Here is a 115,228-nt window from a genome sequence, read left to right as displayed (position 1 = left end):
GCTGACATGATTATGGCAGTGACAGGAGCTGCTGAGATGGCTGTCACGTGGAGGCCAGAGATGCATGTTCTGCTCTCCTCCTCCCATAGCCTGGCTCAGAGACCAGGAGATTGAGGGATTAGCAGGGGTGGGGGGTGCTGAATTTACCTTTTATCTCCTGGTCCTGTTGTGCCTGTGTGAAACTACCAGCCTTTTTTTTTCCCCCTTTTTTCTTTTCTTTTTGCTGGTGAAGCATTAACTGGGTGGGTTGCCATAGCAACCCCCGCATGATAAGTTGGGCTGCTTCTTGCAGCGCTCAAGATCTCTCTCTCAACATTCATCCCCCTTCACCACATCCCTTTAAGTGCTAAAACGGCTGAGGGCTTTGTGGCACTGAGCATCCTGCACCCTATGGGCTGTGACTCTGCTCCAGTCCGCTCCCTGTGGGCATCATAAGCAAAGGAGCAGCAGCTGTGCATCATGAGGCTGGGTGGGTTTTGATGAATATTCACTCTCCATCTCTCACACAGCAGAGAAAACTGAAGCTTTCAGTATGATGTCCTGAAGAGGTCTGGGCAGCATTTAGCATCTGTTTAAAACAGGCACGTGGAGGTGTTGGAATGGGTCCCAGCCAAGCCCAGCTCAGAGCAAGAATTAAAGGATCTCACCCTTTCATTGTAAAAAACACACAGCATAACCAAATAGTCCAGGGAACACGTTCCGGACCAAGAGTGTGCACTGCAAATCATCTTATGCTTTGTCTGTAGTGCACGTCGAAGCATGCTGTAGGTGGGGAGAGGATGTGATGTCTGTTTGCTTCTCTGCTCTGTGGTTTATTGTGTTACAATCCACCAAAACCCAAGCCCGGTTTCACCAGTGATTTTCTTCACCCTCTGGGCCACGTTTCCCATCTTTAAATAGTAATTAGAACTCCAGGCTGAGTAGCGTGCGGTGCTTCAGGTCTGCACAGAAATGATTCCGAGGGAAAACTCATTATTATTTAAGGATGTTTCTTTGTTACTGTAATTTCAATTGGTTGTCAGGTGACTTCTGGAGTGCATGGGGTTAGAAGGGAAGAGGATGCAGAAGCCCAGAGGAACCTGAGCTAGACTGTGCTGAGGGTGAAGGGTCAATTAGTGGCTGCTGAGCAAATCAAGGAGCTGCTGCATCCTCGTGATCCCATAGACTTGGACCCCCTATCCCACTCCTGGCTGTGTTCTATGGGGTGGATGTGATTAGAGCAGCACAGTACAGCTCTGCTGATCCGTGTCCTGCAGTTCCTGGCAGTGCACCTGGCTGCCTGGGAGCAGATGTGATTTCCACTGCGCTTCATGAAACAGGTGCTTGTCAGATGAGATCGCTGTGGACATTGTTCAGTGGTTCCTGTGTCTATAAAAATACCCTCCACCAGCATTCATCTGCCACACACAGGCTGGATTGTTCCGGAAGAGCTAGGAGCAAATCCTATAGCTAATCCTGCCTTTCCTTTTGTTGAGTTGTGCAAACAGTGAGGGGCAATGGGAGATGTGCATGTGACTTAATGTGTTATCATCTCTGGGTATTGCAGGGTGCTATTTTTGCTTCCTTTAGGGAAAAGTTAAATATTCTGACTCGGATATTCACGACGAATGGCTTTTAAGGGAGAAAATGGAAGGGTGTTGCTGACATCTGCTCCTGGCCCCAGCAGATACGTGGGTGTTTTCTTTGGGATGTTTGATATTAGGATGGTGGATAAAGCTGGAGAACCCCATGGGAAGAGGAGATGGAAGCTGCCATGGCTTTGGTCAGCCACTGCTGCAATACTTCAGGTCTGAAGGTTTCTGTGGTCGCAGCCCCTGATAGAAGCAATTGGGTGATGTTTAATTAGAGTATTCAGTGTCTTTGCTGTATGCCTGCTTTGCTTATGCAGCGTAGGGACCAGATTCCATGTGTGTGCCCTCAGGGCCAAGCCACAGTGATGGGCAGGTCCAGACTCAGCAGTGCTGGGCCCTGTTGGGTGTCCATGTCCAGCCAAAGGGCTGAAGCCAATGCTTTCATATGGCTGCTGTTTCTTGTTGGGTGGTTCTCATGTGTCCAACACGCACTCCTGGGTGTTGGTGTAGGAAGTTGCTTCCATGCCATTGTCTGATGGAATTGGCCGGGTTTCATTCAATAGGTTGTGCTGTGGATTGAGCTGCCATCAGCACAGATGCGTTGTGAAGAGGGAGCCCATTTAACGAGTGCTTCATTTCTCCCTTTCTGCCCGCTGTGACCTTCAGAGTTGGAGCCCTTCTGGGTGCTGTGGCTCCAGTCCAAGCCGAGAAAGCCCAGCCTGCTGCTGGCACTGAGCTCCTGGGAATCAGACTGGAACATGAGGAGAGGATTTCCCAGTATTTCCAACGGTGACCTTCAGAGCCGTACAAATGCTAGTATTAAACTCATTACAGGCAAAGCCCTCCCGCTGACCTCGCACGGATAACTCTCCCCCAGCTCTTTATCTGGCTTTATTTCCGAGACAAAGAAATGATGCTAATATCCACCCAAGAGGGAAAAAGGGGAGGGGGGGGCCGTGCTTTGACTCCAGCAGAGCCCGGTGGGGAACAGATGAACCCCGAGCTTGCCACTCCACGACCGGGAGGAGCCCCGCGCTGGGGCCGGGGCCGGCGGTGAGGGAGGGCCCGCGCATGCCTGCCGTGAGCCGGGCCCCCCGCCCGGGCGAGGCTGAGCTCGGCGCAGCCGTTGCCGGCCGAGGGAGGCTGAGCTCCGGCGGAGCGCTTCGGGGCTCTCCGGCAGCCACCTGCTGCGCCCGGAGCAGCCCGGCTCTTCCCCGGCCCCTGTCCGTGGTGCTGCCGCCGGACCGCGGCTCCGTGCCGCCTGCGGAGCATCCTGTTGCGTCGGAGCTTTTGCAGAAGGAGCCGTGCTCGGAGGATGCGCTCCTCGCTTGGAACAATGGCTGCGCTGCCACGGCTGATCTGCGCGTCTTCGGCCGCTTTGGTGGTTTGGGGTAGGTGATTCCATTGCGTGCTGCCTTCGGGAGCGTTCTTCCCAAACCCCGTGCTTGTAGGATGCTCTTTCCTCGCAGGGTTCCTTTAACGCTGTCACAAAGCCCAGCCTTCGGAGCGGCTTTTTGTTTTGCTTACAGGGAGAGAAGGGAATGACATGGATATGGAGTTAATACCAAGCTAATGGAGTTAATATGAGCAAAGAAATGTGATATTGCTAAGTGGACTTCTGGCAGAAAGCGTGTTCTTGCACACGCCTGCGAGTTCCTCGCTGTTTCCTGTTGGCTTTTGTTGTAAAATGTGCCATGTAATTTAACATGCAGTTAAATTACAGCGAACCCACATGCAGTGCACACTCAGCGTGCTGCTTTTCTGTGCAGGCTTTGTAACCTGAAGGAAACGTTTGGGTTTTAATTGCCGTTGATGTGCAGTCCAAAGATGTGCTGTTAGTGTTGCTAATACAGCTCAGTTTAATACGCATGGATACGTACAGCTCTGTTTGCATGCGTGTGTGTGCATTTAGTGTAGCTGGAGTAGAGCACGACCCAGTAGTTGTTCCTTTATTCCTCACAGAAAACTGTTGCTATCCATAGAGGTGATGTGGAAGAAAGGGGCTGTTTCCAGGATAGGTCCCAGGAAAACCACAGTGCACGAGAGTTGAGGGTTAATGGAATCTCAGAGGCTGGAGAGGAGGGAGCAGCAGCGAAGTCAGCATCTCCACTGAGCTGCACTCGAGGCTTTGGAGACAGGGTGGGACAGACGGAACCCAGCATTGTTTAGCCCAGGGGACAAATGTCAGCAGGGATTTGGTCTTGAGATGTCGCGCTGGGTTTCATATCAAGTATTTGCCTTCACAGACTGTGATTTTTTTGGTCTCGTTTGGGAGAGCTGTGCTTTATAGCTGCCCATGTTTGCACAGATCTGATTGGAAGCGTTTTAAAGCGGAGTGCACGTAAAATCAATAACTCCCCCAGCTGCCAAATGCACTCAAGTCCAAGCCCTTGATTTCCAGGACTGCTTACGAAACCTAGAAACAGGAAGCATGGAGAATCTTAACCCTTTGTTTTGAGCACTCTGCCAGATGAAAAACACCCACCTTTCAACTCACACAAAGAGGAAGCCGTTCCTCCATGCTTGAATTCTGGGCTTTCTCTCATCCTAGACTTTAATTGCTGCTGGAATGGGAGCACGCTCAGCATGTGGGAGAAAGAATGAGCCATGCCTTCAAAACAGCATCAACTACTACGGGAAGAATTAAACGTTGTAACAAAGCAGATGCTGGAGAGGTGAATCTGCATGAATTGATCACCTTCTGTTAATTATGATGCATTATTTATATCTCAGAGAAGGAAGAGAAGCAGAGGGTAACGAATCAAAGGGTTTTCCATTGGGGGACGATGTGTGTGGATAACTGCAGCCTCTGTGTTTCTCTCTCATATCCTTGCTCACTTTTCCTCCACTGCTTTTTTCCTAGCTGGCTTTTGTTCTGCAGTATGTGTTGAAGTTCCATCAGAGACAGAGGCGGTCCAGGGGACGGACATGAAGCTGCTCTGCATCTCCTGCATGAAAAGGGAAGAGGTCACAGCCAGCACAGTGGTGGAATGGTTCTACAGGCCGGAGGGTGGCAAAGATGAACCCGTATGTATGTTTGGGTAGCTGAGCCCTTGCTTTGGTAGGCCATGCAGTCCAGAGAACTCACAGGAGAAGCCAAAAGATTTAATATGAAGAGTGTGAGTTTGCTTTGCCATGGGATCCTTGATGAAGAGACCCAGACATAACGACAAGGTTTATGCCATGTTTTCATTCAAAGTCTTTAGGGATGCCCAGCAGGCTGCTTTAACATCATAGAGGAGAAATGAGCTGGTAACTAAAATCAGCTCCAAACTCCAGATCTTCAGTTTGTATGGTATTTTTACCCAAAGGTTCTATAGCTGAGCAGTAACTAAAGCATCTTTTCCTTGCTGAGCTGATTAGCTGAGCTGATTAGCGTGCAGCAGGTACCCATGGCAGGAAAAGCTAGAATCTGTTGGTGAGTTCAGACGTTTTGGGTTGTATGTACACAAATGTCAATTTCCAGTTTCTTTCCTTGAATGTGTATCATCCAATATACAAAGGGATTGAGGAGGGAAAACAGAAGCATGGAATGACATCCAGCCACGTTGATCGACTCTTATTTCTTGGGATGCTTCTGAATTCAGAAGCTGTTCTTTGGAGGTTAAATCAGGCTCTGCTAAATCTGTAGGACAGAGCTGAATTCTTTTTTGCCACAAAGAAACCAGTGGTGTGCTGACTGTGGGAGGATCTGAGCGAGTTGCTTTGGATCCCTGTCAGGAAAAGGTAAAATTAGTTTTCAGGGTGAATTAAAATGGGAACCTTACAAGAATGGTATATCTGAGAATAAGGTTTCAGTAGCTCTTTTATCCAAGCGTGAAGAATTAGATCTGTGCCTTCGTTTCATCATGATTAAGTAGGGCCAGGCAAGACAGCAAATAATCTCTTGCCCATTGTCCATATGTGTCTCTGCTGCTCTCTGCCTCTGCTTTGTTACTTCCGTGATGGAAGTAATTCTTTGGTAAAGGAGGCTGAGATTTTGAGGTAAGGAATAACAAAATAAGGACATGTGTTGATCCCAGGAAGGCCATATCCCAGAACATGCACACATGCAGCCAGTGGAGAGCGGAGTTCCTTGGGTATGCTGTGTTGTTGTCTTGAGACTGAAGTCAGCTATTAATCAGAATATCCCTTCCTGTCCCCTCGCAGATCTACGAGCACAGGAAAATGAATCATGAATTTCCAAGCCGCTTCAGTGGTCGGATACAATGGAATGGGAGTAAAGACATGCAGGATGTGTCCATCACTGTGTTAAATGTCACCTTGAATGACTCGGGTATCTACACCTGTAACATCACTCGGGAGTTTGAGTTTGAGATTCACCGGCCTCTCTTCACAAGCTCCAGATTGATCCACCTCACCGTGGTGGAAGAGGGTATGGAGGGCTGGCAGAAATCGTGTCGTGTCCTAACTGGCCACATGTGTTTTATACAGGGATGGGATTTGGGTTGCATTGCAGGAGGAGGATGACTGAGCTGTCAGACAGTCGTGTCAAGCAGAGGTTTCCACTTTCTCTTGTCAGAGCCCTCACCTCTCTCCCCTGGTGGCTCAGGGATGCTACAGCACAGATTTTGCCTGGCTACCCACAGCTGCTCCTTCCTCACTTCCACCCCCTCCCTCTCTGAACTCATTCTCCATTTTGATTTCAGTCTCTTGCATCCTCCTTCCCTTTGCGCTGCTCTTCTGTCTTACCATTGCTCTTGATTTTGCCCAGTTCTGTGCTGAGATCTTGGCCATAGGAATCCTGAGAGGGACGAGTTTTATCCCCCACCTTCTTATTTTATGCCTTCCCTTCCTTTCTTCCCTGTGAGTGTCTGTTTTGATCTCTCTCCAAATCACTGTTGGCACAGCACACTCAAGCAAACTGCAGCAAATAAGACATGGAAAGGGTATGTACATCTGAGATAGGCTCACGGTGAGCAATCTGTATGAATGTGTAGGTTGCAGAGAACACAAGACACCAACAAGCCTGTGCATCTTTGACACCAGTGGAAACATGCCCTGAAATTGCTGCTGCCCTGTTTTATTGGCAGCCTCACCTATTTGCTGTCTTTTGATCCATCACAGTGTGGTGGCAGTTGGGACTGTGTGATGAAGTGGGTTAAGAAGGAGGAGATGAGGGTGGGAAGGTCTGAATGGAGCTGCCGAGCTCCAACAGCTGCATGTAAATGATCAGAGACGGTTTCATTTTCTTAACAGCTGGAGAAGACTTCACCTCGGTCATCTCTGAAATCATGATGTACATTCTGCTGGTCTTCCTCACCTTGTGGCTACTGATAGAAATGGTCTATTGCTACAGGAAAGTCTCTAAGGCAGAGGAGGCTGCCCAGGAAAATGCGTAAGTGTGACATCTCTCCAGAGGGGTCCGTCAGGTGTCTCAATCCAGGTCAGAATGCAAGAAGGCTGAACTTTGCTATTGCACATTTCTAGCTGAGGTGTGCTGTGTCTGAACTCATTGCACCGGAAGGGAGTACCCAAAGAGTTGGTGCACTGGGAAGGGAGGAATGATGTGCACTGTAGGGAGGGTGGCCAAGGTGGGCAGGATTCCAAGGTGGCCCGATTTGAACCACGTGGAGATGCTTTCCTTTAAGGCCCACTTCTAGAGATCTGACTCACGAGTCTATAGTCTATACTGCGATAAAGCAGAAGAGGAGGGTAATTCTGGCAAGTTGACAGAGCAGAGGTGTCCCAGTTTTTATGCTGGCCTATTCCTATCTTTGTACTTTCTCAGCTTAACTAACAGTGCTCTTTGAACGTGGTAGGAAAGCTGTATGCATGGGGTATTACAGTAGGGTAAGGCTCAGCATCTGCTTCTGGTTATGCCAAGGATCTTCTGTGAGTGGTATTTGTTACCTTAGAGGTACCTCAGCGAATTCAGCATCTCTGAAGAAGTGAATGGACTTGAACTACTCACTTCAGGTTATGCTTTCATCTTTCTTTTCTGACTACAGGACAGACTACCTTGCAATTCCATCAGAAAACAAGGAAAACTGTGCCGTGCCTGTAGAGGAATAGCAGAGAGGCATCTGCAGAGTGCACAGCACTAAGGTAAGTGATGAGGGAGCAGTGAATTGCTGCTTGTGCCTGTCCACCCTTCAGCCTTACTGCTGTGGGTCAGGATTATGTGGTGCTGGGGAGATGGCAGAGCAGAGATCCCTCGAGTTTTTGTTCCTTGTCTGGAGCTTCCATAGTGACCTCAGAAGCAATTGAAGTATCACTGAACGGTAGCATTCAGGCCATGATTTAATTACTCCTCCTATACCTAATCCTCAGGGGTTGGAAATAGTGACTGTCCCCTGCAGATAGGGAGCTGTATGCAGGAGGAAGGACAGGAATCTGCAGTGGAAATATCTGCTGTGGGAGGGTTTTACGTGCAGAAAACTGGAATCTTGATCCCTGGAAGTCTTGTTGGTGTCCCTCTGGGCATTGTGTTGATGGTGGCACGACCCTTCCACGAGCACATTCCAATGACTTGCACTCCATGGGGAATTCTCTCACTTGCAGGGGCTCTGAAGACAGAAGGACCACGTCGTGCCAGCCAGGTTTGAGGGGGAGCTCTACGCCGTCAGGAGGAAATATGGGGAAGTGTAAATTCTCTTCCATTTGCCTTGGACTCTGTACAGCCTTGACTTTGGCCTCATGACTTCATTCTGAGCTGCCAGCCCATTTGTTAAAGGACTCTCCTTTTGAAGCATGCTGAGCAAAGGGCACAGGGGGTGCGGGCAGCACGGCTCCTTCCCAAGTTTCAGTTCCATCATCACGTTAATGGCTTTGTAACTGTTAATGTCATTTCTTAGCTGCTGTCACCACCGCCTTTATTTGCAAAATATGCTAGTTCTCCATTGCAGACATAAAGGGTATGTGTATTGTTACTCTGACCCACAGGACTGGGAATATCTTCATCTTAAGGTGATGATGTTCCACCACAGCCCAGGAAGTCACTGTAGGTGTTAAACAGGGAGAGTTTAATTAGTGTAGTTGTCGCTCAATAGGTTCCTTTGGCCTTTGGGCTGCCAGGGCAGATGCAGAGTAGCAGGAGATGCATTAAAACAGATAAAAACGTGTAGTAGGAGGATGAGTCCCTGTGCTATGGTCAGACCTGCTTCTGAAGGAGGGAGCTGAGAATAGAAATCCTGAAGTACTCCTAAACTGGGAGGCTGTATAACGTAAGTATAAGCATCCCCTGTCCCCTCCCTTTCACGTAGCAAGAGTTGAAATTCTTAGTTCCTTCCATTTGCCTTGTGCAGCAGGTTTACTCCTCAAGCACACAGAGTGATAGGAATAACCTGTGGAGCCGCGTTCAGCAGCCACAGGAGAGCCAGTAGGACAAGGTATGCCTTTAACCTGTTTCTGGGGGATGCTCTGATAGGAAGACAGCTGGATGCAAACAGGCAAGCAAAGTAAATAGGATGCGTAGCCCTCTGGGTGGGACACAGCTTTGTAAAATAATCCTTGCAGTTGTATTGGTTGTCTTATTCTGTATTGCAGCACCATCTAGAGGAATAGAGAGAAAATTCCTTTTTATTTTCTCCTAGTCTGTTGTAACTCTGTTTTGTGCTTAGTCACCTATTTGAATAGTCAGTATTTATTGTAAATGACACGTTTCTTCACAGGAAATACACTGTAAGTTCAATGGTACCTATGCAAATGTACCTTCTGAATCATAGTGGCTTAAACAGAGTGCAATTAGTTTTCTGGCTTCGAACGTAGATGAGTTGAGAACCAGATTGTGAGGAAAAAACAGGCAGAAACATTGGCCAGGGTAGGGTTGTACTTTAAGTTGACGTGGGGAAAGATGGAGGGGGTTTTTGTATGGGAGATGTTGTTACATCCCTGCTGCAATGGAGCCTTTATTGCTTGCAAGAGCTGACAAATTTTGCTACACCGACTGCTTCTAAATACTACAAAGTGCTTGTGAATCTCAAGGCATGCTTATGTACTGAATTTCCCCCTGCTTATGTTCTGCTGCAGTTTGTGTTGCTAAAAATCATAGGAATGTCTCCATTTTTAAGTCAGGTCCAGGCTGGATTTCTAACTGGCCTGTGTTGAAAATTCCTTTATTAAGAGCAAGTTTCAACTTTAGCCAGCTGGTACAATGCAGTCCTCACAGAGCTGAGTCTGGCAACCTGAGCACATCTTGCAGCTGAAGCACGCTTGTAGTCTGGGCACCTTAAACTCTTAATATCCCCAAATACCTCCTCCTCTCATTCTGCTGAGTGTCTTCATTTTCCCTAGGCCATCTCGCTTGGCCTCGGGGCACTTGGGGGCATAATCCTAACTCTAGATCCGCAGCAACAGAGGAGCTGTCCCTGCAGTTTCCGTCGCTGATCACGGCACTAAAACCCAGGGTGGTTTTTAGGTAAGGTCACTGAACCCCTCTCCCACTTTGGCCCTGTTCCTCCCAGCCCTTGTGAAGTGCTGATTATCTTCTGATGGTGCAACGTTGAGCCAAAAAGGGAGTAAAGAGTTCCTTGTGAGCTACCTCGGGTGGTAAAGAAGAGCTGTCCCGTAGTCCCACACCTTGTGGTGTTTTATACAACATCATCGTTAGATGCTTTTTGGACACGTCTTTCACTTTGCCAGTTGAGTTTGGTTTATTACAAGGAAAGAGTTGGTTTATTACAAGGGCAGCATTAAAGGCAGGTTATATCCTGGGAGGAGAAGGTCCTGGCTGGTACCTGAAGAGACCCTCTCTGTGTATTTGGATAGCAGGCAGGACAATAAAAAGAACAAAACACTCCCGAGTCGCACTGCTGTTGGATAGATTTCTCTTTTAATTGATACCGTACTCCCATTGTACGAGCTACTTACATGGAGTCTGTGCTGCAGAGCCTTTACAATTCCTAGGTTCTAGCAGGTAAGTTTTCATCATCGTTTTTCTCACGTTTTTTGCGCACAGCGCAAACCCGATGACAGTTTAACAACTCCTACAACAAACCCACGGGTACCTCCCCCAGCCCACCCTGAAGTTCACATCAGTGCTGCAGGCTGTGGCCAAACAGCCCTTTGCCTCCCAGGCCCCTCGGTGCTCAAATCCACAAGGGAAGCCCACACCCGTGGGGTGTCTGTATGGACCGTTCCCTCGCTTTGCTGACACGAGGAGATCCTCATTAATCTGCAATTACGGCAGCAGTTGGGGTTGCCTGGGGCTCAGGTGGGCAGAACACACCCCAGGGGTGCTTAGCAGCTTTACCCAGCCCTGGAGAGCGTGATGAGATGAACTGCTGTGAGAGTGACGACAGCCCAGAGAGGTGCCACAGCCACACAGTGCCAGTCCCGGTGGTCAGAGATGTACGGTGCGACGGTTCTGCTGCTCCTCCCTCTGCTCTGAGCTCGTCGGGCCAAGAGTCAGGTTAGTGCTGCTGTATCTGCTCTGCTAAGTGCTATTCCAAGGGAGGTGGGCTTGCAAAATGTGGCGCAGGTTCCACCTCTTTGCTGTTTTGCAACAGCCTTTCTCTTCCACCTCCTAATGCTGCTGGGGCAGTTTGGGCTGAGACTGAGACACGACCAAGCAGCTGTACAACCTGAGCTGCACGTTTGTTTTATTCCCTAACGATTCTTGCAGTTTGGGTTGGGGAAGGGTGGCCATTTAACGTTAGCAATGGAACTGGCCTACATGAGTGAGGTAACAGAAACGGCCAGAGGAGGTTCCTCCCTGAGCCATGTGCAAATATAATTCCTTCCGCAGAAGGAAGTCTTTTTTCCCTACTGAAAAAGAAAGAAATTAAGAAAACAAACAAAACACATTCACTTAAAAAGGGCGTACAGACTGCATCAAGGGAAGGCAAGCAGGGACAGCACCAGGTCAGTCCATCCATGACTAAGGGGAATGATTGTCTGGCAGCAGAGAGGGGTGTGGGGAGGGGGAAAAGCCATAGCAAGCACTGCAGAACGTGGGGGAGAGGGGAGCATGGCACAGCAGGATCCATGCAGGGGGTTGAAGCCCATGCTGTGTCTGGCTAGGTGAGGGAATAATCTCAGTTGGCAGTCAGTAAAGAAACGAGGATATTGTTTGGCCAGTGTGCACATCTCAAAAAGAAAGGTATTATGGCACAAAGAGACTCGTGCAGGGCAGGGTGCAAAGCACAGAGATCAGAGCATGCCAGGCAGAGGGAACGGGCCAAAAAGTCAGCACAGTCACACCTCAGCAATTAACACTGACACAGATGTTTTGCAAGCTACTTACCTCAGGTGCTTTGGTTTAAGAGTCTCTGTTTTGAGTATTGTTTTTAAACAAGCCCCTGCTGAGACTGTCTGCAAAGACCGAGCCAGAATCTACATGAACCCACCACAGAACTTCTCCATGGCAGCAGACCCTGCTGGAACGAACTGAGTTGAGCACATCCCTCAGAGCAGTTCTGCCAACACGGCTCTGCCAGCTGCCCTGAGAAATGGGATGGAATTGCCTCTCCTGCCCCCAGTCTGCAAGCACTGAGTGCTGCAGCTTCTGCTCTGTGCCACTGTCTGCATCCTGTGGAGCCAGAAATCCCTAGCTTCTAAATTAGAAAGTCATCAGCCTGTTATCCTGGTTGGGAAAAGGAAACTCAGATAGAGAGCTACCTGATGGTATGCTGGAAAATGGTTAGTGTGGTACATACCTCACCTGGGAGCAAGCACAGAAACGCACTTCTTATGTGCAGCCAAACTATGAGGCTTGCAGGTGTTTACACAGCCTTGGTGTATTGCAGGCCTACCTGTCACCTCTGTCTGCACAGAAATCACTGCAGAGCGTATCTAGGAGGGCTCATCTTAAGTGTTCCCAGCTGCTAATTGGAAAACGAACTCTCTACTGGCTCCTATAAAGGTGGGGAAAAGCATATATGTGTAGGCTACGTAGTTTGGTGCTGAGGGGGTGAGCAGGCTGAAGTCTGTCCCCATCTACACCCAATGAGCTTCTGAAACAAACAGGGCCTGTCTGATGGGAAAAGTGCTCAAATAATTCAACTTGAGCTCATCCCAGCTGCCATAACCCAAACATTGCCTTGTAGGTAACCAAGGACTAGTGATGTATTCTCCTACAGGAGCAGGTGCCGAACAGGCAAATCAGGGCTCTGTCATCTCCCTCCTGCTGATAGGTAGCATCTTAACTTGGCACAAATTAGGCTACTCTCTGTTGGCATGAATGGGCACGTTTGGCTGGAGCCAAGTTTCTTTGACAGTCTCTTTTGTAGCTGCCAAAATTAAGCAAAACCAAACCCAGCTCCGTTTGCCGGACTGATTATTTACATCAAATACATTAAACCCAGTTTAACGTGCAGGCAAAATGAATAGTAGTGATGAATACTATTACAGCAGCCTGTGTGTAACCTCACATTAATTTGTCTCTAAGGCCAAGCCCAAGGAAGCTGTACCAGTGGGAACATCCAGAACCCAACGTGACTGCAGTCTGCAGAGATGCTGCGGAGGGAGGAGGATGCTCACTTAAGCAAAGGGAATGTCAGATTGGTAAGCAGCCTTCTCCAGCTACTGGCATTTATTTTGAACCCTTTCAGACCCTAAATACTAAAAGAGGAGGAAAGATGGGCTGCAAAGCTTGCTCCTGCGCTTAGCAACTGTGGGAATGGCGAAGGGGCATCTCAGCCAGTGTGGCAAATCAGCAGCAGGGAACTGGGGCCCCCTGGTCCCAAGGTGAGAGCAGCAGAATGCCCTTCTCAGGCTCTAGCAGCTCAGATTCATTGTATAGCAGCCATTTGAGCAGCATCCCTGGGAGAAGTCAGGGAGCAGCACAGTAGTCAGCAGCATGAAATGAAACAGTCATAAATACAAGTTACTCCCTAGTTCCTGAGACGTTGCCAGTTGTACCTTGCTTTCACAGTCTTTTAAGTGCATTCAATAACCTGTTTGTGAGTCTTCTTTTCTGAGTCATACTGTGTTTAGCATTGGGTCATTTCATTATTAGGCAAGCTGGGTGAAATCAGCAGGTTACTTCTAACAGTGGTACCTTGCCCTGGTTGGGCTGTGAAAGCTGTGAGGGTTTTCCCCAGCTGCATGGATTAGTGTTCCTGCTATTCCAAGATGCAAAAAAAACACTCACTCACCCTTATGTTCCCTGCTCTTTCAGTGCCAGTTAGAGCTAAAGACCACTGGATACATGAGACCTGCACCATTTCTTATGGGGAGCACACAGCTGACTCCTTCCTGGAGGAGGACATGGCCTGCTTCTGAACAAAGGTTCTGGGCAAAGGTGGAGACTGAGCCTGTCACCGAACCTACCTGGCTGGGTAAGATGAGAAAGCATTTCTTAATTGCTTACTTGGGCACCCCCCGACCCACCCAGTGCACAGTTGTCCCTCTGCCCCTCATGTGGCTGCTAATGGGAATCTGGAGAAATGCCATGGAAGAAGTACAAATGCAGACTGTTTTTATAACACACGTTTGCCACCTGACTTGCTTAGGGAGCCAATGCAGTGCTGCCTAGCTTAGGAGCGATCCCAGTCACTGCTTACACTGTGGATAACACCCAGGTCCATCCCACACCCCTTGGCAACACTTTTTTCTGCCTTCTAGGAAGAAAATACGTAGCTCAGAAGTAAAGGTGAGAGCTAAGAGGTACGAGCAAAACCATCTCACAGACCAGGGATGAGAGGTAAATTCACTTGAGCAGGATGGTAAGAGCAGTTCTGCTGTTTCCTTAGCACTCCACATTGTGCTAACAGTCCCACAGGCAGCCCTTGTCAGCACCCATGTAGATCTTCAGCACAGGGATGGCTTAATGGCAGGGGCCCAAGCACACAGAAAGCAGAGAACCACAGCAAAAGTAAAGGGGACACTGTCAAAAGAAATGGAAGTGTGCTTTCTGCAGTGTGGCTCTCCTCCCTCCGAGCACCGTGTGGGCAGATACTCCTGTTCCCTTCCATCTCCTTGGCTATTAATGCACTATCAATTTACAGGAGGAGGCAAGCTAAGTGTTTAGAGGAAGCATTTCAGGCTCGTTTCCGTTCTGTGCTTTGCTCTCTGAACCAGGCTGCTCAGCATGGCAGCAAATTGCATTTCTGCTCCGAGAGACTTTGAAGATGATTGCCAGGGAGACCTGCTCTCCACAGACCTACAGCAATTCCCATGGAGGCCTTCCTCTCCAAATGGGGGGATGATCGTTTTGTAAGGGATGGATGGTGATTGCCAAAACCTCTCTGCCCTGAAGCCAGCAAGGTAAGAAAGTTGACAGTGTTCCCTTTATATGTGTAGATAACATATCATCAATCAGGGACCTTCATGCGCAGGGAGGGGAAGGGCATTCACTCTGATGCTTCCCTTTGAAACAACAGAAACAGAACAGACAGACAGACGGACAGCCAGGAATAGTACAGAACAGTGATGCAAACAGGCCCAGGGTAGCACACTTGGGTGCATCCCTAAGCGCACCTCAGTGCCAGGAGAGCACAGCCCTCCCATAGACACACACACACGCACACACACACCCCACACTACCACTGAGACACTCCATTTCAGCCAGTGTTGGAGGTCAGTCCTTCCTCTCGGTACGTAGGCTTTTTGTTTTTTGTTTTTTTTTCCCCTCTTAAAATCTGTATATAATATATATATTTATATTCTGTATATATATATATTTATATATATTTATATATATTTATATATCCTATTTACACATATTGCACACCGTCCTCTGGCCTCCTGCATTCCTGCCTGTTAGTGGAAACGTTTCCGTTTCTCCTCTGGATCTGACCCGAAGTCCCGAGACCCGATGCCATTCTGGAGATTTATTAGTGAATCCTTCATCTGCAAGACAAGAAACATCTCCAATGTGCTGCTACCCTGGGATTTCCTTCCTCATCGGTGCCTCCTCCATCCATTGTAAGTATCAGTGCCATTATAATCTGGTTTTTGGGGCTGGGTGACCAATGGGGGACTGAGAAGATGGGAGCTGGTGAGTTAACAAATAGGGGTTGAGCAGAGTGATGCACAGGGTTACAGGCCTCACCTTAGGGAACAGCAGCTTCTTTCATTAATGAATACCATTCCAAGCTGCCCCGTGTCATAGCAGCAATTGAGGGAATGGGTTCTAAAACTGCTGTATCTGTGCTGTGAAGGGCCTGTGCCTTTGTCCATGTAAGCTACAATACAACATACATGCACCTGATGGGCTGTATGGTCCAGGTAAGGTTGAGGGATTGCAGGTGATGGGCTGGGAGGACACAGTGACCGTCTCCTCACAGTGCAACCCGGATGTGTGCTCTCACCTGGTCTAGAAGCATCACAGAGGATTTGATGATCTCACGCCATTTCTGTAACTCTGAGTCATGATACTTCTGCTGAGATTCTAGTAACTGGGCCCATTCTGTCTGCGACTGGGGTAACCTGCCAAGCAGAACAGGAGCAGTGAATCTGGGGATTCCCTATCCCACTGATAGGGAACACAACATAACACTGCTGGATGGCAATCCATATCTTTGTGGGTGTTGTTTTTCTTCCCCTGCTGTGTCATTCTTTATCTTAATACCAGATTTTTCTGTATTCATTTAATTACAGTCTCCTTTCAGGCCTAATCAATCCTCCAGATGCAAGCATTCAAGCCACTGATGAGAAGATCCCCAGGACTGGCTGCTCTGAGCTGCCAATCAGGGGCTCAAGCAGGTGAAAGCAATGTGCCTGGTGAGCAGGAGGAGCTTGCTTGGGCCAAGGTGAGGATAAATCTCCACGGAGCATAAAAGATGTGAAGAGAAGCAGAGTTCAGACAGCTGCAGGAAGGCTTAAGGGCATATCAGGGTGATTTTTGCATGCTTTTCCCTGGAGAGGTAAGTTGTTTTTGTATGCTCTCATCTGACTACTGCTTTGTCTTGGGCCTTGCTGGTTTCTAAGGTAGTTAAGCTTGCAGCTAAGCTTCTGTCTTCTGCTGGGTATCTCTTCTTTACTCTCTTGGGCTTTGCTGGTCTCTAAGACAACGAAATAATTGCCTTGACTTCAACTTACCTCTTAGGCTTTGCTACTTCAGATAGCTGGATCCCTCCTCTCTCAGCTATTGCCTGTCTTAAGCTTTACAGGATGGAGTGGAGATTTTTATGTGTCCTACCCTGGAAACTGAGTGGCTATGGGCCATGACTGCTCCCAAAACTAACCTCTCAGATACACTTGCTCTTTCTCCTAGCACAGTAATTTAACAGTCTTAATTGGTTCCCCTCTTAGCAGCAGCACCCCACTGCTCATTTGCTGACTGCTGTGCTAACTGCTTTAGCTATGCTCCTTGTTTTACAGACATTTATCCTCACCTTCAGCCACTCATGCTTCACCTACTTGCCTGGTGTGCTGCAGTCTTGTGGCTGTAAGTAGCAACCTGTCCTGGTGATGTTCCCAACAGGAGCTTGAGTGCTTGCAAGTGTGTCCTGCTCAACCAGCACCAAAGGTGGATACAAAGCAATGACGTTTCAAGCACAACAACAAAAAGCTACTGCAGTTTTAAAATGGATGCAGTGTCCATCTCTAATAAATACTTCCAACAACTGTTGCTTTTTTTGTCTGAAGAAATAGGATTGATTATACTTATAGGTGGGATCCCTCAATATCCCTGCCCACTCTAAGTCTCATGGATACATAGAAATGGGCATGGGAGCCTAAAGGAGGGCATAGACCAATTCTGACCCAGCAGATGGGCTTGGTCTTGGTCAATAAATAACAATAAAGTTATTATTATAATAACTTTATTGTTATATTGTTATAACTTTATTATTATATTGTTATAACTTTATTATTATATTATTATGTGGGGGCATAGGGCTAGCTGTAATATTAAAGAACATACAGGTTAAATGCTTTACTTAAACAGGGAGGGTAAGAGGGGGAAAGGAAGATAAGGAAGATGATGGGGGGGAGGAAGACGATGGGGGGGAGGAAGATGATGAGGAAGACGATGGGGGGGAGGAAGATGATGAGGAAGACGATGGGGGGGAGGAAGATGACGAGGAAGACGATGGGGGGAGGAAGATGAGGAAGACGATGGGGGGAGGAAGATGAGGAAAAGGATGGGGGGAGGAAGATGAGGATGATGATGGGGGGAGGAAGATGAGGATGATGATGGGGGGAGGAAGATGAGGAAGAGGATGGGGGGAGGAAGATGAGGAAGAGGATGGGGGGGAGGAAGATGAGGAAGACGATGGGGGGAGGAAGATGAGGAAGACGATGGGGGGAGGAAGATGAGGAAGACGATGGGGGGAGGAAGATGAGGATGATGATGGGGGGAGGAAGATGAGGAAGATGATGGGGGGGAGGAAGATGAGGAAGAGGATGGGGGGAGGAAGATGAGGAAGAGGATGGGGGGGAGGAAGATGAGGAAGACGATGGGGGGAGGAAGATGAGGAAGACGATGGGGGGAAGATGAGGAAGACGATGGGGGGAGGAAGATGAGGATGATGATGGGGGGAGGAAGATGAGGATGATGATGGGGGGAGGAAGATGAGGAAGACGATGGGGGGAGGAAGATGAGGAAGACGATGGGGGGAGGAAGATGAGGAAGACGATGGGGGGAGGAAGATGAGGATGACGATGGGGGGAGGAAGATGAGGAAGATGATGGGGGGGAGGAAGATGAGGAAGAGGATGGGGGGGAGGAAGATGAGGATGACGATGGGGGGGAGGAAGATGAGGATGATGATGGGGGGAGGAAGATGAGGAAGACGATGGGGGGAGGAAGATGAGGAAGAGGATGGGGGGAGGAAGATGAGGAAGAGGATGGGGGGAGGAAGATGAGGATGATGATGGGGGGAGGAAGATGAGGAAGACGATGGGGGGGAGGAAGATGAGGATGACGATGGGGGGAGGAAGATGAGGAAGACGATGGGGGGAGGAAGATGAGGAAGACGATGGGGTGGAGAAAGATGATGGGGGGAGGAAGATGAGGAAGACGATGGGGGGAGGAAGATGAGGAAGAGGATGGGGGGGAGGAAGATGAGGAAGACGATGGGGGGAGGAAGATGAGGAAGACGATGGGGGGAGGAAGATGAGGAAGACGATGGGGGGAGGAAGATGAGGAAGACGATGGGGTGGAGAAAGATGATGGGGGGAGGAAGATGAGGAAGACGATGGGGGGAGGAAGATGAGGAAGAGGATGGGGGGGAGGAAGATGAGGAAGACGATGGGGGGGAGAAAGATGATGGGGGGAGGAAGATGAGGAAGACGATGGGGGGGAGGAAGACGAGGAAGACGATGGGGGGAGGAAGATGAGGAAGACAATGGGGGGGAGGAAGACGATGGGGGGGAGGAAGACGAGGAAGACGATGGGGGGGAGGAAGATGATGGGGGGAGGAAGATGAGGAAGACGATGGGGGGGAGGAAGATGATGGGGGGAGGAAGATGAGGAAGACGATGGGGGGGAGAAAGACGATGGGGGGGAGGAAGACGAGGAAGACGATGGGGGGAGGAAGATGAGGAAGACGATGGGGGGGAGGAAGACGATGGGGGGGAGGAAGACGAGGAAGACGATGGGGGGGAGGAAGATGATGGGGGGAGGAAGATGAGGAAGACGATGGGGGGGAGGAAGATGAGGAAGACGATGGGGGGGAGGAAGATGAGGAAGACGATGGGGGGGAGGAAGATGAGGATGACGATGGGGGGAGGAAGATGAGGAAGATGAGGAAGACGATGGGGGGAGGAAGATGAGGAAGACGATGGGGGGAGGAAGATGAGGAAGACGATGGGGGGAGGAAGATGAGGAAGACGATGGGGGGGAGGAAGATGAGGATGACGATGGGGGGAGGAAGATGAGGAAGACGATGGGGGGAGGAAGATGAGGAAGACGATGGGGGGGAGGAAGATGAGGATGACGATGGGGGGAGGAAGATGAGGAAGATGAGGATGACGATGGGGGAGGAAGATGAGGAAGATGATGGGGGGAGGAAGATGAGGAAGATGATGACGGGGGGGTGATGGGGGGAGAGGAGGAAGATAATGAGAGGAGGAGGAAGATGATGAGGGGAGGAGGAGGAGAAAGATGAGGGGGCAGGGAAGGAGGAGGTGCTTTTACCCAACAAACAGCTTTAGCTAATGACCTGCTTCATTTATTACATATGTTTTACCTGCTTCAGCTGTTACATATGTTTCACCTATTACATACCAAAGAGAAACAATCCACCAGGTAGCCCCTGAGCTTTGGTGTCTCTAATACCAACCGGAAACATGCAAGAAGTTATAAAAACAAAGCTTGTGTGCCAGTACCTTTCCTGTAGCCTCAAGCCCTGCCATGCTGTGAGCGTCTGGGTGGTATATTCCAACATCCAAAGTTTGTAGAACAGCATCATATTGAGAATGACCAGCAACACCAGGCTGCAAATAAAGAAAACAGGCCATTTACTGTGAGTGCTGCTGCCCCACTGCCTGCCTATCAGACCTGGGAAGACACCCAGGGCTTTCTCAAGGTTCATGGGACTCAGGTCCACACTGTGTGTCAATGAGGATTTACTCTAAGGGCCCAAGAAAGCAGAACCCAAAACTTCATCACATGAGAGAGATGTATGAGGAGGACAGACTGATAGCAAAGACTGATGCATCAGACAGGCTGAATGAGTGGATGTGCTGAATGTGGAGAAAGGGAGGGAAAAAGGAGAATAAGGAGGGTTAAAAGAAACAATAAGAGAAAGAGAGAGAGAGAGACAGTACCTGAAACAGATCCTAATGGGAGCAGGGAAGAGAAAAGACGGAGTAGCTGCAGGTTAGAAACAGACTGACACAGAACAGGAGAAACTGGGTTGAGCAGAGAAGGCTCCCAGACAGTACAGAGGATAAATGGTGGGGAGGAGGGCAGGAAGGAACAGTGGGAAGAGACTCAAGAGGGAAAGAACTAACTGTGGGCTTGCAATTAATGGCTAAATTCAACCAGGAAAAGATGAGCTGTGTGGCTCTTGTGGGCACCTATAAAGAATATTCATGCTGGGCAATGCCATGAAAGGCACACTGCAGCCAGCACTGCCTGCTCCTGCCTTGCACCGAAGTGGGAATTCCACCACTTCCAGCACTGATGGGAACAGAGAACACCAGAAACACAAGAGGAGAAAGTAAGTTGAAGGCTGACTGTGAAGGCAGGAGTTAAAATCAAATCACTTACACAAAACTGATGACGAGGAGCAGCTTGGAAACGCTCTGCAGGTGGAAGCCACTGGGGCTCTCCTCGGGGATGTGCCTCGTCTGTGTGGAACCTGAGGAGACAGGTGTGTGTCAGCTATGAAATGCTGTCCCATGGAGAGGGCAATGTTTTTCCACTACATGATCCTCTATCTCATTCAAAACACTCATCATGTGTCCATTGCTTTAAGAAGCCCAGGCCTTTCTCCCCATTAACTCTCTATAACAGACTTCCAGCTTGTCTCCAGAGACGTCCAGCTCTCCATCCCCAAGTGTGAAGGGTCTGTGGTTCCTTACCTGCCACATGCTTGATTCGGTGAGCAACCTCCTCATCCGTGGGGGTGGTGACTGGACTCAGCACCTCCTCCAAGTGCGGCACCCGCAGATGGGCATGGGCCCGTTTCCTCCTGCGGACTGTAGATTGCTTGCTCACCTTCTCTTTGGGGGATTGTCTGTGGACCTCAGCCAGGTATGTGCTCTCTGTTTTGGTCAATTCACTTTCTGCAGTGACAACGAGGGAGAGAAATCATTTAACAGAAGCGGAACTAGCATTGCAATGATGCAAACTCCAAGCTCTCTACCGGCACAGCAGCTGGATGGAGTACAGGTATTGAATGCCAGGGTATGAAATGACTGTGCCACAACACACACTAGGGATCCCCACACCTTCAGCCAAACCCTTACCCCACACAATTATGTTAGAGGGGAGCTGATGGTCAGCAAGTGCTGCCAGCTGCTGAGCAATAACTTTGGCTGACCCCATTTAAAAGCCTCTCTGAAGTCTAATCCCCAGCAGGCTGGCAGCAGCTACCACGCCATTACACCGCATGCATAAGCTACTGAGAGTGATGCTGCCATTGCAGCAGCTCTGGTCATTGCAACCCTTACCTAAATGACGGAAATAATCTTCTAGGCCACTCCAGAAATTCTTCTCGATGAAGGATTTTACCAGCCCCCAAGGCTGCTTCCTGTAACGTAACTCTGTGGAAACCCTGTAAGAAGAAGGGGAAGTCACTCTTTCCATTTTCCTTCTAGAGGTTACATCCAATCCTCTGTCAACATGTACACGAAATGAGTTAGGAATGCCTCAAGAATGCTTCCCCTGAGAGGACTCCCAACACGCCTGGCCATGTGCAGGCAGACATTTAGATTGCTTATCAGATTGAAACACAAGCCCTAGAGCTTCTCCTAATACCAAATTCCTCTGCTTGTCCTGCAAGGTGATTTGCAGAGGCACAGTCTGCAAGTACATCCTACAGCTTATTGCATTCTGTTTGCTGTGTATGGCAACTGTTCCTGCAAACAACTGCTTTAAAGAATGAAGTCTGCAGATCCCTCTGGCCCAACCATAAGTCCTCTGCAACAACTGTACTGTTTCCTCAGTGCTGCCACAAACAGGCAGCTGCTCCATGCTAATTCTGCAACAGGAGTTTACTGGCAACAAGGACACAAGACTCGGTTCTCCCCACCCCTCCTGACACACCGAAAGCAGCTCTCCCACCCAAAGGTGACTTTTGGTTGTCAGTAAAGCTGTTCATCCCACCAGGAGTGTACCTGAGTCGGCTTTTGTTTCTGGCAACACGAGTCAATGTGTAGCGGTTAATGGTGTAGAAATAATCATGGTAGGGGACGTCGTGAGTTAGCACCTCTGCATCTATGACATAGCACTCGCTTTCTTGGCTGGCTTTGTACATTGTCTGCATAAAAGACAGCATGCAAGGCAACTATTAGTCTGGTTAGAACATGGCTTTGATAGATAGGCACCTTCACTAGCACTTTACAAATATAGCTCTGTGACAGATAGTAGACCATGCCCATGCCCAAGCCCCATCCAGCATTTCACATCAGATATGCAGTTCTCTGCCACACGAGGACCCATTCTGAGGGACTTTTGCAGGTGTTACCTCTTCCCATTGAACTAATATCTGGCTTGTCCGGCAGCAACATGATCTAAAAGGAGAGCTGACCCTGCTTTGAGCAGAGGTCCTTCAAATCTATGGGGAACTGTGATAAGGATGAGCTGACAGTACGTGACTGTCCTGTGCTGGCAGCTCAAAAACCATCACAACAGGCAACAGACAAGACGTTAGAACGTGCTGCTCGGTGACCAACTGATCTGCTTTGGACGGAAATATAACAGTCCTTCCCTTGCAGAACAAACCACTGTGAGCTTAAGATCAGCTCTTCACATTCGCAGTGATACCGGGTAGCAAGTTAATACAAGAAAAACGTGTAAAAGAAAACATATAGGAAGAATGCAAAGGTGCGAAGCAACATGCCTGAGGCAAGAAAGGAAATCACAGATCTGTTTGAACAAAGCATTACACCATTGCTGCACTTTCACATACCTGTGTCTCAGTGACAGTGGCAGTTTTGGGAGCCAGAGGGTTGGTGAGGGTAATGGTATACAAGATCACTCTGGTTTGATTGCCATTTTCTTCTTTCTTCCAGGGGTGAAAGATAATATCTGAGAGGAGAAAACAATACTCAGTCAAAGTAATTGAAAGGGATGCCAAGTCAGATCCCAAGGAAAAGGCATCATCAAATAACCAAGCTCAGGAGTGTATTTCCTTCCCCCTGCAGAGCTCAGCTGCAGAAGCACTCGAGCCCAAATAAGTGTATAGGAAAGGTCTCCTGTACTAAATGTGATCACTGCAGGGACAAGGTGCATCCTCTCCCAAGATCAGATGGGAATATTTCTGCCTGGAGCTGCTTTCAAGTGGCTTTGCCCTGAGCTTGCAGAGTCCTGCAAGTCTGCCAGCCAGGGGGCTAAGCAGAGCAGCTGCAGAAAGAGCCTCACTGCAGCACAGCTTCAGATTTAGACACCCACAAGGAACCAGAAGTGTGAGGAATACTTTCCCCTCCTGCAGTGCAGGGAGAAAGGGTAGGCTGGAGTTGTCGCTCCTTTTGCAACCTGGAGTTACAGGGAAAGGAAGACTGCAGTATGCCAAGCAATGCTGCCTTTGCATCACCAACTACACAGTCTGTGCCAGTGTCTGGTGTGGAACTAGAAGAGCCTTTTTGTTGGTTATTAGACCATGAACATACGATCAGGCCTTAACTGATAGCAAAAAAAAACCCAAAAACCACAGAATGGGATTCAACCATAAGCTTATGCGTGGCTCTTAGAAAATAAACCCACAGTGCCAAACAAGGCAGGTTCTGCTTGCTTTTGATTGCCATCAATACAGATTGATACAGGGAACACAGCCCCCATCAGCAGCTTACCAGAGAACCGACGCTGTTCCATGAAGTCTCTCTGGAACTGGGAGTCCGTGAAGAGCAAGTCGTACAGTTTGTCCACACTGAAGTTGAAGACTTCATTCACATACTGACGGCCATTCAAGTCCTCATAAAATGCCTGGACTTCACCTGTGGGGAAACAGACCCACAAGCCCCACCTTGATCCTCTGTGCCAGCATCGCAGGCTGTGTTCATACAGCACCAGGAAACGAACTCAGTATTTACTCTCCTCGTCCCTCCATGGAATAGACAGAGAAAAACAAAGCACTGATGGCCTGCCCTGCATACCTTCATCGTGGGTCTCAGATGAGTCGCTGAGCTCAGTGGGAATGTCCTCGTTGTCATTGAAGTCCAGGGAAGGGGAGTTCACAGGGGCAATGATCTCTATCTTCTCTCCCATGATATTTGCAATGCCAAGGTCTTTTTCCACGGGACTCTCTGCTACCACCTCCTCCTCTTCTGGTAGCACCCCATCAAACTGCAGCGAGGACAGAGCACAATGAGGGCACGACCAGCAACTAGAAAGTGGGGATTATTTCTGACAACTCTTCACATCTGCATATTGTTCATATTCATCCATTATCACACCTTTGAATAACTGGCCTCTACACGTCTGGAATTAAATCATGGAGACCACTTACCGAGGCTGGTGCTTCACTGCTCCCTGTGGATGTCAGTGTGCTGGCAGTTACTGATTTCTTTGGCAGCTGAGGGCTAGCTTCTGGCTTGGCCTCCATGCTGCTTTTGGAGGAGCTGTCATTGACTTCATTCTCTTCCACAGGGATTTCTTCACAGTAGCTGAGACGCCACAGAGAACACAGGTTTTTATGTTTACACCTCTCAGTACAGCTACAACTGGACACACAGAGCAAGTAAGAATATTTCTGTGCAGTTTCTAGTCTGATTGGAAGCAGAAATGGCTCAGAGAAGGGGAGATCAAGCCCAAACTATTGAAGTGTTTATACACAGACTGGCAAGCATCAGCACTTTCTGACCATGCAACATGCTGACTAGCCCAGCGAATGGGGCACTCTGGCACATTTACAGGATCACTCATCTAGCTCTGCAAATAGAGACACAAACTATTGCAGCTCCCACCAGTTTCCAGGAGGAACTGGTACACTTTCAGCTTTTTAGCCATTACACACCTACAGCCACAGAAATATTTGGCCAGAACCCAAAACCTCAGGGACAAATAACAGTTTGACTTATGGAATACTGAAGGACTTCTGCTCTCCTGAAGCCATCTTTCCTTCATCACAAACAGATAACATTCTCCCTCACTCACCCCATTGTGTTGAAGTCATCATCAGGAGGCACATAATCTTCATCATCGCTGGTCAGACCCAGCTCGTTCCCATAACACTGGTGGACAAAGTGCCAGAGCTCCTTTGGACAGAGAGGCTAAAAGAGGGGACACAGATTAGGGTACGCTTCCAACCAACATGACTAAACCATAATGAATGTACTACACTTACACTAGGACTCACACTGCTAAGTGCTGATCTAGCACTGTCTGAACCACTTTCATATCTGACTCCTGTTGTAGGTAATGGAAGTGAACAGCACTGTGGACTGAGATGTCCCAAGCACGAGGCTACACCCAGAACAGCACAGGTAATGTGTTCTCCTGCAACTACAATGCTGTGTGTGTAACCACATGTATCTCAAGAACAGAAAATGAATTAACAAGAGCACTCACAAAAGCCCAACTTTTCAGGGATGCAGGTCAGCTGAGTGCCATATGACTGGAGCTCAAGAAATGGGGCAGAACTCGTGATTTAAGTATGTGGGACACGGATGAAAGGAAACAAGATTTTCACATGTGAGAAACGTCTGACCAGTGACAAAGATTTCTTGGTAATGATGGAAAATAACCCTAGGGGACTTTTTCTGAATCGCTGGCTTCAACTTCTCACAGTTACTGTACATGGTAGGGTGGGATATTTTCAAACCAGTTCCTAAAAGTGGCCAGCAAAAATAAAAGACTCAAATGAGAATGAATATCTAATTCTGTTTTGCCTTCTTTTCACATGCACTCTCTGTAATTCATGTGTCCTATCAAGCAAACCACACCTGCCTCTCACTCCCTCTCCTGCTAGGCACAGATCCTACACACAGATAAAGCACTAAGTGTTTCCTGCCTTGATCATTCCATATCTCAGTTCCCGTTTGCTATGACTTTGAAACCAAGGGCACTAAATTTTGTTATCATCTTCCAAAGGCTGATTAAATTACAGCATATGGTAGCAACACAAGCTGCCCATTGCAAAGTGATCCCTTTGCACATTAAATACTACCCCAACCTCAGGACAGGGCATTCTGGTACACGATAACTTCAGCCTTCCAGTACAGTATGAACTTAAGCCCAAACATCTCCAAATGCTGGCAACCCTGTAAGATCAGCCCTGAGTCCTGCAGCAAAGCCAGGAATACTCAATGGACATTGGAACAGATACTTAGACCAAATATAGTATATACAGTGAGTGTAGCACAGCAGGTGCATTTCCCCACTTTAAAATCCAACCTACTGAGCCTTTCCTCAATGTACACCACATCATTCTCATTCTAACCAGGGATGCCCTCTATACTTCTGAAGCACAGATATAATAAGAACGCTGTCTGTGTACTGAGCTGTCTGGGTTACAGTTTGAATTGCTTGCTTCTGGGCTTCCACACCTCATTCAGAGTCAGAGAGACACCCAGTGCATGTGCAAGATATGCCTGCTGAGGTGCTGGCCTCAATACCTTGTCAAGGAGAGCGTTCTGCCAGAGTCTGAACATCATCATGTACGTCCTGTCTCGAGCCCCAAAGGAAGTAAAAAAGTGCTGAATGGGAAGAGATGGAAAGAAAAATCATTTCAGGAAAGGCCCTCAAAGGGATGGAGAAAAACATCTCTTTGGATCACTTTGGATCAGACACAGTGCACAGAAGGACTGAGTGAGACATAAAGCACTGCCGCTCAGTTCTTGGGCACAGATAGAAGCCCACAGAGCCTGCATGGCATGGCTGAGTGCCTCTCAACCAACAGAGCTGGTCCGAGCACAGAAGGAGCTCCATCAGCTAAGGACTACTGTATAACCCAGCTCTATTTTCTCAGCACTCCACATAGGAGCTACAGACATGAATTCCAGACTCAGCTGGAGCCTGAGGTCCGCAGAAGCTCCGCACCCAGCCCTTTTCCACTCATGCTTTCTCCCATGCCCCACAAACCACCAGAAGTCCATACAGAAAACTCCCATGGAGGTGGTGCTAACTCCATTCCCCTGCCCTTGACACCCAGACCAATGTGGCCCCCAGAGGTGGAAGCTTCCAGGATGTACCTTTTCAGTGTCAGTGCAAACTTGGATGGCATTAGGAATGAGCCGTGCTGTTTTTTCCTTGGTCATCGAGCAGATATCCTTCAAGCGAACTGTCAGCTACAGTCAGAGCCATGCAGAAAGGGGAAGGCAGAAAAAGAAAGCAGGTAATGAGAGACACCGGTGAGAAGGACGATGGAAAGAGTGCTTTTAAAGTTGTCAGCAAATATACTGACGTCGAATACGTGCTCAGTGTGCCGGTCAGAGAGCCTTACCAGCGTCTCCCAGCGGAAGATGTTGCTGTAAAAGCAGATCCAGTTTTCAGAGAGGTAGAGGCGGCCCTGCAGGAGAATGTCTCTTTGTAGCGCACATGAGTAATCTGTAGGTGAACAACAGATGACAATTAAGGAGCACTGAGATGAGGAGGCGGGACAGCCTAAATGTGAGGATAAGCAGCAGCACCAAGGGAAGTTACTCAGCATAATTCTGCAGAAAGTCAATGCAAAGCCAGGAGGAACCGGGCCACAGATGCTGCTCTGTACACTGGGTTACAATTGCAGCATGCCACAATCTCTCCTAGTGACAGACTGCCCCATTCAGTAGCATTTTATGGACTATTTCTAGATTTTAACCTGGGTTTTCCTTCTCACCTTCCAGTGTCTTTGCTTGTTTCTCTCCCAATTTAAGCCCCCTAAAGAATATCCAGTCCTCTGCTAGGATGTGCCTATTTGAGCAGTATGAGACACGGTATGAGATCATCAGTTACATAAGATAAAAAGAACAGATGTGATGCAGCGGGCAGCTGCTAATCAACTGCAGGGCCAAAGCCTAAATGCATTTAGGGAAGGCAGTCGTGTGTGAGTAGGGAGCACTGGAGATGCACAAAGGAGCTCAAAAAAAGGCAAGTTCAGCAGTGTGCACATTGAGACACACAAAAAAGGCAAGTTCAGCAGTGTGCACATTGAGACACACAACCCTGATCAATGGAGGAAAGAGTACAGACTGACCCTGATGGCAGCCTCTTTGGAGAGGGAAATGCTGCGTGTACGTTTGCTGCTTCACCCCTAAAGCCACAGGCCTGCACTAAAGAAGAGAGCTGCACAAAGGGACTGTCCTTACCTACAATGAGGCGCTCCGTGTCGGGAAGATGCTTGAAGAGTTTCCTGAAATCTTCATTCCGTTGTTTGTAGGTCGGACTCAATACCTGCAAATAACAGAGGGCCTGTTAAAGAGAGGGGCAGGCATGAGCATGGGCAAATGGAGTGGGAAAAACAGGAACACCTTGAGAAGGAGAAGGGGGATCGGATGCACTTACAAAGCATGAGGCCAGGAGCTCCCATCACAGCAGACACACAGATGGGAGGATGTGGGAATCATTGCATTAAGTGAGAGGAAGAGGAGAACCTGACTTGGAAGAGTAAGTACAGCACAGAAGGCCTATAGCTTTGTCTGCAATGCAGAACTGCACGGGAGCTGTGACTTTGAGGGATATCTCCTTTCCTGCCATCATAAACCACCCAAGGTATGATACATGCTCAGTTTGCAATGCAACAACTATCTACCAACCCCAGGAACAGCAGAGCAACCCCAGACAACAGGTCATTAAGTACAGCTGCAGCCCTGATACAGGAGCTTGAGCGATCAATGTCACCAAGAGCTCCGGGGTAACACAGACATTCCCTTTCCCCTCCCCATCAAGTGCTTCACCTGGTAGTCAGCAAACCCACCGCTACCTGCTGGCAGAGGGGGAACGAGATTGCAGAAGAGGTTTGTGTGGGAACTCAACCATGTTTTCCACTTATTCTGCAGACCTCATGAAAGGCAACAGAGGAGGCTGTGCTGCTGGCTGTGGGACATCAGGAGCTGGCTTCTCTTTGGTCTTTGCTGCATTTTAATGCAACTCTGTCCCTGGGCCTACAGTTCTAACCAAAGACCACCTTGTAACGCCATGCACACGCTGACAGCAACTCAGAATAGCCAGAAGATCTTCAGCAGGCAGAGCTGACTGAAATAGAGGCAGGTGCAATTTCAGGAGGCCTGAGTATCTCATCCAGTCTCTCATGCTTTCTCCCACAAAGTCATGGACGGCAGAGCAAGGTGGGGTACCTTTCCTTTCCTCTCAACAATCCTTTCCTACCTCCTCCAGCTGCAAAACACAACTCTCCCAATGCAGAATGGTGGGCACACATCTGAGGGCTCCCCAGATCAGTCTGATTAGAGAAGATTCTGTCTGAGAAAAGGGGGGAAGGAGGCACACGTAGATTGCACAGCACTACCCACTCAAAACCAGCAAATGCTGTCAAAGCCAAAGTCAGAAGCACAGAATCCCACTCATAAACAACATTCATTCAATTCAATGAACTAGAAACAGTATTATTTAACGTTATCTTAGCACTCGAGATACATGCTCCAGCCCTGCGGGCCCGAAGGCCTTCACTTCTGAATAAAACCTACAATCCAGCAATTGACAGAAATACGATTTTCACTTACCCAACTTCTTTCTAGCCTGAATATCTAGAAAAGACCTTGGACAGAGATGGGCTCCACCAAGAGCTTAAAGCCAAGATTTCCTGGGACAGGCAGAGAGGATGTGCAAAGGAGGTGAGGATAACACTAAGATCAGCCCTGAGCTTTGGGTTCATTGCATTATAGCAACCAGGCTCAGAAGTACGGTCTCCATACGGGGGGGTGCTCCACTCCCTCTCCCACAGTCCGGGATGTTCTGACCTGTCCAAAGCCTGTAGACACTTCTGCTTAGCACTAGAACTTCTGTTACAAACACTTCAGTTTAGAGACACTCACAGCTGGAATTTCATCCGCTCCATGGTTGAGAAGCTCTTGGGTTAAGTCGGCAAGCCCCTCCAGGTCCCAATGCAGATATGGGAGTTCTTGATCCAGTATGGGATGCCAGAGAGCCCCGCACTCCAGCAAGGAATCCATGGTGCTCCCTCAGCACTTGCACAGCTCCCCGTGTTCTCAGTCAAACTCTGCTTTTCCTGTTCCTGCTGTCACCACTTCTTGTTTAGATTCAATGTCGAACGAGATTCAGCAGCTTGGCAGGACTTTACGTGCCTTCCCCTTCTTCCCTGCTCACATTCAGGTCATCTGCCCCAGCGGCCTCTGTAGATCTGAGAGAGGACTCCTCCTCCACAAGGCTTCATAAAAGAGGCTCATGAGGATAAGCGTGCTGGCAGGCAATGCTTGAGCTCCTCTCTTCCACTTGTTGCTGGGGGCATCCCCTGGAGAAGGGCTGTGAATGTGCCGACAGCCCGAGCAGCTCCGTGCAATGTCTGCAGCCTCAGAGCCAGCCCCGATGGCCAGCACTGCCAGAGCTGGTAACTAAAATAGTTCCAATTGCCAGCACCCTGCCAGCCCAGCTGTATTCACAGATCTAGCTGCAGTTCAGCTGGTTGTTTGTTTGGTTTTTTTATCCCCTTTCAAACCAGAAAAGCAGTTAATTCTTCAGTGCCCACCGCAGGCTCTCTCCTCTGCTGTCCCTCTTCTGCTCTGAAAAGCAGCTTCGGTCTCTGCTAAGGTTTCTGATGGAAGGAGAGCGTGTGGAGATACAGAAACCACTTGCACATGCTTTAAGTTACTGTGGCCGGGTAACTCTGTGGGCCAATGCCCTGCAGTAACCCAGGCTCGGCCCTGCCTCCCAGCAGATGTTTCCTGTAATGGAAAGTTGCTGGACAGAGTGTGCTGGGGGAGGCGTGGGGGGGTGAGGGGGGCCAGGGTAAGGAAAGCCCAGCCTGCAGAACATAGCCGTGATGAAATCAGCCATCTGAGATCCACACAGTTAGAACTTCAGGGCTCAGCCGCTCCTGCATGTATTTCCCAGCCCCTCCAAAAGCATTGGGCTGGTTTGGTGCCACTTCATCAGTCAGGTCATTTTGGGAAGGAAGGAAGAGCAAGAGCTCCTCCAGGCACCGGCAATAAGCTCCCTGCAGTGATTTCTGCAGCCTAAAGAGGATGAGGTATCAGCAGTGCAGACAACCACGAGCTATCTGCTTTGTTGTACTGGATGCCCCTTTTTGCTGCTAACGACTTATGGGATTACTTCCAGAAAACCCCTCTGATTACACATCCACCATCCCCGTGGCCAGATCTGAATGGCACCAGTGATCGGATGAGCTAAGCCGGAGGTGGGGACAGCAAACATTAACTCTTCTGCAAACAGATAGAGACGGGACAGGGTGGCACTATGAAGGGTGGAGAGGAAGCTCAGGGAAGGAAAGGGAAGAACTGGGCCCAGGGTCACATCTTGCTGATAATACACTGAGAAATACGTGGGAAATCTAAAGCGGCCACTGCTGGGGGATGGGACAGCACAGGGAAGTTTGACAGTGCAAGAACTGGGATAGGAATGATCTTGGTATAGCACCAGCAGCCCTGATGGACAGCACCTCACTAACTCACCATCAGGTGCTAACTCTCCTGGCACACAGCAGCCCCCAGATCTGGGAGCAGAGATGGGAACTTATGGAGAGGCAGAGATGAAACCCAACCGCTCCTCCTCCCCACAAAGCCCCAGCAAAAGAAGGACAAAGGAGATGACTTTTTGCTTTGGCAACAAAACGTTTCCAATCTGTCTTTGCTTTTAAGGACTTTTGTTGGGGGAATGATTCCTCCGAGCAACTTGTGGAGCTCCTGCATCCCACACTGTCAGCACGGCCTCCTCCTCCATGTCACCAGGGAAGAGGGATGTGAATTCCCCACGTCGGGTCTGCAGAATAAGTCACGCCTCTGTTTCAATAAACAAAATTACAGAGAAGTCTTGTTTGGGATCTCTATTCTTTCTTAAAAATAACTTTTAAAGCTCTTTGAAGAGTAAGAAACCGATGATAATTCGGCACACAGACGACTCCAACTGCGTCCTGATGGATGAGCACAGATGGGTGAGGCCTAAAGCGCTGCCAATGAGCTGCAGTCTGCACGAAAGCAGTTCCTCCAAGCCAGGGCCTCCACGTCTGATGTTCCCCACCAAAGGATAAGAAACACCTCAGGGATGTTTCCTTGCTCCTGGTGGTGAGCTCAGCCAGCCCAGAGATGTTTGCTTTTGCACCCTGAGGGCACAAACCGAAAGCAAACCCACAGAAACTGAGCGCATTCATTCTGGTGTTCCTCTTCTAAAATCTCACAGTGAACCTGACCAGCTCGTACTCATGTCTGGAGAGCAAAGAGAAAGCACCAAGAGCACAGAAGGGCAGGTCTCTTGCCACATCAACCCATGAGCTTGGTTCACTCCCTTTCTCCCACTTGTCACTCTCAGGTAGGGATGCCAATCCCAAAAAGCGCTGCTAGGATCAAGAGGAGAACACGCAAGGGCAGAAAAGTTGGTAATATATTAAGGAAAAAGTAGAAAAAAAAAGGAATCTGGGAGAGAGAGAGAAGGAAGGTTTCCAATTGGCAAACATGGTGCTACAAAAAGACCAGTTAAAAGCAGCAAAAACTGAAGCTGGCTTTCTGACCATTGATGCTCTGAGGGCTGTGTGCAATTTGAGGCAGGGACTGTGCTTTTGGTCTGGCACCCATAGCCACAAAAGCAACACGAGGAAGGTGGAGTGTTTGCTGCAAGCACAGAGAACTTCTTGTACAACAGAAGTAGGGACAAGTGAGACAAATGAACCGGTGAGGCTTCGTGATGGGGGGGTTGCCTCCACAGGTTCATTTCTGGAGCAGTGTGGAAAATAAACAAGAGGAATCAGACTGATCCAAGTGCCAGAGAAATCCTGCTGGGAAAGAGCTGGCAAAGCAAAGGAACTCTATCAAGGAGAAACATTAGCAAATTTTTAATATTAATACTGCCAATAGGATTTAATGCCTCCCTGCAGTTTGCAGCCCATCTGCGTCTCCACATTGCTGCTTTTATCTGGCCAGAACGTCTCTACTCACTAGAACATGTTTTGTTTTCTAAAGGAAAATAATTGTAGGGGAACCACAAAATATGCAGCCAGTGCTTACTCTCCGGATGTACTGTCTCTCATGCTGAAAATATATGGAGGAAAAACAAGAGAACAGAAAGATAAGATAGAGAGGACACAGAAACACGAGAGACCCACAGAAGCAGACCACAGCAAAGCATCGTGCAGCAGGGTGCGCATCTCAGCAGCTACAGCCTGACTCAGCTCTTGTGCAACAGCAGAAGTCACCTTGAGCCATGGCCACGGCCTCCACATGCCTGGGTGGGCTGCCTATGTGCCCCACCTGCCTCTGACTGCCTTTTCTCTGCCAGCCTGTGCTTACCGTCCTCTCTTCATGCCACTACCTGCTTCTGAGGTCAGCTCTTGCCTGCCCATGCTGCTAAAGAATTCCTACAGCAAACCAGATACATTTAACACCTGGAATAATCAGCAAATAGGATTTCGCCCCCAAGACATAGCAGGCTTATCGCTTAAGTTATTACTGAAGCAAAATGGATAAGGTGCGAAGAGAAAAACAAAAAAGCACCTCCTCCTTTGCTGGTAGCAAAGAGCCTGCTCCATCAGGAGCCCCCCTCTGATGTGTCTATCCAGTGACTCAAACCCATGACCCCATTTGAAGTCTGCCCCTCGTGCCTGCATCAGATCTGAGCGTGTTGTAGCAGCTAAAAGCTCTGGTTCTTCTGTCTCATGCTGCAGGAAGGTGGGGATGCTGCACAGCATGGAGCGGCTGCTGCATTTGGCTGCAAAGGCACTGCGCTGCTGGTAGCTGCTCTAAAGAGCCTGAGGGTTCAACCATGCAGAGGTGACCAACTATGGGGATGTGCAAACCAGCAGCTGTGTGCCTACAACGCTGCTACTCATGCTCGCAGAACAAAAATAAGACTGAGGCAGAAGCAACAGATAAACTATCTTAGTTTTTCTGTGAGATCCACAGGAAGTAATTCCTCTCTTGCCCCACTCCACCCTGAGATGCAAAGGGTTTGCACGGTGGCAGCTCTGTTTGTCACCATAATCAAGACAAACTCTGATAGGGAACCGGAAGGTAATAGATGTAGGGAGAGCCAAAAGAGTGAGTAGGAGGATGAAGCTTTGGCTCCTTGTTGCTGGCACCCTTTCCTTTATGATGCCAGGTGTCCTTTGCCAGCTCTGAGCCATTTCCATCTCTTCTATTCAGAAATGGTCAGTCTGCCCCACTGCCACTGCAAAGCAGCCCCTTTGCACCTTCCCCCCCCACCCAGACACCCAGCCCACTTTCACCCAGGGACAAGAGAAACGGGAGTACTTACATTATACCAACTCTGGCTTTTCTGTAAGGACAAAATAAAAGAGAAGCATTAGTTAGCACAGAGATCTTAGGATCAAAAAGAAAGACGGACAGAGAAACTGGGTCCAAACTGGTTTGCGCAATTAGCAAAAGTGAAAGTGAGATTAAACAGGAGATTTCAATGACTTTCACAGCACGGTCTAACACAGCTATTGCCAGTTACAGAAACAAAGATCAAATCCAGGAGCGAGAATCTATAATAGGAGACAGTTCAGGCTAACGTGTGCATGTCCACATGCACGCAATCCCTTTTGCAGAACAGCAGTGCCCACTAGCAACAGAGGAGCTCATCATAGCCACACGCTTCTGTTTGAGGCTTCATTTTCCAGGCCTGCAGCCCAGGTTGGGAAAATCACACTGATTTGAACAGACCTGCTGCAAACAACAACACTTGGAGAACCTTCAGAATGCAGGGAGACCCTTTTACTCACAGCAGCCATCAGCCAACACTTCCAGTAGTGTTATACATTTTAAAAGGGAGACACGTATAGGGACAAGAACGTTGCTGAAGGAAAGCAATAGAAAAGCTGAGCAGAAAAACAAAATAAAGAGACTTATTTGCAACATTTTAGCGCATAGTGTTTTGCATCATCTGCACACGTACATTTTTGTCCTTATTATGGCATTTCAGATGGTTTCAGGACAGGCCACACATCACACTGGAGCATCTGAAAAGGCTCACTTGGCTTGGAAAGATGCTCTTGGCCATTTTCAGCCAGAGGAGTCCCATTCCAGCAAGGCTGGCTTTCCAATGTCAGGACACAGAGCAGAAGCATCCCCATGGCTGGGGGGGATTTACCCCAATACAGCAACAAAGCTTGGGGCACTGCAGCCTTATGCCATGAGCAGTGCTGAGCCATGGGGCACAGCATCAGCACTGAGGGTGCCAGCAGCCCCACAGCTGCACCCGTCCCTTCCTCCAACCCACAGCCACACACCTGCATGGCACCCAGCTGAGTTCTGCTGAATGGACAAAGGCAGAAGCAATGTCTCACTGCACTTCTGTCCTTGAAGACATCTTGCAGCTGACTTTGGACTGGGAGTATTTGTCAGTTTTATACTCCATCCAGGCTAGAATACAGAGGCAAACAAACTCATCTCAGACTTTTAATGGAGTTTGGGAAAGTTTCACTCGGAGAGCTACATTCCTACTGCCAGAAACACAGAAATCAGCTGCGCTGGGATAGCCCACAACAGGAGCAATGATGTTTGGTTCATCATGTTTTACTATAAGAAAGTCTGTGCAGAGTGTTAACGAGAACAGATTGAACCAGAGATTGCTATGAAGACATGCTCTCCTCCCTGCTCACAGTTTCCTGTGCTCCCTGTACACCAATGCACCCAGATCCCACACCCAGCTGGCAGCCAACCCTTCCCAAGGGCTGGTTTTGCCACCTCAGGCACTTTGGCCAGTTGGGAAATCATTCTGTTTATCTCACTGGTCCCCAATGAAAATCCCCACTGTAACATGGAATATGTCACAAAACAAACCACAACAATTTGATACCTGAATGAGCAACACTCCTGAGGCCTTTCCCCAAACCCAGGGGAAAGGATATGAGCCAAAGAGCTGAACACACTCTAAGGCTCATTAACTAAGCAGAGGAATCTCTTCTCTTACTTGCTACACTTCTCCATGCTTGGCCATACCCTCCATTCATAAACTGTCCAGCTGAAGCTGTTCTTCTCTGCAGGGGGACAAGGAAAAGCCATCCCCAGCTGTGGCTCCTCTGCAGCATCTTCCCTCTTCCACACCTTTAGATGGATACCCAAGCCTCATCTTAGGCTTTAAGTTTACTAAACGTGAGGAGGTTCCTTCCTCCCCATCACCTACATTTTACATGTAACTACAGAGAGTCCAAAGAAGAGCAAAACGAAAGCTCTGTGATAATCTGACTTCTTAAACCCAACTTCAACTGCGTTCAACTATAAAAAGAGAGAAGGGTTTATCACCGAGTGTCAGGGCTGCAAACTGCAAAAGAGACAGCATAGCAGAGGGGGGGTGAAAAAGAAAGAGGAAAAACATATTCTTACTTTGAGCAGGTTAAGTCTGTCATACTGAAAAAAGAAACCATAAGCATTAGAACAGAAAAGGTAAAAATGAAGCAGGAAGGGAGGAAGGGAGCTGCACGCTAAAGTGGAAAAGATGTCACTGCTTTGCAGAGGTGATGCTGCGGGAGCTGACAGCAGAATGCAGTTACATGGTGGCTGTAACCGGGAAGAACGTTGGAGAAGTTGAGAAAAGGAGAAAAACGGGGGATTTATGAGCCTCTAATGACTGTAAGGCTGCCCCTGAATCTTCGTGGGTTAATAATCCTGTATTTGCTTGGAAAGTTACAGCTTTATAGTGCAGATGGGAAGCAAAGGATCACATGAATGAAGTTCAGCTTGCCAGCTTGAAGCTGACAGAAGTTTCCATCTTTCAGCACTACTGGGAGCAGGATCACAATCCCTCCTACATCCTTCTGCTTCCAGAGGAACAGAAACATTCTGCCAAGTGAATGACATGCCATGGGCTACAGATATATCACTAAGTCTATTTTATAACCAGGGAAATGGGGGCACAGAGCCAGGGTGAGGGCACAGAGCTCTGAATACATTCCAGAACCCGTCCTCCAGATCTACACTATTCACCTCTCTTCTGTATCCCTGTAACTCAAATACATTGATGCACTTTATTCACAAGACTTCTTAGCTCTGTTCATAATGAGGAGAATAACTAAAAGGGGGATTGTGCCTCCCAGCAGGAGGATCAAATGGGAAGACACAGCCAAACTCTTCTCAAAACTGACACTAAAAGGACAAGGTGCAACAGTCATATGCTGCAGTAAGGGAAATTCTACTTGGATAAAGCCTGTTCACAGCAAGAGTGGTTAAGCACTGGAGCAGGGACCCAAGAAAGGCTGTGGTATCTCCATCCAAAATGCAGAGAAGTCTCTGGGCAACTCAGTCTAACCAAATCAACCTGACTTTGAACAGGATTTTGGACCAGAGACCTTCAGAGACCCCTGCCCACCTAAATGGCTCTACAGTCTTCTGAGTCTGCGTTGCTATTAGGTACAGACAGTGGGAAGAATCTTGCAACAGAGATGAAAGCACGTTTATCTCTGTGCAAGAGCAAGAGAGTTAAAAATACGTTATCTCACTGTTGGCAGCAAGCAAAATCCCTTTGTTCCAAAGCTGTTTCAGGGGCAGCAGTGTTCATGTAAGGCTGAGACAGGCTTACAATCATCTGGTCCATGCCACGGTGGTGGATGGCAAAGGAAACCAGCTCCAAGAAAGGCCTCTTACAGATGCAATCCAGTGCTTAAAAACTCCTGGTGAAGCGCTCCCTCTGATGGCAGCACTGCAGCACGACAACCAGCGCAACAGACAAAAGAGGGCAAGGGACTTCAAGCAGAGCTGTCAGCGGTTGTATAAACACAGCATCAAACTCATGGGCTCAAGCTGTTTCATTTCATCAGCGAGACAGGTTGGGAAATCAAACCGTTCTTCTTGCAGAAGTTGGGTGGGGAAAGGAGAAGATAAAAAGGAGATTTTACCACGTCTGCCCCTCCTTTCTTTGTTCCCAGCCTTTCCCCATCTTAAACAGGTATCTTCATCATGTAGGGAGAGACAGGGAGCTCATTGCACCCGACCCTCTCATACCAAAAGGGGCTGTTTTGTGGAGCAGGGGGTGAGATTCTGGCTTTGATATGGACTGGGAGAGCCCAGGACCCCCTTCTCTGCATCTGCTTTCCATGCACCAGCACTCACCTCGGCTCCATCTTCCTTTTGTTTCTCTAGCTGTTATAAAGCACAGCAGCAATACAAACACACTGCACGCATCACTCCCTATCAAGGCTCTTCTCACCTCTCCTCTGCTTGGCTGAGCACCTCCAGCCCAGCCTGCCCACGTGCCCCTACTCACCAGCAAGCCCTGCAGGGCTCTGCCATTCCATACTTGTGTCTTCCATAGAACTGGTGTCACACCTCACCTCAGATCTTAGGCCCACAATCCTCTATAGTAGCACCCAAGCTAAAGTTACCATGCAAAAGACAACCTATCTAAAGGAAGACGTGAAGTTCCCAGCAGCCACCAGCGATCATGCAAGACATGGCTGGCTCCAAGGGGCATTCTGACCAAGGAAAAACAGTGACACAGTACTTCAAACTTCACTGCTTACTAGGAGGTTGCTTAGAACTGAATCCAAGGTATCAGCTGGGGAAAAGCCAAGACACTGATTTGGCGGATTACGAAGCCATCCAAGCCATTCTGATTTTAACTTCACTTGCATTCACGTGTAGAAATGCCGACAGGCTGACACTTTGTCCAATAAGCATCCCAACAGCCCTTCTGATTTGTACACTCTTCTGAGGGCAGCACAGAGATGTGAGGTCACGTCTCAGATGAGCTCATCTCCAATCCAAGCACCCCACAGAGGGATTTTCTACTTACTACCTTCCAGAGCGAGCCCATGAATTCTCACAATTCATTTGGGACGAGTCTGTTCTACCAGGTTTAAGCTGGGTTCATTTGAAATCACTGATCTTTAATATTTACATCACACAGAAAAAACACGCAAGGTCAATGAAATGAGATCAATGGCCTCAAATCAACTCTTCATCATAAAAAAAACAGTTAAGATAGAGAGAGATCAACTCCCGTTTCCAAAAGGCATAAAAGAAGGGAGGAAAGAGGATGGATTATGGTACAGTTCAGCCTACCAAAGACCAGAGGGTCTCTCCCTATAAAGGCAGCAACTCATTTTAAGGGAGAGGGAAAGCAAATCTTAAAGCCTAAAATTACTTGGAAATAATAGAAGGAATGTGGGGAACAGGCCAGTTTTCACACCACGTGAGCAAATATTAATGAGATCCCAGTGATATAAGTGAAACCAGCTTCTCAGCTACAGGCATCGGGGTGAGCTCTTGCTGGCATTCTCACAGCCGTGCCAGGAGAATGCCTTACTGGAGTCACTGGAGGGTTTCTGCAGGATGAGACAATTCTACAGTGGGGCACAGGAGAGAAAAAAGAAGGCTTACTTTGGAGAGGCGCTTGTGTGACTTAATCGGAGAGAAAGCATGCAGGAATGAAAAGAGAGAAATTAAGGAAAGAAGAAAAATTACCTCACGATTCAAGAGAAGGAAAACCCACAAAACCCAACAGACAGCATCAAATCCCTCCCCATTCCACTTCCTTTCCTTGTTCAAAGCACCATGAATTATTATTATTAAGCTATACTCTTAAGCTTCAGTAGTCCCTGCTGTTGTTAAGAATCACATTCCCATGGCCTTGAATCACAGCACACTGCAGCCAAGGCAACACAACTCACCTCAGGAACACCCCTTGCTGAGGATGCGACTGCCCTGACAGACTGACCCTCGGTGTGCAATGAACACAGCAAGCATCCTGCCTCCTCCCACCTGCATGGCTTCCTTCTGGGGACAGACTGCCCATACACAGGGCCTGACAGTACCATCACGCATTCCCCTCCACCCAGGGGTGGTGGCTGAAGGTTACTGGGCACACAGGAAGCAAGTCTGAAAAGTCCTCCAAAAAATCCCTTCATCTCATCTTTTTTAAACACACATCCTCCTTCCTTAGAGATGAGAGAGCAAATCAACCCAGGGAGTGTGGGCCAGTGGATCCTGTTTCTTCTGCTGATGGTGAATGCCAAGAGGAGCAGATGAGGACTTTTATGCACGTGACACAACCCAGCACTAAGCTGGGCAAAGGACCCAACAGCTCATTGCCCGCAAGGCAGCGTTTATTCCACACAGTCACCTGTGACACTGTGGAGTGGTTCGGGGTGAAATATTTCACTTTGCAAAATGAGTAAAACGCAAACGCTCCTGGCAGCTGCTACACCACTGACGTCAGCATCACTATCAAAGGTTACACTTGGTTCCCACAGCCCTCATCTGCTTCACCAAATCCCACTGATCACAGTAAATTAGGAGGCCCCACACCTGAAACCCTCATCCTTCCTGTACAGCAAAGACGAGGCTGATACTGGCTCCAATACTGTCAAAAGACAGAGCCCTTTCTGAGGAGAAGTATCATCTGTCTTAAGATTTCAGACACCTGTAATGTTGTACCATTAGGAAACACCATGCAGAGGACTAGCAAACTGATTCTGTGCAGCTTGAGCCTCATCTCAACATGGCTTGGCCAGGACTGGAGAGATGCGTGGGCTTTTTACAAGCTGTCTGCACAGAAGAATCTTTATGTGTTCCATGACCCTCCATGATCTAATTGATAAAGAGCAATTGCAACAGCTGATTTTCAAGGTCTTATTCAAAACCACAGAGCCTGCCAAGACAACAGGGCTGCAAAATGATTAGCCTACAAAAGCCAGTTCTGAGCCACAGTCCAAGCCATCAGCAATTCATGGACTGAGTTCACTGAAAGGATGACAGAGGGTAGGTCTGACCTACCCAGATGGCCTCCAGTTCTTAGAATCATAATGGGGGAAGAAGGAGGTAAATAAAAAGATGGCACTGGACAAAGCCATGTTACAGCAGCAGATGTGTGCGCATCTTGACCACAGTTATTTGCTCGCTCCTTACCTTGGAGTTCTTGGCCCCACTGCGGCCCGACTGAGAGGAACAGCTCCGCTGTACACCCTGCTCCGGCGTGGAAGGGGATTTGTCTGACGAGTGGTCTGAGCCTTTTTCCACCATGGTGTCTCCTTGGGAGTCCTGCGGTGTTGGGGACCGGGAGCGTTTGCGCAGGATGGGGGAGCAGGCAGGCGTGCTGCGGTTTGAGTTACTGGCAGTACTGCAAATAGAAAGACAGAGCGCGGATGTCAACCTTCAGCTCCAAGAGAAAGCTAATGCTGCACCGTCCCCTTGAGGTGAGGCATTACCCAGAGGTTTCTCTCCAATATCACAGCAGATAAAGGTGCCCAAAGCCACATACCCACTGCCACGCTTGGGACTGATCTCTCCCAGTGAAGTGAGGCAGCAGACAGATGTCACTCAATGAGAGTGACTGGAACTTCAGCTGCTTGTCAATGTCTTTTTCCACCCACTCTTCAACTGATCTATCCACAAAGAAGAAGGGAGAAAAATGACCTCATTCTCTCCTGTAGGCTCTGAGACTTGAAAACAGTGAACCGAGCTCAGAAAACCTCAACTTGTGCTCAAGACTAAAGGAGATGTCAGCACGCTCACCATACAGGCCCACCCTACCCCTCCTTCCCAACAACATGCACAAAAAAAGGAACCTTATCTCTTAGGAAATGCTCCATTAAAGTCTATCAAAACCCGTGGGGCACTGGGGGGGGGTGGGGGAGGGATGGGATGCCACCACTCACAGATGATGCGGTCACGACTTCCTGCATCAAACCATCCTTTTCCCACACCAGTTAAGAGACAGCACAAAACCGGTTCGCCAGAACACAAAAATGACTTTCATGACTTAAAATAAAAGGAAAAAAAATCAAAGAAGGAAAGGAAACGAGATTCACGGAAACAATGAATCGTTGAGGGGAATGGAGCTTCTCAACCCATGCCTTCCGCCAACACCTAAAGCAGAAACCCAGCTGAACACCGAGCTGAGCAGCAACCCCAGTGTAAGACAGGAAAACTCAGATCCCCCTGCCATTCCTTCCCTTTGATGCCTTTTTTCCACGTGCACAAGGTGCACTGCATCCTGCACTTCATTAGAAGTGCTTCCAGAGACGGAAATGGTTTCCAATTGCCATTCCTATGCTTACTAATAATTCTGAGGCCGCATTGCTCCTGCTCATGCTGTGTAATTGCTTATCTGGCATTACAGCAAATTTCCTCAATCTTGCCTCAGCACGCTCAACTCAACACAGTGATTCGAGAGCTCCCCTGAATTACAAGAGAGGAATCTGAATCGAGCATTCCTGAGTCACCTATCGCTGTGCTGGATTGCTGTGAATGGGCATTCTGGGTTCCTGCTGCAGCCCTACAGAACTTGAGCTCCTCACGCATCACCTCCCTTCCATTTTCAGCTTATGGGAGCTCACACGCAGGTTTCACTTTGAGTTTCAGCTTCAAGCAACTCTTAGAAAGACCAGGTCACATCCAGCCAAGGCTCTGTTCATTACAATTATAACACAGCACTGAATTCTGCCTGCTTCTAAAGCATAGGGTAACCAGTGCAAAAGCTGCGTAGAGAAGCACCGTGCGCATGTGAAACTCAGACGGAACCTGCCAAAATGCAATCAAATGATAAACGAGACAGACTTTGCCTCCTGTGGGCTGCAATAAATTAATACTCATTTCAATGTACACTCACACAGACATGAAAAACACATTCTCAGCTCTCCCTCGCGTGCTTTAAGGCTGCATGCAGCATGCCTAGCCCAGGCAGCGTGTGGCTGAGATGGCTGGCTCATACTGATGGCTCAAGGACTTGCAGAGCTCCTCCAGTGGGTTTTTTTGGCCATGCCTGACTAACCCAAGCTGCTGCAGCCCCACAGCAGCTGGCACATAGGTGCTCACTCAGCTCGGCATGCCCTGCCAGTGCCAGCTCTGCCAAAAGGAACTCCTGAGAGCAGATCGACCTCGGAATTTGCTTTCCAGTCACTGAGCATCTTCTGTGTGCCCTACAAAACTAAATCAGCTGCCTGCGCAGCCCCACAAACCTGCAGCCTTTCATCCCGAGCCCCTCAACACCCTGTCTGCTAATGCTGCAGTCCCAAGTTTGAACCTGGCCCAAGGCACAGCCATGACGAACGCTTGCTGCAGTTGCCATAGTGACCGAGGCCTGCAATTGAACCAGGAATCGGGCGCCTGAAATGCCAAAACGACTTGACCCACTTTGACAATTAAAAAAAAAAAAAAAAGAAAAAGAAAAAAGAAAGAATAATAATAGTAATAAACAATGCTTTACAGAACTAATTGAGCAGAGAGCATTCAGGGCCTCGCACACCCCTGCAGGGCAGCCTTCAGCAAATGCAACAGGCCAAGCGAGGGACGGAACACAAACAAGCCCACCTAGGAAGCAAACCCTTGTTGTTCCTGGGTGCAACCCCCAGCCAAGCACAGCCCCCCATGGGCAGCATGCACCTGCAAGCCACTGCCCCCCAGACCATGCAGCAGCGTGGCACAGCCATGCTGTGGGTACAGCGCCGGGCTCCTTGCAGGTAACGATCAGCTGGGATTAAGAGGATGCAATGCAAATCCATTTCAATCTTGCAGCTGCAGAATGTGAGCTACAACTCAGCCAGCCGTAGTCGTTGTGTTAGGAGGGTACTGAAGGATTGGTGGGAGCAAGGGGCAGCTTCACTCACGCAGAGCTCCCTGCCACCACTGGCTTCCCAGAAGGCAGACGCAGATCGGTGACACCATTTCCTGCAGCATATTTCTAACCCTCTCAGACTTCCTGAAGAAAGTCCTGATCCGGAAAGCTAATCTCAGCCTCCACCATCGCCATGGTTCCCAGAGGAACTTGCTTTGCCAGAACAGAGGTGCAAAAGCTGCACGTCCCCCCACCTGTCAGCATGCAACAGGGGCCCCAAATGGGGTGACAGGCAGCACTGCAGGCTTCATTCTGCACGGTGCTGAGTGCTACGTCTGTGAAGAAGCAAAGAACTCAAGCATGCATTTAGCTCTGTGTAGGGGTCCACTGCAATCTAGGCTGCAAACAAAGTCAGGCCTGTGCTTACACGCTTTCAAGGACGAAGGATATCCTCACACAAAACAGAAGTGTGCTGGTATAGCCTCGAAAAGAGCAGGAAATAACACGGGGTCAAGAAGGCACCTCAAGCCTGGCTGGCTGACAAAAAGAGTTAATTCTCCTCAGCAGCAGCGAGCAAGGGGGTTAATTAGACGCCCACAAAAATGCTTTTCTCTGATACAGTCTGACATCACTGGAAAAAGATGAGGTTCAGAAACTCATTAAGCAGCCCACCGAGCAGCAAACAGATGGCAACAACTTTTGGTCATCGCCAACCTACACGGATTGATCATCTGAGAACGAAACCCTCCGTGCATCCTTTGCTTTGCCCTTGTTCTAAAGGCTATAACAGAACGCTATGCTTACGCTGCATCTCCCAGCAGAAAAAGCAAGATACAAAGAAAGCATTAAAGCATTAGGAGGGCCAGCTACAGAGCTATGCAGACACTGAGCAGTGTTGCATGATAATTGCTTTAAAAACAATACTTAGGGTATTACTTTCTGCATGCTTTTGGAGCAGTTAGTTTTTAACAGAGGGGTCCGTCCACGTCAAAGCATTTCCGTGATTATTTTGAAGGTTCACACAATGGTTTCCTCCTCCTGTGAGATTCAATAGCGTGTTTACATATTTATGAGATAAAATTAATGCAATTACTGCGCTTCAAGGGGAGGAGCAAATCACTGCAAGCGTTAGGGAGGAATCTGCCATCAGCACATATAACAGCACCGCGAGGCTGGTCAAATGTATTATTAACATTGTCATTGTCTTCCTCTGAATCTGATACTGGTTACCACTGGAGACAGACAAGCAATTCCAATGGACACACGGTCTCATATCGTATGGAAGCTCCCACTGTACTGCGCTCAAAACGACCCTCGGCTTCCCTAGAAAAAGTCAGAAGGTGTTTTCTAAATAGAACAAGAGAGATCTTAACAGTAATGCCTGATATTACAACAGTAAGACTTCAATATCCCTGCGAAGCCCACTGTGGGCCTGCTTCACACCCAGCCCTGCCACAGCCCCAGGCGTACCTCCAGAAGGGATAACCAGAAGGGCTTTGTTTCCCCTCCTTCCCATCACAATGGCTCCTGTAATTAACAGCAGGAACTGCAATATCTGATACTACCTTCAATGCCTTGCACAGCTTTTCAACATAGAGTTCAAAAAGAAAAGCAATAATGCACTTGATAATGATCAATACCCAGACTGGTTTTTGGATGATTTCCTGTGTTACCTCATGGACAGCACAAACCTTCTTCCTTCCAGCCCACCTCATTCAAAGCTGACACAGGCCTTTATCCCCAGCACAGGTAGCATCCTCCTGAATGCAATCCAGTCTTGCAACAAGGGTTTTTCATAAATCACAAGTTACTCATCTAACAAAGCCTCGCATCACGCCTTGCCAGCAACAAGGTGCAGGCACACAGGGACACCGTGCATCTCGGGACTGGAAGACAAAGCTGGAGTTTTACCTCCTCCCACTCACCACCATCAGCTTTCAGGGATTAATGGAAGATGCTGTGATCTTCAACCCTGACCAAATTGGTTTATTTCCCTCGTCCCTCAACGTTCCATCATCTTACCGTTCTAAAAACAACAACGCAACGTCCTCCCACCCCCTCGCCCCAATATCCTCCATGCCACCTCTCTCCTTTGCTCTCACCATGCAGCAGCACAGCCCAGCTGAGAGTTAAAAATAGAGAGGGCCAAGGGCAGAAAACCATCACTCACTTACAGTCCTTTGTCCCCAGGACCCAATTCAGGCTTGTCCCCACGTGGCATATTCTCTTGCTTCATCCAGCTTTCTGGTTCTCAGTGGTATGAGCAGTTGGGCATCAAGAATTAATGCACTTTAGCTTAAAATTTCCTCCTATTCTACCGAGTCAAAGTCAGGAGCTCCATGGTAAATCTACCAGCTTCAAAAGGGGCTGTCCTGAAGATGCACGTGACTTACAGAGCAAAGACACAGGTATATATATACATATATATACTCTGAATCAGTAATTTCCACGATGGACAGGATGCTGCTAGTCATCAGTAATCTAAGGAAAGTAGTATTTTCAGGGAATAGGGAAGATAAATAAATAAACAGCCACCTGTATAGTGTTGGGAGGATGGAGCAGCACAAAAACCTGTCCCTTTCTCTGCAAACCCATCAATGCTGAGAGGAATGCAAAGCAGAACCCAGGCAGCAGCCTGCATGCTCTGAGAGCTTTGAGAGCAAAGGAGCACATGGGCAAACAAAAACACCATCTTCCTGCAGCTGCTGCCTCCGGTGAGCTGCTGTGGGGCCAGACAGCAGGCTCAGCCCCTCCAGCTCCCCAGTGCCCAGTGAGCAGAGCCGTCCCTTGGTGGTGGGGATGGGAGGTGGGGGTGGGAGGTGGGGGTGGGCAGCCGGCGTGACGGGAAAAGCAGGAGGGGTGAGGGGAGAGAAAGCTGCAAACAACAATCAGATTTGATCCTCGTTGTTTCAAACAATCGAAAAGGCTGCTCTGGCAATTCGGCTGCAGGAGAGGTAGGGCACACGCATAGGGGGAGGATAAAGGAGAAAGAAATGGGGCTGGGGAAGGGGAAAGAAATGAAGCATCTCTGCAAACATGATGTCACGCTGTCTGCTTTCAAGTCCCCCCGAACAGAAAGGAGCAGCAATGGCAACCAACATGGACTCCAGATTTAATCTGCCTGGAAAGCCTACGTCTCGGACGGTAGATTTGCTCAGCAAACCTGTGCTCAGCGTGGCACACGCAGCCCTCGTGCTCCGTTTTTCACACGTACATATGCACACGTACACACACACACGGGCACACGTTCGGAGCCAGCAGACGGCACACACAGGCAGAGAGAGAGAGGAAGAGAGACGTCGGCAACAGAACAGGAGAGGAACACTAACCTGGTAGCCATTAGGGACCGGAGCGCGGTGCGGAGCAGCTAGCAATTCATTCATTCATGCACTCGTGTGTGGTGGGAGCAGAGCGCTGGAGGGGAGGGGGGGCGAGGCAGCTCACCTCCAGCACCATCGCCGAGCCCGTGCAGAAGGGACGGGGGGTTGGGGCGGGGGTCCCTCACGGACACCCCCAACCCTCTCTCCCAGCCGCCCTACACGCTACCCAAGCGCTTGCCATGGTTCAGCCTCCCGCTCCCCCCCTCCTTGCTCTTTGTGCTGCTGCTGATGCCGGGTGCCGCTCCCCGCACCGCCGGCTCTTTCACACCCGCCGCTGCACGCGCATACACGCGCACACGCGTGCGCATGCACGCAGCCTGTGGGCTGCCGCTTTACATAACGCGAGCCCCTTAATGCCTGGGGATCCATCCCTGCCCACCAGGAGGGGGAGGGGGAGCTCCTGGGATTTTTCCCGATGGCCCCTGATTATAATCTTGGCATTGCTGGGTGCTGTTTGTCAAGTCTTGGCTAAGCCTAGGAGTGAAGATCCTCCGGGTTAAAAGAACAGATCCCTTCATTCTCCCTGCACACACACACACACACCCATTGCTGCGTGTAAGAGAAAGTTTCAAAACCTGCAAGCATGTCCATACAAGAACAGTCAGGAAAATTAAACCCTAATTAACAGGCAAAGTGGATTATCTAAACTGAACGAAACACCGCGAGGGCGCATTCCGAATTAAGGTGACCTCAACTCAATTTAGCTCGCTCCATCCACAAAGCGAATGAGGTTGAATTTTGTCATGCCCAGCCATGTAGAAACAGGTCTGGGGATTTTTTATGAGTCGTATCATGGGAAGTTGGTGACTCTTGTTGTAGCGTCAATGAGGTTTCTGAAGGACACACACACCGGCTCCTGGGCCAAAGATGCTGCACCAGTTTGGCCACAGTGGTTTAAAAATGCAAACCTTCTCATCACCTATCAGATATGTTTGCTCTAAGAGCTCCCTGTGGTGTCAATCGAGCCAGGAAGGCAACTCCAGAGCATGATTCAGAGTACCTAAGCCAGGCAACTGCAGCCAAATTTAGATGCTGCAAATGACCCCTTGGAGACCTACTGCTCCCATTGCACCTAAGTGATGTAAACATGCATTGCTCTGCCCTCCGCTTCCTTGTGTTGTACTTTACCCATTCCAGGCACTGAAACAGGGCTGACAATTTTCTCTTCAGAATCAGTCACCACTTTCAGTACTATCATCCCAAAAGACCTCCTCTCCAAAAGGCTCCAAATGCGCCTCAATCAAAAGCAGTGGTGCTTTCATGGAGGTGCTTTGCTCCTATGGATCAATGATTTGCACCAGCACACGTGCCCCCGTGCAATTCAAATGCCGTGCAGGATTTTAAACTGACTGACTTCTGTTAAAATCAGAGTCTCTTCTCAAATAATTACATGTTCACAAGTATCTGGGATTTACAAAGAGCACCAAAAATAACCCGTAATGCCATCACAAGAGACAACTACCACTTCACCCAGTAACGTCTGAATTCAGGCTCTAACTCTACACATCCAACACAGCTTCGGCAGAGCAAACTCTGCCAAGATGAAAGAGATGCGTCTTTAGAAGTAACAGCACTGAAAACTGCTTAATTCAAAGCAAGATAATCCACCTTTGGAAAACAACACCAAGGAAGGTTTCATGCTCTTCTAAATTCCGTTCTGTACCTCAAACAAAAATCAGTTTGGGCAAGTCTTTATACTTCAAAGGAGGCAGCTGAATGACCCCATTTTGTTTCGCAGCCTGTGAACCTATTCTGTTTGTTTCTGTATGACACACACAGTCATGCATCGAGAGCACATTGAGGCTCAAAGCAGGTCATGAATTGGCAAGATGGGTCCAGCACCTGAGGTTAAGACCATCCTTCTCTTCAGAGAGACACGAGGTAAGATGAAACCAAACAAAGTTTAGCTTCTAAAAGCACTGTAAGAGCAGCTGTAAAAATGCAAGGCTTACCTGATGAAAAGCTCCTTAGGCTTTGCTTGGTGTGGTGTGCAATAGGCAAAGTTATGGGTAATTTGAAACCTCAAGTGCTTTAAGAACTTAATTAGATCATCAAAATTCAACCAAGAATTCAACAAAGGGAGAAACATTCCGGGTATGTTTCTGGTTCTCTGCAGCACCATTCATGTCACTGTGAAGACTTTGATCCTTTGGTAACAGTGCACTGGGAAGAGGATCTTCATGACCTTTACAGAAGCTCTTGAAGTTCTCTTAAGCTCCCAGTTCCCATTCAATTCAAGAGCTGCAGAACTCATTTTACATTGACCAGTTCTGCCTGCACATCACACTCTCACCTCTTGCTGTGGTGCGAGAAAAGCAAGACAAGCACCAGCACATTATTTCCTTTGAGGTCAGCTTGGGGAGGCATTGACTGCTGAACTTCTCACACCACTGCCCCAACACTGCACTTATGAGCCCCACACTGGGTGGAAGCTCCCACAGCAGCAGCACTCCTGCAAGGAGCTCCGGTTCCAAGCACGCACACCTGCAGCAGACAGCACTGCCCAGCCGAAACTCAAGCATGTTAATGCATATTGAATCTCAGGTGAGGGGAAACGCTGCACTGGCCATGTAATTAAAGCCCAAGGCTGACAATGGATATACAGGAGACAGTCTGAACGCACAAAGCCTGCAGAGAAAGGAGTGAGTGTGTGTGTGAGCCATGGAGTGAGTTTCACCCAGCGGGTCAAACCTTCAGCTGAGTTCAGAACAGAACCAAGGACAGTTACAATCCCACACTACTTTTGATGTCAGCTTCAGCAAGGCATACCAGAAATCTCAGTACGCCTGTCCTCAGGGCATCCCCAGTGGAGCACTACAACCTCAGGATCTGCAAGTCAGATTAGCGTTAATGGGTAGCTGACTTATTTGGATGGTAATTAACGTTGTGCTCACATCCTTGGTGCAGCACAGAAGCTGTGTTTCTCCATCACAGCCTCCATTCTGTGACTGGGATGTGCAGTACTCTTCCTTCTCCCTTTGCAAAAAGAAATGGGCTCCCATATGGGGACCAGAATGAGCCAAAACCTTCTTGGAGCACTCAGAACTGACAACGGCATTTTCATGGATGCGATGGCTGCTATGAGCACATGGGCTCCTCCAGCATGGGGGAGGAAGGAGGCATTCATGTGCTCAAAGGCATAGGAAGGCCAAGGGGGGAGGAGGAGAACAAGGAGAGAGAACAAAGTGTCAACATCTTAACTGGGACACACAAAGAGCCAGTTCTTACTAAGAACTTAATCCAAGATTAACAAGAGGTCAGCTACCTCTGCAAGGAGACTGCACTAAAAGGAGCTAATTAGCTCTCCTTAATTGCACAAAAGGAAACACACAGAATTCAAGGCATTCACAGCAGCAGGTCCTACCTCACCCAGGAAACAAGAGTCCTACCTGTTGGGATTGCACCAAGCTCCAAACTGCACATGGAGAGCTCAGAGCAGGAAAGGTAACACGATGTTGTGACAGATGTCATGACAGTGAGTGGGGACTGAGGGGCAGCACCGAGGGATAAGGCATCTGAGGGAGGGCTGGAGCCTCCTTCAAACAGGACAACTGACTTTAGTGTGCCCAGGATCTTTGTAGGAGGTTTTATCATCAACCACTGCTATCACATGTGGAATTGCCCAAGATCTCTGCAGTAATGTTTTCATAAGCAACGTTACCTGTGAGAATACATAATGCACTTGTAACCCTCTTTAAATCAGTGTGGGATCTGAAACTGAGGAAGGACAGCAAAAGGGAAACCAGCCCATGGCACTCTGTAGGCCCAACACTGCTCTGTGCATTGGAAACAAAAGAATCACATCCCTCCATGGCATGGCAGCCATTTGGTAAGGACAAATAGCCAAAAGAAAGCAAATACCCAACTGACCACACAGAGGCAACAGCTCCAGCCTGGAACCCATTGGTTTGGGATGATGCAGTGGAAAAGGCTGACCTCCTTGCCAATTTCGTTTGATAGCAAGTCCATCTTCTTTTTGCCTCTGGAGCCATCACATGCTCTGCCCCAGTGCACTGATGATAAGCTGTTGCATGTTTCCCTCCAGAAGCACTCATGCCGCACTGGCAGATAACGCATACAGCAGTCGGTGTACTTGGAAATGAAGATTAACCAGAACATCAATAACACCAGCAGAAGTCTCGGAGCTCAAGCACTAAACACAACACTGGCATTTCTCTGTTTCCTAGCACTGTGATGATGGCTGGGCAGCTTGCAGACAGACAGAACCCTCCCCTTGAGAGCTGACTGCCAGCCTCCAACCCTGCAGTGAAGGGCATGGGGACAGCAGGCTGTTGCTCAGTCCAAACCCCACTGTGCTCAAGGAGATACCTTCGACTGCAAGGTCTGAGGGCATTCCAGGTGCAAGAAGCATGCCCAGTTTAAGAAAGGATGGAGGGAAAAGCAAAACAACAGGTTAACCACAGTAGTAACATCATACGCAGATCAAGCATTAATGACAGGCTCCTGCAGCGTCATTACAAAACTGCCTCTGTTATCTGTGTATTTCTTTTCTTACCCCTTCAGGACAGAGGTAAACAGCACACGTCGCTGTATTTTCAGTTCTATTTAAACCAACATCAGACAAGCAGCAGCCAAACATCACCTCAAACCCAAAGCACACCAATCCCATCCTTTGGACAGTGCTCAATGTGAGGAAGCCACATCCACTCTTGCTCCAAATAGCAAGGAAGCAACCCTTATGTACACTGCCTTAGGCAAGCCAAGCACAAAGGGAGAACTCCCTGCCATCTGGGTAGAGCTTCAATAGCTGCCATTGGAGAGAGCAGAATGCACATCAGCTGCTCAGTCCCAGCAGCCAGGCTACAGGCAGCCTCCTGGTACAGCCATGCCCCACTGCTGCAGTCCCCTGCACTCCCTGCCCCACACCACACTGCACGGGAACAGCCCAGACCCATGAGTCCATTTATTTAAAAGGAAAAGGGCACTACAAGGGTGCCACCTCTTTCTTTAGCACTGCCTGGTGCAACGCTCGCTTCCACATCGTGTCATACAGCTGCAGTTACAGCAGCTGCTCCGTTTTTTGGGGCTGCTCAAATCTCTTTATTCCAACCAAATTCAGCCTTTTAAAGCCTTCACCAATCACTGCTTTCAGACCCACCCCCCTCCACCGGAACCACTAGCAATCTTGTCTCTGGCCATCCATTCAGACACAATGGATCCATCCCCACTCTCACTAATTGACTTTCTTAACCTTGCATGACCCTTTCCTTCCAGGATGGGCTCAGATTCCTGTAATCCTGCTGGCCTCACCCAGAAACCCACTGAGCAGCTACTCAGTTCAGCCCTTACTGCGCAGCACGGATGCGCCTTGCCCAGCTTCTCCCTTACACCCCACTCCCTTCCATCACAGCTTCTACTTCCCCAGCAGCCCCCTGTACCCCATCCCAGCCCTGCACTGCATCAGGACACCATCCCATAGAGCTGACAGACCTCTGCACGCACTCAAACACACAGAAACCTGCATCCACAGGGAGAGTCCTGCTGCCTGCTGGGGAGGTGAGCAATGAAGAGCTAACTTGCTTGCATCGCCTGGTACCACGTCGCCTTTCCCGAGGCACAGCACTGTGTCTTCCCTGCTCCTCTGCTATCCGATTCTGAAAGCATTTAAACTGCAGACAGCAGCAGTTCTGCTGAGGGAGAGATGATTAAAGCACGCGAGCTTCTCCCTGCTCCGATGCATTTTGTGTTCGCAAAAGTAGTTGACACACAGATTCCCTGCTCTGATAGCAGCCTGGTATAGCTGAAACAAAGCCTTCTTTGCAACGTGCCACCAGCTCTGGCATCTGAACTGGCTACTGCCCACTGGGAAAGAAAAAACGCACCCACTGTCTCTTTAAGAATGCTCGTATCCCACATCAGCAGGGCTTCCTTAACCCTGCCTGCTCCTTGCTCCCTTTGCTGGCTGCAGATGTCACAGCTTCCTCACTCTTGTCACCTCCTGCTCCGACCCACCTGTCCTGCATCATCCCAACGCCACACGTGAGCTGTGCTTTAGCAAATATCCCAGCGCCCTGAGAAGCAGGGAGGCCTCCTGTGATGACAAAGGAGCAGTCAGCACTGCTCCTTTATTTTGTTCCTACTCCATACAGGCATTATAGAGGCAACAGCAAAGCATCAAGCCAAGGAACTGAGAAAGCAAAGGAGCAGCAGCACAGCTCCACATTCCTGTAGAGGAATAAGCTCGAAGGAAAGCAACAAAAACATCACGTTATTCATGAGGCTCGTTTACAAAAAGACACTTGAAGGTTAAACAAAGCAAAGTAGTCAACAAATATTTGAAGAATGTAAATGCCACAGAGAGAGAGAAACCGTATTAAAAGATGTTATAACAATGAGCAGTGAGATGAAACCTCATCTGCAAACCAAGGCTATCATCATTTCATTTTCTCTACCCTTTGCCTGCATGGCCTGCAGTGGCTGTAACGCCTCAGGACTTGCATTGGCTCTTGTGCATAAACTCTCCTTGCATGGCAAAGAGCCATTTGCAAAACCTTCTCACTGGAAAAAAACCAAAACAACAAAACCCAACACAATTTCAGATCCATTTCCAAAATCACTTCTGCTACGACCTGCCATCAAACAGAATCTCAACAGAGTCAAAGGGAGAAAAACCTTGGAAAACCAATATTGCATGTTTCTGAACCGATGATGCAGTTTCATTGCCTTGAACCAGCCACTGAATGCTGGCCAGTGTCCCTGAGCTGCAGCTGACACACACACAGAGCATCCTCCAAGGCCTAAAGCTAAGCAGCAGTTCACCTCCCAAACCCCATTCCTAAAACGTACGTCAGATTGAAGGCCACCACACCACTCCTTCATTACTGCATTACGGACGGCTGCAAACCCACAACCCCATTTCCTCATAAACAAAGGATGCTTCTTTCAGAACTGTGTAGCTGCTTTATTTCCATTCCTAACGGGTCAGAAAGACACCAAAATTACAGCTCTGTCTTTCCACCAGCTTTCTCAAATGCCCGTCCCCAGAGCAAACCTTTTAATTCATAGCACTTTGTGCACCACCCCTCACTTGTGTCGAGCTTCCAAACGACTCCCCTGGAATCCTTGGATTCTCTTCTTGCTGTCATTTAAACCCAGGCTTGTTTGCTTAGTATTTCATTTAAAGAACACATCTGGTTAAAGAGAGAGCTGTTCTCGACACCAAAGATAAGTTGTTTGCCCTCCTCCCCCCGCAGCTAATTTGGTGCCTTCCTTCATGTGAATATATGGATGTTTTTTTACATCACCACGTTTGCTACTCCTGACTATATGCCTACTTCTTTTGCCCTACATCATTTCATGCTCACCTCCATCTTTCTCCTTCTAGTTCCAAAATCAGATGTGGTGAAACCACATTCATCCAAAACCTGAGATTCCAAGTGGTTTAAAATTACCCCAAACACCAAATCCTTGCCATCAAATCACATCCTTCCATCTCTGCTCCTTTGCCATACGTGTAGAGTGGCTGTGACTCCACCCAATGCGAATGGCAGCACTTCACATCCCATGTCAGCAAACAAAAAGCAGAAGATCCACTGCCAGGCCCCTCAGCTAACCACAGAGAGCATTCCGTCCATGGAAAAGGGTGCAGTAAACCACTGCACAAAGTGAAATGTAACCAGCAGCACAGACCTAAAGCTGGCCAAATGGAAAGCACCAGTGCAGGAGAACCTTAAAGAAGGCATTCCACCATCTCGCATTGAGCACGTGGCTCTGAAAGAGTTGCAGAAGAAAAAGAAAAGCAATAAACTTACGCGCAGCGTTTGTTTTGGTCTGAAGTACCCTCTTTTGAACTTGCTTATTTTATGCTTGGATAGTATTACTGCTATTATATCTCAATTTATATAATTTACTTTTCCAGACTCAAAATACTGAAAATTAACGGTTACCGCTCATAGTAAGTATCAATTACAAACATAACAGCAGGCTGATATTGAGTTGCACTTTACAACCAGGACTGAAATGAACGACATGCAAAGGAACACTCAAGAACAAGCACAGAGCTGCTGAACAGGGCAAAGCAATGCCACTGGTGAGCTTGGAGTTGGGACTGAGGAGCTCTGCTCCCAAGGGAACTTTCAGTTGGTAAACGTGATCAACCAAAAGAGATCTTGAGCAGGATGCTGGCTCTGGTGTAACAAGAGCTCTGATGGCAATGGTTGGCTCTTTCAAGCCTTGACCTTGCCCACTTATCGAACAGAATAGCCCCGACTGAGCAAAAAAATGTAAAATATGTGAGTGTTTCTGTTTAGTTCAATAGAACCATTGAGACACGTGGGGTGAATCACACACAGGCTGCTGAACAGTGCTCTCCATCCCCTTCCTGCACATGCAAATACCAAACGACTTCAGCAGGAGGGAGCACAAGGGGGAAGAGCAATAGCATGCCCCGTTCTGCAGACAGAGAAAGCAGCATGGAGGCAAGATTGTGACCCATCTGGACAGACCCTGGCACTAAAGCGGCATAAATGGCCTCTTCTGATTCCCAGCTCCTCCAGCCTGGGCCTTGCTTCTCATTGGAAGGTGCTCAGTGGTTAAACAGCACACCAAGAGCCTCCACTCCACATTTATGCCTTCATAGAGACAACCAGCTCCTGACAAATCTTATCCACAACCACTTCTTTACCGTATTTACCTCTTTTCATGCTTTTTCCTACTGCATACCCAAGGAGAGGCACCTCAGGAGGAGCCACGTTGCAGCCTCACTGCTCTCAGCCCTGAGCAAGCAGTGGCTGCAGGACGGCTCCAAGCAGTTTGCCCTTCACTTGACATTTGTGAGGCTGCTGAAGGACTACACAGCCAGCAAAGCTATTTTACCATCCGATAAGCACAGAAGGCAATTTTAGAGGGACAACAAATAACTGGGATCCAATCAGTCACGATAATCTGCAGCCCAAGGAGAAATCTGGGGGATGGATGCTGGGTGCTGGCAGCACAGCTCTGCATTGCCATAGTGTATGTCATGCTGTCCTCACAGAGCTCTCCATCAGCACATGTGTATTACAGAACACAACGTTGTCAGTTCATCTCGTTTGGAGTCAAAATCCGATGCTGAAAGCAAACCCCGTTGCAAACAAAATAACACCAAAGGGGAGCTCTGCAAATCCGGCATCACGCAGAACCAGAGCAAACCAAATCTTAGACCAAGGGGCTCACAATGACTCAGTTTTAATTTGCACAGTCTACTACCACTGTAATCTGTTGGTTTGCTTGTTTGTTTTAAACTACAAAAGTCCCTTTGATTGTGCTTTATACCATGTTAGCACTGAAGGTATTAATTCAACGTGCGGCCCAGGACGAAAACTGGAAATGAGCCGATCTCGGTTCTATTTCTGGCTGGGTTACTGCAGCTGAGCACAGCCTGGCCATGCGAATCGCATGCGAGGTTTTCCCTTCCCATCAGCACACATGGCCTGGGCTCTCAGCTGTTTGCTATCGCTTCCCACTCCCTAAAAGCCCAGATAAATTAGCACAAAACCCGCCGCTAATCACTTGATCGTAGCGAGAAACCATTTGCAAAATTAATCTAGAGACACCCATTGGAAGTTCCTCGTGCCATCTGACACAGCATCGTAACGCTTGGTCCTGCTAAGAGAGGAAGCAGAGAGCCCATACCTGCCAAATACCCAGAATATTCTGGATGCAGAACAACATGCAGACTGACCTACCAATATGGTTCCCTCTTCCCACCACAGCAAACGGGAACACTCAGACTCCCCACATCCACATGCAGAGGGGAAGCATCTCGTTTCCAAATGGTAGAGCCCCATTGGGAGCTCACACTTATGTGGGTCATGTCTGAGGGCTGTGAGGGGAGGATTGTCAGCATCTGCTCCTTCTGAATAAAAAGCACAAGGGGAACAAGAAAGAAAGAAAGATGTAGAGGCAGAAAGACCCGGTTAACACAGGGCACACTGACACAAATGACAGTTTAACTCCTACCAGGAAGGTCAAACACAATATGCACAACGGTGCAATTATGTAATTTCAGCTGAACTCTTTTTCATACCCTCCTCCAACAAATCTGAGCAAGAACCACTTTTAAAACCCATCTTTCGTTTGCAGTGCAACAGAACTAAGTTCATTTCCACCGCCCAGGGCAGCTCTTTAACTCTCTGCGGTGTGGAGGTGAAGCTAAAAGCTATTTACGCCGCATCACTGTTTCACTGTGTAATTAAGGAAGCGTGAATCCTGGACACCCCACGCCCACACGTGTCACTTCACTGCATTACAGCAAGTCCAGATGCTCTGTATCACACCCCTGCTTTCCCTGTTATTTCAGGCTTCGAAGATGCTGCAAGGCTGGTCCGTAAGGACAAAAGTACACAGGAATAGAGTGATGCTGGTGGAACCCCTCACTCCTCTCCTGAATACCTGTGGCCCTAAGACCCTGTTTAGGACCCTCTGCAAGGGCTCTGGCCAGCTCTGAAAGCAAAGGAATCCTGCAGTCACTGCTGCCTAACTGAAACCACCCCACGTTAATCTTCCCTGCTCCCTGACATCAAGCAAGGGCTAATTTTAGCTCCGCTGTTCTGTAACCCTACCTAGTTCCCATCCCACCCCCACAACTATATAATAGATCCTTCCTTCAGATAAGTAGGGTGTTGGAACATTCACAGTTTTTCTCCTCACCCACAGGCACTTACAGAAAAATGAATTACGGGCTTATTTTTAGGCAGAGCCTTCGGCCTTTATTTTCTCTGTAGGTTCCATACAGCGGGTCCCGAGGCTGAGAAATATCCCAATCAACAAACAAGCCATGAAAAAGGAAGGAGAAAAGGAGGCAGAGCTTTGCTCAGCATCCTATTTATGGGACACGGAGCTCAACTACCAGCTTGCTTTGGTCCCTGCATGATTTCTTCAGTCATTTGCTTCAGCCCAGAGGAAGGGAGCACAGCAGCAGCAGTGCCCGAAACTGGAAGGGGAGAGAAAGCACAAGTTCTCTCTCATCATTAGAGCAGCACACCATGACAGGAAGATGACTTATCAAACCAGGACACCGGGCCCCAATGAGACAAATGCATGTTGTGGGGTGGTAATGAGGCGCCAGGGAACCGCATTTTGGATAGCAGGATGCTGGACTCCGTGGCCTTGCACCGTGACACCGTGCTGTCACAAAGCCATGATGGTTACACAGCAGGACTGTGCTGTGCTGCAGTGTGCTGTGACAGCCCGGTGACTCGACAGCACGCAGCACTGACACGACACCAGATGGTGATGAGATCATTTTTTTGGGGCAAAATTAAGCGGCGGGCTGCAAAAGCTGCATGACATGGTCTCAGGGCTCAGCACGTGGTCCTGTGCCAAAACAACGCTCCCCCTGCGACTCAGTAGTGGCCAAAGGCACCCTGAGAAAACACCCTGCAGCATCCTGAGCGGAGCAGGAGCACCAAACGAAGGGGTGGGCTGAAGGCAGGAGGGTGCACATCCTTGTGGTCAGAGAGGGCAGCTCCTGCTGACAGCACTCCGTCCCTGCGCTGCTGCCCTTCCTGGTACAGAAAGAAATCATGTGTCCTTTCAGAACTGTTCCATGCGGAAATCTGCATTAACCCCAGCAGTGCCACCTCAAACTGGAACCACTGCTTCTAAAGCAAAGACCAAACCACGTTTGAGGCGCTTTTTTCCACTTGAAATGAATGCTAACCCTGCAAAGCAAACTCATTACGAATATTTGAGGCCACCCAACCCACGTGGTGGTATCAGAACCAGGTCTGACAAGCAGCAGAGAACTCTGCAGTCTCTGCTTAGGTGCCACACTGATCAGCCCAGCAGAGACACACACACATCTACATGGGTGAAGCAGGACTTAAACAGCATCCTTAACACACCCTTTGGTGCCTGGATGCTGCTGAACAGCAAAGTAAATGAAACTGTGTGCAAACACAGACGTCCTTGAGGAGGAGCATAACAACTGCTGCAGGGATTCAAAACGTTGCACACGTTTATTAAACACGGGGAGCCATCAGAACAGCTCACCTGTTTCTCTTGGGATTCTGAGGAAGACGAAAGGGGTGCTGTGGTTTGGGAATCGCTCTCTAAGTGTCCCCAGGGAATAACATAGGCCATTTGCACAGCTCCCTGCTGCCCGCACAGCCCCAGGGCAGCACTGTGCACACAGCAGCTCCAGGCACACACAGCTGAGAGCAAAGAGCATCGCCTGCTAAAACACCACGACCATTTCAGTGGTGCAGGAGGGATCTCATGCCCCAATCCAGCATGCAATCCTGCTCCTGCCCAGCACCGCCTGCTCACCTCTGAAGCCTAACAAAATTAACAGATTGGTTCCCATGCTGATCGTTATAAGCGCTGTGATAGAACTGAGCGTGCAAAAGTGCTCCAGTTACACAACTAACAGGAACGGCCCGGTGCTGCTCACGGATGGGCAGAGCTGAATGCAGCAGGGTGCCATGTTATTGCAGATCCACACCATCATGGCATTTCTAACACATACTCAGCTTCACCCAGTAGTACGCTCAGCTATTATGCAACTCATCAGCCCGACTGCACACCACGTAAAGCAGCAAAGGGGACAGAAAAGCTATATGTGATTTCCAACAGCTCTGCTTTTTGCAATGCTCTGCCTTATGTATGCTGGTACACACACAGGAAAACTCTAAAGGCTCTAACTGTAATTAAATAAAAGGCAAGATTATAGAAATCAGAAGAGATGCTCTATTGAGTCATCTCTGGCTCCAGCCCGTCCCCTGGGGCCCAGCACAGGATGCTTCCTACTGCTGTGCCCTACTGCTTCTCTTCCACAGCAAAAAGAATCACAATAAAAATAGCCACGAGAAACAAAACAACAAACGAAGAAGAACTTTGCTGCTTTCTCACACTTTATGGCCAAGGATCTCAGAGTACTAAATTCAAACTGATGTGAAACTGCAGAGTTCGGCAAGAGGCCGTTATCCCTACGATTACTGCCTCTACCATTAGAGAGGAATCTTTAGGTTAAGAAACAGGCCTGGGTTGCTCTTGTCATCCCCTCAGTGATTTCAATCCAAATTACAAAGTCACATTCCATCATTCCACCACGGAACCGTTCCCATCTGATAAAGTTGTAATTAAATTGATTTCATCTTTGTGATTCAGAGGCTATTGACTGCAGCTCGCTACTTCTGACATGCTCAAGATTTCATACAGCTGATCGAGTTTTATTCGACACGCCATACGCAGAACTGCAACCGTATACATTGCCTACCCGTGTAAAACACCGACCTTAAGAAAAAGAAACGCCAGCAATAAAAATATTTACATGCAAACATTTCGGATACACACCCAGCTTCGCTGAGCAGCTTCCATCCCCACACCCATCCCTTCTGCTCTCCCCAATGCAGCCCGGGTTGCTCTCCGAACCCATCCCCCCGGAGCATCACGGCGGTTCGGAGCGCCGCGGTACCTGCAGGGCGCTGCCAACTCCCAGCCGTCCTTACGGAAAGATGTCGACAAGGTGCATAGATCCCCCGAAAGCAGCTATTTAAAAGGCAAGCCTAGCAGAAGCCATTCCACGCACGTAGGACGCAAGCCATATTCGCCACCTTTCTTCGGGGAAAAGCTCTGTTTTCCTCTATCTCTATACGTACGCTCCAAGCGCTCAGGTGCGCGGACGCGATGTGCGCGCATCCAGGGATGCAAATTCATGCACAGCCCCGAGCAGAGCGCTCAGAGCAGGAGAAGCGGCGGCGCGGAGGCATCAGATGCCCGGAGCAGAGCACAGCGCGGAGCACCGCGGCGGAGATGCCCGAGCAGGAACCGCACCGCGGATACCGGGGGATCCCCGCAGGGCTGCTGCGGCGGAGCGGCGTTCGGGAGCGCTCCCCCCCACCCCCAATCGCTTACCAGGCGAGCTTGAAGCCTTTCATCAGTACAGTCACGAGAAGCCGCTGCCCGCGTCCTTGCGTGCCCACCGCCAGCTCCGCAGCTCCCAGGACATATTGGAGCGGAGCCGGCCGCCGAACCCCATGCACCGAACCCCCCAGCGGCGCGGCCCCGCCGCCTCCCGCCCCCGGCGCCCGCCCCGAGCGCGGCCGAGAGGCGCAGGGCCGCCCGCAGCCGCACCGCCGGCGCCCGAGCCGCCCCGCCGCCTGCTGAGCATGTGCGGCACCGCACGGCCCGCCCCCGGCACCGGCCTGGGCTCCGCTCCCCTGCTCCGCTCCTGGGCTGCGGGGCGGCCGTGCTGGCCGGGGATGGGGCAGGCAGGCGCTGCAGGGCAGCGGGTGACGCAGGAGGGGGAGAAGTGGCCATTACTGAGCCAGCTCCCTTCTTTCCTTCTCCCCACGCCTTGTATGTTTGAAGGATGTATTTGGGAGATGAGTTTTTGTTGCTCTTTGAATGACGAACCTCACAGCCGTGACGCCGCTATTAATGGCTGCAGCTCGTGGGACAACACTAAACCCCCATCTGCAACAGCCTGAGCTCCGTTCAGCTCCCCGTGCAGCAGCAGCAGCAGGGGGGGCGAGTTCAGCACTTCTGGCTCAAAAAGCTTTCCGTGCAATTGGCCCTGAGTAGGCAGGAGCCACTGATGTGAACGCACATCACCTGCACAAAGCACCAAACGTTCCTCTTCACCTCCACATCATCCCGCACCCCCCCTCCCCCCCCAATGAATCACAACAAGCAGAAGCCAATTTCTAGTTCTGATTTCAGCTGGAAATGGCTTTGGGCATTCAAAACCCACAGCTGAAAGGAAACCGGCTTCTCAGCAGGGGGCAGAAGTTTCCGAAAGCACGCAAGCGATGCCGAGATGCCTTTCTCAGAAGTCCAATTGCAAAGGGGAAAAAGCAATTTGGTGTTAACCCCATCATCCACCTGGGCTTCCCCCACAATTGCACTTTCTGCTTCAGCATTTAATACTGAGCTGGCTGCAGAAGGAAGCAATGAATGGGGAACTGCATCCCACACACAGCTGCCCTCAAATCTCAGCCCTCATAAGGTCCATTCTATATGAGCTGCCTGGCCTGGGCCTCAGCTCAGCTCCAGAGCCACTTCACACCATGAAATGCTGCACATCTGTGGCCCGCAGGTTGCAAGGAGGGAAGCAAATCACAATGCTGCAAAATGGGTCAGGAGACCTGCAAGCTTGGCAAATCTGGGACAGACTAATGCTGCAGTCACATGTTTAGAAATCAAAGCTCAGGCAAGAAAGGTATTAAGAGATAAGCAGTCATGTACTTTAAAAAATATAGAGAGAGAGAAGAGTAACGTGAAGGTTAGGAAATTATCAAAGGAAATAGATCACTTAGAAGTGGGAAGTATCTGTATGAGCATCAGACTGGCAGGTGCTGCCATCTCCATCACAGCTCGGCTGGGATCTGTTCTCTGCAGTGCTCACAGCAGAGAGGACCACAGGTCAGCATCCAAAGCAAACCCCATGCAGGTCACCCTATGTCAGTGCTTGGACACTCTCAGTTCTGCCTTCCTTGAGCTGCTCCCTGTGTGGCAGTTTGCACTGCGCCGGTAAACCCTTTCCCTTCTCCTCCTTCATCTGCATGCGATGCTCAAGAGGAACGAGTAATATTAAAATTTCAATAGGGGAACAAAAGAGCACGTGTAGATATCAAAAGAGGTAGGCTACGTGCAACCACCCTGCCCACCTCCACAGTGCTAAGAATATTTACAAGTCACACGCAAGCTGAATTCCAGATAAATTATCTACCTACTCCATCCTGAGCATCCATCCCACAGAGCAGAATGGGAAAGCAGAAAAGAGATCCGGGGCCTTAAGGGATCAAAGGCAATTCTGGCCCTGCCATAAAGCTCTGAGTGGAAACTGGGCAAGCTGTGCTGATCTGAGACTGCACTGCAAGGAGATGCTCATCATGTTGTGATATAGAAGCTCCAAGGGCAGGCTGTGTGTTGCATCAACGTGAACACGGATCATCTTTGATGATCATACCCTGTGTGCAAGAGAGCCCAGCCAAACTATCCTTCCTTGGGGCAAAAAGTTTACTCTTTCCACATGAATAGCAAAAAACAGTAAGTGAAAATAAGAACGTAATGTAAATCTGAGTTCTCACTTCTGTATGTTGTGATGTTTCAGAAGAACGAGCACAGTGGTTGAAAAAAAACAGAAGGGTTTTCCTGTTATCCTGTGTTACTCCATCATCCTTCTCCCCTTACTCCCCACAGCAGCCTCAGCAAGAGCCATCTAATACAAGCCAACCAATATCCCCACACAGGAGCCCCAAGGTTCTGCTAACAGGCATCTTTTCTCACTTCACTCATTGTTTGAGTTACAGCTCAGAAGACAAACAGATTTCCTTCAAGACAGAAGACGTAAATCAGGTGCTTAATTACCTCTGCACCACACCAGCAGCACTGAGGACTTGCCGTGTGCACACTTGCAGTGCAGAAAGCAGAAACCTTCTGCTGTGATGGGAATGGAAGCCATCTCTCTGACTTATGTTCCACCTTTCCACTCGCTGATTACCTGGAAGGTGATTCATGCTTTCCTGGGAAGCATTTGAGCATCACGTTGAGCCAATTTTCTTTGTTAATGGGTTAATTGCGTCACCCTCTGGTTCTCAGCAAGGGGCAAAGAAAGAAACAAAACAGTGCTCCTACATTTATTGGGACGGTATAGGAGCCAAGTTGTGAGGTGATGTTGGAAGCCCACTGCAGCGTCCCACAGCACGCACAGGGCAGGCAGCATTTGATTGCAAGAGCAGTTCCAGAAAGCCTTACAACAAGAGTGAATGATCACCCCAAGACTAAAGCCACAAGCTACACGTTGCTCAAAGCCATGCCTTTCTTTTTGAAGCACTCGATATGGGACCCTTCTCTTGCATGGCAGGAAATGCCAGTTCCTGAGATGCCCTGGAAGGTGTCCCAGCAGCAAAGGAAGCAGCAGTGCAATACAATGGAGAGCAGCCATGGAAGTAAGCAACATCCTGTGCTACGGCCCTGGGATGCTCCCAGCACTCAGGCTGACAGAAATAAACCAGTTAAGCCTCCTTCAATTCTTTGTGGCTATACAGTGACTGGCAGCTGAAGTCAATGCAAACATAATAGTGAGAATGATTTTACCTTTATAACCTGTGTTTACCCTGAAGCATTTCATAGAATTTATTAACTAATGCTGCAAACTCAAACTCTATAACCCAGTTCTGGGGCTATGTCATGGTTTTGTGCAGCTGCTCACATGCACCATGCAGTCTTGCAGGAATTATGGCAGTGTGAACTGGAAAATACACAGTATTCAGCAGAAATAAATGGGAAGGGGGAAATAGTTACTTCACTTGGATTTTAACTAAGATATAGGACAAAGCCCTTCAACCTGGACAGCACCATGGGTTTTTGAACTGCAGACTACCTCTATGTGAAGCAGGTGCCTCCTGGAGCACAGAATAGCACACTGCCAGGCTTGAGCATCCAGCTCAGTGCAGGTGCTTTATAACCACCGATGCCATTTCCATCTCTTTCCAAGCTCTGCCTTCTCAACCCTGCTCAGTAGCACACGTTGCTAACATAACAACACGCCAAGAGATGCCCACAGACAACTCGCACATTAATCTTGCTGCGATGCCAGGTGAAGTTGCACTGGGGGTAGAAAACAACCATTTGCTAGAAAGACACCATCAACTTCCCCTGCTATGATACAGCACCATCTAATAGCGAGCCGGCTTAATGCTTCCCAGTCCTCCCTAGAGGAGCATGCAGAAGCCACGTGCAGCATCCATCTCCCTCCCCACCCCTATCTCACCCTCTCCCCCCTCCATTCCCACACATTTCCCATCTGCCAGCCCAGAGAGCGGAACCTACAGCCTGAGCAAAGCCAGCACAGAAGCCTTGCATTAAGAGGGCAGATGCATCTACAAGCTCCAATTACTGTCTCATTCAACATTCCCCTGCGGTGCTCCCCCCCCCTCCAAAAAATAATAATAATGGAAAAAAAAAGAGAAGAAAATTAAGCTGCCAAAAGGCGTTTCTGCTCCACAAGACAGACTCGGTGGGAAACCTGCCCCTTAAGCACCCTCTAGCGATCCTTTCTCACACAGCAGCAATGCAGGCTGCAGCCAGCATCCCAGCTCTCTCAGGTTTTCCTTTGGACAAAGGCAGCACTGCCGCTGGCAGCAATGCAGACCCTCGCACATCTCTCCTATCCCCACCTCAGCCTAGAGGCATCAATATTTTAGGGCAGGAAGATTCTGAAATCTTACACGTACCACGGCCCCAACACCAACTCCATCTTGGAATGCAAACCCTGCTGCCAACCCCAGCACTAAAACCACTCCCAGCTTCAGGGAAAAGGGTCTGGAGAAAGCAAAAAGGGTGAGAGAAAGTAAGAAGTTGCCAAGCGAAACCACTTACGCACAGTGAGGCCGGCAGCATTTCCATCCTACCTTTGCTGTCGCCATATCAGACGTCTCCATGTTTTCTGCTTGGCCTATCAGTAAACAAGGGCATTGAAGGAAAAGGGGGAGAGAAAAGGAGAGTCAAGAAAAGGATGGTGAAGAAAGGACAGACAGTTTGACAGGTGGATGGGAGCAACATGGAAGTCACAGAAGAGCACACCATGCTGCCCCCAAACACAAAGGAAAAGCATCTCAAGCTGACAGTCCCAATTTAGATTCCCAACTGGTGGCTGGCACAAAATCCATGTAATCTGGCAGCCCTCCCTGCTGCTGACCCCCAGATTATTGTAGGATGCTGGGGCACAGCCTGCCTCCTACCCCTGGTTTCATGTCTGAGCTCCTGCAGGGAGCAGGCAGCAACCCATGCCTGACTGGGGGTAAGAGGCCATGCTGCTCTTCCTCCTTCTTGCTCTATGGGAGGGGAGAGGGGCAACAAACCCCCTAATGTGGGTGCTTCAGAAATCAGGACAAAGGAGGGGGGCCTGGGCAGCGCAGTGGGTGAAGGAGGAAGGATGAGGTGCAAGGAGGAGGAAGGGGGGGAAGGAAGAGGAAAGGATAGCGTGAGAGAAGACAGCCAGACAGGCAGAGAAGCAATGCTGCAAGAGAAGATAAGCACAGCAGAGACCATTTAAAGAGAGAGTAACACGTGCAGAGGAAAAAAAAGAAAATGAAAGGTGGAGGTTAGTCATCTGCACCCTGCTGAGAGCACTCACCTCAGGATAACACACAGAAATGACTGGGCCTAAACTAAGAACTCTGTGGTGCACACTGTCAGCTCAGACGCTGCAAATATCAAATCATCCTCTAAAGGTGAATCTGTGCTGGCGTCAAAAGGCACCCGGAGCTGCCGAGGCAGTGATTGGTGGCATAGGGTGACTTCAGCCAGCCCCGACCATCACCCAGCCTCTCCCTCTTGCTCCTCCTGGTCTGCTCCAGACACAAAACCAGGCTGGAGCCGGTGAGCCAGCCAGGAGCCGCTGCACGCCAGTGGTCAGAGTGCTCCGGTGCTGGCAGAGCAGAGAGACGTGAGCAATCCGGGCTGGGAGGGAGGGAGAGGAAGGCTGGAAAAAAACCACCGCAGAGCTCAGTCAAATTAAGAGCCTCTAAGGGCTAGAAACATCACTGCATGAAAGTGCTTATTCATAGAGCAGTGCAGCAAGCGGTGCTCCGGCACACGGCAGGCACTGCACACTACAGTACACAAAGCCCAGGGGGCACTGGCATGGAATTTACAATGCACTCAACAGTTTACACGAATTCAAGGGCAGCTACCTATTTTCTGCCAAGCCGTGCTACTCATTTCTTGTGCACAGGCATACGTGCACACACACACACACCCCGTAAAGCAGCCTCATTGAGCTTTACTGAATCCAATGTACTGAAATGCACGCTAAAAGGGTGTATTTCTGCTGTCTTTCAGGTAGTCACCTACTCATAAAGATCAGTTCCCACTCTCATTACAGCAGCTAATTCCAGCTCAGGAGCTTAAGAGCAAAACAGGAAACATCTCCTGAGGAAGTCCACTTTTCGGAAGCGAACAACCCAGTGTGACACACTGAGCTCTGGGTGAGGATCCAAAGCACTATGAATAGATACAGCTCTAGCATTGCATTAGTTTGGGGTGTGAGCCTGCAAAGCCTCAAAGCTGCCTGTGAAACAAAGCATGAGTTGTTCAGGAACCCACATGATGGAAACAAAGGGCTCAGGCTCTGGCATGAGTTCCTTAGAGAAGATGTGACCTGCAGGCAGAGCTCAGAGCGCTGCATGTGAGGTGTGGTTTGGTTCTTCCATGTGGGAAGAAAGGAAAGCCTGCAGGAGTTGGGAGCAGCTGTCAAAAACCATGAGCTTCTATGGAATGTGCAAGCAAGACAAAATCCTGTTAGTGATGGGGCTAGTGGGAGGGAAGGGAATAGACATACAAGTGAACATTGAGGGGAAAGAAAAACTATGAAGGGCACCAGAACGTACGGAAGAGATAGTCTGACTGTTCTGCACCTCAGTGTTTAGGAAAACAAGCCAGATGGATGAATTCCCAACTCCTTCCTGAAGTCAGCAGCACTCTGCAGCCCCACAGCCTCTGCTGTCAGATGCAATCACAGCAAGCTAGGACACACCTCCATTTCCCAGGGAGAAAAAGCTCAGAAGGGACTCCCTGTTTGCTGCTGCAGCTGGGAAGTCACGTGAGCCTTCATTTCCAGAAATAAAACAGGCATTTTGCATCACGGGAGCTGTAGTCACACTCTATGCAGAACAGAAAGTGCAGCTAAGCTACTCCTTTCTATGCCAAGTGTGGTTCAGCAGGACGTGAAAATTATATCTGAGGGTCTTGGAGGAGAGAGCGAGGCTAAAGATGGCTGCAGCAGGAAAGAGAGAACTTTGGCTATGGTGGAATTAAAAACATGGAGAAGCTGCTCTCTGTCCAGAGGTAAAAAGGAAGTAATTTCATGTAAAGATTTGGGATGGGAAAAATGTTCTTCAAAAAGAAAACAATATTTATATGATGACGAATATTAGCAGAGTAAAGAAACCAAGATGATTCAGAGCAATGCTGTAATGAAAGAGGCCTGTTGCTGTCACATAAAGTTTTCCGGCTCTTCTTCCCATCACTGTCTTGGAAGGTTAAGAGTTCAAACTTGCAAAGAAAAGGGGCAGATAAAGGGGTGAGAAATACTGCAGCAGGAACATGCACACAATACATTGACTTCAAGAACAAACTGTAAAGTCTTGAAAGAAAAAGAGCCCCTCTTGTTTTTGAAACCTCAGACTAAACCAGAGAAAGCAGCAGCTCCAGAAACAGCTCTCAGACAAAAGCCTCCAACTCACAGACACAGGACACCAGCCCAAGCACATCACACACACTCCTACATGGTAGAGGGACTTTCCAATAGAAGTGGCATCAACAAGGTGGAACAAAGAGCGACTGCTTGCAACTAGGGATACAATACAAAGGATGACTTATCACACTGTGTCACAGACCACAAAGCCACCCTTCGTTCAGGAACCCGGAACGATTCTGAGTTTGAAGGCACTGATGCGTGGCAGTTACTGTGCAAAGCAACACCCTCTAAGGCTCAGGATAGGTAAGGAAGTCTGAGCACCTACATGTCTAAGCCTGAAGTGAAGCTTCTTTTCCACAACAGGGAAATCCCACCACCTAACCACACCTGAAACTGACAGACCAACATCCCTGAAGCAAGGCCCATGTTTACATGCGACCTGCTATTTAAACAAAAAGAAAAGGGTAAAGGAAAGAGCACAAAGGCATCCTACAGCCAAAGCTTTACAGTGGGGTGCTGAAGAGGGAAGGGAGAACAAGCAGCAGATAGGGCTTAAGGAAGAGTTTTTAAGTCAAACTTGCAGGAGCACAGGAGAAAAGCAGAGGTCCAGCAGAGGGGCTCAAGGACAGAGCTTGGTTAGTACCCATGATAACACCTGACCTTGTTACGATGCATGGCGCGGTGGGGAGACGCATGCTGCCATCTTATCACCGAAATGCACAACAAATACTCTGCAAAGGCCAAGAAAGAAACGGATGGGAGGATAAACAAGGGAGGAGGAGGAGGAGGAAAAGAAGAAGAAATGAGGTCACGGTGAGCACTCACACGGTTACAGTCACCAGCATGGGGGAGTCTGTCCAAGTGCCATGTGTTCCCCCAGAAACCTGAGCAAGTGTTGCTTCAGCAGCGAGGGAGCGAAACGCTGGTTAGTCAGAAGAAGATGGAATCCCAGCTGGCTTACACAAACACACAGCAGTTTTGGGGAGAAAGAGGCACAGATTGGTGAGCTCAGAGTCCACCGCAGAGAGATGTAACGTCACCATTAAGATGGCTCTGGGATGGCTTTCGTCGATGCTATCCTAGTGGTTGCCTTTTGGCCCCAAAGGGAAGGAGCAGCGACCAGGCTGGTGAGAATGCAGAGCAATGGAGAAATCTCCAAAGAGCTTGCTCTGCGCAAGAGGCACTGGTTTCCTTTCTGTGCTCTCAGATTTCTTCTATCACAGACGATTCAATTTTAAAGGCACAGCATCACTCAAACCTCTGCTGAAGATGCTCCTGCTATTATGGGGGAACACACAGATGAGCTCCTCGCTGGGTCGAGCACTTTGCTAAATGGAAGCAGAATCTCAGGGTGGAGAGAAAGCATGTGAAAAGAGGCAACTAAACCCCAAAGTTGCAAGGACAGCTCTCTATAAAGCACTTAATGCTTCACTCCCTCTTCCTGACATTATTTTTTGTGCACTGCGTTTCCAAACAGCACCTGATTCATAGAATGCATCAAGAATCAAACACCGTAGAACTCCCAGGCAGCCCCCATCTCACTTCTGCTTCTTTATTTTGTACTATATATTTTCAGTGCTTGGTGTTTCCCTGTTTAGGCAGCCAACTATGAAATGCAAAGATGCACACATTTTCCAAGGCAAACATTGCAAATACTTCCATATGCCAAAGATAAACAGCACCAAAAGCATGAAAAAGGCCATGGTAAAGTAACACGAAGAAAAACTTTAAGCAGCTTTCAGTTTCTGCCCTTTGATAAGTGCCAGTCCTGCCTGTTCATTTACTGGCTCAACAGATGGGTTTTAACCTGCTTAGCCCTGCAATGCTTCTCCCCCAGCTATTCTCATGAGTAGTTATCTTCTTTTCCATGCCCACTGCACATCCAACAGGTCACTACAAATTAGCAGATTTCACTCCATCTCCAAAGCTCTCAGGAAAAGCTCAAGAGCTCTGAGCCCTTAACAGCATCCTAAGCAGATTTCAACTGCAGCAGCTGAAGGGACTGACACCTCAAGGCACCCTTCCCACCTCACCCCTTGCAATTAATTACAAAGCACTGTATGAAGAACAGTAGAAGAGATGTTAAGCCCTTCCTTCAGACACAACAAGCAGTTCCATCTTCTTGGTCAGCTGTATGTCAGCTGTAGCACAGTTGACTAACAGTACAGTCACCTCCTTTCTTCTATACCATCCTCTCTACCAACCGCTTGTCTCAATGTACACCCAGAGCTGGAGCTCCATGCAGGTAACACCTAAACACCACATCAAGGCCCAGGCTACAACCGGGGACCTCAAGCACTACTTTTTCCCTGAGCTGCTTCTCATCACAAGGAAGAATTGCTGTGAAGAAGGGACCTGTAGAGCTATGCATCATCTCTCTGCCCCCTCCTCCTCCCCTGCTTTTTTTTTTACATAACACCTTTGTTTTACTGCACTGCATTCACCCATCAATCATTCCGCAAAATACAAAGGAAGAACGTACTTCCAGATCTTATCTCTGCAACAGGAGTGCCAGGTAAGCTCCCTACAGGACTTGCAAACGCACTGAGGTTTCTCATGAGATCTCAATTAAAACACCTCCTGCAAAGGAAGGTGGGTTTGTCTGACAGTGAGACAGAAGCAATGCCTACGCAGAGCTCTGAGGAAACCTTGTGCTTCTACCACCAGTTCATTTCTATGCACTGAAAGAGATCCCTGGTACAGCCACAACTCCTATACCCACCTTTGGGTATATGCAATATAATTGGAAGGTTACATATGAAGATGTATCCCAAGGCCACTTACCAGGTTATACAGGCATCTATACAGCAGAAGTGATGTGTTCCACAGCTTAAGAACTTCTGGCCTATAGTTGCGAAGTAAAAAGAGTCTAATTCAGGTTATACAGCATTGCTGTATATGCCTGGCCAAGCACTACCTGAATTAAGTGTTAGGCTCCCTCAGAAAGCCTCACTCCCCTCTATTCAAAAGCCTGAGTTCTGGCTGTGAGAGGCTAAAAAAATCAATCAAGTCCTCTGAAACCCTCTGACGGCTGCTTCTATAGCAGTATTGCTCTGAGGCACAGTAAGTGCTCTGCTGCAAGGTGAATCTGTGCAAGGGGCTTAGCAGATGAAAGCATGCTGCATGTAAGCCTGCTGACAGGAGGCTTACCTACTGAATTGGAGCTCTGTGAAATGGGATGGTTTACAGCAATGCATTTCAGCCTTCCCCCCCCCCACCTCTGCATCCCTCAAGCTAACAGCTGTAATAGCCTGAATATCCCAAAGCTCCCGGAGGATGCAGAGTTGATGAAGTAACCTGAAAGCCTTCAAGTGAAATACAGGTTCACAACTGAGCCCTCTGCTCCCAGGAACCAGCAGAAAAGCAGGACAAGGAGTCTGCCCTGCATCTCAGATAAGGAAGAAGAGGGACATCAGAACATCTCCTCTCCTCCTCCTCGTGTTCCTGAGCATCACGAGCCGGTGACGCAGCCACATGAGGTCTGTCAGAACTCCTCTGCATTCAGAGATATGCAAGGCACAGCAGGGTCTTACCTAATGATAAAGCACTGATCCAGCAGAGACAGAACTGATCAGGAAATTGAGAAGTGAGATCCAAATCCTGCTTTGCCCTGCTGTTACATCTGGTGTAAGATCACTCCTTGTGAAGTTCCGCTACTGATCTGCATGGATGCTCTCATGCTGAAAGCTGAGTTCTCAAAAGGACAACATGCAGATACCTTTGTGCCACAGCAGCTTGGAACAGAGGGCCAAATGTTAAGAAGAATGACTTATTTTCAGTGATGGTTGGGACTCTGAATGTAGTCTACTTGCTTTCTGTGATATCAAACTGCCTCTCACCAGAGGCCACCAGCTAACACCCAGAGGCAAGATATGTTACATTATTATAGGAAGCATAAAAATCACCCTGTTCTCAAGCTTGCCAATTGCTCTAAACTCTTCCAAGCTTCAGACTGCCATGCTGAGCAATGGCAACAACTGAGCACATGGGCACTAGAAAGCCAGTTCATCCTCTGAGGTCTCCCCCTGGTCTCTGGCCCCAGGCAAGGCAGAGGAGGTGTCTGTCCTTCCACATCCCTCTGTCCTGAAGGAGGGAAGCACAGGGTATACTCCCCTTGCTTCAAAACCACCAAGTGCTCTCAAGATCAGTCTCCTTAGGATTAAAAGAGTAAGAATGGAAAACAAAAAGAACATCCTTATCTTCACTGACAGAACACCAGGACTTCAGGGAAAAAGGATGAGAGCTCTCCTCCCAAACAGCTTTACCCCTCTACAGGGCAGAACCACTGAGCTGGCACGCCAGGTGCAAAAGCAGCTTCTCAGCTAAACGCAGAGAGAAGAAATTCATCTTATTCCAGCTGCTTGGTAGCAGCCTGCTCTTATCCACCAGAGCAGCTCCAAGCAGGCTGTAATTAACAACAGCCCATCTTCAAAGGAAGGAACAATGCTGGCGCATGAGGAACAGGGCGGCTGCTATTTCCATTCACAATAGCTCTGCCGACAGCAGCAAATCTGGCAGCCCAAGTGGAAGAGAGCTGCTCTTATGCTGCTCTTCTTGTCTTCTGCAGCTCAGAATCAGTGCTGGGCCCAGCAATCAGCAGCAATGAGGTGAGGAGGAAGGTTCAGGGAGGACGTGAGCTCTGACTAAACATTAGCCATCTTTCCTGTGTGACAAAGGAGCTTTGTGCCATTCTGGTTAAGCTCCTCCAACGTTAGTCTATTTAATGTTAAGTCCAACTGACTCAGCAGAGTTCAGGGGAAGCATGGATGTCAACTTCTCCTCACGTCAAGGGGAAAAGGGACATGGGAAAGGAAGGTGCAGTATAAGCAAGTCCTGAGTACACTACTGAAGCACTGAATTTCTCCTAGCTTCTCAAACAGATCCCGCTGAGATACAACGTTGGCACTAACCAAAGAGTGCTGCTTTTCTCCCAGTACTGTGCCCTATTGCTCTCCATCCCCATACTTTCCACTTTCATGCCTCCACCTTAGCAGTTTGTCTCCTCCCTAGATTGCATACGAGGCTGAGGACTGATTTCCCCTCCAGCCCAGTAGCCTAAACTCTGCATTGAAGCTTCCTCTGTGTTCCAAACCTGATAGGTACCTCAATGCCACAAGGCAGAACAAGTCCTTGGTTCAAGCACAAGCACGCTCGTGACCTTAGACTTCATGTAGAAACCAGAGCTCAAAGCAACTCATACATATCTTTGTCTCACGATTAGGGAACTGTATGTACGTACATCTCAAGGTCTCCAGCAGCCTCCATCCCAACCTTACCCATGCTGTGAATTACTTTAAGTCAAGTTTCTTGTGAGAACAACTATTTGGACACCAACTCAGCTCTACCACTTCTCTTCATACTCTTATGGTCATGGTGTTTCAGTACCTGAGCAACCCCACAAGCTTAATCCAGCATCTCTTATCCATTTCCTATGAGGTAAGAAAGAAAATCACTCAAATGATTCATCCAAACTCACCCATGATCAGAGGGCAGGAAGCTAAGTCTTCCTAGCCTCACTTTTCCCTTCCATGGCTCCAAAAAATACCCACACAGCACACATTTACCATGAAGACAAACCTGTACAGGCTCCCTCTCAGCATTAGCAATCAGATATGACGCACACACAACTTACATGACTTTGCAGAAGGAAAGCTTTTTCCTCAGAGAAGACACGTGCAGATGGCAGACCTGCTTCACTGCTGTGCTGCAGGACACCTTTTCAGGATGTGGGTTCTGGACCATGGCTGTGCTTCACAGTTCATCAGCTGACAACAGCTCACACCTCAAGAAACAGAGCTGCTGGCCGACACTGAGCACATCTGCCAGCAGAGCAAACATTGAATCTTCTCTGAAAGAGCCCTCGGGATGGAGCACGATCCTTGGAATCCCATCAATGAGCACTGAACTCCATGAGCAGCATTCCCTGGTACCATAACCCACAGTAAGAGCACGCAGGCTAAGATCTTGCTTATGCCTAGTCCAAATATCAGTTCTCCTCAGCTACGTATTTCTCTCCATTCTTTATTTTAAATCCCACAGTCCACATAGCGACTCAGCATCCCTTTATTTCAGCTGGGGTAGCTTCTTTCAGCCCTCCTCCAGGCACACTGATGTGGATGCTGATCTTTTCTCTCTCTCTGCTCCTTGCAGTGCACCTGCCTGCAATGCCAGAGGCAGCACGCCAAGAGAAGGTGTGCACCACATGACTTCTTGTTCTTCCTTCTCCAGCCACAAAGATGCTCTCAGCATCAGCCTAAGGGCTCTGGTTTAATCCACATATGAAACCTGGGAACGATTTGGAAGTGACTCTTCTTGCCGTGCTCAGAAAACCCCCATCTGAGTGTTAAGGAAGCCCAACTTTACTAAACCTGTGAAATCCTAGGTCAAGTAATGCAGCAACTTGCACTCTGTATACAGAAAGCCCAGGTATAATCTAAGTACCCATCTGCTTTGCTGTCAGATTCTTTATTTACCAGTTGCAAACATTGCTCCCCAATAGTCAATTATGCCAGGCTCCACAGCACCAGAGAGACTGATAATTGGAGGGAAACATATGGAGGAGAAGGTTACTGCATCTACTAAGTACTAATTCAGAGTGTCAAATTCTGCTGGGATATTAATTAGCTCTCCAGGGTTGGGATGTGCTCTCAAGTGGGAGATTCCTCAGATGCTTCTTTAGCTGTTACCCAGTTCTTACTCAATCCTTTGGTCTCTAACATCAGTGGGGGGCCCGAGTTCAGGGAGAGTTTGCCCTGCTGCAGTCAGTAAGAAAGGCCTTTGGCCTCAACGATGGCTTGGGTGGGTAACTGAGTAACAGAGCAGGAGCACAGCTCCTCTTACTGCGCTCATGGAGCACAAGCCACATTGCGAGGCTTCTCATGAAGCACTCCAACCAGCTTTGCTGTGATCCACAGTTGCAACATTAAAGGAAAACACAGCACAGTCACAGCATAAAAATAATATAATCTAAAATCTAGACCAGGGTGTTATTAGGGAGAGGAACCTGCAGGAGCCAAACCAGGACAGAAAGGCTCGAGGCACAAAAGAAATAGAAGCACTTTCAGGCTCACGAGATGAACTACAAGATAAAGCAAAACTCTCAATCATATCTCTGGGCAGAGTAACAACAATAAATCACACACAAAAACAAGCATTCATTTTTCAGCAGCTTCTGTGCCAGTGATGCATCTCACAGCAGTCATCAATCAACCCTAAGCACAAGAAACTTCACTTTTCTTCTTGAACATCACAGCTGCTACAAATGAGCTCAGATCACAGAATGGTTTGAGTTGGAAGGGACCCTCAAAGGCTGCTCGGTCCCACTCCCTGCAGTGCACAGGGACACCCACAGCTCCAGCAGTGCTCAGAGCCCCATCCAGCCCTACCTGTCGTCACGAGTGTGAGGGCTCAAGAACCGGGACGAGTCGTCATCATGGCTGCTCTGCTGGCTGCTCTGCTGGCTGCTGCAATAGAAGACAAGCAGTTAAGAGAGATTTCCACATTAGACACTTCAGTTTTAAAGCTAGACCAAGAACACAACGTTCATCCTTCATCACAACTAGGGTGCAGAGAGAAACTAAGGAAGGAAGTTCATATCTGATGTACAGCAGGCATGAGTGGTTTAAAGCTTCCCTAAGTAAGAGCTACAGAAGTATATGAACTGTTTCATCACACCACTACAGAACGGTTTCATACAGCTTAACATTCAACTGGGCAGCACCACAAGGCAGCCATTGCTCAAGCTGAAGTGGGCAGAAGTGACTGCTCATTTTAGGTGGAGAACTGCAAGCTGAGCCCACAAGATGTCACTCTTCTCCTGTAAATGGGTCGGGGGGTTCCGTAGAGTTTTGTGGATTTGCTTTTTCCCGTGTTTGGGTTTTTAGTGCTATTAGTTTCCTTTTTGTTTTTGTAACAGCCCTACATGAAGTTGGACTGATTCTCTTCTAGCAGCCTCCACCTGCTCCAAGACCTCAGAGCTGCTTCTGCTTATTTCTACAGCTTGCCTCCTTGCAAAGCTTCCCTTCCAAGCTCTGAACAGTTCTGATTCTCCCTTTAGACACCAGGCTGCAGTACACAGAGCAGCTGTCCCAGGGCTGGCTTTCCTCCACCCAGCCTGGGTACCCACCTGTGAGCCAGGGCAGCAAAGGCAGTTAAATATCATGGCATGCAGCAAGAGAGTAGAGACTGCACTTGCTGTTCCTGCACCCACATACTCCATCATTCTTCTTTTCCCAAGCATTTCATAGCAGAAAGGACAACTCAAGAACAAGAACCTTTTATTGGCTTCAAGCTATGAAACAACTTCTTACCAAAAACCATAACCGAGAACGCTCTCTAAACCAAGGGATAGTTTAGAAAGCCAGCACTGGGTTCATGGAGATCTCACCACAAAGCATGCATGGAGTTCAACGGCCCTCATTATATACATTTTACATACACATATTCATACAATTCCCACAAAGTTCCCCGTTCTGTACATATTAAGTCCAACACTGCACCCACTCAGAGGATTCTTGCAAGGATGCTGAGACACAGACAGCTCTTTGGGCCCTCTGTATCTCTGTGGTCGCTCTTAGCATCAGGCTGAGTAACAACAATATATCCTACACCAGAAAACTTCTTCCCTGTGCTTCTGAGCTTAACTACAGCTAAATGAACTGCATACATTGGAAAGAGTGCAAGTGAAGACAGAATTCCACTCTAAGCTCCAAGGAATTATCAGCACCCTTTTGAAATATAAGATCAGTGACCACGTCTGTATCTTCTCATTTATCCACAAATAAAAACCCTCTTAAAAAAAATCTTTGCCACATCCATTTTGATTAAGCAGACAGTGGAACTTACCAGGAAGAGAAGCCCAATATAACGCAGCCCAACTGCTGCTCCTGCAATGCTGGCAGTCCCAGATGAAAGTTTACTACAGTCATACAAGGTGTACCTTCAACCCTTCCATGCTCACCCACTCACCTAAGCTCAAGAAGTCCCTCAGGTTAAGGTTTAAACTTTAATGGGATACAGATATTGCAACATCTTGCCCTCTTGTCACCAGCCAATGCTCAAGACAAGAAATTCAAGAAACTAGGAGAGGGGGAAAAAACAGAACAGCACTGAGAAGTAATCCAAGGGGGAGCTTTACACACAGGCACTGCAATTTCATACTAAGAGTGGTTAAAAGCAAACAGCTCCTTATTTCATTCCAAGGCACTGCAGTGTTACAACTAGAAATTATAAGGTTGTTTCTCAAACCCCCCAGTGCCAACAATGAGGCTCTAAGCATCACCTATGACTCCTCAGCACCTTCTCAAGCAAGAAGCACAGATGAACCAATAATCCAGTTTCAAACCACTTGCAAGATTTTCTTTCTAACAGGATGACAAACAACAGAGAGGGAGCACTGGTGAGAAGCTGCCTGCAGCCCTTAATTACCATTCAGTTATCCATAGAGGCCCCTCAGAGCAATCCTGGTGTTTGGATCATCCTGTTTTCAGGCAAGCATCAGTTACAGGAAAGGCCCTATGTCAGAAAATGGCTTCTTCCCACTGTTTCAGTGGTGTAGGCAGCGCTAGGCTCCTACATACACTCCTTTCTGTTTAACAAACAGCCGCTCTTTGGCTCTCACTATCAACCACCAAACAGTTTGCAGAGAGCCAGTTGGTAAACAGCCATACAAACCACACAGGCTACTAAAAACTACCCGGTGTCCTAAAATATTTTATAGAATGGAGTTCATTCACTTGGATGCACACCGCATGCTGACGGTCAGAGCTGCTGCTGTGGCTCAGGGCTGTGAGCAGTGAGTGCATCAATGGAACACATCAGCTGGAGCACAGCTTGCTCTCAGCTAGCAGCTTTTCCCTGGAGAGCCCTGTGGAAATCCGGCCATGTGATGGGGTACAGGCTGCTGGGCTTCAAGATTATAATAACTAATTGCTGCACGGGAGCCACACAGTACTCCCTTTTGTATTTAAACAGCACAGTAAGTGACAACCAGCACCTGTTGCAAAGAGCCAAACCACTCTGCAGCAGCAGCAAGAAAGAGCGGAGTTATCGGGAGTGCAGAGGCTCAGCACTCCTGGGTTCGAAAGGGAAACATACCATTTGAAAACGCCATGTGTTTTCCATTGTAAAAGGGACAGATTTGAAGCCTGCTCCATTTGAAGGGAGGAGGTGCCATGCTGGCTGTGGTATGCTAATGCCAACTAATGCATCGACTGAGGGGGCTTTTTGCCAGTCAGCACTTACTTCAAAAACACAACCAAGGTTAACAACACCATCACCTGCATCACTCCATCGCCACAGAAGTCTGTTCTAGGTATTTCTGCAAGAAGAGCTATCACATGCTCGGAGAAAAAAGCAGCACCTACATTAAAGCATAAAGCCACAGGCTGAAGGGAAAGACAAGTTAGCCCACACTAAGCTAGCATGAAGATTAATGCAGTGCTAACTTCCCTACAGAGAAGGCATGCTGTATTTTTCAGGCCCTTCATGACAGGAACATTGTTCCCCTCAGACACTAAAAGAAGAGTGAACTACGCTGCATGATGCACACACCAGCCACACCTGCACAATTCGATAAGGTAAAGCTATTGCTTCACGTCTACTCAATAACTCGCTGGGCATCCATTGCTGCACTGACAAGCCCTTGGGAGTCTTTAGGCACAGTTACTCCCGCTCAGACAAGTTCTTTTTGCTTGCCCTGCATAGAAAAGATACAGGGAAGGCCACAGTGAAGGACTGCGATGCTGTTTCCAACACACCCACTGTTTGCACGTACAACGATGCCATTTGATCCACCATCACCAAGTCCAACCCATCGCATTACCCATTCCAGCCACTGGGTGAGGACAAAGTCCTCAAGAGAGCCACACCAAAAGCTCAGCAGGGCCCTACCCACTGCAAGGGGCTTTTGGGGGAGCAGGAAAGGGAGATGGCCACCAACATACCTGCTCTCACTGCACTCCTTCTTCTCTCTGACACGCAGCCACTTCCGCAGAAGGAAGCGCTTGCGGCGCGGGGAGGCACTGGGTGTGGAGCAGTTGGACCAGGGAGTGTCCTCATCACTGGAGGGGGTGATCTCAATGGATGGGAGCTGCAGGTATTCCTTGCTGGAGGAAGGAGAATCCTGATAACTGCCGGCCTCCAGGCTCTGCTCCTGCACATTCTTCATCCGCCTCATCTTGAAGCGCTTCCTGCGCAGGGTGGGGGTGGATGAGCTGGACCAGGCACGGCTGCCCTCCACCACCTGCTGCTCTGGGACTTGCAGGGCAGGGAGCTGCAGGGTTTCTGTCATATTGGCAGCTGGCATCAGGTGCCCTTTCTCCTCCTGCTCCCACCCCCAGGCACGCTAGTTCCGATCTCAGTGTAAGCCACACCACAAAGCCACAAGTCGCCTTTCTGCTCCCTCACCCAGTCCAGCACCAGCCCTCCCTCTCACGCAGGCAATCTCGTGTTCCTCAGGTGCTTTCATTTAACGAGCAGGGGGTGGGGAAGGAGGGGGGTGTTCAGGACTGACATGCCACAAGGAAAGCCAGTTTCAAGTTTCTTTTGTCCTTCCCCTCTCCGCCAAACAAGGTTCCTCCCCTCCTGGTCTCTGAAAGCAGCAGGTTTAGCACCAGGACTTGCTTGCAATACTATCAGATTGTTCCCCCCCTCCCCTCTTCCCCTCCTCTTTGCTTTCTGTCTTCTTTGCCTGATGTTGGTTCAGGCATAAACTCTCCTGGTGCTGTGCTGGGGAACTCAGCTGTGGTCTTCTTAAGTGACGAAGCAAGTATGGAGCGGCGTGGAGCTGTGAGGAGGTCAGAGAGAGACAAAGAAGGAGGAAGAAATGATACTAGATAATATCAGGAGGAGGAGGAGGAGCAGCAGCATGTTCTTTTTCTGTAGCGGGTAAGACATGTGCAGGCAGCTGCTCCGAGCATCACCGCACTCATAATCCCAAGGGACAGGGTTTATATTACCAAATAGGCTGCTGCTGTAAATCAACCGAATGACAAGGGTACAAAGGAATAATAACTTTCTGTAGAAGCCAATTGGACAGGCTTTCCCCTTGTCCCACCTTCGTGCTTGGACAGCCCACCCCGTGCAGGGAGGGAACAAGCAAACTCGGGCTTCCACAGCCTTCTTGCAAGGCTGGGATTTGTAGTGCCCATTGACTGCTCACAGAAAGGGCAGCAAAGGAGAGGGATTGAGGAGAAGCTGAAGAGGCAGTGGCAAGCAGGTGGCACCAGAACTGGGAGGCTGGCTGGTTTTCTAGCTCAGATTCATGTAGGTGAAAGCTGACAGAAGGGAGTCCTTGCAGGGCGATGCTGCTTCCAAAATGGCACAGTGGGTGATGAATGGTCTCAAGGTCCAGGAACAACAAAGACACCACAAAGACAGTTTAAACATGCAGGACAGATTCAGACTAGGATAAACATACATGCTACGTGGAAGATTCGAGTATGCTAAGGAAGCAAAACCGGGGCTCATGCATTGGGAGGAACAGCAGGACTGGGACTAGCCTTGCAAAATTCTGCTGATGAAACCAAACCATTAAGAACAAACACTGCCAGTGATTCACCATCCAGATCCTGTATTCCTCAAAAGCTCCTGGATGAAACTGCATCCAGATGGATTTTTAGGTGAGAGTGACAGAACTTAAGTACTTCAAGAGAGCAGCTACCATTCAGCTGCCATGAATTCTAAGCACACTGTCAGAACAAAACATCCCAGTTAATCTGACACAGCTTTCATTTTCACTCAACAGCCGGAGCCCTTAAAAAGACAAAAAAAAACACCCTACTGATTTCAGGTTAAAAACAATATTTCTGTTGAACCAAACCAAAATATTTTGCTTTGCATGAGCTGCCCCAAAGTTTTGCTTGAAAATAAACCTCACTTGAACTTGGAACATCAGAAACTGTGGAATCTGGGACATACGTAACTGAATGTGTCCAAAAAGGGAAGATTTATTATGTCAGGAGCAAAGAGGGAAGAATCCCTAAATCCTGCTTTGTAGCACTGCCCTTTTTTTGTGCTCTGCTTCTCCTTTATGTTATTAGATGGAGCAAAGCTTGAAATCAACATCCAGAGCTTCGGCTACCTGGGTACCAATAGGCCAAACACCATCAGAACATCTTCCACAAACACCCCACTTAAAAATATACAGGGAATAAAACAGTTAAATCTCAGACTCGAATAGGGAGCAACCTGCAATCAAGTACTCGAACCACCTGTACATACAGAACATTATCAACCAGCTGTTAACTCACAGAAAAGCCCTTTCAGTGCATGGCCACACACCTGTGTGTCCAAGAGCACTCAATCATTGCTAAATCTTAACCAAGAGCAAATACCTGCAACTGCAAGAAGGGGCAGGGGGGGGCTTTCCTGCTTCATTTCTCACATAAAGATGGTAAGAACAGAAAGTGTTTCCCCTTAAATCCCACCCACACTCCATCCTCTAGAAGTACTTCCATTCCTTTCCAATGGAGCAAGTAGATGAGCAGCCCTTTGCAGGCCACCACAAAGAAGTTTTATTCCATACACTGAGCTTGGTTTCCTGTGGAATATTTAATCCAGCAAGCAAGATTTTAACACTTGTTCGCAGTTACTTCAGCAATTAACAGGGTCAAAATGTTGGCAGCTTTGCATGCTTTCTTGCTTTAGTACTAACTCACACAGTGTATGCTGCCGACCCTCAAAACCCTACAGATGACCTAATTAGTCACCCAGACTCACACTGTACTGGTCAGGGCCATCACTTGGAACTGCTTTAGCAAGGCTGAACCCTCTCAATGATCTGCTTTTAGTTCCAGAAGTTTCTTCACTCTCTGGCTCACTAAACCCTACTGGGAACCCCCTCAGCAAGATAGGATCCATCCCCACTGCTCATAGAGTGGCAGTGCCAAGGGAACCTGATTGAGACAGGGTACACACACCCTTTAATTCCAAGTGCTTCACTGATTAGTAAGCAACACTTAGTTGTTCTCAAACATCCTCAGGACATTCTTACCAAGCAAAGAGGATGCCGACCACCTGTCCAGTCCTTAGGAAAAAAACCAGGAGCAATGTAATAGGAGAGATCACTCAAGCACCTGACCCACAAAGTGAGACATAGCAGCAAGGATCAAGTGCTATTTCTGTGCAAATCACAATGACAGCACTATTTAACTGCTTCCACAAGAGCCTCTGCTGCTGCTGCAGGACTCTGCCCCAACTGAGTGAGCACAGCAGCAAACATCTACAGCTTGATCAAGGATATTGTGGGATATTTCCTACACAAGCATTCTGGACACGTTTCCAGTGTCTGTAGAATGGGACTGATAAGAGGAATAAAGAAAAACAGCCCCAGAAAAGCTGAAAATCTGCTCCCTGAGTTGAGAACACGAACTAATGGCAGCTTGTATTCTTTGGCAGCCCTTCCCACGTGTTTTAAACAGAACATCATCCCCACCAGATGAATACAGCGTGTCAGTGCTATGAAAAAGATAAATATATATCTGCATTTATTCTTCCATCTCAAGAGGTTTCTGCAAGAATAATCACGTTTGTGACAGTACAACACATCCTTACACCAGAACTGACTGTGACATCCTTTGGCCTTTGAGTTTGAATGAGACATTGTACAACTTAACAAATGCCAAACTTGTGGATGCACACAAGGAGCACCAACCAGCTGACCATGCCTGACTTCAGTGCCCTCCAAAGCTGTCCCTTTAAATCACAACACACCAGCCAGCAGTTGCTCCCATCTGAACATATTTTGGATATGCGATACCAGATACCTGCATGTGTTGTTCTCTGAAACCCAGGCACTGCCTTACAAGACAGATGCCACAAATTTCACAGGCTGCAGGGTGAGAAATAGCAGCAACAGGCTGACCTCAATGCATTGCAAAGCAAGATGGAGGCAATCTTGTAGCCCCAGACACTCCCAGGGAAACCAATGTCTGTTAGAACAGCCACGGTGCAATGGAAGTCATCATGTCCAATTTGAGATGACACAAGCTCTGCCATGAGAAACATTACACTGTGACTGCAGCCTGGATTATTTGCTACCAGACTTCACATTCTTTAAACCTTTCCTTCGTGCCAAGGCTTTGTCTCATTACACCACATACCTCGTTGTGAAGTGAAGCAGATGGATTGCATGTCAGCAAACAAATGGCCTTAGAAATAAAACAGTGGCACATGCATCATTCTGCCGCATGTAAAGCATAGCCTATATGTGCACTAGGTGCACTACCCATGGTTAACATGATGCTGAAGTCCCATGCCCATCACTGCCTCATTTTCTGTCAACAACCCACTTCTACCAGCAGCAGTTGAAATGAGCAATAACATGGGTTGCAACAGGCTTAACTGCATTGTATCTAACCTCCCCTAGGAGAATCACATCTATACAACTTCTGGGAGCATTTTATTACTTTATATATAGCTTGCAGGCCTCAAAGAGGTCTGATCCTGATGGTGCTTTGGGCTGAAAGTAACCTTGTACCTATTTCTCTCTCACCTCCTGGAAGAAGCGATTCTCACAGCAACAGGAACTCTTCAAGACTGTGACTTATTGCTCACAGTATCACACAACTGGAGGCATTCAAACACAGCCTCACGCACAGCTGCAAACCCCAGGTTCTTCAGTCATCATCCAGAACCCCAGCGACCACCAGCCATAAACAGCACAGCAAACCACCTGTTTCTTCCAGCAGTAAGACAACTCTTTTATAGCGCTTTCTATCCAAACTGAAATGGAAAGCTGAGCCAAAGACCAGCAAGCAAAACACTTGAAATTGCTGTCATGACTTTGCAGTGATTCATCAGAATATGGCAATGGAGCAAAGAAACGAGGGCCTTTTCCTCGGTTTTCTTTTCCATTTAGAACTGGAGCAGATCATCATTTAGCACTGCCTACCCACACTGCTACATTATCACACAGAGCATCACCAAAGGCTCGCTCCTCCTTTAGCACAGGTTAAATGTGGTCCCACACAGAGCACAGGTGATGGTTTCAATGAGGTTGCATTGCAGCTGGGCATTTTTGCTTTGCATTGCATACATAGCACACAAATATGTGACTCTGTCCAAATTCCTTGGGTTTCCACTACCTGCTCAGCACTTTCCTAACGGGTCACAGCTCACAGCACACACCATTAATCACAGAGCAAGCCTGTAAGTACAAAAGGTCTCTGAACAGTACATTCTTTCCTACTCAGCTAAAATATCTGCTTCACTGGCTCGAGTCAGTCCAGTTTGCTGTATTTAACCCAGACCCACACAACAAAGAAACACGGTAGAAGTTTCTCAGCGTGCATTTGGGAAGACACAAAACTGCCTACACACAGTTGTGACAAATCCTCCAAGCCCTCTTTAAAAATAACGAGTGTAGCTAAGTTTTATTTGCCCCAAAGAAGTGGCCATAACTCAAAGGAGAACCCTGAGAGCTTTAGCCAGTACTGCATTGCTCTTCATGGGACAGCCTGACTCCAGCAGGACTTTCTGCCTTTCAATGTGCACAGACAGACTGCTCACAAGGCTTCCTGATGCAGGAACCACTAACACAGAACTGATTCTAAATGCTACTTGCAACTCATTCCCCTGTACCAACAGCATGGTTGGAAGTGAAATGTCCTTAAACATCTCTGCTGTCTTACACTGCTGGCTATTGAAAGCAATCCTAACACACAACTGCCAAGTTCTTTTTCCCATCTCAGCTGGAAGAGCAAAAAGCAGAACATTGCTTTACCTGACAAAATATTGAGGAAAAGAACGCCTGCAGGAAAAGAAATAAGTACTTCCTTGAGTCTTACTCTGTGCAAGATCAAATGCAAACTCCAAAACTAGCTCGGAAACCCTAATAGCCACTGAATGACAGAAGGACAGGAAAGGTTTTCTGCAACTAGTAAACTCATTGTACAGCTAGTGTAGAGATTGCTTTAAAAATACCATTGCTGTCCATCACCTCAATTATCCCCAACTTCAGCGGTGAGGCTGCTAGAAGCTCATTTCCTCAATTAGACAAATGCCTGAGGAAAACTGTCATTTCTCTTCACAATTGTCAGAACGGAGCTATTTGGGAACCACTTCAATGCTGAAAAAGGTCTCCTCCAGCTGACTTTGCCATTCACACTCACAATCCTGCACTTAACTGCTGACATTGAGACAAAGCAAGGCCATTTCCCCCCCCACACACAGCACAACCATCACACGTAGCATGTAATGCTGATACAAATTCTCTCTCCACTTGGGTTATATGTCACAAAGTTGTTTGAGGCGAGGTATATTCACAGCCACAAAATTAACTCATGTTTCTTGCTTGCGTAACAGCAAGCACATACATAAGATGGTACCTGCACCACCAATAGGCAGCAATTATTTACAGTGAATGGACAGGGAAGGTTCTACACAGATCAAAATCACCATCAAGTGCAATGAATGTCACAGCAGAGATGCCACGTTTATCACATGTGAGCAGAATGCTTTGAATATGCCCCTCAGGCACAAGTTTTACCTGAGTATGTGTGTGCAGGTGTGAAATCTCTGATAAACACCTCCACAATCCACTGGCAGGAATGTAGCTGATTCCATACGTCTTGGAAACAGTCCCTGCAGATCATTTGGAGACGTGACAGATGCCACCCACTCTTTTACAGCTGCATCTTCCCAGCAGTGTTTCTGCCGTTACGCGTTCATTTGCTAAGATTAGTGATGCCTTGGTTGCAATTGAGGAGGTTTACTGCTGTGGTTTAATCCAGCAGGCAGCTGAGGTCTGAAATCAACTCCATCCCAACCCAAACCAAGGCAGTCAGTCACACCTACTGATTTAAGCTGGAAATAAGCTGATTTTTATATATACACACATGCAGAATTTCAGGTACCACTGATTCTCTTGCTGACCTGGTTCCAAACAACTTCTGAGATCAACAGTTTCCAATGGCCATCCTTCAATGAAACAGCTTATAGCTGTCAGGTTATGTCCCACTTGCCAGGAACCTGCTTCCCATGTTTTCCTTTCCCAGTACCACGCAGGCTCTGCAGCACTCAATCAAGGTCAGATCCAAGTGCTCTGGGGCAAAGCTCACACTAACAACACCCTCACCGTGCTCTGTTTCATCTGTCTGCATGGCTTCAAACAACAGCAATCACAGCCAGCCAAAAGTTTGCTTACTCTTTTGTCTGTCTTTCAATATAGAAGTAGCAGCAGGTTCAGGCAGGTGATGCTTCTTCAGCTGCCTGAGTTTCCAAGTAATGCTGAACCACTGTAATTCCTGTTTCCACACTGAGATCTTACCCAAAAAGCACATTAGAGACCAAAGAAGGGGTTGTGCCACACATCACATCCTATACCCTGCAAACAGATCCTCCACACTTCCTACATGTGCTCCATCAGTGTCACAGTCCAGCTTACCAAGTGCTACCTGAAAAGGCTTCCCCCCTCAGGACATCTGATTTAAGAATCCACAAGCTATAAAAACCCTGCTGACCTCTTCATATTCCTTGGGAAATTCAGTCTGAAGATTGCACTGTTTAATGAGCTGATATCTCACTTAGCATCTCCAGTTTTATTATCGCACATTATGCTGATTTTTCTCCTACCACATCTGAACTCTGAGAAGCTGTGAATGAGAGGAAAATACTCTCAAATGAAGCATCACGCTGGCTGTTTTCATATGACCCCTCTGCCTTATGAAACTCACTAGGAGCTGTGAATAACCACTGCCACACGCTTAATATAATCTTCAGTAAAGGGCAAGTTATAAAATGGAAGGACATGAACCTCGAATCAAAGCTTTTTTTAAAGCCAGGAGCTAAGAGAAATGGCTTGTGGTACCATTACATGGAGCACTGACAGCATGAAGAAAAAAACCTAAGAAATAAAAGCCGCCATATCTAACAACAGCAAATCACAAGCTGTCTGCTAATGGGGCTACCCCACTTGTTCCTTCATTGCCCTAGAAAAAGGCTCTATGTGCCATCTAATTCAATTCAACAAGACAGCTTCTTAAATTCACATTATGAGTCTGTTTTTCTGCCCATCTCAGTGATGAGGCACCTGTAGCAGACCTCTCTCTCTTGCCCTGAGGTTTCTCGATGCATCTTGAGCCCCTGAAACAATGTCCATTTTCACACTGAGTTCATCCTCCTGCCTCCCCGCATCCACAGCCCAGCAGATTCTCTTTAGTACAAACAGGGCAGCGTTACAACACAGCTGCTGGGGGAACTTCTACCAACAGGGCCCTGCTGCTCTCTAGTGGCTACAAAGCTGCAGGCAGGGTTACTGATTAGCTTCAGATAGAGCCTGCATAGAACCTGCTTTAAGATGGCTCCTTGCCCCCAGTATCCTTACTGACATAGAAGGTACTACTAATGCAACAAGTGTTTTACGTCCTTAGCTGCTACTATTACCAGACTCTTTCATCTCTAGACAAACATTATCTTACCCGGAGCCCACAGTTCCCTGAGCCATCCACAAAAGATCTCTCAACCCTTAACAAATCTGTCCATCAATTCACTGGACAACAGCACAAAACCCTACGAGATCACTTGGAGCATTGAGCTATGGGTTGCCAAATGATCCAGACCCTACAAGCCACACACTGGCATCTCCTGCCAACAGCTACCACATAAGGGAACACTGCCAGTGAGCAATGACAGACATCCCAATGCTCCACAGATGAGGCTGTGCCTGCAATGGGGATGCAGAGAGGTCTTCAAGCAAGCCAGACATGCCTGCTAAAGTCAGTGTTTCTCCAAGATCTGGGTCATTAACGCTGTTCATCCTCTTTGGAAACTGCCAAAAGAATTTTCTTGCCCTTATGAGGTTTGCTTTTCCTCCCACATTCCAATTGCTCATCTTATATTCTTTGAGCTCAGCAGTTTCGCTGCTCATACATACAGACACTAAGGCTTTTCCCCGTGGGTCCTGCTGCTGAGTACAAGATGTTCTTAAGTTATGTCAGGTTCGCTTCTAAAGGACAAAAGCTTAGGAGCAGGTGCTAACAGACCATGGACCGAATTGTCAGAGCAGGAGGAGATAAAAAACAGCAAAGTGTACATGGCTAGATATGGGATTTCTTCCTTCCTGGGAGGACGTTTGTAGAGGAAGCTGAAGGACCCAGTTGTGTGCTGACACGTTTTGCTGGCTGCACACACAAGACTTGGCACGTAGCATTTGCTGAGAAACAAACTAATCCCTGCTGTAAATTAAGAAGGGCAAAGAAATTACACCAGGAATGACTGTTCTGGAGCTTATCCCCTTTCCTCACTACTTTCTAAACCAAGTGTCACCCAAACATTGAATTATACAGGACAATCTCCCATTCTGTCCAGTCTATCGAACCAACAAACCCAAGGCTTCTTTTGGGAACAAGCTGTTCCTGGATTTCAAACACTAACCACTGCTAATCTTAGAAGCGTGTTTCAAGTGGGAGGGGATGCAGGCAGGATGTGTGAACGTACGTGGGAATAGCATCATTCCCAGATATTTCTAATTGGGACTCACAGAAGGAGATTTAGTTTTTCTACTGAAGGCCATTCAGTAGTTTTTAAAGACAAGGTACAAGCAGAAAGGCTTCTGTTCCTCAGGGCTAAATTCTACCTATGGTAGGATGAAAGAATACCCCAATCCTAGCAAACAATGCCATCGCATTTGGAAGAGAATCTGAAAGCAGGAATAGACAAAAACCTCTGGACCATGAATTGGATTTCATTTCCAAAGTTGACTCTTAGTTGGAAAATTATTCAGCCCAGAGTCAGCATTTGAGTCAATAGCCTCTGCAGGAATGAATACTCGCAGCATCTATTCATTAGTTATAAATACACCTGCCATTCACTCTTGCCTGCACTCAGTTTCACTCCCACTTCTCAGCAAACCTGTGTAAGTTTGGAGTGAACAATGGCATTTATTAGATAAGAAAAGAAAAAAAGCTATTTCTGGGCCTCTCATCAGCATGCCTTGGGCTAACCTGTACAACAGCACCTTTTGAAAGGTGTCAGAAAGAGGCCTGCATTAAATAGCAAAGAAAAAAGCCCCAGCAAGTGGAAGTGAGGCATGAGATGAATGTCTTCCTTTAATACACTGGGATCTGGCAATTATCTACTTCGGATGAATCAGTGTCTCTGATGCGAATCACATCCAGTAATTAAATCTAAGGCACAGAGCTTATGTAAGTACTTGATTTGGGTCTAAAATAACGAATGGACTTTATAATTAGGCACAGTTTAAAGAGTACTGATAGCAGTAATATGGCTGCCAATGGCCCAACAATTCCTGAATAGTTCTCAGAGTAAAACATTTTGTTTAAAGCCTAAATGTGCACTAAGAAGTAAATCTTTGAAAGTGGGGACTGGAGACGTGTCACTTTCCACTGGAACTTCATCTGCCCCCAAAGAGAAGGGCCATGAATTTCTTACCTTACTTAAGAGATGGCATCTGTTGCATCTTTCATCTTTATATGGAGACTTCACATCCCTGTGGTTTTCAGTTGTGCTTTGGTTTAACCACACTGGATAGCAACTGATGAGCATCAGGCATTTATTTAAACTACATGAAACTACCATCAGAATCCTACGGTACAGCACAAGTAATTAACGCTTCTATCAACATTCATATGTACGGGGCTGTGGGGAGGGATCTGTCTGTACTCATATGTTGCTTCCGCAGTCATGGTTCAGTATGGCTCTGTTCAGATATTCCTTTCATGATACAGAACTGTATCTCCCAGCAATTTGCAATAGAATTTGTTCTGCTGCATCAAGTAGCTTTTATGATAAGAACTCCCAAAGCACCTTTCCCAAGGTGTTCAGGCTCATTGGAAATCAAGTGCTGTGCAGAAGTTAGTGTTCCTTATTCCCCAAATTTCAATGGGCAGTCCAATCAAGTACACAAACAGCCATGCAGCTGTCTGCCCGAGGTACAAAACCACTTCTAACAGCTCAGATCACAACAATCTGCCCACTTTAAAGAATAGAGCACTTAGTGAGGCAGAAGCACAGCCAGATGGACAGGCAGGCTGGGCCTCTTCCCATCAAGAAACAAAGATTCAGCGACAGCATCTGCTCGAGAAACGCAGAAGGTTTTTGTCACACAGAGACGAGCATCATCTGTCAGCCTCACATCACATGAGCCAATTCAGATGCAGGAAGGATTGAGGTCCTTCTCCAGAGGAGTTGCACCAAGCTTTTGAACACAGAAGTCAGCCCCCAGGAGCAGGAATCTACATGATATATCATTTTCTTTCCCATATCAGTGTATTTTAAGGTGATTGCAGGAGTTGGGTAACCCCTGAAGTGATGCATGAACATTTCCTCAGCAGATGTTTGCAACAGCCCCTTTCTCAGATGAACCAACATGAAAAAACAACAAAACAAGGGGAAAAAAGAACCACAACTCCCTCATCTCAGAGGGCTTGTTTAGAATGATGCTTTTTGAAAGGGAATCAAGAGAAAAGAAACAAATGAAGATGTAAAATTAGAGCTCAACGGCTCCATGTCTGCCCAGTGACAGCAGCACAGCTGTTCAAACATTAAAGCACGCTGAGTCAGTGTTTGCCTCCTTCCCACTATCACAGTGGACCTCAGCGATGCAAAGCCTGAAACCAGCATGGCCTCCAGTTCAAGTAGAATTGTTATTTGCCACCAAATCCACCTCATGTAGAGCAGTTTCCTCTGGTTACATGATATACTGCAACAAGAGATTGGCCAGTCGAGGTAAGAGAAAACAGCAACTGACCTTGGGGGGATCTCACAAAACCAAACTCAAACGAGGTGTAATTAAAAATGAGACAGATGCATTTCACTCAAGCCACAGCTCTTCTAAAGGATGTGAGCACTTCAGTAACAATCAGACACACACATGAAGATCCTTGGGGTCCCTTGTCGTAATTTCCTGAGCATTTCCATCTGTCTAAAGAAGCTCTACTCACTTATTTTTAAGGGTTGAAGAGTATCTAACAGTCACATAAATACAACTCTGACACAAACCCCAAATACACACCAAAGCATTTAAATGAACTCACTTAACTATCACTTTTGTTAAGAGCCTTGTTATACAAAGCTGGCATGTAACTTCATAATGCTTTTCCTATAAAGAACTTCCACACTCATTTCAATAGCAAACAACTCCTCATTCAACAGTTCCCATTACAATTATTAAGCCATTATTGCTCCATGAAGACTGGCATCCAAAAACCCAACTACAACAAACAAACCTGTGTAACACCCACTGTTGCATGTCTTCTGCTCCTTGTTTTCTCCCTTTTAATAGCCAACCCTTTCTGAACTAAAATTGTCCAACTGCTCAACACAGCACATTCAAAATAGTTGGTATGAAATGCATATGGTGATGCAGCACTTACAGGGTTAAGTGAACAGCAGAAAACATAGGCAGTCTTCCACGGCCATCTTCATCAGGGAAACCTCTAAAGCACAGCAGTGGGTTCATGTCAGTGCCTTCCAGAGCTGCAGTGGTGGAGTGAAGACACACTGTGTGCAGACTTGTATGTGGCCAGGAAGGATTGCGGGATCATAGGATGAATGGAGGAAGAGTTACAGGCAGGATCTTCTGCGGCTCTCTCTCCTTCCCCCCTCGCCCCCACCACTATCCAAAGAGCAGTTTTAAAGCCAGAGGAAACAAACGATGAGATTACGACTGACAAAGTTCACATTTATAACACTGGCCCTAATCTGTCTGTGACTGCAGTAAGTTAACAGCTTGTTCTGGCATTTCAGCAAGCACGGAAAGCAACTGCAAGCACCAACTGCTGCTACACAGCTGCTACACAGGGCTGGAAGGAAAGCAAGTGGCTGCAAAGCAGGACCAGGGCCTGCAGCATCCACTGGGTGAGCTTCTGCTCTCACACATTGCTCCCTCCTGCAAGCAACCTCTCTGCACAGATTCCTTTCTAGGACAGAAGGCAGCACTAGCAAGAGATGCTAAGGAATATCTTTTATATGAAGACAACCTTTTGGAGAGGAGTAGGGATTTCATGCACCATTTTCAGGGTCAGCAGCATGAGTTGATGTATAAGAAGTGATACTCCTGACTGCTCTTTCCCCTCTCAAAAAGGAACTACTGGACTGCAGCAGGATTTGGGCTCCTAAGCAACTCTTCACTCACAGGTTATATAAAAATAAGCACACAGGTTCAATACAGACTTGCAAACAGCTGTCCTCTCTATTATGCAGCTGGACCTCTAATGTGCACAAACATACACATGAGCAGCTTTGCATTTGCAGGCACAACCTTTCATATACATTATCATGACAGAGCATGCAGTTCTATTGAGCTACAGATCTATAAATGTATGAAGCCCTCCCCATAGGAAACATCATCTATTTGTGCTGTCAATCCACCTGCCTTTGGTGGTGGCTTTTGAACTGTGAACACTGTGAAAGGATGCTACACTTCTTAACAAGGCAGCGCTCCATTTCCCCTCCCAGTCTGCCTTCTAAGGCTAACTAACCTGTTAAGGGCAGTGCTTCTCTTGTGCATGGGATCTGGATACAGGAGTGCCAACGAAGCCAAGCTCTTCTATTTAGTCTTTTGACACAGAACCTGAGCAAGCTCCAGACCTGAAATCAAATGACCTGGGAGGCACAGACCATTCTCTTTTTGAAGCTACTCTAGTGCTGCCCTCATACAGTACCCAGCACACAGGTTCTTTCAGTTAATAGGGACCATTTAATCAGCTACACAAAGGAACTGTGAGATTCTCCCTTCAAAATCCAGGCCATTTTTCCTTAGGACTGCTCAGCACATGCAGGACTGTGCAAAGATCATTAAAAAGATTACAAATTATTCATGGGTCTAAGTTTAGAAGCCAAGTATGGCAAATGCCTGCGTGCAGAATAAAGGGAACTTGATCAAGAGATTCTCAAGCTTCTGCAGGGACAACACAAGGGAACAAAAAGTGAATTGAAGCCCACAGTGTGTGACAACAGCTGTTAGTAATCCAAGCAGCAAAAAGGCACAGGGATGTTCAACTGATTGCTTACCAGGACATACTCCATGTTAGTCACCTTCAACTCAAGAAAAGGCAAGTGTCAAAAATACAAAGTGTTACAGATTGGGTTGTTGGTTTCTTTTCTTTTTCAAACAGAAGAGACTGAAGGCATCATTTTTTTTCTTCTTCAGGCATTTCTGTAATGCAATAATTGAGAATCCACCTCCAGACACTCACAGCACTTCAGCCAAACTCAAACTTTCCACTGCCTCCCCTCTATTTATGAGTCATCAGTCGAGCCCTCCCATCTCCCTCTTGGTGAGCACCACTGAAATACACTTCCCAGTCACTGACGTGACACACACTTTCCTTTTGCATCTTCACTATCTCTAGAACTCTTCAAAGTATCTTTCTATACTAAAGTCACTGCATAGGATCTAAAAATCAGTCCAACACAACCCAATCAACTGAAGAGCAAATGGAACTAAAGCACAGCAGGCACACAAAGGACATGCTAACCCTCTAACCCTTGACCTAAGCAGCACAAACACAACATCAGTAGTTTCTGTTAAAAACCACATGATTCTTTTCAGACCAAATTGAGGTTATGCAGGTGACTGGGTTGGGGGGCCGGGAGATGAATGCAGCACAGTTATTTCAGTCCACTCCTATCTTTATAGAAGGCCAACACTAGTCAAAAACATATAAATGATATAATTTCATACCTCAAATACACAACATGACACCATTTGATTCATTAATAGAAATTCCTATGTTATTATTATCATTATTTTTAATAGAAAACTAACTTTCAGAGCTTGAGCTTGACTAAGTCAGGCAGTGCCTGAGGCCTTTTTCAACACATCTAACACAAGGTAGAATAACGAATCGGGCAGTGAACACTGCCATCATGTGTGTTCGGAGCACACATGGAGTTTACCAAGTTCTTAACTTGCTTAAGATACCGTGGGCCTTCCTTCAGAAGGTTTCCATGGAAACCTCAAATGATGTCTATAGGGGAACAGAAAAAAGGTTTCCTAAGGTATGGCTGGAACAGCTCCATGGAAACGAGCCCTGACTGTCAGAGGAGGTGAAGGAGGCGGTTGTGTGGGAAGGAACTGAGGTGACTGTCATCTGTGCAAAACAGGAGCCATGCAGACCAGGTTAGCATCATCCAAACATCTGCTGCCTTGCAGCTGGCACCAAAACCTGACAGCACAGAGCTCTAGGACGGCTTGAGGTCAGGTGCTGCAGGTGATCCCAGTGCCACAAGCCTGGGATGTACACAGACATCTACCCATAGGCACAGTTACAGTAAGCACACCGTGCCACTGCTAAGTTCAGGAGAAACTTCCCAGAAACTCCCGTTTTCTTCACAAATTAAGAGAAAAATCATACCAAAACATGTTATTTTTGGACTGCAGTCAAGTCTCCCCAGGTAAGACTCAGCTGCACAGAGCGTCTGAGCCTGATGCAGTTACTCCTTCCATATATATACTATCTCAAGTTGAAATAAGCATTAGAATAGATAGAAGCCAAAGCAAACATATTGAAACATTCTTAATCAGCACATGTCAGTCTACTGAACTCATCTATTATTTAATGCTGTCTATTTGAAACTGTCCAAGCAGCTGACTATCTGCTCCTCCATTCCCTAGCTGTAAAACTGGAACATAATCTCAGCCAAGACCCAAACCTCTCCTGGAGCATTCACAAAGATAAGTGAAGAGCAGGAGATGTTATAAAAACATTAAATAGCCTCAAATTCCCCACTGAAAAGTCAGAGTTCTCTCAGCATCTGGCTGCTTTGTCCCCCATTGGAAAAGCAACATTTTGTGCAGTTATGAGAGGCAAAGAGTTGAAGAAATAAATGTCCCCTTTTCTTCATCCATTTCATTTCTCTTTTCCACTCCCTCTCATTGCGTTTAACCAGAAGGAGTTTTGATTCCAAACGCAATCTTGGAGACTCACTTTAACCCATACAGCCATACCCTGAACTTGTGCAATGCTGAGACATCCCCCAGCAGAGCTCAGGGCAGGACAGACTACATACAAAGCACTCAGAGCTCTTCCTCCCTTTTATTACATTAACATACAGCAAGGCCTTTGTTAACCAGATCAGAGTTCCAAGGCACACAGCAGGTCTTGCCCTGCACTGAGCTTTCCAGACCCTGTTTTTCTTTTTGCATCCCTCCAGGACAATTCTCTGACCTCTTCCTGCTTTCCTCTATTTCACATTCCTCACATTGCCTGCCAAAACTTCACACTCTTCATGTCAAATTCCCTCATTACAGCTCAGGAAGAGCCTTCCTTGTCTATCTTTCAGTAAATCCCACTGAATCCTCTCCCCCACACTTTACAGCTTGGCCACTTACTGCTTTCCTGGAGAATACAGCTTTCTCCACTGCAGGGATTTAAATCCAACCCACTTTAAAACATAGCATCAAAAGCTCAGGTGAACGTCAGCTCACTGGAACAGAGCCCAGAGGTCAGAGCTGAAAATCTGTTGTTTTCAAGTAGATGATTTGGAAGAGAATCAAAGCTGAAACCTGGGCTGTCATTATAAGGAGAACCAGAACCAGTCCCAGCCTCAGCTCATAATTTGAAGTCTTGACTTCTTGCAGCCTTTGGTTTCCATTCAGACAAACAACTTCAGCAAAGAACTGCTGAAGTGAACGGGAACAAACACCCGAGTGAAAGAGATGAATTTTAAGTAAACACTTATCAAATAAAACGATGCTGCAACGCAGCTTCCATGGACACCTGTACTGCTCTAATAACCACTTTCACATCTCAAAAGCACAAACAAACCTTGCTCATCTTGGACTGCCAATCACACAGTCACACACATTGTATGAATATGTATAAGACATCAGCGTTGGACAGTCTGAAGTTAAAACATTCTCAGCAGTGGGGCAATTATGCTTCTCTCCTTCCCAAAGATAATGGAAGTTAATAACATTTTTATGTGACAAATTGTGGGCATCTTCTGAATACATCTTCTGTCAGAGCTGTTCTGTCTTCTTGCCACACCAAGAAGCTCTGCAAAGTCAGAGCATAATTAGTTCTTAACCAGTTTCCCAAGCTGCCAGCATTATATTCTCCCCTGCTTTCTCTCCTCAAACCACTTCATTACTGCCCAACACTGATGCATTAAATTCCATTCTCTTGTTTATATTCTCAGTACATAGCTGCGCTCTCACCCTTTAACATGCCTTTAAAAAACAATAACAAATAAGATCACTCCTCAGTCCAAAACACTCATGTAAGTGCAAGGGCTCATGGTTTAATTTCCTCTTCATGTGTGAGATCCAACCATAATAATCTAGCTGAACGAAACCCCTAAGAATACGATTGTCTTGGGAATCCTGCTAACGATCAGAGGGTGCTAAAGAAAGGAACAACACAGCAACGATTAACAAGTTATTGCGGAGCTTCACTAGAACACACACAGATGGCACACAGACAGTCAAATACTACACATACATTTTCATGACATTTTGGAAGCAGCACATTTGGATTTGAATACGCCAAGCTGTTACTCAGAGCAGCTTACTTGCCACTGACAGAGCTTTACCCAATTCATTTTCATATTTAAAGACATCTGCAGCACACATCTTTGAGCAAGCTCGTAGTAAAACTATTAACATGGATTTGCTATGTTGCTGTGATTAGTTTTCCACTCCATTTTCCGTCTGGAGTCAGCCTGGAAGAGGCCAGAGAAGGAACAGGAACCCCACACACTTAAAGGAACAGATACTTTCAGAAGCTTTTCTTACTCCTGGATCACAAAAGCAGCAATTCAAGTGACCCTTAAATGCTTTGCCAATTTGTCAATGTGTTTTATGAACTCCAAAGCCATGTGTGTTCTCTATTCAATACAGAGGCTGAAAATGAGCATCTTTGCCATTCTCATAAACCAATGCAACAGATGAAGATGCCCAGCTCCCATTTTAAAGCAGATCTAAACACCCTTGGGTAGTTTTCCAGTCAGCTGTCAACTACTGCAGCAGAATCCTTTTCTGTGGTACTAACATATTGGACAGAAGGCCGTAGGATCCATGCAAACAGTTACGTGGGATACTGAAATGTGTTCATGAACTGAAAGCCATTCAACATTTCTTGTTGCTGCTGATGGGATTTAGGGTTTTTATTTGTTTGAAATGGGGAATTGATAGAGGAGAAGCGTGCAGCCATTGAGCCAATCACTACTGCCCATCTAAAGATAACAACCAACCCTGGAGATGCTGACCCCCAGGCTGCTGCTATAAACCCTAGGTTACCCTGAGGCTAACTGCAGAGTTACGCCACAACACACACATTTGTTATTGCCATGCTTCTAACAGTTCCTTTAATACTAATTTAAATACCCTTCTGTGAAGTTTGTTCACACAGCAAATGGGGAAAGCAGAATGCTCTCTTGTGGACACAAACTACAAGTGTCGGCCTTGAGCAACCTCGTCTCAATTTCTGTTCACTCTTCAGGATGAAGGGATGTCTCCAGAGAGTCAAGGGCACTAGAAAGCAGATCATCTCAGCAATAATTACACTTGACATTCAAATTACAGCCCAGAATAATTTCATTTAAGCTTTCACAAAGTAACAGGAAATAAATACATCAATAAGCATCACAGAAGAATGACAGGCTGACATGACAGCGTTGTCAAGCTCCTCGGATTCCTACACTTACAATTCATGAATGGGAGAAAGGGAAGCTAAAAACAAAGCTAAAACCCACTTGTTAAACGCTATTGTCTCTTAAAACTAATGGATTGAAGGAAACACTGCAGCATCTCAGTAAGAAATCACATGAAAGCTACTCTGCATTTGAGCATTAAGAGAATAACTGCCACATTTCCTTGGGAAGGCTTTTCAAGGGGCTGGATATTGACCCAGAGTGCTTCAAGAGATTTCCAAATTGAAGATGATTTTCTGTTTGGCACTAATTGACATTTTGACAGTGAAACCAACGGAGACCACTGACTGCAGAACAACACTAGACCTGTTTAAAAAGAGGTTTGCCTTCAAAGGCAATGTCAGCCACCAGAAAACATAACAAGAACAGTTATTTCTTCACTGGATGACCCTTAACTCGCATGCATTTCCCACACACCAACTTGGTCAGCCACACCATGCAGCTCACTCTGTTCAGCCTCAGTTCCCTTCAGTTATTGGTCAGAGAAGGCACTGACCTGAACTGCTTCTTCCAGCTCTAACATTGCACAGTCTTTGAATTGGAGCAGATGTTCCAGACCTCTATGGGCTCCTCAGCTCAGAGGCAGCACATGAATACAGAGCTCCTCCTGACTTGAGCTATACAGACAGCTCTGAGAAGGTGCCAAAACCCACAGGAGACAGAGAGTCTCCTAGCAAGGCATGGGCAGAAACGCTCACAAATCCACACTGCTGCACTGCCTCCCAGAAGCTCCAACAGAAAACCTTTAGGGCTGATGTCCCATTTTGCCCTCATCTGGCTTTTCTAAATGAGAGATCAAAACTGCCTTTGTACCACAGTCTCATTATAAGGTTAGGAGCTTCTCTCTCATTGGGCTACCAAGGTAGCCCAGAGCCTCCATATACACTGGTCACATTCATTCTTACTCATTCATGCTACAAAGGAGAAGCCTTTTGACAGACGGCTCTAACTCAAAACAGGGTATTTTTTAATCTTCTTTCCTATCCAGCGTGGATCCCTAATGCTTTCTTTGGCAAGGACAAGGAAGAGCAGATGTTCAGTTGAGAGAAGTTCATGACAAATATTGTACACTGGTTTCCTATGCTGTATGATATAGAAATTAGAATGAAAGCCAATGAAGATGGCACAGATTCGGTGACTAATTTTGTAACGTAAGCTAACACATTGCTGAAAAAAAAACAAGGCAACTTTGCCAAGTAGAAAGCATCATAGAACCAAGTAACTCAGCAGTAGAAATTCCCTTGAGCTGAGGCATTTGTTTCTCTAGCCTACTGATTTTTATCTCACCAACCAGTCAAAGCTGAGCATTAAATACTGGTCCAACTATTGGGCACCCTCAGAGCCAGGGAAGTCTAAATATCTGAAGATAAAAGGAAACCTGAAGAAGCAAAGAATGCTCCAGAAGAGTCACCCAATTCATCAGTTTCTCCACTAGATTAATAAGTTTGAATGCATACATCTTGGCTGGATGACAGCTATGGAGAGACTGCAGTGACTCATAAGGTAAAACATCACGCAACTCAAGTTGTTTAAAAGAGGTCTCCGGAGTGTGAAACACAGAATAACAGGACAAAAATGAACTAAGGGAATTAAGCAGAGGTTTCTTTCAGTCATAACACAACTGAACTTCAGGGTGGAAAGGTAGAAGAAGGGTGTTGGGTTGTAGCACAAGTAAGAATTAGAGTCACTTGTAGAATCTGTATCTAGATCCAGGTTGAGGTTTCCACCCTGGTGATCATAAACAAATTACCCTACAACTATTTCCCAGCACAAAGGGTGGAACTGGTTACTGGAAATAGCAGTCTCTCCCATGCTTTTCATTATGGCTGGACGCAACCATGGAAAACATCACGCTAAATAATCACACACCAGGAGTAATGCAGAGTCGCTGATTTTCTCCATCTTGCCGCCCACTTTCCCAATAGGGTTTTCTAAACCCTAAGTAAAGAAACAACTATTTGGTGCGGTCAAAACACCAAGCCCTGAAATTTCTTCCCCCACAGCAGGTCTGTTGGTAATCCTGACCCGGTAGATTGATGGGCTCTCTTTGAGTACAAAAGCTGACACGACTGCTAGCAAGCTATTAAACACAATCTCTACTAATCCAGTAAATTCTTGCTCTTTAGTAGAGAAGCTCTGAACACTCAGGATGAGGTTACAGCAAGTCCCAGTTCTATCCCTGCTTGTGAATGACAATTCACATTGAGGCAGGCAAGAATTAGAAAACAGAGTTTTCATGTCTATGGGATTCTTTTACAGACATGCCTTGACATTTCTATTACGTTAAAGTAAAGTTCACAAGATGTTTAGAATAAACACATATAGGGACAGTGACCCAAAGGAGTCCATAACCAAGCATTTACATCTTGCAGGATGAGAACTCTCTCCCCCTCCAACACATGTTTGCAGGGTAAACTCATAACACTAAATAGGCTTTTCTTAAGCACAGCAGGCAAACTTAGCACCAAGATTGGAAGTGTGAGGAAAGGTGTGCCAACAGGACATATTGAGGTTGAGGTTTAAAGTGGGATATCAAGAAGAATTCCATCCCAGAAAGAGATATCATCCATTGGGATTGGCTGCCCAGGGAGATGGAGTCACCACCCTAAGAGGTACTTTGGGGACATTCAGACTTGGCACTTAAGGGACATTATTTAGGGTCATAAGGACATTATGGTCTTAAGGGACATTACTTAGTGGTGGGCTTGCAGCATTTGGTAACACCTGATTTGATTTTATGAGTATCAGACGCTGTAGTCCTAAAACTGTGCAAAGGAAGGAAAGAAGATGACGGGGTCAAGCACAAAACATACCTTTGGCTGGGTTTCTCATCCTGTTTACTGGTAAATACTTGATTTACTCAAGTCTCAGCACAGGAGGAGGGAACGTGCAGGAAGCTTTCCTTGCTTTGATGCACAACTGCATGTGAATATTTCATATTTCCTTAGAACTGCATCAGAAGGGAAGATTCCAGACTTCTGAGCAACCGAGGGCTAAAGCCCATTTGTTCCCCTGTTCACAGTCACTATTTAATGGGCACAGAGTCCTATTTTTAGGATCACAGACACCCTGTGCACCACCTCACCACATCACTGACTCCACAGTACCAGCGCTCAGCAGGTAGAGATAAACTCAAGCTGTAGCTGATGCCTAGTTTAGGTGCTTATCAGCTCAAAAGAAAACAAGGCTTATCTGCCTTGTCTAAGCTCTACCACAGACACACTGCGATCGTGTTAAGCCCCATAGTCACTGCTCCTTGCATATAAACAACCACAGGTACTTAAATGACCGTTCCAAGGAACCCAAGATGGAACAAGTCTCTCTCACCCACCTCCCTCCATCTCCTGTTCTAGTTCAAACTCCTTGTCTTTGTAGCACCCATAAATCCTCTTCAAGTACTCCCAAGTGAAAAGATCAGGAATCATTAGTGGGGAAAACAACACACCTCTCTCCTAGGACCCAACCCAGCCAACTAACCAGGCATTAGCTGGTCTTGAGGTGGTTTTCCTCTGCATGAGAGATGCTAAAAAGAAAGTTCAAATCCACAGATAGGGGACATGTGGCTACACTGCAGTCACCAGGCCTGCTAGCTGGGCATAGTTACTGTCAGTGACCTAGTTAGAAATGGTAATGTATGCAAGAAAGCTGCAGAAATCTCACACTGAATCAGCACTGCAGCCTACACCAGCACATCAAGAATTGGTTTCACTTCTCTACCCAGCTGTGCTCCGTCTTACCACAAGCTAAGATCTCTCTAAACAGCAGTTTCTCTTTCTGAGCCACCTGGTTGGTTTAGTATGAGATGAGCAAGGCACGTGGGAAGACATCTTCCCTCCCTGTGCATGTTCTGCTCCACATTTTATACAGTTAGCCTGAAAACCAGGCCTGTCAGATCAGGTAAACCATTCCTCTTGGGATGTGTTCCCTCTTTGCTGAAGGGGCCAAAAGGGCAGCAAGGTCCCACAGCTCACGGGGCTTTGCCCTTTCTACTGTGTCATGTGTCACAATGATGAGTGCAGCACCACGGGGGGAGACGACAGCTTGTTCTTTTGCATTAGCTTCTCTTGGATCACACCAGGGCTGAACACGATCATAATGATCTCTGAAGAGCATTTTCAATGCTTCTTCATTCCAGCACAGCACAGACAGGAGGCAATTAGCCCTACACGATCCATTTGTCTCACAGGTAAAAGAAGGTGTGTTTATATCATAGCAAAGTCCACCAAGACACAGCATTAAGCAGGGCTACCAGTTCCTTTTGAGTTTTCAAGGCAAGTCTTCCATCCAGACGCAGCAGTGTCACTGCATGCAGTCTGAAAACACCCCAAGCTAAGGTGCACAACATGGGACACCTCAAAGGCAGTCACTGGTCACACTACCACAAGCAAAAGGGGTGACCTCTGAAAATTATACCTTGCACCCTGGAACAGAAAGAGGAACTGTAGTGCTAGCCAGAAAGCAATTAAAACTAGCTTATTAACTACCTAAGATGTTTAACTGGCTCCTGTTGCAACTACAGAATTTCTCCATCCTCTATTTAGCACTACGACCCCCTCTAGGGTATCACACTTGTTTTGCCTGCTGGAAGCTGAGGACCAGCAAGGCTAACACAATCCACAGTACTTAGACACTCATATCAGCATACCATTACAATGGCTGACCTGAGGTGACATGCTTAGTCACTCCAGAAGCCAGCAATGGAGCAATGACAGCTCAAACCTCCAGGAGTCCTATGCTAACTCTTTAACCAGCCAATCATTTCCTCTTTCAATGTAGATCCCACTGCTCATCTTCCATAAGAACAGCAGGCTGGGCCATAGATGTCATCAACAGAAGAGCTCGAATGCAGACTACAGGACTGCAATAGCAGGATCATAATTAGTTTCACTCTTATTAACTTCAACTCATAGAACACTGTGAAATCCAGCATACGTACCAAGTTATTGACTGCACACCTGACCCAGGTCGATCTGCTTACTGACTTCCATCACTTAAAGAAGAAATTCAGGGTTTAGCTTCAACTTCACCCTGCACCTGCTCCCCCAGTCAAGACTCAGCAGAGCACAGAGTTCAAATGCTGCATCTCACTTCTGTAGGAACTCACTGCAGCATGCAATGCTGTTCTGAAAACACTTCTGTTTCCAGAGTCATTTATTAGTGAGCCTGTGTTTATGTTGTGCGTGAAGCAATTTGAGACAGATGTGAAGTAAATGGTGCAACAAGCATTTGTATGTATTGGGACTGGGAGGATGATGCACAGTTCACAAGTCCATGGGAAAGCAGCATGCATGACCTGACAGCACATGAAACAGGAGGCATTCTAGCCCTGTAACACAGTAGAACAATGTGTACCAGAGTATTTGTTGAACATAATGCACAGGCATGCCAAACAAATGCACGCTGTCAATGACAGCATTACAATCAGTAGACCAACTTATTTTTAATCCCAAGAACAAAACATGCCATGAAAACTCATGCATAGTTAGGATTAGTCAGTTAGGATTAAGTCTAGTTTCTCTTGCTTCCCTACAGAACCTTCCCCTGCTGCTGTTTTCCCTTACTGCCCAATCCCAAATTCATTTAAGATTCTTCCTTAACCATGAATCCAGAATTCAACAGGTACTTTACAAATACTAAGAGGTGATACTGAACAAGTGTTGGAACTCACTGATATTCACCTCCAACATAGGCATGTCACAGCCTAACTACAAGCATAGTATTTAACAGCCAACAGCCAACTATGAATTCCTTGTCTTTTCTAAGCGAAATGCTTTAGGAAGTGCAGCCAAATATACACTAAGAGTATTGACTACAAGGGGTTGCACTTCACACGCAGCCAAGGTTACTTGCAGGGAACAACATGGTCACCTCCAAGATTCAGACTTCAAGATGCAAATTAATTGGAATAATGCATTTTCTGCCCTTTGGCAGCAAGCACAGTCTTTCCATAAATAGTAGTTAGCTGCAGAATTCACTTGCTAAGTTCGCATCCCATGGTGAGCATTACAGCTGGTACTGATCATCTAGGTCACAAACTAGGTAACAAAAACACTTAGAAAAGAAGGGAATGCCTGCCTTACCTTGGATCAAACCTGTGCCTGCTTTTGAGTCTGAAATTCCAATGGTTTATTATGAAGTCTGTAACTTCTGCATTCACCCAACCCACATAAACCACTCAGGGCTGACATTTCTAACGTGTCCACTTCTTTCCCTCCACTTTAAAAGACTTGGCTAATATTGAGATAAGCACAGCCAGCCAGCAGCAAAGATTAACACTGTCACTATTTAAGGCCCTGATGTCTGCTTCTGAGAAAGACATACGTTTTACAAGCTGAGTTTATCCACCCAATAACCAGTGTGGCCCAAATCCTTGCTCAGTTCCGCTCTCGCTCCCATCCAAGGATGGGATCATTTACTGCTCTAAATAACGCCTGCTGTCACACGTGTATAGAAATGAATTACACAGGATATTCACAACCTTGCTTCAGTTCATCCTAAGAGCTATCTGTGAAAGCTGATCCTCTCCTCACATTTGAGAGTGCTGGACTAACCTGCTGCATCCAGCAAACTCACATTCAACATGCTGCATCTCAGTCTGCAGATTGAAGTGTTTGCTTAAGAATACATACTTAAAGAAAAGCTCATAGGTAATAAACTAAGAAAGGAAATTAGAGGGGGAGATAAAAAAATACCTACAGGAATAAGAAGCATCAGCACAGGGTGTGGAGAGCTTGGTTTTAAAACTGAAGCACTATCTGCTGAAGTGTTTTGCAATATCCAGGAGGTCCAGAAAATACCATGTGTTGCTAAATATACTGTGTGAAAATATCATCCTTCCTGTGCAATGGGACACCACTTCCATTCTTACGTGGTGTTCAGTATTTTAATGCTGGGACTCACAGAGATGAGTCTCAGACAGTTAAAACTCATAAAAATTTAGTGGAAAGTAAGCAAATTCCTTCTCTCTCTGAACATGAGCTGATCTTCCCCATCACAGCTTCTTCCAGCAGTCCATGTTAATAGCTTTACTATTGACTTGCAGTAACCTCATAGCTCCAAGGAAGAAACACACCAGACAAAAATGACACAAGATCCCCTCCCAGACACCTCCAGAGGAGAGAGATCTATCCCCAAACACCTCGATTATTATATCCCCCACATGCTAAACCATTAGCAATGTATCTGCTTCCCACAGACCATCAAAACCCAGTACTGCCAGGGACTCCCAGCATCACCTGAGCCACACGGGGACAAGAGTATGGCAACAGGAGCACGGCTCTTACCTGGCTCTGCTCAGAGGGCACTCATTCATCAGCCGGCAGCAGCGCCTCGCAGTGCTGGAGCCCGACGTCTCCGTGCGAGCAGACGATCCCCCCGGAGGGACAGGATCCGGGTTGGGGAGGAGGGGACCCTTCACTGTGAACCGGACACCAGTTCTGGAGGTGTGAGGTCAGTGACAGCCAGCCAACAGAGCCGGGAGCTGCTCCATGCCTCCCCTCGCACTGTAGCGCATCCCTCGCTGCCAAGTATACGCTGCTCGCACAGGAGCGGTGTGCCTCGTTAACCCTCCTCTGGCTGCAGGGTAGGAAGCAGGGGTGCCTCTCTGAAGGGATCTTCCTTTCCCTCTGCTTTCCAATCCATGCTCAGCGCTGCTCATCTCCCAGATCAGGTGGGATTTTGCAATACAATCTTAAAGGGATTTAAAGGCACGATGATGATAACGAGGCTGCAAAGCCAGCAGCATCCCCCACACAAACAGAACAGCTAAACAGCTGCAGATGGGGAAACTACAAATAAAACCTGGCATCAACATAATAAGGGTTTGCTGTGCTATGAGGGTGTCTAAACAAGTTTAATCCCTCATTGTTACCTGGAGCTGGTTTGAATGAAGAGGTCTCAATATTTATACTACCTCCACTTACAAATGGATTTAGAGGTGGTCAGATTTCATGCATGTTCCTCAATTGCCTGCAGCATACATACAGTTCTTTGGGAGAATAAGTATTTGTTTCCAGACCCAAAAAGGTTAGAGTGCTAGGATTACATACATGAGACACAGATCTAGACCAGGCTAATGGGTAATCATGTTTGTTCTAGCATAGGATCACCCCTGAGTAGAGGTATCACTCATCCACCATAAGATGAAATAACACTCATGGCATTGATATACGATTCTCTTTTCCAATCTAATTTCTTTGCTTTTGCACATCATTTTATTTCGGTGACTACAGACCAATTCTCCCTTTCATAAAAACATGCCCCTAGGGATTCAGACACCAAAGTTCTCATCAACTGCAATCAAGTCAAAAACCTGGGTAACAGCCTGAAACTCTCACATATCTGTGTCTTTTCACCACAGTCCACTGCAGAACCTACTACACGAGCTCTAGTTCTATCAGAAACGCTCTGTCCTATCCTGACAAGTCTCCAGGGACAGACTGACTTGTTTGATCTGCATCAGAGAAAGCCAATGGACTGTTTTTAGTAGGTCAACATAGCCCACCATAATCAAAGGGAAAAAAAATGGGTTAAGAGTAGCATATACTCCTTTAGAAACATAAGGCAAAGAGTATAACCAGAGAATTGATGTGTAGCTTCCAGCAGATGAATGACCACAGATTATCAAAACCCACAACATAAACCCAGTGAACCCCTCAACTCGTAATCCAGTTCAGAGCTTTGAGCTCCTACACCATTTGTTCTCAAAGCAAACTACGACCATCCTATCACCATTTTAAATCAACCATTGGCAAACCTCAGTGTTTGTTCTTTAACACCTGAGAGCACACAACTGTTAGCAATCCCATTTTACATGATGTGGACAGACTGCAGCCAGATGGCAAGCAGCCTTCTTGGGAAACATCTTACCTGGTATAAATGAATAGAGCAGCAGCCAAAGCTGCAGCCAGGGACCAGAAGTTTGCCTACGCTGCACTGCAGATAACCCAGGTTGCCTTGGATAGCAGACAATCTAAGCAGAGAGCAGCGCATCCCACAACACACAGCCAGACTTCTTGGCTCATGGACACAGCAGCAGATGTACAGCAGAAGTGTAAGATAGTCCTCCCATAGTTCCTTCAGGCAGAAGGAACCTTTCCCCATACCCAGTCTGAAATATCTCATCTCATATAGAGGGTACAGCTTACATATTCTGATCTAATATAGAGCAGCAGCATTATAATGTGCTGAGGCACTTCACTCCTCATTACTGTTGGGCTGTAGATTTATATACAAGTTAGCAGCTGGCTAACAAGTTACACAGCCGCCCCCCAGCAACTTTAACCACTTCCCTAGAAGATAAATAACAAAATCAGCTCAAAAGAACAACTTTACACCTCCTTGGTCTTCAAATCCAGCCTGATACATTACCCTACCTGCTTGTATCCACATACACAGTATCCAAATGGGAAGTACTTTCTGGACCTTTTGTATTTATTATGTTAATTAAATGAAATTTTACTCCAGTGGTAAAGCTCTACCCTCATTCTATTTTAGACTCTAGAAAATTGCAGCCTTGGTTACTGTCACATGTGGGGTAAAATATTCCCTGTGTGGGGAGTTACCCACTGTAATAGTAGGATATTATTTACTGTAGTTGGACTCGATCCTAGCAACTCTGTACATTATATGATTTTATGAAGTACAAATAATCCACCAAACACAGCCATCCCTGGACCTTTAAAGCAAGGAAACTGCTTTGCCTATGTTCCTTGCCAGCTGTGCATAAGCAAACACAGAACCAAAACCAATGCTCTTTGGCTAACGAAACAAACCTGTGTAAAGCACAGCTCCCTCGAGCCAGGCAGCTCTGCAGGCTGGCAGCACAAAGCCAGCAGTGGTTTATCTGCAAGGGAGCATCCAGACATTCTGCAAACTTAACATTATAATCACTGTTTGGAGTTAGTCTACCTGGATTTGAAGGATTCTGTTCTCAGAAGCCAAAATATATCTGGAATACAGCTGCTATTCAGATACAGCCATTACTCAAGCAATTTTGTTATGTTAAGGCTATCTCAGTCCCTTGTTTTGAGTGCTCATCCATAAAAAGCAATGCTCACCCCTTCCAGAAGCCTATTACTGCTCCACACATCACCCCATGTCTCAGAAAAGCAGCCTTGCAAACAGAACTGTCAGTGCACAGCTTAAAATACACTGAGGATGGCAAAGTTACACAGGCTTTTACACAGGACTGATGGTGATTTCTGAAGGTAGATATAGCAATAAAAACACACTCCCTATACTTACAGTAATTATGATATCTTCAGATATAAAATCACATTTTGTTTCCTAAAAAGGGAAAGAATTTGTGCCCCTTATAGGCATCTCTGCCATTTTACATCCCACAGCCCCTTCTGCAAGGTTACAGTCTGCACAAAGCTAATCCAGTGCTTCAGAGAATGCAGTTTGACCTCACAGACTTACAGGGATATTGATAAGCTGCAAAAGAAGCACAGCTTCACAAAGGAAGTAATAAAACACATAGAAGATCCCATCTAAGCATCGCATTAAGTCTGCCACAGCACAGGAAGCAAGTTATTTTTCTGAGATATGCTGCTTCAATAGAGAAGCAGATCCTGGATTTTCACATCATTCCTTCTCATGGTCTCCCCTGCTCCCTATGAACAAATACTTCAAACAAAGGCAGCAGGAAACTACAAAGTTAGTGGGTATCTCAGTACCTGGAAGTGCTGAAGAAGAGAAAGGACACACGGACAACAGAAGACTTACCACTAGAACTGTTTCCTTTTCAAACAGCATCCAAAATCTGTTCTCCCTTCAGTGGCTGGCCCATATATGAGCCCAGAGGGGCTGCACACTGGGTCTGCTCATCCTGGGGAGCACAGGTGCAAATAATTTGCCTGGGCAGCCACAGCCCCTCACCAGGTGCTCAATCACCAGTTCCAGCCTTGACTAACAGTTTCTCTACAACAGTAAACATGATATTATGACAATCAAGTCCTCTTTGAAATGACAAAATGGCTTATTTACTGACCCTCAGCCAAGAGTAGTGTGTAAGAGTACGGACCAAGAAGGAACAAGTCCTTTGCTAGGGAAACAGTGGCCACAATCAGAGACTTCCATTTGAAAGGCCAGAAGCCAGGCACAAGTCTTACTCCACCTTCAGCATATTCCTTCCTCCTCTTCCCCCCATCCAAACAGCCATTGCCATCAAGACATAGATGACGTTAGAGACAGACAGACAAGCAATAGACAGCAATAATAGATATCAGAGATTAAAGTTCATAAGGAAAAGCTGTGGCCTCGAGGCTTCTTTCAAGGACAGGGTGTTTAATAATGGATGCAAAAGGAATACAACTCTCAGCCCCACAGGCAGAAAAAAGTGATTTTGAACCCATTTTGTTGGTCATTTAGCATATTCACACCGTTCATTCCCTACCAAGAGAAAACCTCTACGAAGATGCAATGCTCAAATTCAGCTCTTCAATTTTCTCCTTCTACCATATATACACACACACAATATTTTCCAAGTTCTTTGAAGCAAAAAGCAAAGAGAACAACAAAGCCAGTGTAAAATCAGCAGTATAGCAAGGGCACCAGTCCTGCCAAACTGTAAAACAGCCCTTCTTCAAAATCCTCTAATAAGAAAACTTCCAATCTGATGCTGGAAAAGAAATCGCATGGAGCATATGGGGAGAGCATCTGCTTTTAAAGCAGAAACCTTCCTAGTCTTTCAGGGATATAAGTAACCAGAATAAACGTGGCCTGGCCTGACATTGGGTACATTGAACACTACTGACTGTCGCTGGTTTAAATGGAGATGCCAAAACCCAACCCACCACACTCAATAAACCCCTTGTGCCTTAACCTCTGAGACACATTTAGACAAGAACCATCAAATGCCTGAAGCTTTAGCATCTCTCCTTCAGTCCTGAAGCTTTTGACATCTATTCAAACCATGCCAACCTCTGCACCATGTGAAGAAGTTCAGAATTCCACAATGAAATTGGAGGAATGCAGCAGTGAAGTCACAGCTGCTCCCATCTCGTTAGTGGAGTCACTGAATCAGCTCGTTATAACCTTTTTAGTCAACTGCTGTGGTCTGAGCCATGCAGGTTTATTTAAACACTCCTATCCAAACACATACCTGCAGATTTAAGATGTTTGCACCTTAAAATATTTAAGGAGTGAGGGCTTCCTGCATTTGTTGACTTTGGTGTCTATTTTTATTGCCTAAGTTATAACCCCAAATACCAAAGATACCCAGTGACCAGAAGGTCCATTACTTCAGTACTGTTCAGACTGCAGGCCTTGGGCACCCTTCACCCTCATCCACCATCTTAGAGGTGCACACAGAGGGAGCACTTGGGGGGAAGCAAATGGAAGTGGTCCATCAGCTTTCCTGATTCTCCATCCTACTTTGAGTTGCCTTAAAATCACCAGCTGCCTTGATTGGAAGAAGGGAGAAGGAAACATTTTGCCTGCTGTGTAAGCTGGAGGAATCTGGCAGCTCGTTCCCATCAGGCTCCTGGGCAACACAGCTTGAATTTTCAGCTTCCCCATAGAAGAAAATTGCATGCAAATTCATTATTCCCATATTAGCCAAACAAAGCCTTCTGCATTAGGAATCTAGATCCAGATCAGCTGAAACATCTCTGATCCAAGACCTGGATTATTCAGTCATCGTTTGCTGAATAGCAGGTATTAATATTTCATAGTTTCCTGAGGTAGCACATTTTAGCCTGTTGAACAGCAAAGTAAAATATTCATAGCAATCGCTCTGTGCAAGATCTATCAGCAAATATCCTAGGGGAGGAAAAAGATGCAGCGTCATTTGCCAATATTCCACACTGCAGTGCAACAAACCCACTCCATCCACTCTCTACTTCATTAAAATTACTAGGAACCTTCTGCTTAATCTATGATACTCCATTAATATTTTTACACAGCAGTTGGGTCACGTTCATCGTGCTGTTTTCTTGTCTGGTTGTGTTTGTTGTCACCTTAAGTCTGTTTTCTAAGGTTGAGTGCAATGAAAAAACCAAGCGTGAGCTGCCTATAGAGATGCAGAGAACTGAGACGGTCATTCAGTTGCCTTCTTCCTGCAACGTTTGTGCTGGTGTGATACTGAGCAGCCTTCTGGCTAACTACACTCAGAACGGATAGGAATATGCATAATGTGTCTCCTAGAACTGAAAAGCAGGCAAGTCCTCAAGTCAGTAGGTATAAGAAAAACAGCAAATTTTGAGCCTTGAGGGATCAGATGTTGCAGCTAAGGCCAGCAGCACACAGCCCGACTGCCAAGGGGTTACAACAGCAGCAGGACTGCCAGACAGGAACAACCAGGATTATTTTTAGTACTACAGCAAATTATGGACCTTCCTATGAAGGTTCTATTTATAGCTACAGGCTTCATATCAAAATAGAGAAGGATCATTATCTTTTCCCTTTTTTCTGCTGCAGTCTTTGCTTGCTTGGCTTTATTACATGACCACACATCCAATGTGCTCCCAGAGGCTACATCTCTCATTTGAGAGAAGGCAGTAGCAGACGTAGCCCCAAAAGAGCAGGGGAGGAAGAACTGTTATGGTATGAAGTGAGAGTATACATTACCCTGACAGTTTTCTGTCATAGGCTTCAGCCCTTTGAGCCCTCTTCAATAAATCCATACCCTGTTTAAGCTTGCTGACAGACTAGGAAAAAGCATGAGCTTTGCTACACAATGCCACAACACTGAACTTTTCAAAGCCAGGAGGCAAGAGGAGCACTGCAAACAAAAGGCTCTTGGGGGAAGCACTCTCCTTAGCATACCAAGGTCTTAATATAAAAGCAAACTGAGCTAGAGATCACCACCACAATGCAGGCTTATCACACAGGTAGGCTGTATCACCTGCCCTGTGCTTTAAGTATGGGTTCACACCACTGTGCAGGCATACATCCATTTCTGTGTGGAGCATTTGGTTAATGTTTAAACTGGTGCTGTCTGGACTACCTTCATAAACAAAAGTCCTTGCTCAACTGTATTTGTCCTGTATAGCAAGGGCTCCATCTGCTGGGACACAAGACATCATTAGGGTCGTAAGGAAGCCTAAAATGCCATCTGGTCGATGCAACAAACAGGGACACCCACAGCTCCATCAGGTGCTCAGAGCCCCATCCAACCCAGCTCTGGGTGTCTCTGAGGATGGGGCAACCTGTGCCACTGCCTCATCACATTTATTCACTGATGCTTGTATTCAGCAAATTCATACAGCTGCAAACCTAGAATGCAGATAGCTGGATAAGACACTGGATGTTCTGTACTTGTTCAGGCTCTGAGATCTGCTGAAACTTCTTTCATCTTTCCACCTGCTAAACCAAAATGGTCTGCGCTTCAAGCTGAGAACAAAAGTGGAACAGGCAAGTGTAGCATCCAATCATAGTTATGAACTAGCTTTAAATGAGAACAAACCACCTCCCAGCCAGCTAGCCTCCTTCATTTTATTCCACTTCATACTTATCCATCCCCGTAGCATTTGTAGTTTGCATGCTAAGCCTGTTTTCTGATGGACCCAAATCCCAGTCATGCAGTGCTTGTTCTACATATCAAGATAATCACTGTTAACATGGAAGAACTGCTGGCAGTCTCCCCCAGGAATACTTATTGTGAAATGAAAACAGAAGGGATGCTTCTGGTTTGCAGGCAACCCACAAGCTCATTTTACACACACTTGTTTCTTGTGACAGAAATCTGGTATTTCAGTGGCAGCATGAAATAAACGAGCAGACATTTGTTCCCTCCCATCCCTTTAATTTAAAGCTATGCTTTGCAAGATTCGGTAAGAATTTAGTTAACAAAAACACAGCAACATTTCAGTGTGTATTTTCCTATTTAGAACCAGGCTGTTCTACAGTCAAATAGTGAGAATAATACTGTTACAACAAAAATACCTAAATGGCATCATGTCTAGAATAAAGCTTCTTGTGCCTTGAACTCTTTTGGTTAGTGTGTTTTGCAATATGGACATAGCACACATAGAAGAAACTATTACTAGACTCACAGTACTGATGCTTCTCTGTACCAAGGAGGCTTTGGAGAGTTGAGGATGTTACCCGGTCACTAAAGAGCAACAGTCTGACATGTGTCAGCTGCTATACAGACATCTGCCTGCTCCAGTTTAGGAGCTGAATACGAGTGACCAAACAAGTCATATGCATGCTCATGACCCCAGCTGGCCCTTTGTTGACCCAAGTTTATTAAGATCCCTTTTCCAATCACATCCCTTTGAAAATAACCACAATAATAAACGTGGTTCTCTTCATGTATATGTCAAGTCTGGATTTAATGAAATGAAATTTTAAAAAAGATGGCCATTTTATGAAATTAGAGCACTTTTCTAATATTTTATTCATTAAAATTACCCAAAGAACACCCAACCATAGCAGGAAGGAGGCTATGATAACTGAGAAGAACTTAAGAAATCCACACAGCTTCCCTTTGCCCTATTAACAGATTTGCTTCCTTCTGTCCATCACTGTCACCAGCTATCACAGCATGCCACAATTACTGTGCGGATGCTGCAGGCCAAAGTATTCCCCCAGCCACTCCCCAGCCTTTGAAAACACACCACATCTTCACTAAGAGAAAAAGGCACGGAGATTCCTCTATACACAAAATGACTTCTTGAGTTTTTTCTTGTTCAGGGACATGAAGACAGCACAGGAAAGTCTTTCTTCTGAGGGCCTCCCATCAGTGCTGGGAAGTGGAATGATCACAGGCAGCCCCATGCAATGCAAATGGACCATCATTGCACAGCCACCCTCCTTGCTACCCAGCGATCCCACACGGTGGCATCATTACTAAACAAATAAGGAAAGTGATGAATGTCCAAGCTCTGTCTCATAACTGGTAGCCCAAGGAAGGAACCTGAGATTTTACTGCACGGTTTGCTAACACATTTTCCAGAAACACATTGCCAAGTTTTCCTTTAGCCCAACGGAGAGCAAGAAATGAAAATCAGGGACAGCGTTCTGTGTTTGCAGAGCATCTGATATCAGTGTGCACAGTTCTGAATGAAGCCTTCCAATGCTGCTGTAACACATGATATACAACAACTCCCCCCTGTATCTAAGTGACAGGATAGAGAGACGTGGAGTCTCGCATCAGGGTAATTTTAATCTGAGCATCTCTGGACTGTAATTGTAATAAACCTGTGTCTGCCATAGCCCTGAGCTTTCATCTTGCCGTGCATCTTCACTCCACTCCTAATTTTCATAACAATAGCATCAACAGAAGCATTCTCTCATCAGTTTCATCGGTTTTGACATATGCCTCAATATTTAATGACTAGAATAGACTGTTTTCCATTTATAGGTCCCTTGTTCCATTTTCATTTCAAGGTACTCAGAATTTTCCTATTTCACCTCAGACTGATGAACACACTTGTTTACCATTCGCACTATTGACATCCCTTGGAAATGCTGTGCCCAGCAATTGCTGAGAGATGTTATATTTCTGTTTAACTCATTGATACAGCTATACTTATCCTCAGCAGAAAGCCATGCCATTTATTCCCCCCTTTCTGATAGTACCAGGTTAATAAACACTCCTAAAAATGGCAATATCCCCAGACTGCATACTACAGGCATATTTAGAAGGCAAGAATTGCATCCACTACAAGTCTCAAGCTGGGGATCAAACTGATACCTTCATTCTCTATGTAGGCCACAGAATGAAGCAGCACATCAAGTTACGCTGCAAGACCCATTAATCTTCCCCTGTAGAAATGGAGTCAAATAGATGGAGTCATCCCATGTTCAGCAGTCCCAGAATTCAGTCTGGAATCACTGACACCTTCAGCATTCTTAGGTAACACACAGCTGGAATCAAAAATGCTCAAAATTAATATAAATCAGTGCTTGACTTTACCTTGCTTGCCTGAGAATGGGGTGCAAGCAGCACCTACTTTGTAGATGATTCCTTCAACAGAACACAGAAGGCACAAAAGAGGGCATTCCTTAACACCAACCCTGTCACACTGCCACATCAGTCAGAGCAACAAATTGTCTTAAGCATATAATGATGGGCTGGCAGAGCTTTACTCTTTCCTGAGGTAAAGAATTTTGACTAGAAGAGCTGAGTGCTGGATATAGCAGTGATAAACCAGCCCACTGAGAACAGAAGGAAAGATCCTTGTCAAGAACAATCTAGCTTAGCACATGCTATCTACTAACCATCAGTGCTTTATCTATTCCGAATATCAGCTTCTAACACCTAGTTAATTAAGCAATGTAAGGAGCTGTAGTTGGATGTAATTCAGCTTAAGGTCCAGCTCTGTTGGAAATTCACCACCGGGATGACCAATTTTTAGCATTTCCTGCAGAGCACAAAAGCTGCAAAAAATCGTGGGTTTCTGCTGCTAAAGATCATCCCATCCTTCTCTAAGATCACTGTAATCAATGTGACAGAGGAGAATCTGAAACGAGGAGACATTTTCTACTTCACTGTACAAAACACAGAGCAGGAG

At 47.2% G+C, this 115,228-nt stretch overlaps 2 protein-coding genes across 7 annotated transcripts; one reads left to right on the top strand and one right to left on the bottom strand.

Annotated features, from left to right (window-relative positions):
- Positions 1-2,646: 2,646 nt before the first annotated feature.
- Positions 2,647-10,315, top strand: SCN3B (sodium voltage-gated channel beta subunit 3). Its single transcript, XM_072354908.1, has 6 exons — positions 2,647-2,962; positions 4,435-4,598; positions 5,721-5,946; positions 6,771-6,909; positions 7,523-7,619; positions 8,076-10,315. The coding sequence occupies exons 1-5, from the start codon at positions 2,887-2,889 to the stop codon at positions 7,584-7,586; spliced, it is 669 nt and encodes a 222-aa protein (XP_072211009.1). The 5' UTR covers positions 2,647-2,886; the 3' UTR covers positions 7,587-7,619; positions 8,076-10,315.
- Positions 10,316-10,324: 9 nt separating this feature from the next.
- On the bottom strand, positions 10,325-105,363 carry GRAMD1B (GRAM domain containing 1B). Of its 6 annotated transcripts, none has more exons than XM_072354901.1 (21): positions 105,047-105,363; positions 79,091-79,932; positions 75,533-75,610; positions 40,973-41,183; positions 34,383-34,403; positions 28,295-28,379; positions 27,451-27,554; positions 27,200-27,295; positions 26,624-26,704; positions 25,164-25,279; positions 24,517-24,673; positions 24,164-24,353; positions 23,861-24,004; positions 22,981-23,099; positions 22,187-22,329; positions 21,521-21,624; positions 20,930-21,133; positions 20,616-20,706; positions 19,730-19,837; positions 15,767-15,884; positions 10,325-15,305 (listed from the first exon to the last, which is right to left on the bottom strand). In XM_072354901.1, the coding sequence occupies exons 2-21, from the start codon at positions 79,450-79,452 to the stop codon at positions 15,216-15,218; spliced, it is 2,622 nt and encodes an 873-aa protein (XP_072211002.1). In that variant the 5' UTR covers positions 79,453-79,932; positions 105,047-105,363; the 3' UTR covers positions 10,325-15,215. The 6 variants fall into 6 exon arrangements, with proteins under 6 accessions (XP_072211002.1, XP_072211003.1, XP_072211004.1 ...); XM_072354902.1 differs by having other exon boundaries at positions 75,533-75,607; XM_072354903.1 differs by lacking the exon at positions 79,091-79,932 and having other exon boundaries at positions 105,047-105,284.
- Positions 105,364-115,228: the final 9,865 nt, after the last annotated feature.

Source organism: Excalfactoria chinensis, chromosome 21 (genome assembly GCF_039878825.1).
Source record: "Excalfactoria chinensis isolate bCotChi1 chromosome 21, bCotChi1.hap2, whole genome shotgun sequence".
NCBI lineage: Eukaryota > Metazoa > Chordata > Aves > Galliformes > Phasianidae > Excalfactoria > Excalfactoria chinensis.
The sequence above is the reverse complement of the archived record's forward strand: the minus strand, read 5'-3'. Positions and strand labels throughout refer to the sequence as shown.

What these genes read in the sequence shown, in the direction of transcription:
- SCN3B (XM_072354908.1), top strand. Translation starts at nt 2,887, where the DNA reads ATGCGCTCCTCGCTTGGAACAATGGCTGCGCTGCCACGGCTGATCTGC. An exon ending in CCTCACCGTGGTGGAAGAGG is followed by an intron (nt 5,947 to 6,770) that starts GTATGGAGGGCT and finishes TTTTCTTAACAG; the next exon opens with CTGGAGAAGACTTCACCTCG. An exon ending in GAGGCTGCCCAGGAAAATGC is followed by an intron (nt 6,910 to 7,522) that starts GTAAGTGTGACA and finishes TTCTGACTACAG; the next exon opens with GACAGACTACCTTGCAATTC.
- GRAMD1B (XM_072354901.1), bottom strand. Translation starts at nt 79,452, where the DNA reads ATGCCAGCTGCCAATATGACAGAAACCCTGCAGCTCCCTGCCCTGCAA. An exon ending in CACGGAGCGCCTCATTGTAG is followed by an intron (nt 27,555 to 28,294) that starts GTAAGGACAGTC and finishes GTTCACCTACAG; the next exon opens with ATTACTCATGTGCGCTACAA. An exon ending in ATCTGAGACCCACGATGAAG is followed by an intron (nt 24,005 to 24,163) that starts GTATGCAGGGCA and finishes GTTTCCCCACAG; the next exon opens with GTGAAGTCCAGGCATTTTAT.